General features: G+C 50.3%; 2 protein-coding genes, 1 long non-coding RNA gene and 1 pseudogene across 9 annotated transcripts; 2 read left to right on the plus strand and 2 right to left on the minus strand.

The window, feature by feature from the left end:
- Positions 1-9,744: 9,744 nt before the first annotated feature.
- Positions 9,745-40,847, plus strand: LOC125147471 (liprin-alpha-1-like). The gene is made up of 10 exons (XM_047824462.1): positions 9,745-9,975; positions 11,494-11,640; positions 13,169-13,303; positions 14,860-14,943; positions 16,914-17,045; positions 19,924-20,003; positions 23,126-23,270; positions 33,484-33,635; positions 34,301-34,473; positions 40,677-40,847. Exons 2-9 carry the CDS (start codon positions 11,515-11,517, stop codon positions 34,467-34,469), a joined length of 1,023 nt encoding a protein of 340 aa, XP_047680418.1. The 5' UTR covers positions 9,745-9,975; positions 11,494-11,514; the 3' UTR covers positions 34,470-34,473; positions 40,677-40,847.
- An 8,200-nt stretch (positions 40,848-49,047) lies between these two features.
- Positions 49,048-62,994, minus strand: LOC125147569 (src substrate cortactin-like; annotated as a pseudogene).
- Positions 62,995-64,102: 1,108 nt separating this feature from the next.
- On the minus strand, positions 64,103-65,165 carry LOC125147472 (uncharacterized). Its single transcript, XR_007145205.1, has 2 exons — positions 64,999-65,165; positions 64,103-64,228 (listed from the first exon to the last, which is right to left on the minus strand). It is a non-coding gene; the product is annotated as an uncharacterized LOC125147472 (long non-coding RNA).
- Positions 65,166-71,138: 5,973 nt separating this feature from the next.
- On the plus strand, positions 71,139-114,560 carry LOC125147469 (liprin-alpha-4-like). 7 transcript variants are annotated; one of them, XM_047824455.1, is made up of 13 exons: positions 71,139-71,259; positions 71,494-71,687; positions 78,479-78,571; positions 92,087-92,224; positions 93,748-93,894; positions 95,424-95,558; positions 97,108-97,191; positions 99,152-99,283; positions 101,937-102,016; positions 105,137-105,287; positions 109,987-110,138; positions 110,804-110,975; positions 114,013-114,560. In XM_047824455.1, exons 1-13 carry the CDS (start codon positions 71,247-71,249, stop codon positions 114,043-114,045), a joined length of 1,524 nt encoding a protein of 507 aa, XP_047680411.1. In that variant the 5' UTR covers positions 71,139-71,246; the 3' UTR covers positions 114,046-114,560. The 7 variants fall into 7 exon arrangements, with proteins under 7 accessions (XP_047680411.1, XP_047680414.1, XP_047680415.1 ...); XM_047824456.1 differs by having other exon boundaries at positions 71,151-71,259; positions 71,516-71,687; XM_047824457.1 differs by lacking the exon at positions 71,139-71,259 and adding an exon at positions 72,016-72,157 and having other exon boundaries at positions 71,598-71,687.
- The last annotated feature ends 27,237 nt before the right edge of the window (positions 114,561-141,797 follow it).

Consider the following 141,797-nt stretch of genomic DNA (forward strand, 5'->3'; position numbering starts at 1 on the left):
AAGCTTTCTATACTTTTCAGCATACAGATCTTTTACATCTTTGGTTAGAGTTATTCCTAGGTATTTTATGCTTCTTGGTGCAATTGTGAATGAGATCAGTTTCTTTATTTGTCTTTCTGTTGCTTCATTGGTAGTGTATAAGAATGCAACTGATTTCTGTACTTTGATTTTGTATCCTGCAACTTTGCTGAATTCATGTACCAGGCCTAGCAGACTTTTGGGGGAGTCTATCAGATTTTCCATGTGTAGTATCACGTCATCTGCAAAAAGGGAAAGCTTGACTTCCATCTTTGCCAATTTGGATGCCTTTGATTTCCTTTTGTTGTCTGGTTGCTGATGCTAGAACTTCCAACACTATGCTAAACAACAGCGGTGAGAGTGGGCATCCCCGTCGCGTTCCTGATCTCAGGGAAAAAGCTCTCAGTTTTTCCCCATTGAGGATGATGTTAGCCGTGGGCTTTTCATAAATGGCTTTTATGATGTTTAAGTATGTCCCTTCTATCCCGACTTTCTCAAGGGTTTTTATTAAGAAAGGGTGCTGAATTTTGTCAAAGCCCTTTTCTGCATCGATTGACAGGCTCATATGGTTCTTATCTTTTCTTTTCTTACTGTGATGTATCACGTTGATTGATTTGCGAATGTGGAACCAGCCCTGCATCCCAGGAATGAATCCCGCTTGATCATGGTGGGTTATTCTTTTTATATGCGGTTGAATTCGATTTGCTCGTATCGTATTGAGAATTTTTGCATCCATATTCATCAGGGATATTGGCCTGTAGTTCTCTTTTTTTACTGGGTCTCTGTCTGGTTTAGGAATCAAAGTAATACTGGCTTCATAGAATGAGTCTGGAAGTTTTCCTTCCCTTTCTATTTCTTGGAATAGCTTCAGAAGGATAGGTATTATCTCTGCTTTAAACGTCTGGTAGAACTCCCGTGGGAAGCCATCTGGTCCTGGACTCTTATTTGTTGGGAGATTTTTGATAACCGATTCAATTTCTTCGCTGGTGATGGGTCTGTTCAAGCTTTCTCTTTCCTCCTGATTGAGTTTTGGAAGAGTGTGCGTGTTTAGGAATTTGTCCATTTCTTCCAGGTTGTCCAATTTGTTGGCATATAATTTTTCATAGTATTCCCTGAGAATTGTTTGTATCTCTGAGGGATTGGTTGTAATAATTCCATTTTCATTCATGATTTTATCTATTTGGGTCATCTCCCTTTTCTTTTTGAGAAGCCTGGCTAGAGGTTTGTCAATTTTGTGTATCTTTTCAAAACACCAACTCTTGGTTTCATTGATCTGCTCTACAGTTTTTTTTAGATCCTATATTGTTTATTTCTGCTCTGATCTTTCTTATTTCTCCTCTTCTGCTGGGTTTAGGCTGCCTTTGCTGTTCTGCTTCTATTTCCTTTAGGTGTGCTGTTAGATTTTGTATTTGGGATTGCTCTTGTTTCTGGAGATAGGCCTGGATTGCAATGTATTTTCCTCTCAGGACTGCCTTCGCTGCATCCCAAAGCGTTTGGATTGTTGTATTTTCATTTTCGTTGGTTTCCATATATTTTTAAATTTCTTCTCTAATTGCCTGGTTGACCCACTCATTCTTTAGTAGGGTGTTCTTTAACCTCCATGCTTTGGGAGGTTTTCCAGACTTTTTCCTGTGGTTCATTTCAAGCTTCATAGCCTTGTGGTCTGAAAGTATGCATGGTACAATTTCAATTCTTGTATACTTATGAAGGGCTGTTTTGTGACCCAGTATATGACCTATCTTGGAGAAAGTTCCATGTGCACTCGAGAAGAAAGTATATTCTGTTGCTTTGGGATGCAGAGTTCTAAATATATGTGTCAAGTCCATCTGATCCAATGTATCCTTCAGGGCCCTTGTTTCTTTATTGACCGTGTGTCTAGATGATCTATCCATTTCTGTAAGTGGAGTGTTAAAGTCCCCTGCAATGACCACATTCTTATCAATAAGGTTGCTCATGTTTATGAGGAATTGTTTTCTATGTTTGGGGGCTCCTGTATTCGGCGCATAGACATTTATAATTGTTAGCTCTTCCTGATGGATAGGCCCTGTAATTATTATGAAATGCCCTTCTTCATCTCTTGTTACAGCCTTTGATTGAAAGTCTAGTCTGTCTGATATAAGTATGGCTACTCCAGCTTTCTTTTGGCTTCCAGTAGCATGATAAATAGTTCTCCATCCCCTCACTCTCAATCTAAAGGTGTCCTCAGGGCTAAAATGAGTCTCTTGTAGACAGCAAATAGATGGGTCTTGTTTTTTTATCCATTCTGATACCCTATGTCTTTTGGTTAGCGCATTTGGTCCATTTACATTCCGTGTTATTATAGAAAGATACGGGTTTAGAGTCCTTATGATGTCTGTATGTGTACAGTGTAGCCCCCACAAAAAGGGCTTCTGTGTTGGTGCACCCGAATCATCTGCAGAGACACAACCACCCACCCTTGTTGAGCCCTTTTGTGACTCTGCACCATTGTGGTCGCCAGGCTCTGGCTGCTGTGCTCCTCGGAGACGGGGGTGGAGGCACAGCTGAGAAGAGTGTATCTGGACGAGTGAAGGGGTTAGGAGGAAATGTCGCTTACTTGCGCACTGTGGTTCCGGAAAGGCCTTTTCCGGAGACGTCGCTCAGGAACTGAGGCTGACCGAGCACTCTCCCAGCAGTCTGACTCCGAGGCCAAAGGCCGGGGTCAAGGAGGAGCTTGGCTTTGTTGTGAGCGATGGAAGGGGAAGCGGAGCCAGGTGAGGCACCAGGCAGCTGGTGTTGGGACAGAACCTACCCCGTAAGGAGTGGGGTTTTCAGATAAGGGCCTGGGGTCGTTGTGTCCTCAGGGGGAAGGACTGGCATGATGTTGTTGAATTTTTTGAAATTTGGTGCTGGTTCTGTGTGGATAGTGGGTTGGGGGAGGAGACAAGAATGGATGCAGTGTAGACGTCATTGGGTAGAGTGGCTCCTTCTAATGTGTGGGTTGAGCTCTAAGATTCGTGCTTTAGGCAACAGGTACAAGCCCCTCACATCACCCATCTCATAAAGCACAGGACAGTGTGCGTCTTTATATCCTATACAGAACTACGTAATGTTTAAAAGCAGCTTGTGTAATATTTACGTGTGTGGGTACAAGGCGTACACTAAAGTATTCACCTGTTCTGGAGTGCGTGGCAGGCACGGTACTAGGTGCTGACCACTATGTGCTGCAGTTACCTCGCCCAGAGACGTATGCGGTTTTACGGAGAGTAATAGAACGGCATGGGAGTGTGTGGTTCGGTGGAATGGGGGAACGTGTGCACAGTGCGGCTGCAGGGTGGCCGTTTTGTCCCATGGGTTGGCGTGGGTCAGACTCGGGGAGGCGGTTTTCCTTGGGAGGTTCGGCTGCCCTGTGTTCTCCTTCATGCACCCCACTCTGTCTCCCGGACGTCTTTCCAAGCACCTCGTAGTGAAGGTCCATCTGGGCGGACTGTGGGCTGTTTGAGTTCCACACGGGCCACCACCCTCCTCCCCACACCTGTGCCTCCTCCTGGGAACAGAGCAGCTTGCTCCCTGGTCCGGTGGTCAGAAGCCAGGGAGATGGCTTTGCCTCTTTCTTGCTCTTCCCTCTCCCTGCTGCTCCGTGGGTCCTGTGGCGTGGAGCTTGCCTGTCTCAGAGGCCATCTGTGAGGTCTCTGGAGATCTGTACCCTGTCATCACTCGTGTGGACTCGGGGAGGGGCCGAGTCCTGCGGTCTTCCCTGCGCCGGCCCCACTCACCTCGCAGCTGCTTGGCTGTGGGGCGGGGGGCGCCTCCTGCTGTGCAGAGATGCTGGCGTTCTGCCCCATCCGTGTACAATACGCCTCTCTCTCTGAGAAGATGGCCTTTCTTTCTGAATCTGTGTCCTGCCTGCTGGCACTTAGTGCTGGGTGTTCCTGAGCAACTTGGTCACTAACTCCTTTGGGGAAACACGTATGCCTTGTGTACAAGGACCGTCTCAACTTCTCCTTTTCTGCTCCTAGGTTGCTCAGTGAGTTAAGCGGCTGACTTTGGCCCCGTCATGAACTTTTTCTTGGCGAGGGAACCCCCGAGACGGGCTCTGAGCTGACAGCCCAGAGCCTGGAGTCTGCTTTCAATTCCTTGTCTCCTTCTCACTCTGCCCGTCCCCTGCTGCTCTCCGTCTCTAAGGAATAAAGAATGACATTACAAAATTAAAACAGAAAATCTATTTCTATTTTCCTCTTTTCTGTTGTTCACAAAGGTCGTGCTTGCTTCGTTCTTCCCCAAGGATGAGTAGAGCTGACCGTAGAACAACTTGGTGTTCGGGGTTCCACCCTGCCCACAATTGAAAATCCATGTATAAGGTTTGGTCCCCAGAACACTTAACTGTTCAAACTCTCTTGTTGTCCAGTAACCTGAGTAGAAAGAAAAACAGTGCATTAGCACCTGTATCTTGTATGTGTCATATACTATATTCTTCGAGTCAAGTAAGCTAGAGAAACAGTTTTACGTCACAGGGAAATAGGTGCACAGCTCTGCGCTGTATTGATCCCTAAGTTTATTCTCCATCTGTTTCTAGAATGAATTGTCTATCAGAACCCACATCAGTGCTGGCTCAGGTGACACACTACGCTGTTGTTACGTGTATCCTTAGCACTATGCATCAGAAATGGGAGGAATTGGAAAGATTCCTGTGTATTTACGGATGTAACAATTCATGCATTACCAATGAAGGGTGAATGCTTCATGATGGCCTGGTGTACTCAGTACAATTGCTTCGTCATGGCCTAGGAGATACACGGGTGAATGCATGGTTACAAAGCTTTTCTAGCCTGCAGGTTTACAGCCATATTCCTAATACAGTCTGGACACATTGTTACATTACAAAAACAGCCTGTGATAGTAGGCTGAGAGGCATTTTCTCTGGGCGGGGACCGAGAGAGGCCTGCCAGAAGGAAATGTCATTTTTTGAAAGCCAGGTTATGGAACAACACGTTATTCGTTTTATGTCAGATCTTACTGCCCTTATGCCCGTGTGAGGATAGGCTGTCCAAGTGCACACAAGTCTCCACACGATGTTCCTCCTGATGAACGCTTAGGTGGTGGTGACACACATGCGTCCCGGGCGGCCTGGCTGCATGCTCCCTCGATTTTCACGCACAGACGTGTGCATGGCAGGCGAAGTGGTTCACTGAGCACCTTGGTGAGGATTTGCTGTCTGGAAAGTGGGGGTGGGTCCTCACAAATGTGCTGATATGCAGACCTGCATGGGGTGGGGGGGACCCGCTAGATGGGGCAGTCTTGGGCCTTGGGGCCTGGCGGTATGGGGGTGGAGGCGGGCACTGTCTGTGCAGCTTTCCACAAGGGCCTCTCTGTTCCTGGCCAATGTTTCCATAGACGGCTGGCTGGCTTTAGTCCCAGCGCCCTTGTCATGGAAGGGTCCATGTGGGAAAGGAGCCGAGACTCTGCCGGATCACTCCTGGTGGCACCGTGCTTTCCAGCGATGCCGCTTCCATGCCGCCTTCCTCGCCCTCCGTCTGCTTCGCCAGATCTCCTCTCTGTGCTGTCTTCTTCTGTGACCTCCTCTGGGCTTTTCTCTGTGCTCGTGACCGTCTGTAGGATACGCATTTTGAATCCCTGCATCCCCCAACTCTTTTTCTTTTTCTTTTTTTTCTTTTTGCCATATGCACAGTCTCAGTCATGAGTTTCCTGATTGGCTGTGTCATAGGTCCTGGAAATCACGCACGTCGTATGGACAGTCATCTCTAGCAGGGATTTCTTGATTGTGTTGGGCTTGATGGTTTCCCCAGAGTTTTTTGTAACGTCCCTTGGCATCTTCCTGACTTTCATAATGTTCCCTCTGTGGCGGTTCTCTTTGGCAGCATTGACTGTCCTTCTTGTAACGTGCCTGTGTCATGAGCCTCACAGGTCCTCGTGGCCCCTGGTGCGCAGGCTGACTTAGACCCGCTGCGCTCCGGAGCGAGTGAGCCACCAAGACACGTTTGGTGGTGACCCGTGGGGTTCTGGGTGGCCAGGACATTGTCCGATGTCAGAAGAACTTTAGAGGACATTCCCTTGCTCTCAGCGTACTTCCTGAGTTGAGGGACAGAGCCGGGATGGAACTGGTCCAGGGCAAGGGCTCTGGTTGTGCAGCCAGACCACTGGCCACTGGGACTTGTTGCCTTCAGGAACCTGGGGTGAGCTTCCTACACAGGGCCAGCCGCCCTGCTCACACCCCCGCCTGTATCCGCTCATTCGGGAGCTGCTTCACCCCTTCCTACCCAACATCTTGGTGCTCACTTGTCTTTCTCGTGAATAAATGTCGTTTGTGGCATTTTCCCCCCGACAGGGCACCTCCTTCTGCATGAAAAACCTGTGCAGGCAGCCATGGTCTCCTCAACTGATTTTCTTGGGTTTTCACTTTTTGTGTTGGAGTGGTTGACATGCGGTGGATGGTAGTTCCTGCTTCTCTGCAATCTTCTCTCGGGCGTCTGGGAAACTGTGTCCTTCTTCTTCGTGGTGGAAGCTGCTTCTCCTATCGTCTGGACCATTTTCAAAGCCAAACCCCTTTCTAAAATCACCAAGCTATCCTGTGCCTGCATTGAAATGTGCCAGTTTTCGATCCTTCCCTTCCTTCTGCCTTACGTCGTGATGTCAGGTCTTCACTTGTCTTGCAGTTTGAGTTGAGTCTGCAGGTGTGCCCGTCTCACAGCAGTCCTACATCCACAGAGATGCCACATCTTCCACACGAGACACAAAGATGTCTCACAAATAGCACCAGGTTTTTGCGTGTGCTGGGGTAGCCGCAGCGAGAGCTTCGAGAATTTCCCTTTCTTTGTGCCTCCATGGTCCTCACGCTGGCCGGCTGGCAGCTGCAGCTGTGGACCTCAGGACGTGTCAGGCCATTCAGCCTTTTCTTGTCATACCATGAGTCTTCTCTGCATCGCGGGAGCACGTCCAGCATCCCTGGGGACACTTCAAATGGGTCCCAGGATGTAATTAAGGTTCATGGTATTGCCCTTAACATGGTGAAAATGATGCAGGAACCCTGAGAAATCGCTTCTCCTGTGGTGCTTGATTTACTGGAGAAAGGAAGTGCTTACCAAGAGCTGAGTAGGAGATTCGTGGATTCGTGCAACACTTGAGGGGACCTCAATAGCAACAGGAGGTGGTGCACACTTCCCCCAGAGGACAGCGTCTGCTACAGCTTGTGTTATGCGGTTAGGACTTAATCCTGCGTCTCCACATTGGTTTGCCTTTCTCTTGACTGCAAATGGCACCATGTAGGTACGGTCAGTTTCTGTGTGCAAAATGATACGTTTTATCTTGTTAGAGTAGGTTTGTGTATGTTTGCGGAGAGGAAATGCTCTAATAGCCTAGTATCTGCGTATATTTCATGCACTCGTGGCCTCCCGTTTACTTACTAGTTTTGATACTTCGTAGCTGCTCAGCTCATCTGCCAGTCTTTCCAAATGTCACACATCTCCAGAAAAGTTTCCAATGTATTTATTGGAACAAAAATCCCCACATAGAAATGGGCCTGCACAGTCCTACCTCAAGGATCAGATAGGCTTCTGTGGGTTCACCTTGTCAAGTCAGATTGCAAGGAACGTGGTCAGTTCTGTGGTAACATTCCCGTTGATTTGGAAAGGGTTAATTTATGAAAGAAATTGAAGTATGTCACCAGTTTGTACTTGGATTTTCTAGAATTGCTGAAATCAACAACTCTCTTTATTTGGAATGTCAGTTGTTAAGTGAACGTTTATCCCCTCGTCTGTCCTACAGAGACCAAAGCTCTGGGGCGCCTGGGTGTCTCAGGGCATTAAGCGTCTGACTCTTGGTTTCAGCTCAGGTCATGATGTCATGGTTCAGGGATTGAGCCCTGCACCGGGCTCTGCGCTCGACTGACTGGAGAGTGTGCGTCCACCTCCTTGGAGCCCACCTGTACGCCATGTCCTGGGCGGGCGCTCAGTATTGGCGGGAGAGAAGCCCCACGCGGGGTGGTGGGCCCTGGCATCACTCTCCTCAGAAACCCTTCCTCCATAATATTTCCTGCTTGCCTATGGAAAGAAGTCGTAAACTCGCCCTTTCGTCAAGAGTCCTACCATCATTTTTGAAAAGTCCATCGGGTAGGGTTGAGTCTGATTGAGCCAGGGGTTCAGGCCAAGACAGCAGCTTTTGAGGACCGTCAGCCTTTCCTCACTGCCGCTCCACAAGCCTGCTTGCCAGGCGAGGCCAGAGGCTGCGGATGGGCAGGAGGCTTCTCGGCCTGTTGCTCCCGAGTCAGCAGAGTTCCTGAGTCCTAGACCTGCCAGGCACCTGAAAACGTCTGTCCCCTTGAGTGTCGGTCCCTCCGAAAATCCCCGGGGCTCCTGTGGGTGGCGAGGAGGGGACTGGTGTGTGTGATGCTACTTGAGGGTGGTGGGTGCTGGGACTCTGGAGGGCCACGGAGGCCTGGTGTGCTCTGGTAAAGACCCCCTGTGTCTCTCCACTTTTGTCCCCTCTCCGACCCCAGGAGTGTGCAGCTCTCGCTGCAGAGCTCCACACCTGCAGGGAGCAGCTAATGCAGAGAGAGGAGGAGATCGCCAACCTGAAGGCGGAGAGAAACAACACCAGGGTCAGTAGGCGCACTGCCAGTGTCTTTAAACACAGGACACCATTCACGCCCCCTTGTCCACATGTCCCCGTGGAGTTGGCTGGGACCTATTGTTCTCAAACCTTGTTTGATCCGTGAGGAAGAGCGAGGCTATTTTAACACATTCGAGGGGGTGGCTCCCTACCTGGGATCTGAATTGAAGGGATTCAGACTTGGTTTTGCATTTGGTGAACTTGACGCCCGGAATTGAAGGTGTTCTTGAAACACGGTTTTCCTTTTGCCTCTCCCACCAGCTGCTGCTGGAACATTTGGAGTTCCTCGTCTCCAGGCACGAGAGAGCTCTTCAAAAAACAGTCATACGGCGACAGGCGAAGACTCCTGCCGGCGTGTCCAGTGAGGTGGAGGTGCTCAAGGTCCTCAACTCCATATTGGAGAAGGACAAAACCGAGGCTGAAATGGTGTGCCTAGCCACAGCGGTTCTCAATTTGTGCACATGCTGTGTGTTCTAGGCACACTTTGTGTGTTTGTGTGACTGGAGTTTCCTTTTCATCTTCTTGAATTCTTGTAAGAAGACAGGTCTGTATGGTTAAAAAGCAGTAGTTGGTGGAAATGTTGTGTGTATCGATTGGCTAGTACAAATTGCATAATGTAATTTATTTCGGGGAAGATTTGTCTCGAATGTAAAATTGAAAGCGGTTAACAAGCAAGTTTGTGAACAGGAGCATCCGTGAAAAAGCTTACCAGCATTCTGTCATGTTATTTGAGGCGAAGGGGTCTTAGGGTAACTGTAGAGTAAGGACTAATGAAACACCTCTGTGTACCAACTCAATCCCTTTGTTTCCAGGTGAGAGAGCAGTTACGTGTGGCACTGGAGGGGTGTAGTTTCGTAGAAGAATTAGGGGCCACACGCAGAGTTCAGCTCCAGACATCATCCCAGGATTTGATTGGAGGGGGTTTCCTTTTTATCCATTGTATTTAAAACAACACGGGGGGCCTGGGTGGCGCAGTCGGTTAAGCGTCCGACTTCAGCCAGGTCACGATCTCGCGGTCCGTGAGTTTGAGCCCCGCGTCAGGCTCTGGGCTGATGGCTCAGAGCCTGGAGCCTGTTTCCGATTCTGTGTTTCCCTCTCTCTCTGCCCCTCCCCCGTTCATGCTCTATCTCTCTCTGTCCCCCAAAAAATAAATAAACATTGAAAAAAAAAAAAAACAACATAGGAAGACTAGCAGTGGGGGCCCTCACATGTTGCTTCCCTTTCTGAGTGTCAAAGGTGCAGAGCCAGGTGAAAGAGCTCCTGACTACCCTGTGCATTCTCGTGGCCAAGCTGGAAGAGGACCTAGACATCTCAAGGAAAGACCTCATCCTTTCTGAAGCAAGGAACACTATATTACAAAGAGATGTCCGTGAAGTGAGTGTCAGTTGAAATGGCCACGCCATCGTCGAGCCTAACGTGGGGTGTTTGGTTCGGCCTTGCCCCGTGTGTCCTTCGTCTCCCACGGGTTTTGAACGTTTGGAGTTTGGTAGAAGTAGCAGCAGAACGGGACGTGACTCCGGGGCCTGGGTGGGCTGCCTCCCCGTCTGTGTGGTGGAATCTGTCCTCCCTGGACTCTCCCCTGCAGAGGCCTGGCAGGCAGGCGGCAGAGTGACCTCGGGTGTGGAGTGTGGGCCACCTGAGCTTGGCCCCTGCCATGCTCTCGGTCCGTTTTGGGAACACACTCGCACGTAGGAACCAGCGTGGTGCTGCCAGGTCGTTTCCGGGGGCACGGCCTTGTGGGGGCCGCTCTGCCAGGGGCCGTCACGGCCACCTCTGCCGCCCTGCCCTCCTCCCAGGGTTCCGTGCCCCTGGTCGTGGCGGTCAGAGTGAGCGAGGCGCAGCCCGCTGGTTCTGGTGTAAGGTCATGGAGGAGTGCGGCCGCTTCTGCACGTGTGGACGTCGATGGGAATCTGATCATTGTCACAGAAACTAGTAAGGGTAGGATGGTTTCTCTGTGCCTCCTCCTGTCACTGTGAGCTGCCCTTTGCGGACAGTCCCCGCACACCCCACCCCCAGCCCGGAAATGCCACCTCGGGAACACCCTGTCAGGCCCTTGAGGGTGTAAGTGCACGAGCAGTCTGTTTGGTACCTTAGTGTGGGGGAGATCGTGTCAGAATTTAAAACAAAAGTATTTGCAGAAATTATAGAACCTGTTCAGTGAAGTTGTTGTTTGGCAAAGGTGGGGAGAGACCCCTCAGCAGAGTTCAAGATGCAGAGAATTTAGGAAATCATTTCTTAGGACTCATCACTTTCACTCTTGAGACTGCTGACATAAATTGCTTAGTAAACACGGAGGGCTGGAAGAGGAATCTTTCCCGTGTTGGACAAGAAAAGCAGGGCAGGACGTTCTGGTTCCATTGGCAGTGTCCGATACCATGGGATACAATGTTGTTACAGGGTTAGGCTATAGAAGATGACTTCCAGTTATATGAAAGGTGGAGTTTGGCTTCCATTTGTTAACACTGCTGCTTCAACTCTGTGGTAATTGGATGAGATTTCATCCACCTTTTCCCCGGAAAAAGGATGGTTGTCTCATGGTGTGTGCCTCCAGAGGCAAGTCGCTGTTCTGTGGAAAGCTCAACGGTGTCCGGAGGCAACCGAGGTGATTTCCGGGAGACTTTATTATCCGTTTGTCTTTGAACACATGGGAAAGAATAAGCCTGGGTAACTGGTCAGAATCCTGAGCAGCCTCCGCACTGTCGGCACAGAGCCTGACGCGGGGCGGGCGCCAACTCACAAAGCGACACCGGCTGAGCCACCCAGGTACCCCGAGGATGCTACTTTTCTGTTTGTTTGGAAAATGAGGATTTCGCCCGGTTTTTGTGTCTGGAGCGTGTTAATGTGTCGTACGCTAATTCTTTCCCTGTTTTCCCTCTGAAATACCTGCTGTAGGCCGTGGCCCAGAAGGAAGACATGCAAGACAGGATCACTACCCTTGAGAAGCGCTGCCTCAGGGCACAGCACAAAGCCACCTCTCTGCACGACCTCAAGGATAAACTTGAAAACGAGATCGCAAAGAAGGACTCTCTGCATCGACAGGTCGTTGGTTTCGTTGAACTTCATTCCACTTTTATTAATTACAAGTCAAGTTAAGGACCAAGTGTCAATGTCAAGGTTTTAGGATCTTAGAATCTTGTGTTGACCAGCGGGGTTACTTCAACGTCCAGGGTTTAATTCTTTCGAATTTTATGGAAGCATGTTATGGGGCTCCCCTCCTTGATTCCTTCTTTGTCTTGTCTTACATGCACGTTACTCTGTTGCCTGTTAGCACTGTTTCCAAAGGAGCAGGGAGTGGCCGGGAATGTGTAGGCAGCTGGCCATTTTGGTTAGTACCTGAGATCGGGGGGAATGGCAGGGGCAGAAGCACAGTCTGGCGTGAGGATGTGAGACCCTGTGCTTTGGGAAGCCGCACGTCTCTTCCTTGGTTGTCTCAGGTCATCCGGCATTGAACAGGAACACCACATCCAGCTTCTTGGAAACAGAGAGAGCTTTGTCTGGTGTGTTTGTCAAATGTGTCAGTCGACCCAACATGATAATCAAAGTGAAATACTAGGAAGCCATTAAAATGACATCGAGGAATGCTGTTTGAGAGCACGTAACATGTTCCAAAGCATGAGTGTAAAGGGCAGATCACGAAATACTATGTGTACAGCATGTGATTTATTTTGGAGGGTTTTAAAGCATGACACGCCGTCTGTATATACACACAGAGCTATATGCACACAGAAGATGGAAGGAGTCTGTGGGAACAAACGTTAACCTTGCAAAAACCTCACCTTGTACATGATTTTTAAAATGACTTTATATATTTTTGATGCTTATTTATTTTTGAGAAAGGGAGCCAGAGTGAGAGAGAGGGAGACACAGAATCCAAAGCAGGCTCCAGGCTCTGAGCTGTCAGCACAGAGCACGAGGCGGGGTTGACCCCATGAGCTATGAGATCATGACCTGAGCCGAAGGTGGACGCTTAACCGACTGAGCCACCTCGGCTTCCCTACAAGTCCTTTAACAAAAAATCTCGTGTCTAACTTTTCCACGTTGAAGGTTTCCACGTTTTTGGTCAAGAGGGAGAGGATTTTGTTGAATAATGGTACACTTCCAAAAAGAACTCAACTGGCATCAGGCATGCTCTCAGAAGCTCTGTGCTGGCTGATGTGCCCACCTCAGAATGTCCTATGTAGCTAGCCCTCGGACCGCAGTATAAGTATGTTTAAGAAGGGTTAGGACCGAACCCTTCTCTCCTTAACTGGTCAGGAAGAACGAGCAAGCTCCTCCAGAAGATGGGTTTTCTTTAATGTGTGGGAACTTTGTCTTTGGAAAGACTTCTTTGAAGATACTGGAGAAGAGCAAAGAGTTTGGCAAGACATGTTTTGCGTAGTGAAAGGAGGACCAAGGCCGTGGGTGACTCCTTGCAGAAAGGAAAGGTTTACTCTGAAGCACCTACCAAACTGTTGGCTTCGGTCAGAACTAACAGTAGATCTCTGCATTCAGATTTTGTTTCACTTTATTAAAAATGGAAACGGAGAGAAGACTTGCTACACTTTGATGCTTTGCCTTCATTTCCTAGACTGTGGATCAAAACCGCCAGTTGCAAGAGCGCCTGGAGGTGGCGGAGCGGAGGCTACAGCAGACCCCAAGGAAGGCCAAGTCGCTGCCCGAGGTGGAAGCCGAGCCGGCCCAGAGGGTGGCCACCCTCTGCAAGGTGGGGCCCCCGTTTCCTTCTGGGTCCCATGGTGGGAATGTCATTTTCATGGCGGTCCATTCTTGTATCTCATTTCTCACCGGTAACGTCGGCGTGCCAAAGTCCGCGAACCAGCTGAGATCTGTTTTCGGTGCTACTTTGTCTGAGATTGGAATGCTTTTCAAACGGCAGGCATCATCCCCAGTTTTGTTCCCTCCGGTTTTGTCTGACGTGTGCTGTTTGCCGTTGGCTGCATCTAAGACTCACTGCTTTTCAGACTTAAGTCAGCAACTCAAAGCTCAAGATAGTAGCCTTGGGCAAGAGAAGGACAGGGGTGCCTGGCCGGCTCAGTCAGTGGAGCTTGGGACTCTTGATCTCAGGGTCATGAGTCTGAGCTCCCCGTTGGGTGTAGAGCTTACCGAAGGAAAAAAAAAACAAAGAAAGCATAGAATTTTTCCGAGAAATGAGAATATCCTATCCTCTTTTAAACACAATCGTTTTTATTTAAAAAATTCTTAAATGTTCATTTATTTGACACAGACAGAGAGGGCGAGCATGGGCACATACATGAGCAGGGGAGGGGCAGAAAGAAGGAGATAGAATGCCAAGTAGGCTCCATGCTATCAGTACAGAGCCTGACCCAGGGCTCGAACGCCCAAACCTTGAGTTCATGACCTGAGCTGAAGCCAAGAGTCAGAACCCGACTGACTGAGCCACCCAGACACCCCTTTAAGAAATAAATCTTTAAGGAATTCACTCGGAGGTTCCACAAATAGAGTCGAGGAACGTGCCAGACACATTCCCTGCCCTCCCAGCTCTCACAGCCCTCACCACCCACAGAGGAAGGCAGCAGTTGAAGAGGTAGTTTCCAGACATGATGTAGTCTGTGCTGGGATCGAGTGATGCACACAGGACGAGGGAGCACATGACTGGGCAGCCAGTCCGTCCTTCCGGAACCGGGGCTGAGGGAACCTGTAGCAGGGAGCCTGTCGGTGCTTCTGTGTCACCGGTTCCAGTGCAGTGAGGGTCCCAGTGGGAAGGGGGGTGGGTTCGTCACGGGATAATGGCCCTCAAGGCTGCCATCAAGTCGGGCAGGCGGCATTGGGCGCCCACAGGCCCAGGCTCCAACAGAGCCTCTCCTCCTTTGTGATCTGCATGCCAAGTCTCCGTTTCTTTTCTCGCCTGTCCTGTCTCCTGTCCCTGGTCAGCCGTGTAGCCCGACCCTTTGTCTTTGGACACTGTGCTGCTGAGGAAGCTAAGTTGTTGGAAGTAACTTCCCAGCTTAGGAAGGCAGCACGCCTGTTTGCTCTTTCCGCTTGCTGCTTCCTCCTGTCCGTGCTGAGTGGACAGGCGTGTCTCCCGGGGGACGAGGCACCGTCCAAGGATCCGGGACCCGGGGTGGGGACGAGACCGTTGCCTACCCCCGGTCACCAGCAAGGAAGCCCACTGTTTCCCACTGGCACGCATGAGGCCTGTAGGGACTGTGAGCAGGCAGAAGGCCGCTCACAGCATGTCGTGCATAGGCACAGCGTGTGTTGTGAGGCAGCCAGCTCTTCTAACCCCGCTGTCGCCCACAGGCCGAGCAGAGGCGTGGCAACATGGAAGAAAGGCTGCGCCAGATGGAGGCCCAGCTGGAGGAAAAGAACCAAGAACTGCAGCGGGTACGTGTCCGGGCGGAGCAGCCGCGCACCTGGCAGTGATTGAGGATGAGGCGCAGGCTGGGGGTGTGGGGGTAGGGAGTGGTCCCTTGTTTCCCACTTCTCCCCACGTGGACGCCAGGCCCCTTCTCGATCCCATCAGGGGTACAGTGCACTCTTGTGCAAGTTGGATGTTAGTGAACACTCCTAGCCTGTGGACAATGTTCTCTGGACGCTGGGGCCCCGTAGGCAGTGCCGCCTCGGGGTGGAGGCACCCGCACAGCCCACCGTGCCCACCAGCTCATTAGCAGCTACTCACGGTTGACGCGGGACCTCGTGGGTGTCCCTTGGCCAAAGCGGAGGTACTGGCCTGGGGTAGGGCAGCCTAGAGGAGGGGTCTCCTTCCTTAGGACATGACACTGAGGTCCTGAAATCAGGTCACGGGCCTGACCTTGGTCCCCACATCCTGAATTTCTACTTGAGATGTAAAGGCACAGGTCGGGGTAGATGTTCCTAAGAAGAGGAATAGCGTCATCGAGCCTTGACGAAAGGGAGGCCCCTGTCCCTTGAATCCCCTGAGATTTTTCCCTGCGGGAGCTGGTCGGACGTCAACATGAAACACCCAGGAGACAGAGCAGGCAGCAGCCTCCCCAACTTGGGACGTCCGTCCAAGGCCATCAGGTTTTGTTTTCACCAGAAAACCCAAAACACTCACCCTTAACTTACACCAGAAACTCGTGTGCTTGGCCCTCAGGGTCAGAGAATAAAACATGAGTTTCCGCGGAGTGAAGCTTCTGATGCCAGCGTGACGGCTCAGGTTGGCCGACCCCAGCCCGCCATGACACATGCACACAAGCGAGCACAACCAGACGCTAGCCTCTTGGGCCGAGAATTCGACCTCACCTACTTAGAGAAGCACTTCATTGCCTTTAGGACTGTATGGTAGTTTGGAGGGACAGGTGTTGAGATAAGGATTCTATTATAACTGAGACAATTGCAAGGACACTTTTAAGCTGCTTTGCTTGAAAAATACTTGGGTGCTGATCCCTTCTTGTGGGGTGGCCAGGGTCTTTTCCAAGTGATGGCCGTTGCTGCGTGTGAGGTGTGGTGGTCGTGCTTTCTGTTGCCTGCTCCCAAGGAAAGAGGTGCCAGCAGGTGTGGCTTAGAGATGAGGAAGCCCGAGGCTGGAGGGACTGTCCATTGCCTAGCCTGCGGGTGTGTCCTGAGGGCTCTTCCTCCTCCCTGGGCCCCCCGACTGCAGGGCACATATGTACTCCGTACCCCACGGCCCTGCGCCCGGCAGGAGCCCCTGAATCCTGCCGGCCTGTCCTCGCCGCTTCTGTTTTGGGTTAATTCAGGATATGCGGTAGAAACAAGTTTTTAAACCATACGATTGATGAGAGTTCTATAAAACACAGACCCGTGAACTTTGCGGTTACGTTCGGAAATTACTTGAGGTAAATACAAGTTTCCATTACAAAACGTTCAGGAGATGTGTGAATTTCACGAAAAACAGGTGAAAGTCTTTCTCACCACTGAATCTTTCCCAAAGGGGATTTTTTTTTTTATCTTTGGGTTTTGTCAATGGATTCATTTCTTTCCCCCTGAGGCCAGATCCGAGCTTCTGTGTCCGCCCCGGAATATTCCTCCTCCTGTGGGTAGATCAGCTGATCCCCTTAAGAATATGCTCTTTCCTGCATGTACATCTGCCTCCTGAGCCCATCTGAGAGCTAATAATGAGGACATTCGTGAGGGCCCATGCGTGTTTTGTTTCCCAGAAACAAAGGGACCTGCTAAGTGATGACCCCTGGGAAGCAGGTTCCTGCGTTTCTGTGCCCCGCTAGGTCGGTGCTGGCAGTGACGCACAAGCACGCCAAAGAGTGCCGTGGGAAGGGGCAGCTGAGGATGGCGTGCGTGTGGGTCACACCGCTGGTCATTCGCACGCCTGAGCCGGTGTTCGCACTTTGGCTTGAAGCCTGCGTCTTCTCTTTCAGGTAAGGCAGAGAGAAAAACTAAAGGAAGAGACTAATCAACATCTGTCCAGCACTATTGACAAGCTCCTGTATGAATCGGACAAGCGACTTCAGCGTCATCTAAAAGAGAGAATGGCTGCTGCGGAAGATAAGGTAGGACATGAGAGACAGCGGCTGAGTGCCCCCGTCCTCACAGAGGAGACGCTCACGTTGTGATCCTGAGGAGCAGCGTGGAGCAGAGGCTAACAGCCACTGCAGAAAGAAGAAATGATTCTTTCACGTGGAAAAACTGCAGGCTGTTACCCACTGCCTACGTTAAGTTCCCAGTGTCCTGTCCCTGCCCGACGTATGTGTGCGGGAAGGTGCGTCTCACTGTCTAGAAGAGGAGTGTGGTCTGGGGAGGGCCCGAGAGTGAGTATTTTAGGCTTTTCCTAACTGAGACGTAAGGAGTAAGCTAGCTTCATGCTAATCAAAGATGGGCACAGAAACAGCCATAGGCAGTATATAACTAAGGGGAGGGGCCGTGTGCCGATAACCCTTTGTTGAGAGGACCCGGCGGTGGCTGGATGTGGTCGGCAGGCCCTCGTTTGCCACCCCTGTGCTGGAACCTTCAGCCTGGTTCTTGTCTGGGGAGCTAATTTCTACCTCTTTGTCCAGAACGAGCGGTAGGAGTGCGCAGTTCTGTCAGGCATTTAACCAGCTGAAAACAGAGTTTCTCCTGTTCCATGTCCTGCCTTCCCTCTTTTCATCTGGGTTGCAAAGAGTCGAAGCCTGGACTCTCACACCATCATAACGGATACACTTGAGGTGTAACGGGAGGGAAGCAGTATCATACCATCTCTGTGAGAGAAGCTCTGGTGGGGACAGTTGGATGCGGACCTGATACTACCGGTTCTGGTGACACCTGTGTCCCTGTAGATGAGCCCAGAATCTTCCCTAAGATTGGCACTTGGAGACACCAATGAGCAATGCTAATTCCACGACACACTTGTTTTGGGTAAAACCCATTATGAGGTGCGTTATTATACCCCACGTGAGGTTCTACCTTGATCACTGGGGCCAGCCTTTCGGTAGAAAGTTGTATGTGAGATTGGAAGTATATGTACGAAACTTAGGTCAGGTTTCCCAAGTGACTGAGGCATCACAGACCCTAAAAGCTAGTACCAACCAGTGTACCTGCTGCAAGTGAACTTAGGAACTTGTCATACTTACAGTCAGACAGTGATCCGTGAAGAAATTGTACATGGACAAAGTATGAGTAAAGGCTGTTACTGCAGTTTCACAGACAGCATTTCACTCTGTGGTCATGTGACCCGGTTCGTTGGTAGGGCCATCCGCTCCATGCCTTGTCTGTGGTGCTGCGTTATGGTAAAGAGAAACGTCGGCATGCTCTAGCATGTGGAACGTTTGAAAGAATCAACACTAAAGGACTGTGTGTACCTTTCTCAGAAGACTCTGTTAGGAGAAGTTGGCAATCTGAAAAAACAGTTATAAGAAACGCAACGTGAGAAGGTATTTCCATCTCTCAATCATTCAGTGATCGGTTGAGACTGGAAAGGAGCAGGTGACCTCTGGGGCTCACACTTCCTCCAAGGCGAGCCACCACTGTGCTTTCGAGCGGCCCCACGCTCGCAAGTCTGAATGGCACGCATGTGGCGGAGTTGGAGCCGAGCAGCCTATGGGGTTCAGATTTCTGAGCCCCTCGGGGGTTCGCTCAAAAGCTAAAATGTTCACGTAAACCTTTCGTTGAGTGCAGCGTAGCCCAGCAGGAAGGTAACAGGTGACACGGGTGTCATCCCAAGGGTTCTCGAGGCTGCATTTGAAAAGGTCAAACAGGGACGCCTGGGTGGCACAGTCGCTTAAGCGTCCGACTTCAGCCAGGTCACGATCTCGCAGTCTGTGAGTTCGAGCCCCACGTCGGGCTCTGGGCTGATGGCTCAGAGCCTGGAGCCTGTTTCCGATTCTGTGTCTCCCTCTCTCTCTGCTCCTCCCCCATTCATGCCCTGTCTTTCTCTGTCCCAAAAATAAGTTAAAAAAAAAAAAACGTTGCAATGGTCAAACAGACGGGTGATGTTTAGTTTTCATGCAGCCTGATGCAAGCAACATGTTATTGTATCATGTAAATAGTGTAGACATGAAGGAGCTACTCTACAATGTTTTTCCACATTCAGTCCTTGCAACCCACGGGGCATCTCACAGTTCCATCCCCTGTGGTTGGGACCAGCCCCATTTTGGGCGCTCAGTTAGCCACGTGCGGCGGTGTCTCCGGCCTGGGACGGCACTGCCTAGGGGCTAGTTGTGTGACCGAAGCTCCTCGTCGGTTTGCTCCCTGGTGCTGCGTGTGCAGACGTGAGGCTGGGCTGCAGAGGGTCCACGACGGAGCACGTGCCTATTGCACAGAAGGGCTATTCCCCCACCGCCCAGAAAGTCCTGCTCCTCTCTACATAATTAGGAAGAAGTCCTAGTGGCTCGGTGTTTCTCCTCTGTAACCTTGCTATGCCTGAGACCTAACTGTTCAGTAGGGTTTAGGACGTTCACTTGGTGATCTGGGTGTTTCCTGGAGGACTCTTGGAGACAATGGTCTTGGGGTTTGTAACTGCTGAATTTACCCATCGTGGTTATGATGGTCAGCATTTCAGCACACTTGATGCTAGTAGTGTTTTCCATTTGTTCTTGAATTCTAATGAACCTACAGTGTTGTATCAGTTTCAAGTAGACAGCATACGGTTTCAACAATTGCACACGTGACTCTTTGCTCGTCACCATCACTGTGGTCACCGTGTGTCACCATACAGAGTCCTTAGGGTATCACAGACCGTATTCCCTGTACTGTGCTTTTCATCCCCGAGACGGCCTTATTTGATATCTGGATGCTGATGCCTCGTAATCACCATCATCTCTTTTGCCCACCGCCCCTACTCTACTCTCCTCTGGCCACTACCAGTTTGTGCTCTGTGTTGAACGGACTCCTGATGCAAAGACTAGTTAACCTTGCTTGCAGTTAGTGTCGTTGTCATTTGCTGCTTTGCAGGATCAACTTCTACGGAACTTCGAAGCACTGAGGGCCGTATTAAAGCGGGCAAGAGTGAGAGGCTCTTCGCTTCACCACGGGTATGACACTTCCCGGTTCACACATCTGTTTGAGATGCGGCTGGGGGCGGCTTCCCTCTGTCACAAGTATGACGTGAACCAGCTCATGGTTCGAAAGTAGAACCGTGGCTGTGCTATGGTATGACCCGAACCGGATCAGAGTTACACACAATAACCCTGAGTGTGTTGTAGTATGACGCGATCCATTTTCGAGGGACCGGCTAACTGATGATGGGGCGGGGCTGGGGGGGACACTGCCCTTCACCGTGCCTAACATGAACCACCTCACAAACACCTATGTTGGCACCTGCTGTGTATCTTCCAGAGGAATCCTCTGGCCGAATGGGCAGAGTGACTGGATGTAGCTCAGGGAGCCGGTAGCTTAGTAGTTGGCAAGAGGGAGAAGTACAACCTCATTCCAGAGGTTAGGTTTGGAATCTCAGGAGACCGGGAGGCATGACAGAGCTCGCAGCCATGGGAGGAGGAGTGGAAGTTAGGGCAAGTTCTGTTCGTGTTTGGGTGGGTTTCTTTGCGGCCTCCCTCCACCGAGTGTGGCAGTGATGGTGTGGGGCTAGGAGGGGTCCAGCGTGCCAGGTTCGGCCCAGCATCCCTGGAAGCTATGGTCCCTTCCACAACGCCAGTGGGGTCACCATGGGAGTGCACACGTGGCCATGGTTGTGAAGGTCACCTTGACATTGGTGGGGTTAGCGCAGTGCTCGCAGTTTCTTATATGTTTGAAAAGACTGGAGAATGACATGTAATCGCTGTAACTCTGTTGGGACGTTGGTGAGTCGCCTGTGAGGGAGTGGGTCAGCCGGCTTGTGAGCTGCGTCCTGCAGACAGTATTGTCAGCGAGGTATTAAAAGGTTTGCTTGCTTCTTTGTAGGAAATGGGTACCATGTGAGAGTCATTCTGGTGTGACAGTGCCTCGAGTAGCTGACTGGGCCCCCTTAGGTGCAGGAAGGAGGCTCCTGCTCCAAAGGCAGGCCCACTCAGGCCTCACTGGGGTCTGTGCGGCTGCCGACGGGGGCTCTCGGGAGAGTCGAGGGTGTGCTGTGGCTGTCCTTGTTGAGCCTGCTTGTAGGAGAGAGAAGTCAGTGCAGGTAGAGTCACAAGCGGCCCTCCCTATCCACGGAACTACTGGTGGCACAGCGAATGTGTGTCCAGAGAGAGAAGCACCCAGGAAGATCCAGGCACAGAGCAGCCTCTTGGTTGGCTGACAGAGATCCTCGCCAACAAGACACCAGTGTGCTGAGTGTCACCATTCCAGGGCTTGAAGACGGGTATGTGTGAGGAGGCCAAGGGAGCAAACAGTGGATGTGGTGCAGGCCACTCGAGTGCATGTTGGAGTTCTCAAGGGAAGGGGCTGTGCAGGCCCCTGGAGGGTGTCACCCTGGGGCAGTTGCCATAAGAGGGACGTCCACGACCGTCATCCGCCTTAGGTGAGCTGGCCAAGGAGAAAGATAGAGAGGATCGCAGTGCTCCCGTGGTTGCGGAGGCATTGGCCGCGGTCACAGGTGGCCTTGTGGTCAGAAGACTCCGGGCAGGAGACCGGCTGAGGAACAGGGTCTGTTTGCAGCCATCTCCCAAAGTGCTCTCTCGTGTGGTGGCAGAAGAGAGGCTGCTGGGAGCTGTGTCGCCGTGAGCGGCCAGAGGCCGTGGGGACGAGACTGGGAAGGCGGCAGGCCGGCTGGACAGCTGAGCCCTCCTGGCACGACCTCATAGCCACGTCTTCTGTTTGTGTCGTCCTCTAGCAAGATGACATGGTCTGGGTTGCAGAGGCAAAGAAAGGTGTCAGACCCACTTCCACACGCAGGCGGGGCAGATGGGAGAGAGCTCTGGGATAGGACTGGGTGCAGGGTGGTGGGGTCGGGAGCCAGGGAGCCTGAGATAGGGTGTCAGAGTCAGGGGACACACGCGAACCTCAGTGGAGCCATGAACCATGCCAGGTCCCATGCGGGGTGGCGTGTGTGGCTCTCCCCGATTGGCGATGTGTCGTGGCTGCACAGCGGTGAAGCTAGACCACCTGAGCTCAGGTGAGCAGTTGTTCTGGGAATGGGGGGACCAGAGGAGGGGAAGGTGGTTGTGGCCAGCGGGCAGTCCCGACTTGGCTGTCTTAGAAGCAATCAGTATCCTGAGGCAGCACGTGTCAATGACGTTTCTTGAAAGGCCGCAGAGAAGAGCTTGAAGCACCACAGCGGAGACGCCCTGTCGTGGTGGCTCTGTCTCCAGGCCACAAGGGGTGACGCCAGGGGCCCCCTCTCTAGTTGATGTGAATCAGATGGGCGTGTTCTGTCTCCCGAGACCATAAGGATTGGTGAAATGGAAGGCAGCCTCTCTTCTTTTCCAGAGAGCAAGGAGCCACTGGACACCCGTGCAGGGTTCAAGTGTGGAGGGTGAGCCCGTGGCTGAGGCCGGTCACGTGCGCTGGCCGGTGCTCCTTCACAGCTGCTGCCCAGAGCTTTGTGCCCAGAGGCTTTGCTGAGGGGAGCAGCTGACAGCCCAATTAAGTGACTCCACCCTAGGGGCTCGGGGCTCCATGGAACTTTTCTGGAGACTTCTGTGGCCAAGGGGGACATTTGTCTGTTAGTCTAACTGCACAGAGGCCAGAGACGCTTTTGCCTTGGAAACACCGGGCGCATTGCCACCTCCTGTGTACGGGAGCTGCGAGGTGTGGTTCCCGAGGATCCTGCTGCGACTGCCCCTGGGGCGCCCGATAGTGGCTGGTGGAGGAAAACCTGGGGTCACCTGGCATCACAGCAAGGGCCTTGGCACACGTGGGCCGATGGCAGGTGAAGGCCAGAGGGACGTATAGGAGTGCTTTCCGGTCAGTTGGGCAGGAGGTGGTGCAGACACGCAGGACGACAGCTTGACTGGGGGCAGGCGCTGCTCCACCTCGGGGACGTCTGGGCCGTGGGGATGCGTTGCACCTGCTGGGCCCGGGAGACCCTGTCTCCACAGGGCCCGGCTAGCGGGCTTGCACTGGAGCCAGGGGCAAAGACGCCTTCCTTGGAGACCTTTTTCTCTGACCTCATTTTCCCAATGGATGGGTTCTGGCCTGGCTGACAAAGTCCACTTTTCTTTAGATAACAACCTTGGTGTGTGTGTGCGTGTTTGTTTGATTGTTTTCCTCCGTATTTCAGGCGGACGCACGTCGGCAGCATCCCAGCTTCCAGGTTCCGTCTGGCGGACAGCCCCACGCATGCCAGCAGCAGCAGCAGCAGCAGCGCGGTGTTGCGGCGCCACCGGAAAGGCCGTGTGGCCCGTCTGCGACATGAGCCTTCCAAGGCAAGGACCTCCATCCTCTGGGGGCTCTCGTGGGACCCACCTGCCTGCTCCAATGTCACCTGCCTTTTCCTCTGTCTGTGAGGCTCTTCTGGAACTAAAGGACTGATAGGATGCTTTCTCTTTTCCCCTTCCCCCATTCTTCTTTTGCTGTCTTAGAATTTACTTTTGAGAGCTTTTGTTCTTTCTTTGTGTAAAGTAGCAATGTGGATTCAGATAGGACCTAGTGTTAAGCACAGCACAATGCAAATTAGTAAGGGTTTGAAACGCTAATGAAGGTTAAATGAACATGTGTATTCATCCTTAAACAACAAAGAATTCACCTTTGGAGTTTCAGTACTTTTGTCCTTTGTCTCTTCAGCCGCGTATATTTTTATATATTTGTGTAAGTTTTGAGCACCTGTAGTCATGGAACAAGTTTGGTGCAGATATCGTCCCAGAGCTAGGGTGCAGCATGACTGAAAAACCCAGATGAGGGGCGCCGGGTGGCTCAGTCGGTCAAGCGTCCGACTGCTGATTTCTGCTCATGTCACGATCTCTGGGTTTGTGAGATCGAGACCCGGAGCCCCGCAGCCCCGCATGGGGCTCTGCGCTGACCGCGCCTGGAGCCTGCTTAGGATTGTCTCTCTCTCCCTCTCTCTGCTCCTCCCCCACTTGAAATAAAACAAAGAAAACAATAAATAGATAAAAAGTCAGAGGAGAGGCCTGCACCCCTATGTGTGCACAGTGTAGTGAGGGGAGACCAGCAGCGAATGGGAAGTAAAAGGTGATATGTGTGTTAGTTATCTATTTCTGTTTGACAGATGATTGACAAGTCCCTAGATGGGCACCTGTGGATAGCCCCAGAGTGCAAGGGTGGCTCTCTGGGCACTGCCCAGTGTGGCAGTGGAGAGAGAGAGACAGATCTGGCAGAGACCAAGCGGTGAGCTTGGTCTCAGTGAGCCAGGTGCTCAGGGAAAGGGAGCCCGGTGGCCTGGTCGTGCTGGGTGGGGCCAGGCAAGGTGGAGGCTGAGGACCACGGTGGTCTGGTCCAGGAGCCCTTGCACTAAAGCCCACTCGCCAGAGTTCCAGAGTCTGTGTAGACACAGTAGGGGCAGCTTTCTGGAGTACTTGAACTCTGGTTGGGAGCAGAGACGCAGTGCTAGCTGGAAGGAGACACAGGGTAAAAGTTCTGTGGTTTGTGTTTTGGCATTTTGCTGTTTTGCCCTGGAGCGTCTGTGGTCACTCGTGGCTGGCTCGTGTTGTTTCTCCTGTATCTTCATTTGTCATTAGAGAGTGGGGTTTTGCCCCAATAGTCATAAATTGTCGTTAGCGTATCACTGTATAGTACAGGTGGATACGGGTATGATCCAGATAATAATTTGTAAACGAAGTGTTTCTTCAAAGGAGATAAGGCACTGAGCATAGACGAACGGAATCTCGATACAGACAGCACGCTTTGCGGTGCCGACACTCGTGTTCAGGACTCCAAATCTCACGGGCTTACTGAGCACAAGTACTGCCTTCTACACTGAAACTCAGGACTCCTACAACGTGAAGCCGGCACCTGCCCCTGAGCCCGTTTTTATCACGTACCTGCCCAGGACACCCTCCTGTAACCAGCACAGTGATTTGTGAGAGGTTGTCAATCAAATTCTAGGTCAGGATTTCACATTCACGTCCAGCAGGGCATTAACAGAGTGGGTTTGTTTGGTGTTATCCAAGGTGTTGCGGGAACTTCGGCACCCCCTAGGGTGATACTGTAAAAGTGTAACTTGGTTTTCTTTTTTTTTTTTTTTTTTTTCTGAAATTTATTGACAAATTGGTTTCCATACAACACCCAGTGCTCATCCCAAAAGGTGCCCTCCTCAATACCCATCACCCACCCTCTCCTCCCTCCCACCCCCCATCAACCCTCAGTTTGTTCTCAGTTTTTAACAGTCTCTTATGCTTTGGCTCTCTCCCATTCTAACCTCTTTTTTTTTTTTTCCTTCCCCTCCCCCATGGGTTCCCGTTAAGTTTCTCAGGATCCACATAAGAGTGAAACCATATGGTATCTGTCTTTCTCTGTATGGGTTATTTCACTTAGCATCACACTCTCCAGTTCCATCCACGTTGCTACAAAAGGCCATATTTCATTTTTTCTCATTGCCATGTAATATTCCATTGTGTATATAAACCACAATTTCTTTATCCATTCATCAGTTGATGGACATTTAGGCTCTTTCCATAATTTGGCTATTGTTGAGAGTGCTGCTATGAACATTGGGGTACAAGTGGCCCTATGCATCAGTGCTCCTGTATCCCTTGGATAAATTCCTAGCAGTGCTATTGCTGGGTCATAGGGTAGGTCTATTTTTAATTTTCTGAGGAACCTCCACACTGCTTTCCAGAGCGGCTGCACCAATTTGCATTCCCACCAACAGTGCAAGAGGGTTCCCGTTTCTCCACATCCTCTCCAGCATCTATAGTCTCTTGATTTGTTCATTTTGGCCACTCTGACTGGCGTGAGGTGATACCTGAGTGTGGTTTTGATTTGTATTTCCCTGATAAGGAGCGACGCTGAACATCTTTTCATGTGCCTGTTGGCCATCTGGATGTCTTCGTTAGAGAAGTGTCTATTCATGTTTTCTGCCCATTTCTTCACTGGGTTATTTGTTTTTCAGGTGTGGAGTTTGGTGAGCTCTTTATAGATTTTGGATACTAGCCCTTTGTCCGATATGTCATTTGCGAATATCTTTTCCCATTCCGTTGGTTGCCTTTTAGTTTTGTTGGTTGTTTCCTTTGCTGTGCAGAAGCTTTTTATCTTCATAAGGTCCCAGTAATTCACTTTTGCTTTTAATTCCCTTGCCTTTGGGGATGTGTCGAGTAAGAGATTGCTACGGCTGAGGTCAGAGAGGTCTTTTCCTGCTTTCTCCTCTAAGGTTTTGATGGTTTCCTGTCTCACATTTAGGTCCTTTATCCATTTTGAGTTTATTTTTGTGAATGGTGTGAGAAAGTGGTCTAGTTTCAACCTTCTGCATGTTGCTGTCCAGTTCTCCCAGCACCATTTGTTAAAGAGACTGTCTTTTTTCCATTGGATGTTCTTTCCTGCTTTGTCAAAGATGAGTTGGCCATACGTTTGTGGGTCCAGTTCTGGGGTTTCTATTGTATTCCATTGGTCTATGTGTCTGTTTTGGTGCCAATACCATGCTGTCTTGATGATGACAGCTTTGTAGTAGAGGCTAAAGTCTGGGATTGTGATGCCTCCTGCTTCGGTCTTCTTCTTCAAAATTCCTTTGGCTATTCGGGGCCTTTTGTGGTTCCATATGAATTTTAGGATTGCTTGTTCTAGTTTCGAGAAGAATGCTGGTGCAATTTTGATTGGGATTGCATTGAATGTGTAGATAGCTTTGGGTAGTATTGACATTTTGACAATATTTATTTTTCCAATCCATGAGCAGGGAATGTCTTTCCATTTCTTTAAATCTTCTTCAATTTCCTTCAGAAGCTTTCTATAGTTTTCAGCATACAGATCCTTTACATCTTTGGTTAGATTTATTCCTAGGTATTTTATGCTTCTTGGTGCAATTGTGAATGGGATCAGTTTCTTTATTTGTCTTTCTGTTGCTTCATTGTTAGTGTATAAGAATGCAACTGATTTCTGTACATTGATTTTGTATCCTGCAACTTTGCTGAATTCCTGTATCAGTTCTAGCAGACTTTTGGTGGAGTGTATCGGATTTTCCATGTATAATATCATGTCATCTGCAAAAAGCGAAAGCTTGACTTCATCTTTGCCAATTTTGATGCCTTTGATTTCCTTTTGTTGTCTGATTGCTGATGCTAGAACTTCCAGCACTATGTTAAACAGCAGCGGTAAGAGTGGGCATCCTTGTCGTGTTCCTGATCTCAGGGAAAAAGCTTTCAGTTTTTCCCCGTTGAGGATGATGTTAGCTGTGGGCTTTTCATAAATGGCTTTTATGATCTTTAAGTATGTTCCTTCTATCCCGACTTTCTCAAGGGTTTTTATTAAGAAAGGGTGCTGGATTTTGTCGAAGGCCTTTTCTGCATCGATTGACAGGATCATATGGTTCTTCTCTCTTTTTTTGTTAATGTGATGTATCACGTTGATTGATTTGCGAATGTTGAACCAGCCCTGCATCCCAGGAATGAATCCCACTTGATCATGGTGAATAATTCTTTTTATATGCCGTTGAATTCGATTTGCTAGTATCTTATTGAGAATTTTTGCATCCATATTCATCAGGGATATTGGCCTGTAGTTCTCTTTTTTTACTGGGTCTCTGTCTGGTTTAGGAATCAAAGTAATACTGGCTTCATAGAATGAGTCTGGAAGTTTTCCTTCCCTTTCTATTTCTTGGAATAGCTTGAGAAGGATAGGTATTATCTCTGCTTTAAACGTCTGGTAGAACTCCCCTGGGAAGCCTTCTGGTCCTGGACTCTTATTTGTTGGGAGATTTTTGATAACCGATTCAATTTCTTCGCTGGTGATGGGTCTGTTCAAGCTTTCTATTTCCTCCTGATTGAGTTTTGGAAGAGTGTGGGTGTTCAGGAATTTGTCCATTTCTTCCAGGTTGTCCAATTTGTTGGCATATATGTTTTCATAGTATTCCCTGATAATTGTTTGTATCTCTGAGGGATTGGTTGTAATAATTCCATTTTCATTCATGATTTTATCTATTTGGGTCATCTCCCTTTTCTTTTTGAGAAGCCTGGCTAGAGGTTTGTCAATTTTGTTTATTTTTTCAAAAAACCAACTCTTGGTTTCGTTGATCTGCTCTACAGTTTTTTTAGTTTCTATATTGTTTATTTCTGCTCTGATATTTATTATTTCTCTTCTTCTGCTGGGCTTAGGCTGCCTTTGCTGTTCTGCTTCTATTTCCTTTAGGTGTGCTGTTAGATTTTGTATTTGGGATTTTTCTTGTTTCTTGAGATAGGCCTGGATTGCAATGTATTTTCCTCTCAGGACTGCCTTTGCTGCGTCCCAAAGCCTTTGGATTGTTGTATTTTCATTTTGTTTGTTTCCATATATTTTTTAATTTCTTCTCTAATTGCCTGGTTGACCCACTCATTCGTTAGTAGGGTGTTCTTTAACCTCCATGCTTTTGGAGGTTTTCCAGACTTTTTTCTGTGGTTGATTTCAAGCTTCATAGCATTGTGGTCTGAAAGTAAGCATGGTATAATTTCAATTCTTGTAAACTTATGAAGGGCTGTTTTGTGACCCAGTATATGCTCTATCTTGGAGAATGTTCCATGTGCACTCGAGAAGAAAGTATATTCTGTTGCTTTGGGATGCAGAGTTCTAAATATATCTGTCAAGTCCATCTGATCCAATGTCTCATTCAGGGCCCTTGTTTCTTTATTGACCGTGTGTCTAGATGATCTATCCATTTCTGTAAGTGGTGTATTAAAGTCCCCTGCAATTACCACATTCTTATCAATAAGGTTGCTTGTGTTTATGAGTAATTGTTTTATATATTTGGGGGCTCCGGTATTCGGTGCATAGACATTTATAATTGTTAGCTCTTCCTGATGGATAGACCCTGTAACTATTATATAATGTCCTTCTTCATCTCTTGTTACAGCCTTTAATTTAAAGTCTAGTTTGTCTGATATAAGTATGGCTACTCCAGCTTTCTTTTGGCTTCCAGTCGCATGATAAATAGTTCTCCATCCCCTCACTCTCAATCTAAAGGTGTCCTCAGGGCTAAAATGAGTCTCTTGTAGACAGCAAATAGATGGGTCTTGTTTTTTTACCCATTCTGATACCCTATGTCTTTTGGTTGGCGCATTTAATCCATTTACATTCAGTGTTATTATAGAAAGATACGGGTTTAGAGTCATTGTGATGTCTGTATGTTTTATGCTTGTAGTGATGTCTCTGGGACTTTGTCTCACAGGGTCCCCCTTAGGATCTCTTGTAGGGCTGGTTTAGTGGTGACAAATTCCTTCAGTTTTTGTTTGGGAAGACCTTTATCTCTCCTTCTATTCTAAATGACAGACTTGCTGGATAAAGGATTCTTGGCTGCATATTTTTTCTGTCTAGCACCCTGAAAATCTCGTGCCAATTCTTTCTGGCCTGCCAAGTTTCAAAAGAGAGATCAGTGACGAGTCTTATAGGTCTCCCTTTATATGTGAGGGCACGTTTACCCCTTGCTGCTTTCAGAATTTTCTCTTTATCCTTGTATTTTGCCAGTTTCACTATGATATGTCGTGCAGAAGATCGATTCAAGTTACGTCTGAAGGGAGTTCTCTGTGCCTCTTGGATTTCAATGCCTTTTTCCTTCCCCAGTTCAGGGAAGTTCTCAGCTATTATTTCTTCAAGTACCCCTTCAGCACCTTTCCCTCTCTCTTCCTCCTCTGGGATACCAATTATGCGTATATTATTTCTTTTTAGTGTATCACTTAATTCTCTAATTTTCCCCTCATACTCCTGGATTTTTTTATCTCTCTTTTTCTCAGCTTCCTCTTTTTCCATAACTTTATCTTCTAGTTCACCTATTCTCTCCTCTGCCTCTTCAAGCCGAGCCGTGGTGGTTTCCATTTTGTTATGCATTTCGTTTAAAGCGTTTTTCAGCTCCTCGTGACTGTTCCTTAGTCCCTTGATCTCTGTAGCAAGAGATTCTCTGCTGTCCTGTATACTGTTTTCAAGCCCAGCAATTAATTTTATGACTATTATTCTAAATTCACTTTCTGTTATGTTATTTAAGTCCTTTTTGATCAGCTCATTAGCTGTTGTTATTTCCTGGAGATTCTTCTGAGGGGAGTTCTTCCGCTTGGTCATTTTGGATAGTCCCTGGCGTGGTGAGGACCTGCAGGGCACTTCCCCTGTGCTGTGGTGTATACCTGGAGTTGGTGGGCGGGGCCGCAGTCAGACCTGATGTCTGCCCCCAGCCCACCACTGGGGCCACAGTCAGACTGGTGTGTGCCTTCTCTTCCCCTCTCCTAGGGGCGGGATTCACTGTGGGGTGGTGTGGCTCGTCTGGGCTACTTGCACCCTGCCAGGCTTGTGATGCTGGGGATCTGGCGTATTAGCTGGGGTGGGTAGGCAAGGTGCTCGGGGGCAGGAGGGGCAGGCTTAGATCGCTTCTCCTTAGGTGATCCACTTCAGGAGGGGCCCTGTGGCAGCGGGAGGGAGTCAGATCCGCTGCCGGAGGTTTGGCTCTGCCGAAGCGCAGAGTTGGGTGTTTTCGCAGAGCGAGCAAGTTCCCTGGCAGGAACCGGTTCCCTTTGGGATTTCGGCTGGGGGATGGGCGGGGGAAATGGCGCTGGCGAGCGCCTATAACTTGGTTTTCAACAAGGAGAACAGTTACAGGAAAGTTTCTAATAGGCACCTGTTAGATGTCTCTGTTCTACAAGATGCCATGTTTTAATAAGTCGTGTATGTTGTAATGGAGTTTTCCATCCCTGAGTGATAATTGGTAGTGTCTCTGGTAAATGTCGAATAACCTATTACATTCAGATGTGTGGTGGAACAAAGTGCTGCTTCCAGGCGTGGTTGTTTCTAAATCTTCTCTCAGTTATATCCGTCCTGTTGTTCTCTTTAAAATATGTTTGCCTCGTTTGGTCTTGGAAATTGTAGCTTCCAAGTGTGCAGTAAATCTGATTTCTCTTCCTTTCTTTGCATGCCTCTGTCAGCCTAGTGATGTAAGGAAGCATCGGAGAAAGCGAAAGTGTTTCGTAGTGCAACCTAGCTGTGTTTGTCTGTGGTGTGGGGGAGAGTGCCCGTCTCTTCACAGTGAGCACCACAGCTGGGTAAGGACGAGCGGCTGGCGTGTGCGGGGAAGTACAGGAGCCACTGGGAGCTCGAGCGCGGCGTGCGGTTTCCACGGTACCTGCGACGGCCACCAGAGCTCACCGTTGTCTCGCGTTTGTGTCTTGCTCGCTGCGCTGCGTACTTAGTTCCATGAGACATAGAAGTTTCTAGGAAGAGAAATTACTGAAGCAGAGGCATAGAGTTTCGATTTCGAGATCACCACTTTTGACAGCCGTAGCCAGCAGCATTCAGAGAGCTCTTAGGGTTCGCCACCTGGTGTGTGCAGTGGTTTAGGATCCTGTGACCTGGCCCTCACAGACATCCCCGCGAGCCACAGCTTGTGTGGTTAGCCCATTTCCAGATGTGCAACCAGAGCCTGAGAGCCTGGGTCCTTTGCATGAGGACACTTTGCAGGGCAAACACTGGCCACGACACCACTCTGCCACATACCCCACCTTTGCTCGGGCGCCCTTCTCCCATTTACAGTGCCCTTGCTGGGACAGGCCACCTCCTGTGTCCAGAGGACAATGATGTGGGTGTGCCCATTCTCACGGGGAAGCGCCATGCCTCGGGACGGAACCCTCGACCAGAGAGTCCGTCTCATAACTGGGATGCCTTGCTCCCTGGACCGGACCCCCATCTCAGACCTTCCCAGCCATGCGCTGACAGGGCCGTGCCTCTGATACACAGCTGGGCGGCAGCTGGGGGAGCCCCTCCACTGCACAGACGGTGTGTCCGTTCAGTTGAATTCTTGCGTTCAAGTGCCAGTTCTGTCCCTGGTTGTTTTGTGACCGGGGTGTATTCATCACCGTCTTTTTTTCCTGCTTTGGTCTCCTGGTAAGGGAGGACAGCGAAAGGTTCATGGCCCTTGCAGTGTCCACACCCTGCCCCTCGGTGCACGGTCCTCAGAGATCAGGAGCTCACATCGGCGCCGGGGCACAGAACACGCCCTGCATTCTGCTGGCTCGTGCTGCCTTTTCTTCGGTAGCAAGACTTTCTCAAGGAACAGAGGGTCGTGTGATGAACACCCAGGCAGGACGGCCTGCTCCCGCAGCTCACTGATGGTTACTTGGAGGGCTCTTTGGAGGTTTTGGGGGATGAAGTCTAGGTGTACGGGCAGTGGGTGTCAGGTCCATGCAGACAGGGCCAGCACGGGCGTTGCACTTCCCAGCCTGGCGGGAGCCTCCCGTTTTGGTTGAGACTGAAATGGCCCATAGGCACAAGTCTGGCAGGACCCAGTGCTGGGCGGGGGCCTGTGTGTGGACTGCGCTGTGACACAGGGGAGGGTGTGCTCCCGGAACCCTCCGTCTCTGCTCACCTCATAGCCTGGTCGCTAGTGTGGCTCCCTGTCCTGTTCCCTTTTGGGTTTGTTTTCTCCATATCCTTGCTTCCACCTGGGTATGAAACCTACTTGTGTTGAGCCAGTCTGACCCTGTTTGGTTTTATGTGGATAATTTGTAGCCTGTTAAGGTAGCCTTTTGTTGTCTGATGATTGTCAGGAAATCAGGAGAGGAGGCAGGTGTTTTGGAGCTGTTGGTTAAGCTTGTGTCTTCCCTGAGCTCAGCTCCACTTGGTGCTGACCGCCATGGGTGTCCCGAGCCCCATGCAGCTTCGGAGGCCCTGGTACAAACCCAGTTGGCTGTGCCTGTCTCACCAGTCCTACACGTGTGTCTCGTGAGATCCGGCCCTGCCTCACCACCAGGACCTGTCAAGGGTCGTAACGCTGGCGGGTCCATGGCCCCACGGTCCTTTCCAGGGCCCACAGCCACATAGCCGCAGACCCACAGCCTGTCACACAAGGAAAAATGGAGTCTGAAGGGGTTCATTTGTCGTGACGGCAGCCAAGGGACGCTGTGTCTCCACCGTGTCGAGCAGACTGTCTGTAAGCTGCAGATGAGTCCATCAGTTTGTAACATCAACCGAAATGTCCCCGAGAAGCAGAAGTCAGACCCGAGTGTGGGGTCAGGGGGTTGGGTGCCTTGTCACTTTACACACGTCCCCGTAGATTCCAGCCTTGCATCGCCACCAGAGGTGACAGTGGATTAGGCCACAAGCTCGCTCCACTTCCCCCAAACAAAGAGCTTTGGACAATCGTGCATGGGAGGGCTCTGTGCTCACCAGGGTTTGCCCTGAATGGCGTCAGGAAACAAATACCTTCCTTTTCAGCTGGCCGTGGTGTATGGTGACATGGTTTGGGTCTCCGCCTCTACCTTCTGTGGCCAGGCTCCTGGTGGTGGGAGGTCCTGGGGAGGGTACACCCCTCGGTGCAGATAGGCTGGGGGTCTCAGTGGGCCCACTGCCCGGACGCGAATCCACCCTTTCGCCTGGCGTTAGGCCGATCCTAGGAAGTCGTTTTGGACGCTGCACAAAGCACAGCTCATAGCTTTTCAAATGAGTTGCTGGCTGTGATTTCAGGGCTGTGTGCTCCTCTGTCTGGGTGCACGGTGAACTCATGTCACTCTCCTCTCCACCCCACAGTTGCTGCCTTTGGAGGAAGAGTCACAAGATAGCACGGCAAGGACACGATGTGTACCGTCAGCTCCTTCTTCCCAGAGGTCCCTGAGCTTGGACAGGCTGCAGCAAGGGGCACTGCACAAGGCCAGCCACGAGGACATCAGGGATGCCACAAAGTAAGGGGCACAGGCATCGTAGGCGACATGCCTGTGCGCTGGTTTTCAGCTCTGAGAAACCTTTGATCTCTACATGGGGGAGAAAGGGTCGGAACAGCGATTCCAAAGAGAGGCCAATGAACTGAGTTTACGTGCACGTCATTCTTGGGATACCTGCCTGGGTGCCCTGGGTGTGGCCAGCAGAGCAAAAGGCAGGGGGAAAAGACCAGAGTCTTGTGATGCTGGTGGCTGTAGGGCAGCCTCGTTTGCTCAGATCCTACGCACCAGCCGTCCTGAGACCTCCCTTTTCCTCCCGGTGGATCCAGGGTGACATGCTCCCTAGGGCTCCTCCCCTGGGCCACACTGTGCCCTGTGGGGCTGTCAGGAGCCATGCTCTCTTCCCCCCACCCCCACCAGGCAGCTCCAGCAGCCTCTCTGTTCCTCGCACCACGTCCTGGGGTGGCTCAGGTGTGCATGTCCTCCGTGCTCCCGGGTCACGGCCAGGGTGGGGTGCCGAGCGTTCTCAACCCAAGGTGCTTGGACTCCAGATATACTTGGGAGGGAGAGAGTGTCAGCTCCCAGGGCGCAGCCCTCCCTAGAAGCTGGGGGATTGTGCTTCTAATCACGTGGGGCGGTGTGTCGTGTGACGAGCACACGTGGAAGATGCTCTCCTGTGCGTCCCCCAGATCCCCAGGCTCTCGGGATGGCCCCTTGAGCAGCCTCAGCAAAACTAGCAATAGCCAGGACTCACTGACCAACGCACCCAAGAAGAAGGGCATCACAAAATCCATCCGCTGGTTGCTCACCAGAAGACAAAAGGTCCACCCCAGCCACGCTAGCGACGAGCCTGCCTGACCAGGTTGGTGTCCCCTGCGTGTTTCCAGCGTGTGGGTGGTCTTACTGGCCTCATTCCTCTAGATCCGTGGTCTCTCTGCCTGCAGACCCCTCCCCGTGTCGGGAGACCTCACGTGGCTGTGGACACCCCCCACCTCCCATTTCATCACTCTGCTTCCCCACAGCCACTGGATTGGAGCCACTGAATTGAAAACCCTTCCCAAGGTGCCCTGGGACTCAGCAAATTGGGCGGACAAGCTGAAAAACACCAAAAACTTTAAAAAATAAGCATTGTGTTTCTTGTCACCTTGCTGAGCACTTTTCAGCTGTACCTGTTTTTAAAGCAGTAGCTGTTCGTTTGTTCAATAGACTCTATAGCTGCAAAGCAGTATTATGTCCTCCACGGACATAAAAAGGCCTCCAGGGCCTTTTGCTCCTGGAACCATGCTGGGAAAATTCGGTCCCTTAGATGTTGCCGGTGTGTTTACTTCCACATCCTTATACTTTCTGTAATGAAAACATTAAGATTCGTGAAAGTGCCCTCTGGCTCTCACACCCACTGCTCCCAGAAATGTGTATGTCTTGTAAGTCCAGAGGTCACAAAATTGGCCAAAACATTTCAATGTGTTTCCTACGTTTCTTTTGTCATCTTCGGGAGGTACGGTTTAAGTACTTGGTCATATGAGGACAGCGTTTATTGAGTCGTTTGCCCCAGCATTTGATTCAGTTTCACAGAGTGTGTGTAGGTGACTTTCTCCGGGGCTGAGATGTTCAAATCGCTGACTTGGGTTCTGGGTTACCATAGGTATAACGCAGTGTCTGAGAGTGGATCATACCGTGGTCTCTGTGGACATGCATGGCCTGTCCCAGAAACATACGGTTGACCCTTGAACAGCCAGGGTTTGAAGATCAGGTCCACTTGTATGCAAGTTATGTGTTTCCATGCAGTAGAGTATTGTAAACGTATTTTCCCCTCTTTATGGTTTTCTTAATCACATTTACCTTGTTTTATGAAGGAATACAGCATATACACGTCACTTATAAAATATGTGTTAACCGACTGTTTCTGGTAAGGCTTCTGGGTACAGTGGGCTATGAGGAGTGAAGTTCTCAGGGAGGTGGCGGTGAGGTAGAGCCCCATAAGGCTCCACGAAAGGTGCCTAGTGTTGACAATGTCCGCCTCAGGAGAATGAGTCTCAGAGTTCTTACAGAGTTCTTACAGAGTTCTTACAGAGAAATGTAATAACGATCTGTAAGTGTTTTAAGCGTGTCCATGTGTTTGAACAACTGTTATTTTACCTAGTGAAAGACCTTGGAAATGAACTGGGTATATGTGTTTCCTGTACTGTGTACTTCATTTTAAATCTCTTCACAGTTGACAGAAGCAGTCTTTCACCAGAAGTAACTAGTGAATCATCTGGTGATTTTTCGATGTCTCCTAAAGGAGATGCAATATTTATTACTTTGCGTGAAAGTGAGGTGTCCCGTCACAGTCTCTTCATATGCTGGGGAGTCTTTTCAGGTTTCTCTGATTTTCAACTGAGTCCACAAGGCGGGCTTTGCGATTAGAACTGAGACGTTTGTGTTGAAGTGACAAGGTGCCCAGGCTCGGGGCCAACAGTGTTGTCTGACGGGAGGAAGGTTTTCCAGAACACCCGGAGTGTGCAGCTGAAGCATAGGCTTGGGGCACAGAGCGGAGATCCTTGTCCTGCATCACAGGGTGTGGATGTGATGGAGAGAGCTTTCGGCAGCCACCGTGGCCATGGGTGTTTACTGTCGGCAGAGGTGCTGGTTTGGAGGAAGGACCCGGTGATTCGCTGGGTCCTATCGATTGGCCTTAAAGAGGAGGCCAACAATCGCGTAGACGGTGGCGTTCACGGCACGTTGATGGCCTTAGACGGGACCTTCGATGTCACCGCCCTGGCGCTTCTGGTGCAGATCCCGACCCAGAACACACAGGTGACACCGGGCCGTCTGCACCCGCCCACTGCTCTCCTGCTGGAGACCCCGCAACCTGTATTGGAGCAAGGCAGCGCGTAGCTTCACCGCACAGCTAGTCCTCTCTCCCCAAACCCGGTCTGTTTTGCGCGGCACGGAGTCCTCGGTGCTGCCTCCTCCTGCCTGAGCTCTGCCTGTCCCTTCCCCTCACAGGCTCGTGAGACTGGCGTGCGTTTAGCTCTTATGTGGAGAGAGAAACACTCTTGCTTCGTGTGCCACGTGGAAGTTTCATGGCTTCTGTTTCTGATTTCCCTGTGGAATTCTGTTTGACTCATGGGCTCAGTGGAGAATCAGGAATCTTTTGATCCTTCTACAGAACACTGTACACCTTTGGGAATGCCCTCAGTGTCCCCACTGCAAACCCCCCTCCACGGCACCCTTGTCTAATTTCCCGGAGAGCATGGACCCCTCTCCCCAAAGGCCCATTCCTGTGGGCTTCCTGGGGGGCTCAGATGATTCGGCGCTCGACCCTTGCTTTGGGCTCAGGTCATGATCTCCTAGTTGGTGGCGTCGAGCCCCAAGTCGGGCTCCGTGCCGACAACTTGGAGTCTGCTTGGGATTCTCTCTCTCCATCTCTCTCTGCCCCTCCCCTGCTCATGCTGTCTCTCTGCCTCTCAAAGATAAGTAAATCAAGCCCATTAATGGACTCCACATTAACATCTCTGATTGAAAATACACTATTAGGATTCAATGGGTATTGTTTTGAGTTTGAAGTCTTGGTTTCGACGCTATTGCAATATGTTGTCATCCTTTAGATTGACATAACTTTTGGGGTGTTGGCTCGTGACTTCAGCCTCGTACTATCTTGGAATGGGAGCTGAACCACCTTTTGGTCATGGGGACTGACCAAAGGGTTGGTGAAATAAGTTTTCAGCCTAATGATCTCTAAATTTGCGTTAACTGTTAAGTATTATATTTGGGCATGCCTGGCTGGCTGAGTCAGAGGACAGCGTGACTCATAATCTCTGGGTTGTGACTTTGAGCCCTGTGTTGGGGGTAGAGATTTCCTAAAAGTAAAATCAGAAAAAAAAAAAAAAGGAACGTAGATTATTATGTTTGTAGGAATCATGTACCAGACTACTCTTCCAAATGCGGAGATAATTTTACCTTACAAGTTAAGCTTAGCTCTTAATTTATTAGCAAATGAGCTTCAGGGCGCCTGTGTGGCTCAGTTGGTTAAGTGTCTGACTTTGGCTCAGGTCATGATCACACTGCTTGTGAGTCTGAGGCCAGCATTGGGCTGGCTGCTGTCTGCGTGGAGCCTGCTTTGGGTCCCCTGTCACCCTTTCTATCTGCCCCTATCTCACTCACACACAATCGTTCTCTCTCTCTCTCTCCCTCTCTCTCTGAAAATCTAACAAACAGGGGTGCCTGGTAGCTCAATCATTTAAGCATCTGAGTCTTGCTTTCAGCGCAGGTCATGATCTCACACTTCGTGAGTTTGGGCCTCCCGTTGGGCTCAGTGGTGACAATGGGGATTCTGCTTGGGATTCTCTCTCTCCCTAGCCCTCTGCCCTTCCACAACTCATACTGTTTGTGTCTCTTTCAAAAATAAATAAATGTACCTGCAAAAACGTAAAAAACACCCAAACCAACGAGCTATTGAGAAACCAATATTTTAACAGAGGTGAGGAGTTTGGTTTCTTTCCTTTTGGTATTTGACTTTTGATAGTCTTGAGAAATATTTTTCACATCATAACACATTGACGGCAGCCTGGCAATAGAGCCTGTAAGTTGCCTTTGGGGGCGGCTGGAGGTCTCTCTGCAGTCCAGGGCCCTGTGCTCTGCGGGAAGGTTACAGTCGTTTATTTAAAAAGACACGAAGTGTTGATTTCTCCTTATACAACACCAGGACTGATTTACTCCCACACCACTACTTAAGACTGTCTTCGTTGCCATAAGAACACTCGAGTGTGACGAGAATAGGACACGTGAAAGGGTGCGGTGGGACTGTCCTAGCGTGTAGCACTGTCCGCAGCTTAAAGACTGTTTTGAAAACAAAAAGGTAGTATCTTCTATAGCAGGAAGGTGATTTCACAAAGACAGTGCGGCAGGTCCAGTCAGCCCAGGACTGTCCTGACTTGTGCCCGGTCAGTGTCCTGGCACAAATATGGCCCTGCCTCCTTTACCGCCTGGGGCAGCCGTCTGGGCAGGGGGCCCCCAATGGCTGTCAGGAATGGGGGTAAACAGCTGTAAACAAACTTGCAGAGTGAGGTCATTTTAAAGGGCTGGTAACCTTACTATATATTTTTGGTTTTCATTTCACAATGTGTCCTGTAATTTCCCAGGATGATGATAGAAGCTTCAGGAGGGCACCTTCTTAGAGATAGCAATGTAGATCAAGACACTGTTGACTTACCTGCTGGGTCAGCAGAGACTCTCCCTGCAGGCTTCTGGGTCACTTCCTCTCTGTCCTCTATGCAGCCAGAGAAGATGCTGCTGGTCTGTATGTGACGTGCTGCTCTGCCCCAGCCTCTTGCCGGAGGTATGGGAGGCTCTTGGGTTGGAATGTGAACACTGGTGGAGAATGGCCGACTTAATATGTAACAAGGCGTTCAGATGCTATGGCATGCTCAGGCTCAAATGATCTAAGGTTACTCCTCACTTCTGCTTATCAAAGGTTCACAGTGAAAGAGATTTTTTTAACTTTTCTATCTGATGGAATATTAGCGTATTCTCTCAACTACTACAACTAGGCATCGTGGGTGTCCTCAGAGCATTGGACCAGCCTCAGAGCGACACTTGCAGAGCTATGTATGTGATGGGCAGCCCTGGCCCCTCTTTCACAAGATGGCAGATGGACACGGCGAAAGTGTTTTCATGGCCTCTACTGCCCCATTGCTATTTGAGAGTGAACTCCCGGGGACCCCCCCGGCTGCTTGCGGGTGGAGAGAACCCCACTCAGAAGTGCCCCGGGAGCCCTCAGTGGTTGCTGCTGTGGTTTGGAATGTGTGTGGCTGTATTTGTGCCCTCATGTGCTATTTCAAGACTAACCGCATGCTGCATTTGCACGCTGCCCCTTGTGTTGCTTGGAGCAGGCATAGTATCTGCACCACAGAGGCTAGATTCAGGCAGTCATGTCTTAATCCTGCCGACACTTCCTGTTGGTGAGTAGAGGGCACCGTCCATGCAGGCCACAGTCGGACACCCTGTGTCCTGTCTGCGCAATGTCCATGTGAGCCAGGACAGCCGCAGCAGGCTCACTTAGAGACGTTCAGAAATACACGGACACGCAGACGCACATAGACAGACTCACACACACATACACGCACACGCACACACACACACATGCACACACACACACACACACACACACATGAGCTTCTCTACACCTGCTAAGAGGATTCTGGTGTTTGTGTGCTTACACTTAAGAGGTTGGTGTGTTCTCAGTTTTTCCGGAGAAAACTGTATTTCCACTCTTTTCGTAAAAAAAGAAGTTTGGCTTCAGTGTCTGCTAATGTCTTTTGTGGTAGGGAGGCAGGATTGCTGTCGAAGCAGTAGGAGATTTTCCAGGTCTGAGCTGACCTTCCTGGTCGTTCGGGAGCAAGTGGCACTGGCCTTTGCCTGGTCTGGTGGAGCTCCTAGGTCAGCAGGCCCTGGCTGGCTTATTTTACGCACACCTCCTTGAATGAACCAGGCCCAAGAGGATTTTAGTCCTCACGTGAGTGACGCTGGTGGCCTCTCACTTGAGAGATTAGCTTTTAAAAGTGGAAGCACATTGCCCTCTGAGGGGCTGAGTTTGAACTTGGAGATTTCGGGTGTGGGCCCCGGAACCCAGCCGTCTTCTCCCTGATCTGAGGGCCTCAGGGCGGGGGTGGGCTTTGTTCTCCTCTCATTCTGTTTTCCTGTCTCAGCCACAGTGTTTGATTGTTGGGAGCTCCTGGCTGGAGGCCAGGTGGAGCCTATGACACTTGAACTTAGGGTAGTGAGTTTGAGCCCCATTTTGGAGTGGAGATTACTTAAAATCCTGAAAAAAAAAAGAATATTTGATTGATTCCTTCATCTTGTTTTTTTTTTTAATTTGGTAACTTTCAGTCTTAAGCCAGTATGAACTCAATCGAATAATTCTCATTGGTAATGCAAAATGCTTCATATGTTCTCTAGATTCTCAAATCTCTTCAGCCAGGAAGGTCTTTGGGGAGGGGGGGCACGTGCTAGGCCCCACCTGGGGCCCTGGAAGGTGCTTTTCGGGCTGTTGTCTTAAGACTGATTCTTTCCTTTATCTTGCAGTTTACCCACACTGCTTCCACCGATGGTCTTGCAGCACGCAGAGCCCAGCAGCGACTACATTTGAAACTTCAACCAGATCTTTCATCTGTTAATCCTTGTTATATGGACCCTGAGATATTTTATTACAGTATTTAATTACTGAAAAATTCGTGAATAGGATCGAGAAACTCATTTAGCATTTAATGTTTGTACATTTCTGTAAATTTGTCACTCCCTATAGATTGTTCCTTACTTTCATATATATCCGGGCTATAAATATCCTTTGGAATCAATTGATGTTCTTATATCTCAGTTTAGTCTTTCAAGTGTATGTACTATCATGGTTGTATGTATAAATCCTACGACAAATACAGGGCTTTTATAACCTGTGCACGTATTGTAATTATCATTGTTTAATTGTTTGTTAAGAAACCCTGACAGAGAAAAGGATTTTACCACGTTTGCAAAGATCACCGTGACACAGCCTGCATTATCCTTTACGAATGTCCCTTAGCTCTACACCCATGGTTTTGATATAATCAGACTTAATTTGCAGCAATTGTCATTGTATTTTAATGACTCACCTTAACTACACTTTTTCTAGCAAGAAATGCTTTCTTCTGCAGTGTGAACAGATTAAAAATATCTGGTGTTAACTATCAGCTAAAGAAACTTGGAGTGGAAAGCTGATGGAAACACTGTGAAAATCTCCCAGGCCGGTATGCTGTTTCTGAGCCTGGTCCCTGGGGGCCTGGGCAGTTTGCCTGGAGTGACCCGCACAACCTGGGAGCTGAGGCCCCAGAAAGCCTGGGTGGGGCAACCTGGCCGCCTCTTCCCCAAAACCCTGCCCGCCCCGTTCTCCCCCGCAACCCGAACCTTAGACCCCTGGCAGCGGAACTCTCAGAGGACCAATCAGGGTGCACTTATCCCCCACCTCGGGCCAGGGTGCTGGGTGCTCAGCACAGAGCAAGATGCAAGATCCTGGAAACAATGTAGTGCAACTCTAATAAAGGCCTTATTGTTCTTACGGAAATCAGCTGTTTAGATTTGTTTGTAAACAAGTTTAAGGAGTGGACCTCATTTTCCATTTGTGGATTTTATTTAATTTTTTTATGTTGCTTTATTATTGAAAGACAGAGAGAGAGACAGAGCATGAGCATGGATGCTGCAGAGACAGGAGAAGACAGAGAATCCGAAGCAGGCTCCAGGCTCCGGGCTGTCTGTCAGCACGGGGCCCGACGTGGGGTGTCCTCCACAGGAGGGCCAAGTGCCCAGACCCTAGGGTGGCGGCCCCGGAATCAGTGCAGCCGGGGGCCCAGGCAATAGGCCAACAGGGCAGGGCGACTCTTCCACGGTCAGGGCCAGCTGAGGCTGCTCTTCCTCCAGGACCCCAGGAGACTGGAGTGTGTGCGTGTGCGCATGTGTGTACAGGCGCGTGCTTTCCACCCAGTCTCCACTCCTCTTCCATCCTGTGTGTGGGCTTTCCTGTCCTGCTGCTGTCCTCTCAAGGTCCCAAGAAGTGCCCAGGGCTGCATCCTTCCCCATCGTCTCAGCCCCTGGCACCCACTAGGCTGCTTCTCCCGAAGCTCAGACCCAGTGCTGAGTCTTACACCAGCCGGTGTGGCAGGCGGGAGGGTCTGCCCGCACCGGGGGCTGGCAGCCACCACCAGGCCAACTCATGAGGCTCTGGCACAAGATCCCTGTCGCTCAGCTGACTCTGGGACGGTTCCTTCCCTCCCTGCCACAGAGAGGCTGCACACAGGGTTTTGGGGACACGCACCGGGGCACATCCAGCAGTTAGAGGGTACGTTGGCCTGTCCTGTGCAACCGGTGGCCACCGTCCCACTGGCTTGGAGTGTCTTTGGTGTGGCCGGCCAGCCATCCTCAGAGGAGGCGAACAGAACCTTTCTTCACTGGCGCTGAGGGGTGCCCCACAGCCCAGCCTCCAGGCCTTAGTGCCATGGCTCTGGTTTCCAGGCCAGGATGCTCTCAGAAAATTAAGTAAAAGCTATTTTTAAACTTATAATGAGAACAAAATAATGGAAATTGCTTTAAAAATCATTAACTAGGGGTGCCTGTGTGGCTCAGTTGGTTGAGCGTCTGCCTCTTGATCTCGGCTCAGGTCATAATCTCACGGTTTGTGCGGTTTGAGCATGGCATCGATCTCTGCGCTGACAGCACGGACCCTGCTTGGCATTCTCTCTCTCCCCCCCCCGCTCACGCAAGTGCTTGCTCTCAAAATGAACGTAAAGGAAAATAAAAAATAAAAAAATTTAACTTGTAATTAAAGCAGTGACTAAGGGATTGTCACGTTGCACAAATAGAGGGTTGAGGATGTCTTCATCTCCAACACCTTATTTTCTTTTTTATGTTACCTTTTAAATTTTGTGAAAGTTGTGTTCATTTCGACAGGGACAGAGAGAGAGAGAGAGAGACGAGGAGGAGGGGCAGAGACAGAGGGAGAGAGAATCCCAAGCAGGTTCCTCACTGTCAGCACAAACCCGACATGGGACACAACTCTCACCAACAAAAAGGTCATGATGTGAGCTGACATCAAGAGTCAGAAGCTACACAGACTGAGCCACCCAGGTGCCCCTAATTTTGATTTATTTTTTAAGATTTTAAGCAACGTCTGCACAGACCCTTGACCCTCCTACAAGAGTTGTATACTCCCCTGAGTGGCAGCTGAGTGACCCTGTTTTTTTTACTTTTTCAAATGTTTTAATGTTGGTTTATTTTTGAGAGGGAGAGAGAGACACACACACAGAATGTGACTGGGGGAGGGGCAGAGATAGAGGGAGATACAGAATCCAAAAAAGGCTCCATGCTCTTGGCTTTCAGTACAGAGCCTGATGCAGGGCTTGAACTCACCAATGGTAAGATTATGACCTGAACGGAAGTTGGACACTCAACTAGCTGAGCCACCCAAGGGCCCCTGTTTTTAACGTTTTGCCCAAAGTGCCACCACACTCATTATTTCAAGAGAAACTGTGGTTGCCCCCACCTTGGTTTTCACTCCCCTCCCTACCCCATGTGATACTATTCTAACCATTTCCTCCCCTTGCTTCCCTAGAAACTCATTTGTGGCCAGTGTGAGCCCTGGCAAATCCATTTCAGATTTACCCGGTGGCATCTAGGTAATAAAGCGATATGTATAGCTCAGCCACGTGGATTGCAAGGAGGACAACACAAAGGGCTCACGGTGCCACCGTATGTCCCAGTATTTACAGGTGCACTCACCCACCATCTGGGAATTCGACGCCCTGGGTTAGGTCAGGGTATGCATCAATGATTAAGTGACCATGTGGTTTGATACTGGTGGAAGATGGGTGATGCATTCATGAAGGTTTACTGTACATCTTCCTTTGACATTTGTGCAGAAGTTTCTAGAATAGAAAACGTTAGTGGTTGTTTAGGGTTCCTCTCCATGCGATAGATGGTCTCAGCCTGGAATGAGTGCTCCCTGGCCCTCACTTTGGAACGTAAAGTAGCCCGGGTTCGAACTTTGAGCTGCACCCTCAGCGGAGACACGTCTCCCATCACAAACCAGCGTGCAAGTGCCGATTCCATCTTGGCCCTGCTTTCACATTTTGATTCCTGTGACATCAGGATGCGTCCTACAAGTGGTAACATTGTAGACTTGCTGAAAAGTGGCCTATGATGACATCAACGTCACGATGGGAGGTAGGTGCTTCGCTACGACTCCCTTTGAGAGGTGGAATCTAAGGCCTCCCCTTGAGCCTGGGCCGGGCTCAGTGATGTGCTTGTCGAAATGGATGTGTAGATGGGATGCCGGGGACCCTGTGGTTCTTGTGTGTGACAGAGTGGCTCATGGATGTAAGTGACATATGCTTGAGACTGGCTTGTTTCTAGGGAAAGAGGGCACTTTATTTCTCTGCTCTGTAATGTCTAACCGTGGGGTGCCTGTCGAGGCTGCTGTATCATTTCTGGGAGTTGGTGGGGAGTCAGTGGCTTGACGGATTGGTGTCTTCATCTCTGGGCAGTAACCATTACTGTTCATTAGAATTGCAGCCGTCTTCTCTCTTTGCTCCCAGAAGCTCCCTGCTTTTCATGCAGACAGCATTCCCTGTGCTTTGTCTCCCAGCTGCAACACAGTCCCTTCAGAGAGCTTTCCTTGGGTTATGTAATGATCGATTGATTGATTTATTAATGTTTGTTCCTTTTTGAGAGAGGAAGACAGGGTGAGCAGGGGAGGAGCAGAGAGACAGGGAGACACAGAATCAGAAGCAGGCTCCAGGCTCCTAGCTTACAGCACAGAGCTGGACGAAGGGCTCGAATCCACAAACCTCGAGATCATGACCTGAGTCGAAGCCAGACGCTTAACCTACTGCGCCACCCTGGTGGCCATTTTGTGTGTGTGTTCGTGTGTGTGCATGTGTGTGTTTGCGTGTGTATGTGTTTAACTCACAGTAATATAATTTTATCACTTGTAGCAAAGTCTTCATTTGCAAGGAACAAAGACTGGAGGCCATGAGGAGATGTATGCTGGCAGGTTGCAGCAATGATTTCTGTTGGCACGAAGAGAAAACTTTATGCAGCTACAAATCTTTGGAAACTTGTCATTTTCTGTATTTTCTCAATGTGTCTGAAAACCGGTTGAGCTATTTGGTTAGTCAAATGCACTTCCTCCTTCCCTCCTTCGGATTTCTTCACAAAGCCGTGTGAAGTGTGGGAGGATGTCCTGGAGTCCTGAAAAGGTTTGCACGCCTGACAACTTGCCCTGGCGGCAGACGTCCTCTTGAGGTTTTTACTCTTCATCGTGTGACCCACGGATCCCTCCAGATGCCTGGGATTTCCTCAGTGGATCGCTGGGTTTCAGAGAGAGACCTGTGAGCAGCCTCTCACCTTGATCCAGGAAGAAAGGTCTGTGCCTTATCAAAATGAATGAAATATCGCCATTTGCAGTTACATGCATGGAAATGGAGGATATTATGCTAAGTGAAATTGGTCAGAGACAGACAACAATCATATGACTTTCCTCATATGAGGACTTCAAGAGACAAAAGGGATGAACATAAGGGAAGGGAAACAAAACTAATATAAAAACAGGGAGGCGGACAAAACAGAAGAGACTCATAAATATGGAGAACAAACTGAGGGATACTGGAGGGGTTGTGAGAGGGGGGGATGGGCTAAATGGGTAAAGGGCACTAAGGAATGTACTCCTGAAATCATTGTTGCAGTATATGCTAACCAATTTGGAGGTAAATTTTCAAAAATAAAAAAAATAAAATTACAACAAAAAAGAAAAAAGAAAGGTATGTCCCTTGTCACCATTGTGTTCCCTCCACTCAGAACACAGGAGTGAGTCCCTGAGCAAGGAAAGGGAGGCGATTCTCCCTTTGGGTGTGCAAAGATCAGATCAGGACAGAAATTTTCTGAGAGGATATTTTGTTGTTTGAAAGGTATAATCAAGAGGGCGCCTGGCTGGCTCTGCTGGAATAGCCTTGACTCTTGATCTCGGGGTCATACGGTTGTGAGTTTGGGCCCCACGTGAGGTGTAGAGATTACGTATACATTTAATAAATAAATAAATAAATAAATAAAACAAATAATTAATTAATTGAATAACATTTAAAAAATCCAGCCCGGTTTCCAGTGATGCCTGTAGTTTCCAAGGAGAACTCTGGAGCTGGGGAGCAGGAAGCATGTGGACGGTGGGCAGGGCTGCCAGGCAGGATGTGAGGAAGGAGGCACAGGTGCTCCCCCTGTCCATTCGTGTGACCGTTTCCTCTGGCCCGAACTGCAGGTGGCTGAATTCCTGCAGTTGGGTGGCCTCTGTCCAGCTCAGGGCCGTGGGACCCACTTGACTGGAGAGGCAGAGACTGTGGGCAAATCACACAACTTTGGGTTAGCCGTTCTTTCATTTGTGAATGGGCTCCCTGGGACGACACTATCTGGGTTCCCCTCCCAGGGCTGAGAGTTGAGTCTGCTGTCTAAAAGGCGGCAAGGGCAGATTACATCTGGGAAATTCTTGCTGGTCTTGGGGCACCTAGACAGAGTGGAACTTTGAAGTGGTGGCTTTGAAGGGACAGTGTGGATCCTTCCTTACCTGCTGGCAAAATGTTGCCCGTTCAGGGGACAGTGACAGAGGTCCCACCTGGACACTTGAGAGCTGAGCCCTGATTTGCCCCTCGCTGCCATCCCGGATTTGGACTTGAAACCCAGTGGAGCTGGAGGGGGTGGGTGCAGACGGGCTATTGTTCTGGCTGAATTCAAACTACAAGAGCACAGGTGTGGCACCCCAGAATGCACCTACTGGTGTCCCCGGTTCAGACACGTGGGTGGAGCTTCAGCTTGATCGACTTCAAAAGGACGTTCAGTTGCTTCCTGGCCCCGGTGAAATTTTACCAGCGCTGGTGTGGAAGACGAGTCGGTTCTCATACATAGTCTTCTCTTGAAACACTTAGAAGTTCGAGATTGCATTTGCGCGTGGGAAAAGTCTTGTCCTGTTTAGGTGTGAGGCGGCTGTCCCTTGTCTCTGTGCCAGATGGACCCTTCCAGCTCTGATGTGCTGGAGGAAGAGCGGACAGACCAGCCTCTGAGCTACCCAGTAGGAGAAAAGTCCGCATTGTGCGAGCCAGAGATTTCCCCGGAGAAGTGTTGAAGCAGCCCTCTAATAAATCACTTGAAACAATGGAGGTGTCAGAGCCCGAGTTATGGACGTCACTATTACCCTTCCAGGAAGTACTTGAAATCAAAACGGGTCCTGTTGTTTCTCTGAAGTGAGAAAGGCCATGTAATTTGACATTCCCTCATGTTGTTGGGCTCCTTCCTGTTTGGGTAACACTGTTGTTAGGACATAGTGAAGGCGTGAATTCTTTCTTGCTAGCTTGCCTTCTTGCTTTCTTGCTTTCTTGCTTGCTTTCTTCCCTGCTGATTTCTTGCTTTCCTTTCCTTTTGAATATTTATTTTTGAAAGAGAGACAGAGAAAGAGAGAGAGAGAGAGCGCGCACCACACAGTGGAGGGGCAGAGAGAGAGGGAGACAGAGGCTCTGAAGTGGGTTCTGCACTGATAGCACAGAGCCCGATGGGGACCTAGGACTCACGAATGGCGAGATAATGACCTGAGCCCAAGTTGGACACTTAACAGACCAAGCCTCACAGGTTCCTGCAGAGGGACGTATTCTTAATGGATGACTGAAATGCATGGGTGACTCTTTGTTTTCCAGAACATTTTCCCACTCGAATTGAAGCCGGAATGTTTCTGATGGTCTAAGATGCCCTTTGAGAGCAGTGTTAGAAATCCCACATGATGTTGCTTTTGTGTCTGATGTAGTCATTCCCGCACGGGGTTGTGGGGGGGCATTTGCTGGCCCGGCTGCCCAGCCCCTCCAAGCTGAGAGCTGTCACACTGTGGCCAGAGAGCTTGTTGGGTGGCCTCTGAGAGCCGTTCTCCCAGGCGTCCCTGACCCCGGGCCCTGCTCTTTCACATGTGGAATCTTAGGAATGCCACACCATGTCCATTCCCCAGGATGAGGGGGTGCTGATGAGACCCATGGGAGACTGACCCTATTTTGTGGTATGAGTCACCAGTGTCCTTCTGTCTCCCTTTTCCCAAAGGTGATTTTCCTCTTGTTTTCATTTGGGTTCTCTGTGTTTCTTACAGTCCCCTGTGTGGGCTTCACTCCTCATTGACTACACTTTTCAGAATGATGTAAGTGGCAAAGAGCAGAGATGGGGGCCAAGACCGTGAAAGTTTCTGAGCACCAGGAGCACACCAAGGAAGAGACTATCTTCATGCTGTTGTGAAATTGGTCTTTTGAAGGGCAGAGACACAGACCAGGGGGGACACAGCTTTCCTGTGAACCCACACTGGCACGACTTGGTCTGTCTTGTGAGCTCACGTTCCCACAACACGCGACTCCGTGCTTCTATGCGTGTGTTTGCATAGGTACGTGCAGGCTTAGAATCTCCCATCACAAACAGTTCCTGTATTGATGATTCTAGCATCTTGTCTTTAATGGTGGAGATTGCGTCGAGGGACGTGGTCACCTACGCTCTCTGCAATGGGGGCTCCTGCCACACACGATGTCTCTGAATATCTTCAAAGTTAAACTCCCCTCCACGACTCTAATTTTCCTGCTTTGTCACTGAGCATGGGGTATACTGGAGAGCTGGGTTCTACGTACTGTGTTCTCATGAAAAGCCCCAAATAGGAGAGCCGAGGGATTGTCCCCTGGGAGAGCGGGCCCTGCTCCTGACTCGGCATGGCCTTACGCTGCCACCTCTCCTGGTGGTGTTTCCTAGTCAGGAAGTGTAGGTAAAAGGAACCCTGAAAGTGTGCTCAGAATTTTGTTTAGGCCGCACCAGCTCCCGTTTTTACCCTCCCGTCCCTACTTTGAAGGACTATCCCTCTGACCTGTTTGGGTCACCTGTGGTGCTTGACTTCCTCGGCCCCAATATCTTTCAGGAAAATGAAGCTGTTCTTGGGTGAGGCAGTGCCAGGAAATCATCCCCAAAAGAGGGTGAAGTCTGTAGTGTGGGTATTTTAGACACCGTGTACGTTCCTCCCTGACTTGCTGACCCCACACCTTCCACAGAAGCCATGTGAGGATGTCGAGGCCCTGGGAGCCGACTCCCGAGCCGGTGAAGTCACCATTGCTCTCATCGTCATTTCTGTTCCCGTGGCTTTGAAACATGCTGGATGTTGGGAGAACCCCTGGGACAGTTGTGGGCACCCTGTGGCCGTTCCAGGTGTTGGAACCGGTTCTACCCCCGTCACCATTCCCAAGGACACTGGGCAGTGGCCAGGGCTGGTTTGCAGGCTGGTTTGCAGGGCAGGCTGCACCCCAGGTGGTGCAGAAACAGGAGGAGGGGGAAAGAGAAGGCAGAAAAGCTGAGGTGTCTGCCTGAAGGCCAACAGAGGCACAGAGGGCAGAGAAAAGGCTTCACGTGGTTCTAAAGCGTGTCAGCTCAGTTAGATGAGCAGACGCCATGTTTTGTTTTTTTGTTTGGCTTGGTTTGGTTTTCCAAAAGGGAAATTAGGCAGTCCATGTCAGGCAAGAGAAGACAGGGAAGATCCCTGAAACAAAAGGGGTTTCGGCAGCTGCTTGGGAAGTTTCCTTCAAATCTTCATCCGGAGGTAGACTAGCCAGAGACCATTTGCTCTCATCATCCTAGTTCTTAATCCAGGGAATGAATGAGAGAGAAGCCCACACATATAGGTAGAGTAAGCAGAGTGTATAGGGAGAAACAGTGAGAGAGAGAGTCAGAGTCCCTATATTGTGGATGGCCTGTGGAAAATACACCCGCCCAATTTCAGTGCAGGGATTTATTGACAATGACTGGAAGCTGGCCTTGCTGCCTTGGTTGGCAATACTGCCCTGTAGCCGACGGTCATTCCAAAGACACCACAATAGCAGTGTCAAAGCCCTATGTGCCTTAGAAGGTATTGTCACTTCCTCCAAGTTAGTCTTAGCCCACGGCAGGCATGGCAAGAGTGCCATAACTAAGTTCTCATGTAATTCACCTAGTCAATGAGTGGATAGGTCCTCATTTAATTGTCTTGCTTTTTCACAGTGTCTTTTCTGTTTTTGTTTCTTTAATGCCAGTTAGGTAATATGAAGAGTTATGTTACTTTCAGGTCTACTATTCCATAGATCACTCTGTGTTCATCATGACAAGGACACCGTTCAAACACCATCACCGATTTCACCACCCCCCAGTGCATCCCACCACCCCTATGGTACTATCAGATTGTTCTCTAATCGGAAGAGTCTGTTTCTTGATTGTCTGTTCTCTCTCTCTCTGTCTCACTCTGTCTCTCAGTGTTTCCATTTGCTTGTCTGTTACTTCAAGTAAACATATGAGTAAAATGACTGGATGGTACTTTTTCTGATTGACTTATTTCACATACCATCATATTCTCTACCTCCATCTGTGTCCTATAGATGGATGTATACCTATATCTATATCTATAGAATAGATATTTATTGATATATGAATAAATATATGTTTATATATATCTATATACCTATAGATTCATATAAACATATAGAGATGTAGATACATTCATGGATATATTCATGGATATATATGTATAGGTATGTAATTATGCATATAAATATGTATAGACATATATGGGTATATGTGGATATATAAATATATATACACACATATGTTTGGATATAAATGAATACACATATGGATATATATTTTGATATATATATATATAAGTACATGTATATGGATATATACAGACATATATATGAATATATATATCAAACATATATATCCATATATATATCCATATATCCATATCCATGTGTATATATACATATATATCAGTGATACAGATATATATACATATACATCAGTGATATATATATATATATATGTATATATATATCAGCAAAAACAAGGAATGAATACTTCCCATTTGCAGGGACATGTTTGAAGTAGTTAGCATTCTCCTAAGCGAAATAAGTCGTGAGAAAAAGACAAATACCATGGAATAATTTCACTCATATATGGAATTGAAGAAACAAAAAGCAAAGGAAAAAAGTTAAGGGATAAAGTGAAACTCTATTAGGATTCGCTGCCACAGACTTTTAAGAAATTCATTATGGAAACTGTCTCTCCCCACAACAGAAACCATTCATTGTATTTTACAGACATTGGAAAATGTGGCCAACACTATCCCCAATCAGAAAGCAATCCTGAAATCATTAATGATTCCGCAGCAATACTGCCCTTGGTTCCCCACACAAGGAAATTATGGTCTTAACAATTGGGAACAAGTAAGGAAAACATTTAAAGCTGGGCATTCTGAGGGGGTAACATTCCCCCTGAGGTCGTCCTCACTTGGTCCACTGTTGACACTGCCCCTCTCCCCTTGAGTTCACAGGATGTCTATACAGATGTCAAATTACCACGAATAGAGGAAAGACCTGAGCTTTTTGACAGTCAGCCTGTGCCTTTGGTGCCTTTGCAGACAAGAGATACTCTCCCTCCCTCCAAAGTGTGGGAGGATGTGGAGCCTCTAAAAACCTCACCGACCAGTTCTGACAAAGTCCTCGCCCCCATGCAAAAGAGAACACACGAAGGAACCCCATAAGGCTGGTCAATTCCAGCTGTTTCCGTTGTCAAGCAACATGGGCAATAGGTCCATGAAGGCCTGCTCTTTCCAATAGGAAGAGAATTGCAACAATCGGTTCAGCTGCATGTCCATCACAGCCCTTTTACCACGGGCACTTTTAAAAAACACTTGTGGTACTTACTCCATGTGGGCCTGGACGGGGGCTCTCTTATGAGCCCCATTTTGACTCCAGCCCAGTGTGCCGTCTGTGCCCAAGAGGTTCAGGCAGCTTGTGTGGTTCCTGCCCTACAGACCTTTGATATGGCTGTTGCCGTGTCTTTCGAATGACCGTCTGCTACAGAACAGCATAGCCAACCAAGGCAGCAAGCCCAGCTTCCACTCATTGTCAGAAGCAATGCAGTGAAATAGTGTGGTGTATTTTACACAGGCGGTTTCTACTCCTACATGCCACGTCGGGGAGAGAGTCTGAACAGCACTGAAGAAGATCCAAGAGAAGGCCCTGATCAGCAGGGTGCACGGCGGGCAGAGGGGCATGGGTAGCAGGCAGGGGATGCGCACTCCAGGCCCAAGTCCACCGCCTCACGACAGACGGGCAGGCCAGTGACAGGAAGTGTCCCGCGGGAGCACCAGCAGCTTCCCTGGGGAAATGCCGAGCTGGTGGTGTTTCCAGTCGTGGGGTTTAATTCACCTTTTAAAGATCTCTGGGTTTTTAATTAATACGTGAGCTCTCTATTGTTAACGGTTGGCAACGATTTTCAAAATCTGAAACTGCACGGGCACCTGGGTGGCTCATTTGGTGAAGCATCAGACTCCTGGTTTCACTCAAGTCATGATCTCGTGGCCCGCTAGTTTAAGCCCCGCGTCAGGCTCTGCACTGACGGTGTGGAGACTCCTTGGAAATCTCTCTCTCCCTCTTTCTGCCACTTCCCAGTTTCTTGTAAGTAAATAAATAAATGCAAGAATACACACATACATACATACATACATAAATGAATAAATAAATATACAAACAAATAAACCAATAAAATCACACAAAAATTTAAACGTGCATGGACTCCTGGTGACTCAGTTGTGCGAGCTATTGACTTGTGATATAGGGGTTGTATGTTTGAGCAGCACACATGTGTACGGATGACTTAAAAAAGATAAAATCTTTATGAACATTTTTAACATGCACGCGAAATACAACATTGCAAAAGAGCCAACAATCTGCAGCCTCTGCGGGAGGGTACTGCGTCTCTAACACACCCCGCATGCACACATCAGTGTATAACTGATGCCTGGCAGGGATTTTAACGAGGGACAGGAAAACCAGCAGGGCCTGCAGGGTCAATCTGGCAGCATCCACCAAAATTTTACCTTCCACCTTCTGTGACCCGGCAATTCCTCTTCTAGAAATTTACGCTTCTTAATAATCACTTCTGTCGATGACACAAGAGAACAAGATTTTTAACTTCAAAAACTGCACAGCGCCTGGATCCCATGGTCCAGAGAAGAAGGACGTACCTTGGGAGACTTGGGCCCTTCACACGACTGGGGCTGAGGTGCCATCCGAAGGACGACAATCCCCCTAAACCCATGGAAGAGACAGGAGTGCTCGCACACGTTCAGGTAAAAAGGCTGCGTGAGTGTAATGTGGGCCTGTCTCCCCAGGTCCTGTTCTGGGGACGCAGGAGGCATCCCACACGAGGGGGCCCCAAGCGGTGAGCATGTGCTGCCACAGTCTGATCTTTCTGTGACTCGTGTTTCTCGGTCATGCCCTGGAAATTGAAGTCCACGACACTCTTGTCCACGTGCTTTGCCTTCAGGCTGTACTTGATGCCAAAGTCGCTCGAGTAATTTGAGGGGAATGGACAGGGCTCGGGGACAGAGACCGACGATGGACTGGTCTCTCGTCTATCACTCACGACAGCAACATTCCGGAATTAGGAGTCACCAGGACATGACGCACACGATTGAAAACACCACCCACGGTCACACACCAGTGAGCCGGCCTCGGCCTACAACTTGTGCACTGGGCAGCGAGGACCCCAAGCCTGTGATGGGCACCTGCTTCCTGGGGCAGAAACGAGCCTCGTTCCCACTCGGGAAAGTAACACTTTGGAAGCTACGCACTTATCATCCTTTTCCAAAGGGACAGGAAATGCCCACACCTGGCCACAGCACCCGCACCCTGGCTCATCTGATGACAAGCAAGAGGTGGAAGTAACCGGCTTGCTCAAGACACATCAAGTCCTCTGAGAAGGTGACACTCTTTCATTGCTAAAAAAGGTTCTAAAACATGGGCACAACTGAAAGGTCAGCTAATGATGTATTAGAGAGCACCCGTGTCCAGTAAAAGTGCACCATCATTAATTGAAAGGCTCGGGTTTACATTGTTGGGGGGAAAGTTAGCTCTTCACTGACCGGGCCCCAGAGACGACTGTCCAGGGAACACTGCTCAGAAAGACAGCTTCCGTGGCAGTGACACAGGACCCACACACCCGGAGAGCACAGTCTTCCCCAGAGGAGACACCCCACTCGCCAGGAAACCACCTCCGGGGACATTGGCCTCTCCCCCCGCTCGACTGCCCTCAGGCCTTACCTTTCTGAGAGGCGTGTTTCTCAGTTTTCCCCTGCTATTCAAAGCCCACAGAAGAGTGCAATTACCACAAGAAGGGAAACACGTTTTTAGAGGTCTCCAAAACAGGTCATCTGATCCCAGAATGCATGTGAAAGGATTGAAACCGCAAACCGTGTTATTTTTTGACCTCTGCCTTCCTAAGCCATGGGCAGGCCAACCTCACGCCCAAAGCTCTGGGGATGGAATCTTTCGGCCATGAAACATTCTGCAACGCCCAGCAGGCAGTGCGGGTGGACCGGTAGCCACCCGCAGGCCCTGCACGGCAAGTTGTGCTCGTGGACTTCAGCCCCCCAATGCCAATCCTCGGCGACCCCCTCCTGCCACACGCACACCTGCTTTTCCACGAGCTCTTCCAAGAACAATACTATCATCAGTAATGACAACGGGCATGGTGGGGGGGCATCTGCGCACACGGCCCTAGGAGACAGGAATCCCCGTCGCCCCGTTTTACAGGCAGTTAGCGCAGAACCGCAGCTGACATGTAGTAAAGCCTGAATGCAGACAGAGGGTTAACTCCAAAACCCAACTGCTGTGATGTAAAACAGGGTATACACGGCCCTCAGTCAAGACTGAGAGACTGAGGCCCAGAGGCGCCAGGACACCGGGCTTTGGCCCTGGAAACGGGCACATGTGCCGTACTCTGCCATGTCTGCCCTGAACACCACCGGGTCACAGTGATACCCATGCAGGGAGGCTGGCTAGAAATGGTCCCCACGGGCACAGTCTTAGGCAGTGAAAGGCTGTCTGTCCCTGGTCTATGTGATCTGTAGATACCAATGTGGGGGATTTCTACAAGAAACAGTGTTCCTCTTCTCACTTCTTAACCTGGCAAATCATCTCAGAGTCAGGGACTGGGGCGGGGGGCTTCTAGAAGCTCTGCACCTGGACGGCCACCCCACAGGCCTGAGTCGAGGCGCTATCTCGAGAGGCCCAGTGCATACCCTGGTCTAGAGGGAGGGGCTCCATCACCTGCACTCTGGTTCCCATGACGCCTCACTCACCTGGTCAACGCTGTCCACCTGGACACCAAACTTGCCTCGAATGCCCCTGATGGAGTGGACCTGGGACGAGCGCTTGGAGAGCTTTGACTGATACTCGTGGCCGACAGCTGACTGAAACAGGTCACAGAGCAAAGGTGTCAGTGCCGGGCATAGAAGCTGTATCAGATACCCCGGGGCATGGTCCTCGAGGAACAGGCCCCACCTTTGTCCACACCAGGGCTCCTCCTGGGAACAGGCTCAGTGTGCAAGCTGGTGGAGGAGGGATCCCCGAAGCCACCCAAGACCCTACCAGGTGGGGCTTGTGATCTGAGGGGCATGGGGAAAGGGCCACGGGGCCGGGACCATCCACAGCCGAGTCTGACACCTGGCACCCACAGATGGTGATACAATCACTAGCTCTGTAAAGCGAGGCACTTGCCTACCTTGTGGCGTAGGAATGAGGACCAGGGATTTGCGGCGACAGGCGGAGACAGACTCACGCGCTTGGTGACAACATGCACTCCACCACTCTACACAGAAACTGCAATTGCAACGCCCACTCTATCCACATACAGGGTCTGCCACTCAGGAAAGTCTAGGCTTCCCGCCACTCTGGCCTCAGTGGGGTCAGCCACCCATAGCCTCCGTGTCACTCCGGGCACCACAGCACTTTGCAAACAAAGCTTCTGGAATGCAGCCCCCACCGAGCATTTATATATAAGCCCGGTTCTGAGATCTGCCCACCAAATTCAGTAAATGCCAGATGTGCCACATCCTCCAAAGCTGAAAATATGGACTACCGAGGTCCCAGGCAGCCCCTGGCCCTGCCTGGCCTCCCAGCACCAGGCTCTGTCCCCAGTGTGGTCGGCCCAGACGTGTGACCCAGTGTGGGCATCTGAACCTTCCCTCTTACTGCCTGGGACGCGGTGCATAGACACCCCACCACCTGGTCTCTCCAGGGCCCTACAAGATACCTGGGTCAGGAGGAGCCGGGATGAAGAGGAAATCAGGAGGCCCTTCTCAGCACAGTTCAAGGGGGAGAGCGGCGAGGTTTATTCCAAACTTCGGAGCCCTGCCACTCTCTCCCCTCCCCGGCTCTGCTCTGATGTCCATCCTGCCTGGAGACCTGAGGCACACTGGCCTCCCACAGCCTCCAGGCTTCCACTCAAAAGTGTTGACAAGCTCCCCTGGAGGACAGCCTGCGGAAGGGACTCCCCAGCACAAAACTTAGCAGAAAGAAGTTGTAAGAGAGTTTCTCTAAGAGTACTGCCAGAGATGCAGAGTGGCAATTTTTCCAAGTTTTTTTTTTTTTTTTAAATCAAAACAGGTTGATCCAACTGAGAAAATCATGCGTATAACTAGGCATCAGCACCAGGGAGGGTGTGGTCTGAATGCCTAGTCTCATGCTCCAGGCAGGGGGTTGGGCCAAGGCCAGGAACAAGCCCAGGAGCGAGAACAGGAATGAGGTCCGCCTCACTGGCTCACCTGCAGACAAGGGCAGGATGCCAGACAGCAGTGCAGACTGGGGCCTGGCGGCTACCACACCTGCCCAGGCCACACTCATGCAAACACGTGCCTGCTTGAGCAGACTTTTGCTCTCCAAGACTCCATCACATTCTCCTCAAATCTTAACACAGGGATCTCAGGGCTCTTTCCAACTCAGAGAGGACAGGTTACAAATAACTTCAGAGTTATGCGTTTTTGAGTCTCATTTTCTTATCTTTATTTTTTATTTTGAGTGAGACAAAGACAGAGCATTTCAGGGAGGGCAGAGATATTGAGAGAGAGAGAATCCCTAGGAGGCTCTGCACTGACAGTAGACAGCCCAATGCAGTGCTCGAACCCAGGAACCGAGAGATCATGACCTGAGCCGAAACCAGGAGTCAGACACATAATAGACTGAGCCACCTAGATTTCTGACAAGTTGGTCCAATCTGGAAGAGCTGGAAGCCAAGCTTGCCTACAGGTGCAGGGTGGCACGGAGAGAGGGGCTGTGAGCCCATGGCAGCACCCCCGCCAAATTCCTCTGTAAGGGCAGTCTCCCACTATACCAGGTGTAGACACCTGAGCATTTCCATCAGCTGTCTGGGTACCATCACTGCACCGGCTGGTAACTCATGAGATATCGCTGAGCGCCTGCACGGTGCCAAGCCAGGCACCAGGTAAGGAGGACAGGTCCCAGCCCCAGAGAGCCTCCACGGAAATACAGTAATGTCCAGGGTGAGTGAAGGACCACAGGCAGAAGACACGGGGGAAAGGCAGCTGCAGACAGGCTGGCGGGAAGGAGGGCTCCTCAGGGAAACTTCGGGGCCTAGTAAGGCCAGAGCCCAAGGTGTTAGGAGGACAACAGAAGCAGAGAAGCCAGCAGTGACAGCTTTGTTGTTACTGCCATCAAGCTTCTCCTTGATAGATTCATTGTTTGCCCCAATGTGTCATTTTGCCAACCCAGAGCTAGAGACCCAGACAGACCATGAATTTCTCTCCGTTTCAAATCCCTACAACCCCATGGGCACAGGCTTTGTTTCAGGAAGGAAAGGCCTCTACCTGTTTCTCTCACTGTCCGAAGCACACGGGGGTGACGGGTTGTGTGTACTGCAAAAGGCAACCAGGCAACTTTGTAGAATCCAAAGATGATTCCACTCCCCACTCTGCCTGTCTAGATATCTCCGGGAATGACAGTCACACCGGGAAACGTCCCTGTCTGTTTCCTGTAGCTCACTCTTGGTCCAACCCCAGCGTAGGCAAATTCCAGACCTGGTGTGCGGTGCCCCTAGGATGCCCCAAATATCTGCTCGGTGTGAACACAGTTCAGTGTGGCTCACTGTGACCCAGTGGTACAGTTCTGCACTTGGATCTGAGCAGCATCTGGAATTACAAGGGACAGGTTAGAATTATAGACCAGAAATTCCGTATCAGCTGATGGCTTCCCTTCTATTCAGAACAGAGGCAGACATCTGTTGGGTCAGAATAAGAGACACTGCTCAAACTGGGAAATTCACCTCTACAGGGAGGTCTGCAGAATGTACACAGGTACCTCCCTGGAGAAACATGTAACACACCCACCCCTGCACCGTAGTCTCTTGCATGGGGCATGGAATAGAGCGGCCGAGCTCCGGGTGTCTCAGGACAGAGGATGCAAAATGCCACCAAAGGCTGATGTGTGCAGTCAACCATGCTGAACCCTACAGCTGGATGGCAGAGGAGGCTCGCCCACTGTCCTCAGTGAGTGCTCTCTCCTGGACTCACGGGAAGTGACTCTACACAGAGGGCCATGTTGGACTGTTCTGTCAAGGTCGTCAATGCCTGAAGGACAGCAAAGCACCTGGTGGCTGAAGCATCGCCTGCGCACTGAAGGACAGCCCCAGATCTGGTTCTGGCACCAGCTGGCTGAAGGCTCGCCTGCGCCGTGAAGGAGAGTCGCTGATCTGGTTCTGGTCTGCAGACCTGCTCAGATTAGGCTCGTGGTGAACTGGGGGCAGCAGTGACACCAACACCCACACTCAAGATCCTTCTGGGCTTCTGTCCTCCACCCAGAGCCCCCCCACCGCCCCCCAGTAAGGCCTTCTACCACATTGCCCAACCCCGGCACACATGAGAATCCTAAAAGAGATTCTAAAACGCAGGAACACCTCATGAGGAAGGTCAACAGAGGAGGATCTCACCTTCACCGCATGGACTCAAAGGTCTTCTGCAAGAAGTCTGAGCCCCTACTTCACCAACTCTGTGCCCGCAGTGAACTGGTACATGCTGCCAACACTGACCTTGTCCATCCAGTCCTACCACATGCCAAACATCCTGCCATAACCATGAGAGGCTTTTGTTCCTCTTTCAAGCTCTTTTCCTTGAGGGTCTGGTGTTCTTAAAAATCATTCTCTCTCAACTTGTGAGAAGGGAAGGAAGGGAAGGGAAGGGAAAGGAAGGGAAGGGAAGGGAAGGGAAGGGACGGGAAAGGAAGGGAAGGGAAGGGAAGGGAACCGAAGGGAAGGGAAGGGAAGGGAAGGGAAGGGAAGGGAAGGGAAGAGAAGGGAAGGGAAGGGAAGAGAAAGAACTGGGAATGGTGGGAGGGCGTCGGTGCCTTCTAAGATGACACGTGAGGTCACGTGGTGGGATCTCTACACCACTAGGCCCCATTCCTCCACACCCCCAGTCCCTGCCTTTGCCAGTCTCCCCTTAGTCTGCCAGGCCCATCTTGTCAGTAGAGCTCAGAGTCAAGGTTACAGGGAAAACAGAAACTAATGTGCTCCGGGCCAGTGAGTCATCCCAAATCCAAGAGTAGCTGACCTAAAATGGGAATTTTCTATATTCATATGGAGAAAAGGTTCTCTTTCATCAGGTAGCAGGATTAGGAGAAGCACTTTTGCAAGCCTCAGCTCATAGCAGAGGTGGAAACCAAGTCAACAATCCCACATCGCAGAGACTCTGAGGACGCTAGTCAAAGACAGTGAGGCAAAACGTTTAGACAGCATCTCTTTACTTGAGGTACTACTGCTTTCACATATTCTTACACATTCGAAGGTGACACAAGACACTATCAGAATTTATGATCTAAAGCCCCTTTCTACATTTAACACCGGGAATAGTGAAGCAGATCCCAAGCTGTGGTCAAAATATGGCAGATCAAGAAGCCTTTAGAGCTGTCCCAATCAGGGGACGACAAAATGGCACAAAGGCCACCCCACAGGGCTGTCCAGGGGTCACCACGTCCACACATCTGGATGGCAATCCCAGAGTATAACAAAAAAGCAAACGAACCCTGGCCCCTGCCCAGTGTCCTTGGGAATGGTGACGGGAGTAGAACCGGCTCCAACACCTGGAACGGCCACCGGGTGCCCACAACTGTCCCAGGGGTTCTCCCAACATCAAGCATGTTTCAAAGCCACGGGAACAGAAACGACGATGAGAGCAATGGTGACTTCACCGGCTCGGGAGTCGGCTCCCAGGGCCTCGACATCCTCACGTGGCTTCTGTGGAAGCTGTGGGCTCAGCAAGTCAGGGAGGAACGTACACTGTGTCTAAAATACCCACACTACAGACTTCACCTCTTTTGGGGATGATTTCCTGGCTCTGCCTCAGCCAAGAACAGCTTCATTTTCCTGAAAGATATTGGGGCCAAGGAAGTCAAGCACCGCAGGTGACCCAAACAGATCAGAGGGATGGTCCCTCACAGTAGGGATGGGAAGGTCCAATCGGAAGCCGGTGCATCCTAAAGAAAAGTCTGAGCACAGTTTCAAGGTTCCTTTTACCTACACTTCCTGATTAGGAAACACCACCGGGAGAGGTGGCAGCATAAGGCCATGCCGAGTCAGGTGCAGGGCCCGCTCTCCCACGGGACAATCCCTCGGCTCTCCTATTTGGGGATTTTCATGAGAATATTGGACTTAGAAAGCAGCTCCCCAGTATACCCCACGCGCAGTGACAAAGCAGGAAAATTAGAGTCGTGGAGGGGAGTTTAAGGTCAGACGTTTTCAAAGACATGGTGTGTGGCAGGAAAGCCCACTTGCAGAGAGCGTAGGTGACCGAGTCCCTTGATGAAATCTCCGCTCTTGAAGACAAGATGCTAGAATCATCAATACAGGAACTGTTTGTGATGGGAGATTCTAAGCCACCACGTACCTATGCAAACACATGTATAGAAACATGGAGTCACGTGTTATGGGAACATCAGCTCCCAAGACAGACCAAGTCGTGCCAGTGTGGGTTCACAGGAAAGCTGTGTCCCCCTGGTCTGTGTCTCTGCCTTTCAAAAGACCAATTTCACACCAGTATGAAGATAGTCTCTTCCTTGATGTGCTCATGGTGCCCAGAAACTTTCACGGTCTTGGCCCCCATCTCTGCTCTTTGCCACTTACATCATTCAGAAAAGTGTAGTCAATGAGGAGTGAAGCCCACACAGGGGATTGTAAGAAACACAGACAACCCAAATGAAAACAAGAGGAAAATCACCTTTGGGAAAAGGGAGACAGAAGGACACTGGTGACTCACACCACAAAAAATGGTCAGTCTCCCGTGGGTCTCATCAGCACCCCCTCATCCTGGGGAATGGACATGGTGTGGCATTCCTAAGATTCCACATGTGAAAGAGCAGGGCCTGGGGTCAGGGACGCCTGGGAGAACGGCTCTCAGAGGCCACCCAACACGCTCTCTGGCCACAGTGTGACAGCTCTCAGCCTGGGGGGGCTGGGCAGCCGGGCCACCAAATGCCCACCCACAGCCCCGTGCAGGAATGGCTACATCAGACACAAAAGCAACATCATGTGGGATTTCTAACACTGCTCTCAAAGGGCATCTTAGACCATCAGAAACATTCCGGCTTCAATTCAATTGAGAAAATGTTCTGGAAAACAAAAAGTCACCCATGCATTCAAGTCATCCATTAAGAATACACCCTTCCAGGGGCACCTGGGGGCCTCAGTCTGTTAAGCGTCTGACTTTGGCTGAGGTCATTATATTGCCGCTCGTGAGTCCCAGCCCCACATTGGGTCTGTGCTGTCAGTGCAGAACCCACTTTGGATCCTCTGTCTCCCTCGCTCCCTGCCCCTCCCCCATTGCGGCTCTCTCTCTCTCTCTCTCTCTCTCTCTCTCTCTCTCTCATTAATAAACACCAATAAAGAAAAGAAAGCAAGAAAGCAAGCAAGTAAGAAAGAAAACATGCCTTCACTAAGTCATGACAACAGTGTTGTCCAAACATGAAGGAGCCCAACAACGTGAGCGATTCCTAGGTTCCGTGGACTTTCTCACTTCAAAGAAACAACAGGAATCATTTCGATTTCAAGTACTTCCTGGAAGGGTAATAGTGACATCCCTAACTCAGGCTCTGACAATTGTGTCCATTTTTTCAAGTGATTTCTTGGAGGGCTGCTTCACACCTCGCAGGGGAAATATCTGGCTGGTACAATGTGGACTTTTCTCCTACCGGGAATCTCAGAGGATGTGCTGTCCCCTCCACCTCCAGCACATCAGTGCTAGAAGGGTCCATCTGGCACCGAGACCAAGGGCAGCAGACTCACACCTGAACAGGACAAGGCTTTTCCCACCCGCAAATGTAAACTCGAACTTTTACAGGTTTCAAGAGAAAACTATGTATGAGACCCGACTCGTTTTCCACACCAGTACTAGTAACAGTTTGCTAGCAGGTAAGGCAGGATCCACACTGTCCCTTCAAGGCCACCTCAAATCTCGCTCCCCTCTCTCTAGGTATCCTAAGCCTGGCACGAATTTCCCAGATGCAATCTACTGTGGACGCAGTATTAAACATCAGACTCAAATCTCAGTCCTGGGAGGGGAAACCAGGCAGTGTCTCGCCGGGGCGCCCATTCACAAACGAAACAATGGCAGAACGAAAGTTGTGTGATTTGTACACAGTCTCTGCCTCTCCAGCCAAGTGTGCACCATAGCCCCGAGCTGGAAAGAGGCCACCCAACTGCATGCACGACTTCAGCTGCCTGCAGTTCGGACCAGGGGAAACTGTCACACGAAAGGACAGGGTCTCTGGGGAGGGCCGGTGAGGCTAAATCTCCCGGAAGGTGAAGGTCAAAGAGGGCTTTGCCTGTTGTTCTAGACTCACCAGGAAAACTCGGCAAGGACACACCATTCCTGGTCCTTCTGGAAGCCAGCTTCATCAGAGGGCAGGGTGAGCACCTGTGCCCGATTCCTCACATCCTGCCTGGCAGCCATGCCCACGGTCCATATGCTCCTGCTCCCCAGCTCCTAAGTTCTCTTTGAAAACCACAGGCAACACTGGAAACTGAGCTGGATTTTTTAAATGTTATTCATTTATATTGATTGATTGATTGATTGATTGATTGACTGATTGATTGATTTATAGGTAATCTCTACACCTAACGTGGGGCTCAATCTCACGACCCTGTGACCCCGAGATCAAGAGTCACATGCTGTTCCAACAGAGCCAGCCAGGCGCCCTCTTGACTTTACCTTATAAACAACAAAATATCCTCCCAAAAAAAATTTCTATCCTGACGTGATCTCCGCACACCCAAAGGGAGAATCCCCACCCCATCCTTGCCCAGGGACTCACCGCTGTGGTCCGAGGGGAAGGAACACCATGGTGACAAGGAACAGACTTTTCTTTTTGTTTTAATTTTCTGTTTTTTGTTTTTTTTTTTTTATAATTTACCTCCAAATTGGTTAGCATATGGTGCAACAATGATTTCAGGAGTAGATTCTTTAGTGCCCCTTACCCATTTAGCCCATCCCCCCCTCTCACAACCCCTCCAGTATCCCTCAGTTTGTTCTCCATATTTATGAGTCTCTTCTGTTTTGTCCGCCTCCCTGTTTTTATATTATTTTTGTTTCCCTTCCCATATGTTATCCCTTATGTCTCTTAAAGTCCTCATATGAGTGAAGTCATATGATTTTTATCTTTCTATGAGTGACTAATTTCACTTAGCGTAATATCCTCCAGTTCCATGCATGTAACTGCAAATGGTGAGATTTCATTCATTTTGATAAGGCACAGACCTTTCTTCCTGGTGGAAGGTGAGAGGCTGTTCACAGGTCTCTCTCTGAAACCCAGCGATCCATTGAGGAAATCCCAGGCATCTGGAGGGATCCGTGTGTAACACGATGAAGAGTAAAAACGTCTAGAGGACGTCTGCCGCCAGGGCAAGTCGTCAGGCGTGCAGACCTTTTCAGGACTCCAGGACATCCTCCCACACTTCACACGGCTTTGTGAAGAAATCCGAAGGAGGGAAGGAGGAAGTGCATTTGACTAACCAAATAGCTCAACCGGTTTTCAGACACATTGAGAAAATACAGAAAATGACAAGTTTCCAAAGATTTATAGCTGCATAAAGTTTTCTCTTCGTGCCAACAGAAATCATTACTGCAACCTGCCAGCATACATCTCCTCATGGCCTCCTGTGTTTATTCCTTGTAAATGAGGACTTTGCTACAAGTGAAAAAAATCTATTACTGTGAGTTAAACACATACACACGCAAACACACACATCCACACACACCCACCCACCCCACCCCACCCCCACACACCACCTTCGTGACTAACCAGATTAAGCATCCAAGTTTCGACTCAGGTCATGATCTCGAGGTTTGTGGTTCGAGCCCTGCGTCCACCTCTGGGCTGTAAGCTGGGAGCCTGAAGCCTGCTTCTGATTCTGTGTCTCCCTCTCTCTCTGCTCCTTCCCTTCTCACATCCTATCTCCCTCTCTCAAAAATAAATAGACAAGAAAAAATATATAAATAACCCAAGGAAACCTCTCTGAAGGGACCGTGATGCACCTGAGAGACAAGCACAGCACAGGGACTGCTGTCTGGATTAGAGCAGGGTGACTCGGGGAGCAAGGGAGAAGCCAGCTGCACTTCTCATGAACGGTCACTGCGACTGCAGAGAGACCAAGCCACCAATTCATCCACCCACCGACTCCCCACCCACTCCCACAAATGATACACCAACCTCGACAGGCACTGCATTGTTACGAATTACAGAGTAGAGAAATCAAGTCCTCTCTTCCCCTAGAAACCAGCCAGTGCCAAGCACGCACTGCTTACATCTGTGAGCAACTCTGTCACACTCAAGAACCACAGGTTCCCCGAGCATCCCATCTACACATCCATTTGGTCAAGCATGTCACCGAGGATGGCCAGGCTCAAGGGGAGGCCTTAGACTCCACCTCTCAAAGGGAGTTGGAGACAAGCAACTACCTCTCATCATGACTTTGATGTCATCATAGGCCACGTTTTAGCAGGTCTAAGATGTCACCACTTGTAGGAAGCATCCTGATGTCACACGAATCAAAATGTGAAAGCAAGGTCAAGATGGAATCGTGACGTGTAGGACTTGCACGCTGACTTGTGATGGGAGATGTGTCTCCGCTGCCGGTACAGCTCAAAGCTTGAACCCGGGCTACCTTCCGTTCCAAAGTGAGGGCCAGGGAGCAGTCGTTCCAGGCCGAGACCATCTATTGCACGGAGGGGATCCCTAAACAGCTACTAACGTTTTCTACTCTAGAAACTTCTGCTCAAATGCCAAAGGAAGATGTACAGTAAACCCTCATGAATCCATCACCCATCTTCTACCAGTATCAACCCACATGGTCACTTAATCATTGATGCATACCCTGACCTAACCCAGGGCGTCGAATTCCCAGAGGGTGGCTGAATTCACCTGTAAATCCCGGGGCATAAGGTGGCACCGTGAGCCCTTTGTGTTGTCCTCCTTGCAATCCACGTGGCTGAGTGATACATATCGCTTTATTACCTAGATGCCACTGGGTAAATCTGAAGTGGATGTGCCAGGGCTTACACTGAACACACATGAGTAGGTAAGTAACGGGACAAAACGATTAGAATACTATCGCATGGGGAAGGGAGGGGAGTAAGAACCAGGGTGGGGGCAATTCAGCCGCAGTTTTCCTTGAAATAATGAATGTGGTGGCACTTTGAGCAAAACATGAAAAACAGGGGCACCTCGGTGGCTCACTTGGCTGAGTGTCCAACTTCGACTCAGGTCATGATCTCACGATTCATGAGTTGAAGCCCTAGGTCGGGCTGTTTGGTGACAGCTCAGAGCATGGAGCCTTTTTTGAATTCTGTGTCTCCCTGACTCTCTTCCCCTCCCCCAGTTGCACTCTGTGTGTGTCTCTCTCTCCCTCTCAAAAATAAACAACCATTAAAAAATTTAAAAGAAACAAAAACCAGGCTCACTCAGCTGCCACAGTGAAGGGTGTATACAACTCTTGATACCTGGGTCGTGGGTCTGTGCAGAAGTTACTTAACATCTTTAAAAATAAACCGAAATTAGGGGTACCTGGGCGGCCCAGTCAATTAAGCACCTGACTCTTGATTTCAGCTCAGATCATGATCTCTCTGTTGGTGAAAAAGTTCCCACATCAGGTTTGTGCTGACATTGGAGGGCCTGCTTGGGACTCTCTCTCCCTCTCTCGGACCCTCCTCCCCTCTCCCTCTCTCTCAACAGATACCATTTTTAAAGTTTAAAAATTAACATAAATAAAAAAGAAAATAAGATGTTGGAGACTAAGACAATCTTAGCCCTCTATTTTTGCCATGTGACAATGCCTTACTCACTGCTTTAGTTATGAGTGAAAAATTTTTTTATTTTTGTAACTTTATTTTTATAACTTTATTTTGAGACAGAGTACATGCGTGAGTGGGGGAGGGGAGAGAGAATCCCAAGCAAGGTCTGTGTTGCCAGCCCAGGGCTCGATGCGGGCCTCAAACCCACAAACCATGAGATCGTGACCTGAGCCGAGGTCAAGAGTCAGACGCTCAACCAACTGAGCCACCCAGGCTACCCTAATTAAAAAATTTTAAATTAATTGACATTATTATTCTCCTGAAAATGTTTACAAATAGCTTTTACTTAATTTTCCGAGAGCATCCTGGCCTGAAAACCAGAGCCATGGCCATGAAGCACGGAGGCTAGGCTGTGGGCCTCCCCTCAGCACCAGTGGAGAAAGGTTCTGTTTGCCTCCTCTAAGGATGGCTGGCCGGACGCACTGAAAACAATCCAAGCAAGTGGGACGGCAGCCACCATTTGCGCAGGAGAGGCTGACCTACCCTCTAACTGCTGGATGTGCTCTGGTGTGTGTGCCCCGAAACCCTGTGGGCGTCACCCATGCCCATGGCTCACAGCGGACGGAGGCCTTGGAGGCGGCACAGTGGGACACAGGCCTCCCTGCACCTGGCCCTCACCACAGCCCAGCCTGGCTGGCATCCTGGCTTCCAGGCCTGATGCTGCTTCCTCTCATGTGTGGCAGGATGGTTTCCTCTTGCATCACTGTCTCCCCCGCACGTCCTAGTGCCTTTCTAGACTGGTTCCTATCTCAGGGGTCCCTGAAAGTGCCTTCCACCAAAGCAGAGAACACTCACCCTCACCAGGCACACATAGGCTCGTGGCTAGGAGAGACCCAGCACACTCGAGTGAGAAGATCAACCGGCAGTAATCCTGATGCACGCCAGAGGTCCTTTTGACTATTTTCCATCTTCTACCTTCTGCCTGGACAGTCTAGAGCCTGTTGTGTGACCCAAGAGTCCTCTTCCCCGTGGGAGGGTTGGGCCCGTCCTCCCCACCCTGATGCCTCCGGGGTAGGACCGGGCAGAGCAAGCCTTCTCCAGAAACAGGTGGACTGGGGAGGTGGTCCCGTCTATGTCCAAATCTCTGGAACCTGTGCATGTGACTTTATTTGGAAAAGCAGTCTTTGTAAGTGCAGCTACGTGGAGGACCTGGAGACCACCCTGGACTCCCTGGGGAGGGGGCTGGGCAGTACACGGATGAATGTTCTTAAAAGAGGAGTCAGGTAATATACACCGAGAAGGGACAGGGCACGGGGGCCAGCAAGCACCGAAGCCGGGCAGGATGGAGCCTCCCTGCTCCCGCTGAAATCTGCCCATGCACCGGGTGGTGTGGACACAGCGCTGGCCTCAAGTCAGGACTGGGAAAGGTGCTGCAGGAAGACAAGGAGGAGAATCAGCAGAATCCACGCCACTTCTTCCCACCGAGGACTCAAGTGACATGGGGGTAGGAGAAAGCAGAACATCAGAGATGTTGAGAAACACCATCAGGTGAAGCCACATCATCAGGAAGGAGGCAACAACCCCTCTTGGGCATGCGCCTGCTGCCCCTCTGCAGGGGCCATGGGGACAGACCCCTCCCGGTCCCGAGGAGCACCCACCTGTGAGGTGGCAGGACTCGGCCAGCAAAAGGCGAGGAGGAAAGTGTGAAGTCACAATTACATTCAGAACACTCGACGTGACACACAAGAAAGGACCTTAAGGGTAGCAGTGAGGAGGGTAGAGTGGCCTCAAGGAGGAGCGTGTAGCGGTAGGAGAGTCAAGGGTCTTCGGTGGGACCTGGAGGGTCTGTGGAAACGCCTGCACGCCCTGGAACATTCAGTATGGGGAGAGCACAGCCAAGGATGGCTAACGCGTGTTCTCAGAGAGGCCACACCCCTCGGACATCTGCTCGGTGCTTGGTCTGTTTCTCAACTGACATTTCTTTTTTAAGCATAATTGGATTCACCAAATCAAGTTTTAATAAACCATGTGCAACCTAATGTACCCGTGGGGAATTGGTCTGTTTCCAGGAACTCTCAGATGCCGAAGGCTTGCCCAGCTTTGGTGGGGAAAAAACAGAATCTTAGATGTAAAACGCAGGGAAGCACTTTGTTGTTCCAAACCTCACACTTAACACTAAGGACTAGGAAGTGCAGAAACTAAAGATCAGCCAGCAAAGGTTCTGAACAGGAAGACACAGAATGACCTAACTATGCCCTGACAGAAAGGAGAAGGGAAGTCTTACTCCACAGAAAGAAACTATGTATCCTTCACAGTAGTAAACGATCGGCCCTGGCGGGAGAGACAGTACAGGAAGAGGAAATCCCAGCGATTGTCAGCTGTGCCCTCCACACAAGGCCCACGGGTCAGGGCGTCCATCCCTTGACCCAATGGCCATAAGCTCTCTGTGGCGGGGAGGGAAGGAACCATCCCAGAGTCGCCTGAGCTATGAGGGATCTTGTGCCAGAGCCTCCTGAGGTGCCCTCGTGAGGGCTGCTTCAGAATCTGTGTCTTCTCCTGTCTCTGCCCCTCCCATGCTCATGCTCTGTCTCTCTGTCTCTCAATAATAAATAAACATAAAAAACTTAAGGAAAATCTACAAATGGAGAATGAGGTCCACTCTTGAAACTTGTTCAAAAAAGAAATGTAAAACGTTGATTTCCGTAAGAACAGTAAGACCTTTATTAGAGTTGCACTACATTATTTCCAGGGTCTCGCGCCTTCCTCCTGGGTGCACACCCAGCACCCTGCCCCGCGGTGGGAGCCCAGTGCTACCTGATTGGTCTTCTGAGTGTTGTGGTGCCAGGGAGTTCAGGGTGGGTGTGGGGCAGGGGTGGGGGGAGGACGTGCCCGGGTCCCCCCCGCCCAGGCTTGCCATGGCCTCAGCTCCCAGGTTCTGCAGGTCACTCCAGGCAAGCTGCCCAGGCCCCCAGGACTAGGCTCTGATAGAGACCACGCACTGAGGACACCCACGATGCCTAGCTGTAGTAGGTGGAAGAGCACACTAATATTCAAGCAGATAAGCAGAAGTTAGGAGTCATCTTAGACCATTGAAGCCTGAGAGGGCCACAGCCTTGTTACATAGGAAGTCGGCCATTCTCCACCATTGTTCACATTCCAGTCAAAGAGCCTCCCGTGGCGCCGTCGCCGAGGGGCTGGGGCAGGTCAGCATGTCACGGACCGATGACCAGCTGCATCTTCTTTGGCTGCATAGAGGACAGAGAGGAAGTGACCCAGAAGTCTGCAGGGAGAGTCTCTGCTGACCCAGCAGCTAAGTCACAAATGTCCTTTGGTCTACATTGTTTTCTCCAAGAAGGTGCCTTCCTAACGTTTTGTCATCATCCAGAAATCCAGACTGATTGGAAATTAAAAAACAAAAGTGTATACTAAAGTTACCAGCCCTTTAAAATGACTTCGCTCTGCAATTGTGTTTACAGGTATTTACCCACATTCCTGACAGCCATCGGGCCCCCTGCCCAGAAGGCAGCCCCAGGGGGTAACGGGAGACAGGGCCACACTTGTGCCAGGACCCTGACCGGGCACAAGTCAGCAGAGTCCTGGGCTGCCTGGGCCTGCTCCACTGTCTATGTGAAATCACCCCCCTGCCATAGAAGATACTACCTTTTCGTTTTCCAAATAGTCTTTAAGCTGCAGACAGTGCCACATGCTGGGACAGTCCCACAGCACCCTTGCCCTTGCCCTGTTCTCCTCACAAGCATGTGTTCGTTCTTATGGCAATGACGACAGTCTTAAGTGGTGGTGTGGGAGGAAATCAGTCCTGGTTTTTAGAAGGAGAATGCAACGTTTTGTGTCTTTTCAAATAAATAACTGAAACATTCCCCAGAGCACAGGGCCCTGGATTGCAGTGAGATATCCGCTACCCCCAAAACACAACTTACAGGCTCTATTCCCAGGCTGCAGCCAGCGTGTTATGATGTCAAAAATATTTCTGAAGACTATCAGTGTCAAATAGCAAAAATGAAAGAAACCAAACTCCTCACCTCTGTGAAACTGTTGGTTCCTCAATAGCTAATTGGTTTATTTATTTATTTTTTATACTTTTTTTTTCATTTTTGAAAGAGACAGAAACAGCAAGAGTGGAGCAGGGGCAGAGAGTTCGGGGGAGAGAGAATCCTAAGCAAACTCCCCACTGTCACCTCTGCGCCCAATGCAAGGCTCACATTCACCAAGTGTGAGAACATGACCTGTGCCGAAACCAAGACTCAGATGCTTCACTGACTGAGCCACCCAGTCGCCCCTGTTTTTAGAGTTTGAGAGAGAGAGAGAGAGAGAGAGAGAGAACGAGTGTGTATGAGGAGAAAGGGGCAGAGAGAAAGGAGGAAGAGGACCCAAAGCAGGCTCCACGCAGAAAGCAGCCAACCCACACTTTTTGTTACCTCTCAACTTGCAAAAATACACATTTCGGGGAGCAGTGGGGTGGGACATCCAGAAGGCATTACCACGAATCTTAGTGTTTTCATTACAGAAAGCATAAGGATGTGAAAGAAAACACATCAGCAACATCTAAGGGACAGAATTTTCCAGCATGGTTGCAGGAGCAAAAGGTCTACTTTCAGTATCAAATTGCATACAGCAAGGTGGCAACAATCCAAGTTATTGTAAAACACTTTTATACACTTCAAACAGGGACATTCAAATCAGACCACTGTTGAACAGTTTCTACAAATTTCCATGCCCAGGGAACCAAAAGCCTGAGGGTTCCTACGGAATTGTGAGCAGTAACGGAAATAACGGCATTTCAACTGAAGTACAACTGAGTGTGCCAGTCATGATCCTTATTACGAGTTCTGAGAAGGAGACTGATTGAGGCAGACGGAAAGAGAAACCAACGGACAAGTCCGGGGGCTGAAGGGGAAATGGCCTCTAGCGGTAAGGGGCCCTGTGGACCCAGTGTGGACGTGAGACACCCCACTCCAGACCTCATAGGCACACGGGCCCTGAAGAGTGGCCACATGTGTTGCCTGCTGTCCGGTGTATCACAGAGCCCACTGAGTTCTTCCCCGGCTCAAGGCCCCGTCCCGTCGTCCCACCATCTCCAATGTCCCCCCTTGGCCCACCTCCTGCTCCACCCCACTAAACTGCAAGCCACCTCTTCTGTTGAAGAGGGCTCACTTTTATTTTTCAGTTGTCTGATCACTGGGATGTGGTCTCAACCTGCCTCCTTCATCCACTTAACTCAGCTCTGGGACACGCTGAACCCACATGCGACCTGCTCTGCAGTGGAAAGTCCCAGAGAGATATGCCCGCACCACTCCTCTGGGCCCCCATCCCGGGCATCACAGCGCGTCCGCTGCTTGGTAAGAAACGAAACCCACTGCTGTTACTCATTGTCAGAATCAAGACCAGTTAAAAAAAGTGGTACTGAATAGATTGCAAAGGTCAGAGTCTATTTAAGAGAAACTCAAAAACTACAGGGAAAGGAAAAAGGAGGGCAGCCTAGTGAATACGCCAGAGAGACCACCAGATGAATGACAGTTTCTGAATGCTGGTGACCATGTCCTCACAGGGGCTGCAGTTACACATAATGTGATGGAGCTTCTGTGATCAAAGTATCTCGTGGATATTTAGATGCAGGCACTCCTAAAAGCCATGTGACGGAAGTGCTCCCACTGTTCCTATTAACAGGTGATTAAACGGAAGCACAGGGATGCTAATATGTAGCTTCCCCAGAGCCCCAAACTCATCTCTGCAGGAGCCAGGCTCAGAGTCAAGTGCTGTGGGGTCACGCCCTCCCTGCACAACTTCTCAAGGTGGACTGGGAATCCACGTGAGTCCTTTCCAGATTTCATACATACTCTACGTCCTCCAGGAACCATAGTTGAATTCGGGCCTCAGGTTCACTGTGGAGGAGATACAACCTATTTGCAGCTATATAGAACATTGAACAAACAACCACTGCTTGAAAACCAGGTACAGCTGAGAACTACTCAGCAACATGACAAATACCACAATGCTTATTTTTTAAAGTTTATTGTGTTTATCAGCTTGTCCGCCCAATTTGCTGAGTCCCAGGGCACCGTGGAAGGGTTTTCAACCTCCAATTCAGCGGCTGTGGGGAAGCAGAGTGATGAAATGGGAAGCGGGGGGTGTCAACAGCCACGTGAAGGTCTCCCTACACGGGAAGGGGTCTGCAGGTCGAGTGACTGTGGATCTAGAGGAATGATGCCGGTAAGACCTCACTCATGCGGGAGCCACGCAAGGGACACCAACCTGTTCAGGCGGGCTTGTCACTAGCGTGGCCGGGGTGGACCTTTTGTTTCTTGCTTAGCAAGCAGCGCACGGAAGACTGATGACCTTCTTTTGGGGGGCGTTGTGCAACGAGTCCTGGCTACTGCTACTGCTGCTGAGGTTGCTCAAGGGGCCATCCTGAGAGCCTGTGGATCTGGGGGACGCACAGGAGTGCATCTTCCAGGCACGCTCGTCACACGACACACCGCCCCACCTGAGGGAGAAGCACAATCCCCCAGCTTCTAGGGAGGGCTGCGCCCTGGGAGCTGACACTCTCCCTCCCAAGTATATCTGGAGTCCAAGCGCCCTGGGTCGAAACGCTCAGCACCCCTCCCAGGCCGTGACCCGATAACCATGTCGTGGGTCTCATGTAATGCAATGAGGCTGTCCCCTGCATAGTGAGTGCCGGCCTCTCCTAACGAGTTCTGAATCTGCTCTGTGATAACCAAGAGCAATCAGTTTCTGAGATCCCAAAGGAAGGATTGCCTTCCTGAGAGTACTTGGTGTTTGGGTGGCTGGTACCTCCCTGGCCATTAAAGATGCTTTTACTCTCAAGAACTGTTGGTTCACCATGGACAGTATTCTCGAGGACTGCTTAGCACAGAGAGAGACCATTCATGAACTACTGCATCCAAGCCCTGTTCCAAACATTTGAGCTTAGCCTGCAGCACAAGCCTGTTACCTTGGAATCACTGTCTTCTCTATCCACTGATAGGATGGCAAGGGAAAACAGTGAACTCCAGAAGCTTTCCCTCATTTCTAAGGTAATAACACAGGCATCTTGCCTTTGGGTTCCCACGGTAGATGACGGAGGCTTCCCTTTGCCGTACCCTTATGTGTTTCATATCTATCCATATCTTATTCCTGAGACCATCAGCTTGCCAGGAGGTTGTCCTAGTCATTGCATCCTAAGATTTATCTCATTTTCTGGACCACATGCTTCCCTGGGGAATTCCATCAGACATCTAAAGCAGTTAATATCTATCCTTCTCAAGCTGTTCCACAGAATAGAAATGGAAGGAAAACTTCCAGACTCATTCTACGAAGCCAGCTTTACTTTGATTCCCAAACCAGACAGAGACCCAGCAAAAAAAAAAAAAAAAAAAAAAAAAAAAAAAAAGACGACTACAAGACAATATGCCTGATGAATGAGAATACAAAAATTCTCAACAAGATACTGGCAAATCAAACGCACAGCATATGAAAAGAATTTTTCACCATGATCAAGTAGGATTCCTATCTGGGCTATAGGGCTGGTTCAATATTTGCAAATCAACCAATAGGACACATCACATTAAGAAAATCACAGGTAAGAACCACATGATCCTGTCAATACAGGCAGAGAAAGCATTTGAAAAAACACAGCATCCTTTCTTAATAAAAACCCTCAAGAAAGTCAGAATAGAAGGAACATATGTAAACATCATAAAAGCCACGTATGATACCAGCCCACAGCTAATATAATTCTCCTGGGGATAAACTGAAAAATTTCCCCCAGAGATCAGGAACATGACAGGCATGTCCACTGTCACCACTGTTGTTGAACATAGTTTTGCAATTCCCAGAACCAGCAATCAGACAACAAAATGAAATAAATGGCATCACAATGGCAAAGATGAAGTCAAACGTTCACTCTTCACAGACCACATGACACTCTACCTGGAAAACCTGACAGAATCCACCAAAAGTCTCCTCGAACTGATACATCCATTCAGCAAACTCACAGGGTACAAAAGCAATGTACAGAAACCCATCGCATTTACTATACCAATAACAACGAAACAGAAAGAGAAGTAAAGAAACTGATCATGTTCATAGTTGCACCAGGACCATAAAATACCTATCAATAACCTAAAAATACGAATGAACCAATCCAAAGATATAAAAGTTCTGTATGCTGAAAACTATACAAGGGTTATGAAGGAAATTGAAGAAGACACAAAGAAATGGGAAAACATTCCATGTTCATGGTTTCGAAGAATGAATATTGTTAAAATGTCAATACCACCCAAAGCAATCTACACCTTCAATGCAATCCCCATCAAAATCATGCCACCATTCTTTCCAAAGCTAGAACAAATAATGCTAACATGTGTATGGAACCACAAAAGACCCCGAATATACAAAGTAATATTCAAGAAGAACACCAAAGCAGGAGGCATCACAGTCCCAGAATGTAGCCTCTGCTACAAACCTGTAATCATCAAGACAGTATGGAATGGGCACACAAACAGACACATAGGCCAATGGAACAGAATAGAGAAGCCAGATTCAGACCCACAAATGTATGGCCCACTAATCTTCCACCAAGCACGAAAGAGTATCCAATGGAAAAAAACCAGACTCTTTAACCACTGGTGCTGGGAGAACTGGACAGCAACATGCTGAAGAATGAAACTAGATCACTTTCTTACAGCATACACAAAAATGAACTCAAAATGGATAAAGGACCTGAATGTGAGACACGAAACCTTTAAAACCCGAGAGGAGAAAGCAGGACAAAACCTCTCCGACCTCAGCTGTGGCAATTTCTTACATGACACGTCTCCAACGGAAAGGGAATTAAAAGCAAAAATGAACTGTAGGGACCTCATCAGGATAAAAACCTTCTGCACTGCAAAGGAAACAAGCAACAAAACAAAAAGACAACAGATGAAATGGGAAAAGATATTTGCAAATGACGTATCAGACACAGGGCTAGTATCCAAACACCTATAAAGAACTCACCAAACTCCACACCTGAAAACAAATAATCGGGTGATGAAATGGGCACAAGACATGAATAGGTACTTTTCGAAAGAAGACATCCAGATGGCCAACAGACATGTGACAAGATACTCAGCGTCACTCCTCATCAGAGAAATACAAATCAAAACCACACTGAGATTCCACTTCACATCGGTCAGAGTGGTGGAAATGAACAAATCAGGACACTATAGATGCTGAAGAGGATGGGGAGAAACAGGAACCCTCATGCATTGTTGGTGGGAAGAAAAACTGGTGCAGCCACTCTGGAAACACTGTGGAGGTTCCTCACCACATTAAAAATAGATCTACCCTATGACGCAACCATAGCACTGCTAGAATTCAGGGGATTCAGGAGTGCCGATGCACAGGGGACTCGTACCCCAATGTTTATAGCAGCGTTGTCAACAATAGCCACCTGATGGAAAGAACCTAAATGCCCGTCAATGGACAAATGGGTAAAGAAGATGAGGTTTCTATATACAATGGAATACTACTTGGCAATGAGAAAAGATGAAATCTGGCCATTTGTGGCAACGTGGAAGGAACTGCAGGGTGTTCTGCCAAGTGAAATAAGTCAGGCAGAGAAAGACAGATACCATATGTTTTCATTCATATGTGGATCCTGAGAAACTTCACAGGAGACCAGAGGGGAGGGGAAAGGGGGAAACGAGTTGCAGAGAGGGAAGGAGGCATACCCTAAGGGACTCTTAAATACTGAGAACAAACTGAGGGTTGATGGGGGGGTGGGGGAGAAGGGAAAGTGGGTGATGGCCATTGAGGAGGGCACCTGTGGGGATGAGCACTGGGTGTTGAATGGAAACCAATTTGACAATAAATTATATTGAATACAAGAAAAAAGAAAAGATGCTCAAAGTCACTCCACATCAGGGGACTACAAAGCAAAACCACACTGACATGCCACCTCACACGGATCAGAGTGTAGCTATGGGTGGGCAGTCAGCACTGCTGCTTTGCTGGGACACAGTGTGTCCTCCAAAAGCGACAAGGGGTGGGGGGTCTCGCGCTTTGGGAAATATGGACAATCAGGAGCAGCGAAGCTGCAACGTAGCCCAGGGTGTCCCGAAGCTGGCCCAAACGTGGCCCATCAATGGCATCGGGGCTCTTACAGGCTCCCGAGCCCCTGTCGGTGGCCGAGGAGGGGGGTGGGGGAGGGGCTTGGAAAGAGCACAGACTTGGGTTATGACTGCACGGAGGCCCGCCCATGCATATTTTTGGGGGTGGTTTTGGCTTCTTGGCTCCTTTTCTAGAGCAGTTTTAGCAAAGGTGAGAGGATCCTCCAGAGATTTCACACACATACCTGCCCTTACTGAGGCACAGCCTCTCCCCTGAGCAGGTATCAGAAACCCCCACCAGGGCGAGGCCTTTGTCACAGCCCCAAACCTGTGCTGATGTGTGTCCATCGCCCAAGGTCCGCACCTGAGATCGGGTTCGCCTCTGACGTTGTACCCCAGTGCGTCCGGGCGGGTGCGTGTTGAGGAGTGTCTGCAGGTGCAGCATCCCACCCGGTAGTCTTTCCGCCCTGATGCAGTAGTTTCCTTTGGTGCTGGCGCCACAGCGCATTTGCCAGGCGGAGAGGTGGGCGGGAGGCCGGCGGCTCTCGCCGGCGGTAGGAGCCCGCATGCGCTGTGGAGGGCGAGGGAGGTGCTCTTCTGAGCATCCGGCTTCTCCCTTGCTAGAAGTCTTCCACCTAGGAGGATGTCGCCCTGGGGCCTCTGTTTCTCGGAAGACAGTCCTGATCGAGGCAGGTGAGTTCTGGTGGACCCAGCGCCGCTCGGACTCCCGCAGAGGCCACAGTGACAGCCGTGAGAGGCCGGGTGGCTCAGGGCGCCCTGGTTCTGCTCACTTTGGGGACAGCATTTTGCCACCCTCGGGTGGAAGCCTGGCCTGTCCGTGTGGACGCCCGCAGGCTCCCGTGAGTCATGGTGGCCGCTCTGTGGAGGCGGGTGTGTGTGGGGGCGCCTCCCGTGGCAGTGCTGGCTTAACCGCTTGGCAGGCAGTAAGGGCCCTTCTCCTTGCCGGTAGTGGCTTCTGGGAGGTTCTCCGGGTGCCCGCCTCAGCCGCGGCTGTCGTGTAAGGAGTGTGCCGCCTGCCCTCGCAGAGGCTGTCGGAGACCTTCCCGCCTTGTCCGTCCCCTGACCCCGCACAGGCTGCACACGTTCTGTCCCCCGAGGCGGCTGCCACGAACAAAGGCCGCCTTAGGCCCTTGTGTCCTGTGGGCCAGGCCCTAGAGAGTCTGGTGAGCTGGGGAAACCCTATAGAAATTGGGAAGTTGACGAGAAGAAGGGGAGAGTGCCCTTTGATCCCTGGGTCAGTGTTTCTCAGACTCGGTGGTGTCGGGACACTTGGACATCAGGGGATTATTGAGGGCCTCAGAGAGCCTTTGAGTGTGGGGGTTGTGTCTCTTGATCTCTTCTGTGGTGAGGTTAAACCGAGAATTGATGCAGGCGCCTGGGTGGCTCTCTATGTTAAGGGTCCGACTCTGGCTCAGATGGTGATCTCACAGTTGATGGTTTAGAGCCCCATGTGGGGCTTTGTGCTGCCAGCTGCCAGCCTGGACTTGTCTCAGATTCTCTGTGGCCCTCTCCCTCTGCCCCTCCCCTCACGTGCCCTGTGTCTCTCTCTCAAAAACAATCATTAAGGAAACCAAACCAAATCCGAGCATCTCAGATGTGATGAATTCACTTAAAGACAATAAATTAGTACAGATTAACGTACTCATACCTTTCATGCAAAAAATACGTACATTTTCAGAACAACGCTGTGTAGAAGCATGGCATTGGCATTGGCATTGGCTTAGTGCAAGATCTTTATTCTTCCAGCTGCTTCTGCATTCAGTGTCTTGTGGCCAATTATGTTTAGGAAGGTGATGTGGACTCCCCCAGATGAACAGCTGGAGGCGAGGAGGGTGTGGCGGTAGCTCCTGGGGTGTCTGGATGCTCTTTCCTGATTCCGCACTCAGATGGGTGGGGCTTCCTTGCTTCTGTTGGAGGTTAGTTGTCCCCACAGAGCGGCTTAGTTGTGTGGCACGTGGTGGACGTTTGGAACATCGTAGGCCACTACTTTCAGCTGATCTTCCATATCTTTCACTCAGCGAACACATTCTTGGAACCACCACCTGGATGAAGAAATGGAACCTTACCGTGCTTCCTACCTCCTACTGACTCCCACTGAACGTCCCCCAAAGGTAACCACGGTCTTGACTTTCACCAGCCATGGCTTTGGCTTGTTCTTCGCTTCATGTTGAGCCAACCCTTGAGTGCTGTGTGTGCACAATGCACCTGCTTTCCTTGCGTGGCTGTGCGGGTCCTCCCCTGCTGTCGAAGTCCCAGTGTGTGAGGACAGCACGGTTTACTCTTTCTCCTGTGGGTGCTCCGGTTTGTGCAGAGGCTGCCTGCAGATCCACATGCATCGTATTGGGATGCCTTGGAGGAGCAGGGCGTGAGTGGTGGCACGTGTCTGTTCCCCACGAGCAACAGCGTGCGGGAGCTCAGGGCTGGCTGATGCCTGGTATTGCTTCTTCTCGTGTGTTAGCTGGTTGCTGGGGCTCAGGTGCTGGGAGGTATGGTGTATTCGTGGGACCCGCCCCTGTGTGTGTCTTGGCCACTTACGTGTTTCTTTTGTATAATAATTGCCTTTTGGAAGCCACTTTGTGATTAGGTTGTGTGTTTTGGTTTTTGTTGATTTGAATGAGTTCTTTCTATGTGTGTGGAATCCATCTGTGAATGGCAGAGGTTTTCACATTCTTGTGTATGTCTGCCTTACATTCTCTGTGTTGCCTTGTGGTAAGTTTCTTTTGTTTCTATCCAATAGTATAACCATTTGTATGTTTCTTGCCTTGGATTGGCTAGGGCCTCCAGTACTGTGTTGAATGGAAGTGGTGAGAGTAGGTGTCCTTGTCTCCTTCCAGATACGAGAGAGAAGGTTTTCTTAATGTTTTGTATACTTAATATTTTTTAAAGTTTCTTTCTTTCTTTCTTGATTTAGAGAGCATGCATGGGAAGGGGAGTGAGAGGGGGGAAAGCGAGTGGATCCCAAGCAGACTCCGCACTGTCAGCACAGAGTCTGATGCGAGGCTTGAACTCATGAACCGCGAGATCATGGCCTGAGCTGAAATCAAGGGTCAGACGCTTCACTGACTAGAAGCCACTCAGGTGCCCCAAAGAGTTCAGTATTTTACCACTACATATGACACTTTCCGTGGCATTACTGGTAGATAGGTGGATCAAAACATGAAAATTCTCCTCTGTTTTTAGTTTGCTCTGATTTTTTCAACAATCATCAAAGAAATAATAATACTAAATTTTCTGAAATGTGTTTTGTGCATTTTGGGGACAAGTGATTTGTTTCAATGTTGTGGTTTACCTTAAAACAACTTTTTCCCGTCTAGAATAAATCAAACCTGATGTCTATGCATTCTCTCTTCACTGGATTCCATTTGTAAATCGTGTGCTTTGGATCCTTGCATGTTGTATTCAAGAGAGTGGAGGGTGTTCCCTTGCACCCTCTTGTGCTGTCCTTGCTGGGGTTTGGGTTACAGGTCGTGCTGGCCTCCTAAAACAACGTAGGAAGAAGCACTCCTTGTGCTTTCCCAGAAGAGTTTTTGTGTGTGTTCTTTACTTTTGGGAAGAAGTGCTAGGCCAACAGCTGGTGTAGGGTTTTCCTTGTGAGAAGGGTTTTCATTGCAGATTCCTTCTTAAGTTGAAATAGGATTTTTCTGATTTCCCATATCTTCTTGTGTTTATTTATTTATTTATTTTCAACGTTTATTTATTTGTGGGACAGAGAGAGTCAGAGCATGAACAGGGGAGCAGCAGAGAGAGAGGGAGACACAGAATCAGAAACAGGCTCCAGGCTCTGAGCCATCAGCCCAGAGCCTGACGCGGGGCTCGAACCCACGGACCGTGAGATCGTGACCTGGCTGAAGTCGGACGCTTAACCGACTGTGCCACCCAGGCGCCCCTTCTTGTGTCTATTTAGATGAGGCATTTTGTTTTCTTGGAATTTGCTCTGACCTCCCAAACTTTCCAAGGAATAAGTGTCAACTGGTTTCTAATATCCCTCCTATCTGCAGCATCTGGTGTGATATTGGCTTTAGAACTTCTTGATATTGGGACTTTGTGCTTTGTTTCTTTTTCATAGAACCAACTTGGGCTCTTTTGATTTCTGTCATTTACTATTTGTTTCCTGCAGCACTGATTTCTGCCCTTTTGTTTTCCATCTACTTGGTGATTGTTTGCTGTCCCATCTTGTAGTTCTTGAACTAAATCCTTCATTTGATTTTTAGCCTTTGTTCCTTTCCAGTATGTGTATTGTATTTATTTGCTTATTAGTGTGTCAATTCATTTTAGCATGAGAGCATGAGCAGGGAAGAGGGTCAGACGGAGAGGGAGAGAGAGAGAGAGAGAGAGAGAGAGAGAGAGAATATCTTGAGCAGGCTCCTCACTCAGTGTGGAGCCAGGCTGGGGATCGATCTTGTGGCCATGGGATCATACCCTGAGCCAAAATCAAGAGTTGGTCACCAAGCAACTGAGCTATCCTATGATATATGTATTCTAAAGCTATGAGTCTCCTTTAAGCACACATTTACCGATCTCAAGTTTTGATAAGCCAAATGTTTATTATCTTTTATGTGAAACTAGTTTCTAACTTTCTTTGTGGCATCTTTTTCTTAACTCATCACAATGTTTAGGAGCATAACACATCTTGATGTTTCAGGGGATTTTCTCGTTCTCTTTGTGCGGATTTCTAGCCTAATTCCATGAAGGTATCTGTCTCAGTGTTTTGGGGTGGTTGTAACAAAATACCATAGACTGGCTGCCTAATAAGAAACAGAAACTTCTTTCCGACAGTTGAGGAGACTGGGAAGTTCTCAAGATCAAGGCATCTACACATTCAGGGTCAGGTGAGAGTCAGCTTCCTGGTTCTTCAACAGCCTGCTTCTCCCTGTCCTCCTGTGGTGGCAGGGGTGACAGTGCTCTCTCAGCCGCCCAGGACTGCTCATCACTGGAAGTCTCCCTGTCTTCATCCCATCACTGTGGGCGTGATGAATTGTTGGGGTAAATGAACTGTGAATCTAATGCAATCCCTAAATATGCCCTGCAGTATTTCAGTCCTTTGAGATGAGCTGACTTTCCTAATGGCCTGGCATATATTCGCTTTCATGAACTGTTCCTCGGGCACGTGAAAATAATGTGTATTGGGGGAATGCAGTAGTCTCTATTTATAGGTTAGATGAAGTTTGTTAATGACAGAATTCAGATTTTAGTAACCACTTGAAACCAAGTAAGGAATAGGCGAGAATGAGTTTACTAATATAACTAACAAGCATATCCAAAATATCATTTCAGTGTATAGCTGGCGTGAGAAAAAATTTTGAATGGTTTTGAATTCTCTTTTGTCACGTTGTCTTTAAAATGTGGTGTGCATTTTATACTTTCCACACGTCGCACTTTGAGGAGCCGCGTTTCAAGTACTTGCAATAGAGCACGTGACCGCATATTGGACAGCCCCGTCCCACTGCCTTGAGTTTTCTGTTGTCGTCAGTTCTGTCAGATACTGAGAGATGTATCGTCAAGTCTCCCATCGTGCTTATGGATGTGGCTCTTTTTCCTTTTCTATGTTTGTCAATTTTTCTGTATTTTGAGATTGCGTTATTAGGTATATGCAAGTTTAGAAGTCTTGTTCTCTTGATAGATGGAACTTCCATCGCAAAATGGGCTCTTGGTCTCTAGTAGAGCTTTTTGCAATAGAGGTTACTTTCTTGGAGGGTCCCAGTGGCCACATCAGTTTTCTGTTCGGTAGGGTTTGCCTGGGGATCTTTTCCTTCCACCTGTCTGTGATCTTACGTTTTAAGGTGTACCTTTGTGACCAGCGTATGCTTAGTTTCCTTCTAATGAATTTGAGAGTCAACCTTTTGCTTGCAGCATTTGTGCACGTGTCATGACTGATAGGTTAGTTTACACGTACCGTATTATTAGTTTCTTCTTTGTCCCCGCTGTTCTGTGTTCTTTTCGTCTCTAGCCTTCCTTTAGAAGTAGGAAGGAGTTTTTAATTGTACACTGATCTGTTAGGTAATTGGAATATATCTATTTCTAGAGGCAGGTGCATTTTGAACTGACCCGTGCCTGATTCAGGACTTGTACTGCTTCCCTGACACTGCTCTCTCCGTTTATCTTTTCTTTGTTTTAAGATTTATTTGTTTTTTGAGAGAGACATAATACAATCGGATGAGGGGCACAGCAGAAAGGGAGACACAGAATCTGAAGCAGGCTCCAGGCTCTGAGTCATCAGCACAGAGTCTGACGCGGGTCTCCAACTCAAAAACCGTGAGATCGTGACCTGAGCCAAAGTCGGACACTCAACTGACTGAGCTACCCAGGCGCCCCTGCTCTTTTCTTTGACACTGGAACCACACTGAACTCCTCTTCGCCTTTTGCTGGGTAATATTTTTAAGTTTTAGATGGATTTTGGCGTTGTTGTCATTGTTTCGTGCACTTAATGCTTGTGAAGGTTTGTTCTCATAGTTACCCTTTCTGTTGTGGCGTTGTTCTGCAAGCCTGGTTTTTTCATATGTCTGTCAGAGACTACATTTCTTTTCTGCAACAAGCTGCTTTATATTGATTTTAGTTTGTGTCTGTTGTTGATGTGTAGTCATGGTTTGTGTGTGTGTGTGTGTGTGTGTGTGTGTGTTGTTTTTGTTTGTTGTTTCTGTTTTTATTTTTGTTTTTGCTTCTGTTTTGCCTGAAAAACATATTTACCTTGCCTTCACAGTGAACAATGTTCCTGTTAGGTAAAGACTTCCAGGTTGGTGGCTATTTTAGTTCACCTTTCATACATGCCAATCCATCATCTGGCTTCATTTGCTTGTCTTGAAGAGTCAGCTGGTAGTGTTGTTGTTGTTGTCCCATGGAAAGCGGTATCTTTGTCCTCTCATGACTGTTAATATCTTTTTGCCTCGGGTGTTCTTGGTGGAGTCACTCTCATGGTTCTTTTATCAGTTTTGATTCTTATCTTTGTAGCGAAGTGGTACTACCCATTCTGTGTTTCCTCTACTTTGTGGGTTCCTATTGGACCTTTGTACCATATCTTCTGTGTCTTTTGGGCTTCTGTATTTTCTGGACGTTTTCTCTGTGTATGGTCTAGATATATTTTTACCTACCTATCTTTCAGTTCACTGAGGCTATTCACCTGTGTCTAGTCTGATATGAAGCCCACAGACTGAGTTCTTAATGCCATTAACAAGATTTTTTAGTCTTTTAATTATGTTGGAGAGCTAGACAGAGTGGGAGCAAGGGAAGAACAGAGAGAGAGGGAGACACAGATGCCGAAGGAGGCTCTAGGCTCTGCACTGTCAGCACAGAGCCCAACGTGGGGCTCAAACTCCCGAATCACGAGATCATGACCTGAGCTGAAGTCAGATGCTTAACCAACTGAGCCACCAGGCACCTGGAGATCTTAATTTTAGCTCCGATAATTTGCAGTTTGAGAATCTGTTTTGAGTCTCTGAAAATTTCCCATTGGTCAAGAATGGTTTTTGGACAGTTGACTTTTGCATCCAATAACTCCAGTCTATGTGTCTCCTCTTGGTCTGTTTCTCTTCTTTCTTCTTTGGGTCGATATGATGTAAAACCTGTTTTTTTTTTTATGTTTATCTATTTATCTTGAGGGAGAAAGAAAGTGAGAGCAGGGGTGGGGGTAGAGGACGGGGAGAGAGAGAGAGACACTGTTGAGGAGACGCTCTTTTCTCTCAGTAGAGAGCCCAACACAGGGCTCAAACTCACAAACGTGAGCCGAAACCAAGTGTTGCTCACTCAAACGAGGAGACTGAGCTATCCAGGTGCCTTTCTTTTTTTGTTTGCTTCTCTGTTTCTTTCCTTTTCTTATTAAAAGATTTTTTTTTGGTTAATATTATTTCCATTTTTGAGAGAGAGAGAGGTAGAGACAAAACTTGAAGAGGGGAGGGGGAGACAAAGTGGGAGACACAGAATCCAAAGCAGGCTCCAGGCTCTTCACTGTCACCACAGAGCCCGACGCAGGACTCAAACCATAAAGCGTCAGACCATGACATGAACCAAAGTGGGATGCTTCCCCGACTAAGCTACCAAGGCATTCCTTTCATTTCCTTGCCTTGCCTTGCCTTACTTTTTCCTTCCTTTCCTTTCCTTTCCTTTCCTTTCCTTTCCTTTCCTTTGCTTGCCTTTCCTTTCCCTTCCTTTCCTTTTCATTTTTATCTTTTCTTTTATTTTCCCTTTTCTTTTCTTTTCTTTCTTCTCTTCTCTTTTCTTTCCTTCTCTGTCTTTTTTTGGTCTTGTCTTATCTTGTCTTTTCATTTCTTCTTTGTTTTTATTTTTGTGCTGGACTGTATGGAGAAGCATAGAGGCTCTTTGTGTGGTTGTATTACTTCAGCATTTCATCCCACACACCCCGAGTGTGGCGGTTATTGGGCCCACTCAGGCGTGAGTGAGTTGAGACTGGGGCTCAGTCTTTGTAAGGTGCAGTGTGAGCTGGGCTCACGCAGTCCCCCACTCCTGTGTAGACCTCCAGGGTCCCCATTTGGAGGCCTGGAGTATTTCCGAGGACCCGTCCTTGATGCCAGGTCCCAAAGCCCAGTTATTTTCTCCACAGCACAATGAGATGATGGAAGGGTCAGCTTCTCAGGCAGTGCTTGCCGAGTGCCGGGCTCATTTTCTGTGCCTCCCTGTGCTGTCCACAGCTCCGTTAGCTGCGACTTTGTGCTTGCCTTTCTGTTAGGTTTCCTTTGCAGCTTGTTGGTATCTTGCCTCCAATCCCTGAGGAAATTCAGAATCCTCACATGTGTTGAGGGAGAGAGAGGACTCTGAACATTAGAGTTGGCTCAGCGGGCTTCCCTTTTGTTGGGGCCTCAGTCCTTCCAGTTGTGACTGCCTCGGGGTCTCCTTGATGCCTTCAAACATGCTTCAAATTGAACTCATCTTTCCTAGTTCACGATGTGGTGATTAACAGGCTACTCACATGTATAAGAGCAAGCCAGGGAAGACTGAGAAGTCCTAGCAAACATTTTGGTCATCAGCATTTGTTACAGGAGAAAACAAAACCCAGTAGTCCTTGCCTAGTACCCGTCGTTCTTCTAAACTGGCCATCCAGTTTGCCCACGCTCAGCCAGCGTCCATGGGGTGGTGATGGTGTCAGCCTCCCAGCTCCCTATCCCCCACCGCCATGGCCGCCCTCCTCCCCTGTCAGGTGCCTGCCCAGGGCAGGCTTTGTGATGATGGGCTGGCTATGGCAGGGCAACTAGATGAAGTGGATCGCTTAAGTGGCAGTTATTTTGGGAGTGTTTGATCAGTGTCGTTTGTTTCCTAATTTTCATAATGTTTATTTACTATTTAGAGAGACAGAGAGTGTGGCCAGGGGAGGGGCAGACAGAGGGAGACCCAGAATCTGAAGCAGGCTGGGGGTGGGATGCCCCTCAAGCGTACAGGGTAGCCCCCACAAAAAGGGCTTCTGTGTTGGTGCACCCGAATCATCTGCAGAGACACAACCACCCACCCTTGTTGAGCCCTTTTGTGACTCTGCACCATTGTGGTCGCCAGGCTCTGGCTGCTGTGCTCCTCGGAGACGGGGGTGGAGGCACAGCTGAGAAGAGTGTATCTGAACGAGTGAAGGGGTTAGGAGGAAATGTCGCTTAGTTGAACACTGTGGTTCAGGAACGGCCTTTTCCGGGGAGGTCGCTCGGGAGCTGAGGCTGACCGAGCACTCTCCCAGCCGTTTGACTCCGAGGCCAAAGGCCGGGGTCAAGGAGGAGCTTGGCTTTGTTGTGAGCGATGGAACCAGAAGCGGGGCCAGGTGAGGCACCAGGCAGCTGGTGTTGGGACTGAACCTACCCTGTAAGGAGTTGGGTTTTCAGGTAAGGGCCTGGGGTCGTTGTGTCCTCAGGGGGAAGGACTGGCATGATGTTGTTGAATTTTTTGAAAGCTGGTGCTGGTTCTGTGTGGATAGTGGGTTGGGGGAGGAGACAAGAATGGATGCAGTGTAGACGTCATTGGGTAGAGTGGCTCCTTCTAATGTGTGGGTTGAGCTCTAAGATTCGTGCTTTAGGCAACAGGTACAAGCCCCTCACATCACCCATCTCATAAAGCACAGGACAGTGTGCGTCTTTATATCCTATACAGAACTACGTAATGTTTAAAAGCAGCGTGTGTAATATTTACGTGTGTGGGTACAAGACGTACACTAAAGTATTCACCTGTTCTGGAGTGCATGGCAGGCACGGTACTAGGTGCTGAACACTATGTGCTGCAGTTACCTCGCCCAGAGATGTATGCGGTTTTACGGAGAGCAATAGAAGGGCATGGGAGTGTGTGGTTCGGTGGAATAGGGGGAACGTGTGCACAGTGCGGCTGCAGGATGGCCGTTTTGTCCCATGGGTCAGTGTGGGTCAGACTCGGGGAGGCTGTTTTCCTTGGGAGGTTCGGCTGCCCTGTGTTCTCCTTCATGCACCCCACTCTGTCTCCCGGACGTCTTTCCAAGCACCTCGTAGTGAAGGTCCATCTGGGCGGACTGTGGGCTCTTTGAGTTCCACACGGGCCATCACCCTCCTCCCCACACCTGTGCCTCCTCCTGGGAACAGAGCAGCTTGCTCCCTGGTCCAGTGGTGAGAAGCCAGGGAGATGGCTTTGCCTCTTTCCTGCTCTTCCCTCTCCCTGCTGGTCCATGGGTCCTGTGGCGTGCAGCTTGCCTGTCTCAGAGGCCATCTGTGAGGTCTCTGGAGGCCTGTACCCTGTCATCACTCGGGTAGACTCGGGGAAGGGCCGAGTCCTGCGGTCTTCCCTGCGTCAGCCCCACTCACCTCGCAGAGGCTTGACTGTGGGGCTGGGGTGCCTCCTGCTGTGCATAGAGCTGGCGTCCTGCCCCATCCGTGTACAATACGCCTCGCTCTCTGAGAAGATGGCCTTTCTTTCGGAATCTATGCCCTGCCTGCTGGCCCTTCGCGTCCAGGGTGGCCTGCCTGCATGCTCCCTTGATTTTCACGCACAGACGTGTGCATGGCAGGCGAAGTGGTTCACTGAAAACCTTGGTGAGGATTTGCTGTCTGGAAAGTGAGGGTGGGTCCTCACAAATGTCCTGATGTGCAGACCTGCATGGCGGGAGGACCCGCTAGATGGGGCAGTCTTGGGCCATGGGGCCTGCCGGTATGGGGGTGGAGGCGGGCACTGTCTGTGCAGCTTTCCACAAGGGCCTTTCTGTTCCTGGCCAATGTTTCCGTAGACCGCTGGCTGATTTTAGTCCCAGGGCCCTTGTCATGGAAGGGTCCATGTGGGAAAGGAGCCGAGACTCTGCCGGATCACTCCTGGTGGCACCGTGCTTTCCAGCGATGCCGCTTCCATGCCGCCTTCCTCGCCCTCCGTCTGCTTCGCCAGATCTCCTCTCTGTGCTGTCTTCTTCTGTGACCTCCTCTGGGCTTTTCTCTGTGCTCGTGACCTTCTGTAGGACACGCATTTTGAATCCCTGCATCCCCCAACTCTTTTTCTTTTTCTTTTTTTTCTTTTTGCCATATGCACAGTCTCAGTCATGAGTTTCCTGATTGGCTGTGTCATAGGTCCTGGAAATCACGCACGTCGTATGGACAGTCATCTCTAGCAGGGATTTCTTGATTGTGTTGGGCTTGATGGTTTCCCCAGAGTTTTTTGTAACGTCCCTTGGCATCTTCCTGACTTTCATAATGTTCCCTCTGTGGCGGTTCTCTTTGGCAGCATTGACTGTCCTTCTTGTAACGTGCCTGTGTCATGAGCCTCACAGGTCCTCGTGGCCCCTGGTCCGCAGGCTGACTTAGACCCGCTGCGCTCCGGAGCGAGTGAGCCACCAAGACACGTTTGGTGGTGACCCGTGGGGTTCTGGGTGGCCAGGACATTGTCCGATGTCAGAAGAACTTTAGAGGACATTCCCTTGCTCTCAGCGTACTTCCTGAGTTGAGGGACAGAGCCGGGATGGAGCCGGTCCAGGGCAAGGGCTCTGGTTGTGCAGCCAGACCACTGGCCACTGGGACTTGTTGCCTTCAGGACCCTGGGGTGAGCTTCCTACACAGGGCCAGCCGCCCTGCTCACACCCCCGCCTGTATCCCCTCATTCGGTCGCTGCTTCACCCCTTCACCCAACATCTTGGTGCTTACTTGTCTTTCTCGTGAATAAATGTCGTTTGTGGCATTTTCCCCCCGACAGGGCACCTCCTTCTGCATGAAAAACCTGTGCAGGCAGCCATGGTCTCCTCAACTGATTTTCTTGGGTTTTCACTTTTTGTGTTGGAGTGGTTGACATGCGGTGGATGGTAGTTCCTGCTTCTCTGCAATCTTCTCTCGGGCGTCTGGGAAACTGTGTCCTTCTTCTTCGTGGTGGAAGCTGCTTCTCCTATCGTCTGGACCATTTTCAAAGCCAAACCCCTTTCTAAAATCACCAAGCTATCCTGTGCCTGCATTGAAATGTGCCAGTTTTCGATCCTTCCCTTCCTTCTGCCTTACGTCGTGATGTCAGGTCTTCACTTGTCTTGCAGTTTGAGTTGAGTCTGCAGGTGTGCCCGTCTCACAGCAGTCCTACATCCACAGAGATGCCACATCTTCCACACGAGACACAAAGATGTCTCACAAATAGCACCAGGTTTTTGCGTGTGCTGGGGTAGCCGCAGCGAGAGCTTCGAGAATTTCCCTTTCTTTGTGCCTCCATGGTCCTCACGCTGGCCGGCTGGCAGCTGCAGCTGTGGACCTCAGGACATGTCAGGCCATTCAGCCTTTTCTTGTCATACCATGAGTCTTCTCTGCATCGCGGGAGCACGTCCAGCATCCCTGGGGACACTTCAAATGGGTCCCAGGATGTAATTAAGGTTCATGGTATTGCCCTTTACATGGTGAAAATGATGCAGGAACCCTGAGAAATCACTTCTCCTGTGGTGCTTGATTTACTGGAGAAAGGAAGTGCTTACCAAGAGCTGAGTAGGAGATTCGTGGATTCGTGCAACACTTGAGGGGACCTCAATAGCAACAGGAGGTGGTGCACACTTCCCCCAGAGGACAGCGTCTGCTACAGCTTGTGTTATGCGGTTAGGACTTAATCCTGCGTCTCCACATTGGTTTGCCTTTCTCTTGACTGCAAATGGCACCATGTAGGTACGGTCAGTTTCTGTGTGCAAAATGATACGTTTTATCTTGTTAGAGTAGGTTTGTGTATGTTTTCGGAGAGGAAATGCTCTAATAGCCTAGTATCATGCACTCGTGGCCTCCCGTTTACTTACTAGTTTTGATACTTCGTAGCTGCTCAGCTCATCTGCCATTCTTTCCAAATGTCACACATCTCCAGAAAAGTTTCCAATGTATTTATTGGAACAAAAATCCCCACATAGAAATGGGCCTGCACAGTCCTACATCAAGGATCAGATAGGCTTCTGTGGGTTCAGCTTGTCAAGTCAGATTGCAAGGAACGTGGTCAGTTCTGTGGTGACATTCCGTTGATTTGGAAAGGGTTAATTTATGAAAGAAATTGAAGTATGTCACCAGTTTGTACTTGGATTTTCTAGAATTGCTGAAATCAACAACTCTCTTTATTTGGAATGTCAGTTGTTAAGTGAACGTTTATCCCCTCGTCTGTCCTACAGAGACCAAAGCTCTGGGGCGCCTGGGTGTCTCAGGGCATTAAGCGTCTGACTCTTGGTTTCAGCTCAGGTCATGATGTCATGGTTCAGGGATTGAGCCCTGCACCGGGCTCTGCGCTCGACTGACTGGAGAGTGTGCGTCCACCTCCTTGGAGCCCACCTGTACACCATGTCCTGGGCGGGCACTCAGTATTGGCGGGAGAGAAGTCCCACGCGGGGTGGTGGGCCCTGGCATCACTCTCCTCAGAAACCCTTCCTCCATAATATTTCCTGCTTGCCTATGGAAAGAAGTCGTAAACTCGCCCTTTCGTCAAGAGTCCTACCATCATTTTTGAAAAGTGCATGGGGTAGGGTTGAGTCTGATTGAGCCAGGGGTTCAGGCTAAGACAGCAGCTTTTGAGGACCGTCAGCCTTTCCCCACTGCCGCTCCACAAGCCTGCTTGCCAGATGATGCCAGAGGCTGTGGATGGGCAGGAGGCTTCTCGGCCTGTTGCTCCCGAGTCAGCAGAGTTCCTGAGTCCTAGACCTGCCAGGCACCTGAAAACGTCTGTCCCCTTGAGTGTTGGTCCCTCCGAAAATCCCTGGGACTCCTGTTGGTGCTGAGGAGGGGACTGGTGTGTGTGATGCTACTTGAGGTCGGTGGGTGCTGGGACTCTGGAGAGCCACGGAGGCCTGGTGTGCTCTGGTAAAGACCCCCTGTGTCTCTCCACTTTTGTCCCCTCTCCGACCCCAGGAGTGTGCAGCTCTCGCTGCAGAGCTCCACACCTGCAGGGAGCAGCTCATGCAGAGAGAGGAGGAGATCGCCAACCTGAAGGCGGAGAGAAACACCAGGGTCAGTAGGCGCACTGCCAGTGTCTTTAAACACAGGACACCATTCACGCCCCTTGTCCACATGTCCCCGTGGAGTTGGCTGGGACCCATTGTTCTCAGACCTCGTTTGATCTCTGAGGAGAAGTAAGGCCATTTTAACACATTCGAGGGACGGCTCCCTACCTGGGAACTGAATTGAAGGGCTTCATACTTGGTTTTGCATTTGGTGAACTTGAGGCCCAGAATTGAAGGTGTTCTTGAAACACGGTTTTCCTTTTGCCTCTCCCGCCAGCCAATGCTGGAACATTTGTAGTTCCTCGTCTCCAGGCACGAGAGATCTCTTCGGAAAACAGTGGTGAGGCGACAGGCGAAGACTCAAGCCGGCGAGTCCATTGAGGCGGAGGTACTCAAGGTCCTGAACTCCATATTGGAGAAGGACAAAACGGAGGATGAAACGATGTGCCTAACCACGGCAGTTCTCGACTTGTGCACATGCTGTGTGTTATCAGGCATACATTGCGTGTTTGTGTCTGGAGTTTCCTTTTAAGCTCCTTGAATTCTTGTAAGAAGACGGGTCTGTTTGGTGAAAAAGCTGTGGTTGCTGGAAATGTTGTCTGTTTCGATTGGATAGTACAAATTGCATAATGTAATTTAATTCAGGGAATATTTGTCTCCAATGTAAAACTGAAAGTGGTTAAGAAGCAAGTTTGTCAACACGAGCATCCGTGAAAAACCTTACCACCATTCTATCATGTTATTTGAGGCACAGGGGATCTTAGGGTAACTGTATAGTAAGGACTAATGAAACACCTCTGCGTACAAACTCAATCCCATTGTTTCCAGGTGAGAGAGCAGTTACGTGTGGCACTGGAGGGGTGTAGTTTCGTAGAAGAATTAGGGGCCATACCCAGAGTTCAGCTGCAGACATCATCCCAGGATTTGATTGGAGGGGGTGTCCTTTTTATCCATTGTTGTTTTTTTTTTTAATTTTTTTTTCAACGTTTATTTATTTTTGGGACAGAGAGAGACAGAGCATGAACGGGGGAGGGTCAGAGAGAGGGAGACACAGAATCAGAAACAGGCTCCAGGCTCTGAGCCATCAGCCCAGAGCCTGACGCGGGGCTTGAACTCACGGTCCGCGAGATCATGACCTGGCTGAGGTCGGACGCTTAACCGACTGCGCCACCCAGGCGCCCCTATCCATTGTTTTTAAAACAACATATGAAGACTAGCAGTGGGGGCCCTCACATGTTGCATCTCTTTCTGGCTTTCAAAGGTGCAGAGCCAGATGAAAGAGCTCCTGGCTACCCTGTGCGCTCTCGTGGCCAAGTTGGAAGAGGACCTTGACATCTCGAGGAAAGACCTCATCCTTTCTGAAGCAAGGAACACCATATTACAAAGAGATGTCCGTGAAGTGAGTGTCAGTTGAAATGGCCACGCCATCGTCGAGCCTAACGTGGGGTGTTTGGTTCGGCCTTGCCCCGTGTGTCCTTCGTCTCCCACGGGTTTTGAACGTTTGGAGTTTGGTAGAAGTAGCAGCAGAATGGGACGTGACTCCGGGGCCTGGGCGGGCTGCCTCCCCCTCTGTGTGGTGGAATCTGTCCTCCCTGGGCTCTCCCCTGCAGAGGCCTGGCAGGCAGGCGGTGGAGTGGCCTCGGGTGTGGAGCGTGGGCCACCTGAGCTTGGCCCATGCCATGCTCTCGGTCCGTTTTGGGAACACACTCGGCACGTAGGAACCAGCGTGGTGCTGCCACATCGCTTCCGGGGGCACGACCGTGCGAGGGCGGCTCTGCCAGGGGCCGTCACGACCACCTCTGCCGCCCTGCCCTCCTCCCAGAGCTTCCGTGCCCCTGGTCGTGGCGGTCAGAGTGAGCGAGGGGCAGCCCGCTGCTCCTGGTGTAAGGTCATGGAGGAGTGTGGCCACTTCTGCACGTGTGGTCATCGATGGGAATCTGATCATTGTCACAGAAACTAGTAATGGAAGGATGGTTTCTCTGTGCCTCCTCCTGTCACTGTGAGCTGCCCTTTGTGGACAGTCCCTGCACACCCCACCCCCAGCCTGGAAATGCCACCTCAAGAAGAACCTGTCAGACCCTCGAGTGTGTATGTACACGAGCAGTCTGTTTAGTACCTTAGTGTGGGTGAGGTCGTGTCAGAATTTAAAACAAAAGTGTTTGCAGAAATTATAGAACCCGTTCAGTGAAGTTGTTGTTTGGCAAAGGTGGGGGGAGGCCCCACAGCAGAGTTCAATATGCAGAGAATTTAGAAAATCATTTCTTAAGACTCATCACTTTCACTCTTGAGCCTGCTGACATAAATTGCTTAGTAAACACGGAGGGCTGGAAGAGGAATCTTTCGGGTGGTGGACAAGAAACGCAGGGCAGGACGTTCTGGTTCCATTTGCAGTGTCAGATACCATGGGATACAATGTTGTTACAGGGTTAGGCTATAGAAGATGACCTCCACTTATATGAAAGGTGGAGTTTGGCTTCCATTTGTTAACACTGCTGCTTCAACTTTGTGGTAATTGGATGAGATTTCATCCACCTTTTCCCCGGAAAAAGGATGGTTGTCTCATGGTGTGTGCCTCCAGAGGCAAGTCGCTGTTCTGTGGAAAGCTCAACAGTGTCCGGAGGCAACCGAGGTTGTGACTTCCGGTAGACTATATTATCCGTTTGTCTTTGAACACATGGGAAAAAATAAGCCTGGGTAACTGGTCAGAATCCTGAGCAGCCCCCGCACTGTCGGCACAGAGCCTGACGCGGGGTGGGCGCCAACTCACAAAGCGACACCAGCTGAGCCACCCAGGTACCCCGAGGATGCTACTTTTCTGTTTGTTTGGAAAATGAAGATTTCGCCCGGTTTTTGTGTCTGGAGTGTGTTAATGTGTCGTACGCTAATTCTTTCCCTGTTTTCCCTCTGAAATACCTGCTGTAGGCCGTGGCCCAGAAGGAAGACATGCAAGACAGGATCACTACCCTTGAGAAGCGCTGCCTCAGGGCACAGCACAAAGCCACCTCTCTGCACGACCTCAAGGATAAACTTGAAAACGAGATCGCAAAGAAGGACTCTCTGCATCGACAGGTCGTTGGTTTCGTTGAACTTCATTCCACTTTTATTAATTACAAGTCAAGTTAAGGACCAAGTGTCAATGTCAAGGTTTTAGGATCTTAGAATCTTGTGTTGACCAGCGGGGTTACTTCAACGTCCAGGGTTTAATTCTTTCGAATTTTATGGAAGCATGTTATGGGGCTCCCCTCCTTGATTCCTTCTTTGTCTTGTCTTACATGCACGTTACTCTGTTGCCTGTTAGCACTGTTTCCAAAGGAGCAGGGAGTGGCCGGGAATGTGTAGGCAGCTGGCCATTTTGGTTAGTACCTGAGATCGGGAGGAATGGCAGGGGCAGAAGCACAGTCTGGCGTGAGGATGTGAGACCCTGTGCTTTGGGAAGCAGCACGTCTCTTCCTTGGTTGTCTCAGGTCATACGGCATTGAACAGGAACACCACATCCAGCTTCATGGAAACAGAGTGAGCTTTGTCTGGTGTGTTTGTCAAATGTGTCACTCGACCCAAAATGATAATCAAAGTGGAATACTAGGAAGCCATTAAAATGACATGGAGGAATATTGTTTTAGAGCACGTAAGATGTTCCAAATCATGAGTGTAAAGGGCAGATCACGAAATACTATGTGTACAGCATGTGATTTATTTTGGAGGGTTTTAAAGCATGATACGCGGTCTGTATATACACACAGAGCTATATGCACACAGAAGATGGAAGGAGTCTGTGGGAACAAACGTTAACCTTGCAAAAACCTCACCTTGTACGTGATTTTTAAAATGACTTTATATATTTTTAATGCTTATTTATTTTTGAGAAAGGGAGCCAGAGTGAGAGAGAGGGAGACACAGAATCCAAAGCAGGCTCCAGGCTCTGAGCTGTCAGCACAGAGCACGAGGAGGGGTTGACCCCATGAGCTATGAGATCATGACCTGAGCCGAAGGTGGACGCTTAACTGACTGAGCCACCTCGGCTTCCCTAAAAGTCCTTTAACAAAAAATCTCGTGTCTAACTTTTCCACGTTGAAGTTTTCCACGTTTTTGGTCAAGAGGGAGAGTGTTTTTGTTGAATAATGGTACACTTCCAAAAAGAACTCAACTGGCATCAGGCATGCTCTCAGAAGCTCTGTGCTGGCTGATGTGCCCACCTCAGAATGTCCTATGTAGCGAGCCCTCGGACCCCAGTATAAATATGTTTACAAAGGGTTAGGACCGAACCCTTCTCTCCTTAACTGGTCAGGAAGAACGAGCAAGCTCCTCCAGAAGATGGGTTTTCTTTAATGTGTGGGAACTTTGTCTTTGGAAAGACTTCTTTGAAGATAATGAAGAAGAGCAAAGAGTTTGGCAAGACATGTTTTGCGTAGTGAAAGGAGGACCAAGGCCGTGGGTGACTCCTTGCAGAAAGGAAAGGTTTACTCTGAAGCACCTACCAAACTGTTGGCTTCGGTCAGAACTAACAGTAGATCTCTGCATTCAGATTTTGTTTCACTTTATTAAAAATGGAAACGGAGAGAAGACTTGCTACACTTTGATGCTTTGCCTTCATTTCCTAGACTGTGGATCAAAACCGCCAGTTGAAAGAGCGCCTGGAGGTGGCGGAGCGGAGGCTGCAGCAGACCCCGAGGAAGGCCAAGTCGCTGCCCGAGGTGGAAGCCGAGCCGGCCCAGAGGGTGGCCACCCTCTGCAAGGTGGGGCCCCCGTTTTCTTCTGGGTCCCATGATGGGAATGTCATTTTCATGGCGGTCCGTTCTTGTATCTCATTTCTCACCGGTAACGTCGGCGTGCCAAAGTCCGCGAACCAGCTGAGATCTGTTTTTGGTGCTACTTTGTCTGAGATTGGAATGCTTTTCAAACGGCAGGCCTCATCCCCAGTTTTGTTCCTTCCAGTTTTGTCCGACGTGTGCTGTTTGCCGTTGGCTGCATCTAAGACTCACTGCTTTTCAGACTTAAGTCAGCGACTCAAAGCTCAAGATAGTAGCCTTGGGCAAGAGAAGGACAGGGGTGCCTGGCCGGCTCAGTCAGTGGAGCTTGGGACTCTTGATCTCAGGGTCATGAGTCTGAGCTCCCCGTTGGGTGTAGAGCTTACCGAAGGAAAAAAAAAACAAAGAAAGCATAGAATTTTTCTGAGAAATGAGAAAATGCTATCCTCTTTTAAACACAATTGTTTTTATTTAAAAAATTCTTAAATGTTCATTTATTTGAGACAGACAGAGCGAGCATGGGCACGTACATGAGCAGGGGAGGGGCAGAAAGAAGGAGATAGAATGCCAAGTAGGCTCCATGCTATCAGTACAGAGCCTGACACAGGGCTCGAACGCCCAAACCTTGAGTTCATGACCTGAGCTGAAGCCAAGAGTCAGAATCCGACTGACTGAGCCACCCAGACACCCCTGTAAGAAATAAATCTTTAAGGAATTCACTCGGAGATTCCACAAATAGAGTTGAGGAAGGTGCCAGACACAGTCCCTGCCCTCCCAGTTCTCACAGCCCTCACCACCCACAGAGGAAGGCAGCAGTTGAAGAGGTAGTTTCCAGACATGATGTAGTCTGTGCTGGGATCGAGTGATGCACACAGGACGAGGGAGCACATGACTGGGCAGCCAGTCCGTCCTTCCGGACCCGGGGCTGAGGGAACCTGTAGCAGGGAGCCTGTCGGTGCTTCTGTGTCACCGGTTCCAGTGCAGTGAGGGTCCCGGTGGGAAGGGGGTGGGGTCGTCATGGGATGCTGACCCTCAAGGCTGCCATCAAGTCGGGCAGGCGGCATTGGGCGCCCACAGGCCCAGGCTCCAACAGAGCCTCTCCTCCTTCGTGATCTGCATGTCAAGTCTCCGTTTCTTTTCTCTACTGTCCTCTCTCCTGTCTTGGTCAGCCACGTAGCAGAACCCTTTGTCTTTGGACACTCTGCTGCTGAGGAAGCTCAACTATGGGAAGTAACTTCCCAGCTTAGGAAGGCAGCACGCCTGTTTGCTCTTTCCGCTTGCTGCTTCCTCCTGTCCGTGCTGAGTGGACAGGGGTGTCTCCCGGGGGACGAGGCACCGTCCAAGGATCCGGACCCGGGGTGGGGACGAGACCGTTGCCTACCCCTGGTCACCAGCAAGGAAGCCCACTGTTTCCCATTGGCACGCATGAGGCCTGTAGGGACTGTGAGCAGGCAGAAGGCCGCTCACAGCATGTCGTGCGTAGGCACAGCATGTGGTGTGTCGCAGCCAGCTCTTCTGACCCCGCTGTCGCCCACAGGCCGAGCAGAGGCGTGGCAACATCGAGGAAAGGCTGCGCCAGATGGAGGCCCAGCTGGAGGAAAAGAACCAAGAACTGCAGCGGGTACGTGTCCGGGCGGAGCAGCCGCGCACCTGGCAGTGATTGAGGATGAGGCGCAGGCTGGGGGTGTGGGGGTAGGGAGTGGTCCCTTGTTTCCCACTTCTCCCCACGTGGACGCCAGGCCCCTTCTCGATCCCATCAGGGGTACAGTGCACTCTTGTGCGAGTTGGATGCTAGTGAACACTCCTAGCCTGTGGACAATGTTCTCTGGACGCTGGGGCCCCGTAGGCAGTGCCGCCTAGGGTTGGAGGCACCTGCACAGCCCACCGTGCCCACCAGCTCATTAGCAGCTACTCACGGTTGACGTGGGACGTCGTGGGTGTCCCTTGGCCAAAGCGGAGGTACTGGCCTGGGGTAGGGCAGCCTAGAGGAGGGGTCTCCTTCCTTAGGACATGACACCGAGGTCCTGAAATCTGGTCATGGGCCTGACCTTGGTCTCCACATCCTGAATTTGTATTTGAGATGTAAAGGCACAGGTCAGGGTTGATGTTCCTAAGAAGAGGAATAGCGTAATCGAGCCTTGATGAAAGGGAGGCCCCTATCCCTTGAATCCCCTGAGATTTTTCCCTGTGGGAGCTGGTCAGACGTCAACATGAAACACCCAGGAGACAGAGCAGGCAGCAGCCTCCCCAACTTGGGACGTCCATCCAAGGCCATCGGGTTTCACCAGAAAACTCAAAACCCTCACCCTTAACTTACACCAGAAGCTCGTGTGCTTGGCCCTCAGGGTCAGAGAATAAAACATGAGTTTCCGTGGAGTGAAGCTTCTGATGCCAGCGTGACGGCTCGGGTTGGCCGACCCCAGCCCGCCATGACACATGCACACAAGCGAGCACAACCAGACGCTAGCCTCTTGGGCCGAGAATTCGACCTCACGTACTTAGAGTGCACTTCATTGCCTTTAGGACTGTATGGTAGTTTGGAGGGACAGGTGTTGAGATAAGGATTCTATTATAACTGAGACAATTGCAAGGACACTTTTAAGCTGCTTTGCTTGAAAAATACTTGGGTGCTGATCCCTTCTTGTGGGGTGGACAGGGACTTTTCCAAGTGATGGCCATTGCTGCATGTGAGGTGTGGTGTTCGTGCTTTCTGTTGCCTGCTCCCAAGGAAAGAGGTGCCAGCAGGTGTGGCTTAGAGATGAGGAAGCCCGAGCCTGGAGGGACTGTCCATTGCCTAGCCTGCGGGTGTGTCCTGTGGGCTTTTCCTCCTCCCTGGGCCCCCCGACGGCAGGGCACATGTGTACTCCATACCCCACGGCCCTGCGCCCGGCAGGAGCCCCTGAATCCTGCCGGCCTGTCCTCGCCGCTTCTGTTTTGGGTTAATTCAGGATATGCGGTAGAAACAAGTTTTTAAACCATACGATTGATGAGAGTTCTATAAAACACAGCCCCGTGAACTTTGCGGTTACGTTCGGAAATTACTTGAGGTAAATACAAGTTTCCATTACAAAACGTTCAGGAGATGTGTGAATTTCACGAAAAACAGGTGAAAGTCTTTCTCACCACTGAATCTTTCCCAAGGGGAATTTTTTTCATCTTTCGGTTTTGTCAATGGATTCATTTCTTTCCCCCTGAGGCCAGATCCGAGCTTCTGTGTCCGCCCCGGAATATTCCTCCTCCCGTGTGTAGATCAGCTGATCCCCTTAAGAATATGCTCTTTCCTGCATGTACATCTGCCTCCTGAGCCCATCTGAGAGCTAATAATGAGGACATTCGTGAGGGCCCATGCGTGTTTTGTTTCCCAGAAACAAAGGGACCTGCTAAGTGATGACCCCTGGGAAGCAGGTTCCTGCGTTTCTGTGCCCCGCTAGGTCGGTGCTGGCAGTGACGCACAAGCACGCCAAAGAGTGCCGTGGGAAGGGGCAGCTGAGGATGGCGTGCGTGTGGGTCACACCGCTGGTCATTCGCACGCCTGAGCCGGTGTTTGCACTTTGGCTTGAAGTCTGCGTCTTCTCTTTTAGGTAAGGCAGAGAGAAAAACTGAAGGAAGAGACTAATCAACATCTGTCCGGCACTATTGACAAGCTCCTTTATGAATCTGACAAGCGACTTCAGCATCATCTAAAAGAGAGAATGGCTGCTGCGGAAGATAAGGTAGGACATGAGAGGCAGTGGCTGAGTGCCCCCGTCCTCACAGAGGAGACGCTCACGTTGTGATCCTGAGGAGCAGCGTGGAGCAGAGGCTAACAGCCACTGCAGAAAGTAGAAATGATTCTTTCACGCGGAAAAACTGCAGGCTGTTACCCACTGCCTACGTTAAGTTCCCAGTGTCCTGACCCTGCCCGACGTATGTGTGCGGGAAGGTGCGTCTCACTGTCTAGAAGAGGAGTATGGTCTGGGGACGACCCGAGAGTAAGTATTTTAGGCTTTTCCTAACTGAGACGTAAGGAGTAAGCTAGCTTCATGCTAATCAAAGAAGGGTACAGAAACAGCCATAGGCAGTATATAACTAAGGGGAGGGGCCGGGTGCCTATAACCCTTTGTTGAGAGGACCCGGCGGTGGCTGGATGTGGTCGGCAGGCCCTCGTTTGCCACCCCTGTGCTGGAACCTTCAGCCTGGTTCTTGTCTGGGGAGCTAATTTCTACCTCTTTTGTGCAGAACGACAGGTAGGAGTGCACAGTTCTGTCAGGCATTTAACCAGCTGAAAACAGAGTTTCTCCTGTTCCATCTCCTGCCTTCCCTCTTTTCATCTGGGTTGCAAAGAGTCGAAGCCTGGACTCTTACACCATCATAACGGATACACTTGAGGTGTAACGGGAGGGGAGCAGTATCATAGCATCTCTGTGAGAGAAGCTCTGGTGGGGACAGTTGAATGCGGACCTGATACTACCGGTTCTGGTGACACCTGTGTCCCTGTAGATGAGCCCAGAATCTTCCCTAAGATTGGCACTTGGAGACACCAGTGAGCAATGCTAATTCCACGACACACTTGTTTTGGGTAAAACCCATTATGAGATGCGTTATTATACCCCACATGAGGTTCTACCTTGATCACTGGGGCCAGCCTTTCGGTAGAATAGCTGTATGTGAGATTGGAAGTATATGTACGAAACTTAGGTCAGGTTTCCCAAGTGACTGAGGCATCACAGACCGTAAAAGCTAGTACCAACCAGTGTACCTGCTGCAAGTGAACTTAGGAACTTGTCATACTTACAGTCAGACAGTGATCCGGGAAGAAATTGTACATGGACAAAGTATGAGTAAAGGCTGTTACTGCAGTTTCACAGACAGCATTTCACTCTGTGGTCATGTGACCCAGTTCGTTGGTATGGTCATCCGCTCCATGCCTTGTCTGTGGTGCTGCGTCATGGTAAAGAGAAACGTCGGCATGCTCTAGCATGTGGAACGTTTGAAAGAATCAACACTAAAGGACTGTGTGTACCTTTCTCAGAAGACTCTGTTAGGAGAAGTTGGCAATCTGAAAAAACAGTTATAAGAAACGCAACATGAGAAGGTATTTGCATCTCTCAATCATTCAGTGATCGGTTGAGACTGGAGAGGAGCAGGTGACCTCTGGGGCTCACACTTCCTCCAAGGTGAGCCAACACTGTGCTTTCGAGCGGCCCCACGCTCGCAAGTCTGAATGGCACGCATGTGGCAGAGTTGGTGCCGAGCAGCCTATGGGGTTCAGATTTCTGAGTTCCTTCGGGGGTTCGCTCGAAAGCTAAAATGTTCGCGTAAACCTTTCTTTGAGTGCGGCGTTGCCCAGCAGGAAGGTAAAAGGTGACACGGGTGTCATCCCAAGGGTTCTCGAGGCTGCATTTGAAATGGTCAGACAGACGGGTGATGTTAGTTTTCATGCAGCCTGATGCAGGCAACATGTTATTGTATCATGTAAATAGTGTAGACATGAAGGAGCTACTCTAAAATGTTTTTCCACATTCAGTCCTTGCAAACCACGGGGCATCTCACAGTTCCATCCCCTGTGGTTGGGACCAGCCCCATTTTGGGCGCTCAGTTAGCCACGTGCGGCGGTGTCTCCGGCCTGGGACGGCACTGCCTACGGGCTAGTTGTGTGACCGAAGCTCCTCGTCGGTTTGCTCCCTGGTGCTGCGTGTGCAGACGTGAGGCTGGGCTGCAGAGGGTCCACGACGGACCACGTGCCTATTGCACAGAAGGGCTATTCCCCCACCGCCCAGAAAGTCCTGCTCCTCTCTACATAATTAGGAAGAAGTCCTAGTGGCTCGGTGTTTCTCCTCTGTAACCTTGCTATGCCTGAGACCTAACTGTTCAGTAGGGTTTAGGACGTTCACTTGGTGATCTGGGTGTTTCCTGGAGGACTCTTGGAGAGAATGGTCTTGGGGTTTGTAACTGCTGAATTTACCCATCGTGGTTATGATGGTCAGCATTTCAGCACACTTGATGCTAGTAGTGTTTTCCATTTGTTCTTGTTTTCTAATGAACCTACAGTGTTGTATCAGTTTCAAGTAGACAGCATACGGTTTCAACAATTGCACACGTGACTCTTTGCTCGTCACCATCACTGTGGTCACCGTGTGTCACCATACAGAGTCCTTAGGGTATCACAGACCGTATTCCCTGTACTGTGCTTTTCATCCCCGAGACGGCCTTATTTGATATCTGGATGCTGATGCCTCCTAGTCACCATCATCTCTTTTGCCCACCGCCCCTACTCTACTTTCCTCTGGCCACTACCAGATTGTGCTCTGTGTTGAACGGACTCTTGATGCAAAGAATAGTTAACCTTGCTTGCAGTGAGTGTCGTTGTCATTTGCTGCTTTGCAGGAAAACCTTCTACGAAACATGGAAGCACTGAGGGCCGTATTAAAGTGGGCAAGAATGAGAGGCTCTTCGCTTCACCACGGGTATGACACTTCCCGGTTCACACATCTGTTTGAGATGCGGCTGGGGGCGGCTTCCCTCTGTCACCAGTATGACATGAACCAGCTCATGGTTCGAAAGTAGAACCGTGGGTGTGCTATGGTATGACCCGAACCGGATCAGAGTTACACACAATAACCCTGAGTGTGTTGTAGTCTGACGCGATCCATTTTCCAGGGACCGGCTAACTGATGATGGGGCGGGGCTGGGGGGGACACTGCCCTTCACCGTGCCTAACATGAACCACCTCACAAACACCTATGTTGGCACCTGCTGTGTATCTTCCAGAGGAATCCTTTGGCCGAATGGGCAGAGTGACTGGATGTAGCTCAGGGAGCCGGTAGCTTAGTAGTTGGCAAGAGGGAGAAGTACAACCTCATTCCAGAGGTTAGGTTTGGAATCTCAGGAGACCGGGAGGCATGACAGAGCTTGCAGCCATGGGAGGAGGAGTGGAAGTTAGGGCAAGTTCTGTTCGTGTTTGGGTGGGTTTCTTTGCGGCCTCCCTCCACCGAGTGTGGCAGTGATGGTGTGGGGCTAGGAGGGGTCCAGCGTGCCAGGTTCGGCCCAGCATCCCTGGAAGCTATGGTCCCTTCCGCAACGCCAGTGGGGTCACCATGGGAGTGCACACGTGGCCATGGTTGTGAAGGTCACCTTGACATTGGTGGGGTTAGCGCAGTGCTCGCAGTTTCTTATATGTTTGAAAAGACTGGAGAATGACATGTAATCGCTGTAAATCTGTTGGGACGTTGGTGAGTCGCCTGTGAGGGGGTGGGTCAACCGGCTTGTGAGCTGCGTCCTGCAGACAGTAATTGTCAGCGAGGTATTAAAAGGTTTGCTTGCTTCTTTGTAGGAAATGGGTACCATGTGAGAGTCATTCTGGTGTGACAGTGCCTCGAGTAGCTGACTGGGCCCCCTTAGGTGCAGGAAGGAGGCTCCTGCTCCAAAGGCAGGCCCACTCAGGCCTCACTGGGGTCTGTGCGGCTGCCGACGGGGGCTCTCGGGAGAGTCGAGGGTGTGCTGTGGCTGTCCTTGTTGAGCCTGCTTGTAGGAGAGAGAAGTCAGTGCAGGTAGAGTCACAAGCGGCCCTCCCTGTCCACGGAACTACTGGTGGCACAGCGAATGTGTGTCCAGAGAGAGAAGCACCCAGGAAGATCCAGGCACAGAGCAGCCTCTTGGTTGGCTGACGGAGATCCTCGCCAGCAAGACGCCAGTGTGCTGAGCGTCACCATTCCAGGGCTTGAAGACGGGTATGTGTGAGGAGGCCAAGGGAGCAAACAGTGGATGCGGTGCAGGCCACTCGAGTGCATGTTGGAGTTCTCAAGGGAAGGGGCTGTGCAGGCCCCTGGAGGGTGGCACCCTGGGGCAGTTGCCATAAGAGGGATGTCCAGGCCCGTCACCCGCCTGAGGGGAGCTGGCCAAGGAGAAGGATAGAGAGGATCGCAGTGCTCCCATGGTTGCGGAGGCATTGGCCGCGGTCACAGGTGGCCTTGTGGTCACAAGACCCCGGGCAGGAGACTGGCTGAGGAACAGGGTCTGTTTGAAGCCGTCTCCCAAAGTGCTCTCTCGTGTGGTGGCAGAAGAGAGGCTGCTGGGAGCTGTGTCGCCGTGAGCGGCCAGAGGCCGTGGGGACGAGACTGAGAAGGTGGCAGGCAGGCTGGACAGCTGGGCCCTCCTGGCACGACCTCACAGCCACATCTTTTGTTTGTGTCCTCCTCTAGCAGGATGATGGTCTGGGTTGCAGAAGAAAAGAAAGGTGTCAGACCCACTTCCACAGGCAGGCCGGGCAGATGGGAGAGAGCTCTGGGATAGGACTGGGTGCAGGGTGGTGGGGTCGGGAGCCAGGGAGCCTGAGATAGGGTGTCAGAGTCAGGGGACACACGCGAACCTCGGTGGAGCCATGAACCATGCCAGGTCCCATGGGGGTGGCGTGTGTGGCTCTCCCCAATTGGCGATGTGTCGTGGCCCCACAGCGGTGAAGCTAGACCACCTGAGCTCAGGTGAGCAGTTGTTCTGGGAATGGGGGGACCAGAGGAGGGGAAGGTGGTTGTGGCCAGCGGGCAGTCCCGACTTGGCTGTCTTAGAAGCTATCAGTACCCTGAGGCAGCACGTGTCAATGACGTTTCTTGAAAGGCCGCAGAGAAGAGCTTGAAGCACCACAGAGGAGACGCCCTGTCGTGGTGGCTCTGTCTCCAGGCCACAAGGGGTGACGCCAGGGGCCCCCTCTTTAGTTGATGTGAATCAGATGGGTGTGTTCTGTCTCCCGAGACCATAAGGATTGGTGAAATGGAAGGCAGCCTCTCTTCTTTTCCAGAGAGCAAGGAGCCACTGGACTCCCGTGCAGGGTTCAATTGTGGAGGATGAGCCCGTGGCTGAGGCCGGGCACGTGCGCTGGCCGGTGCTCTTTCACAGCTGCTGCCCCGAGCTTCGTGCCCAGAGCCTTTGCTGAGGGGAGCAGCTGACAGCCCAATTAAGTGACTCCACCCTAGGGGCTCGGGGCTCCATGGAACTTTTCTGGAGACTTCTGTGGCCAAGGGGGATATTTGTCTGTTAGTCTAACTGCACAGAGGCCAGAGACGCTTTTGCCTTGGAAACACCGGGCGCATTGCCACCTCCTGTGTACGGGAGCTGCGAGGTGTGGTTCCCGAGGATCCTGCTGCGACTGCCCCTGGGGCGCCCGATAGTGGCTAGTGGAGGAAAACCTGGGGTCACCTGGCATCACAGCAAGGGCCTTGGCACACGTGGGCCGATGGCAGGTGAAGGCCAGAGGGATATATAGGAGTGCTTTCCGGTCAGTTGGGCAGGAGGTGGTGCAGACACGCAGGACGACAGCTTGACTGGGGGCAGGCGCTGCTCCACCTCGGGGGCGTCTGGGCCGTGGGGATGCGTTGCACCTATTGGGCCCAGGAGACCCTGTCTCCACAGGGCCTGGCTAGCGGGCTTGCACTGGAGCCAGGGGCAAAGACGCCTTCCTTGGAGACCTTTTACTGTGACCTCATTTTCCCAATGGACGGGTTCTGGCCTGGCTGACAAAGTCCACTTTTCTTTAGATAACAACCTTGGTGTGTGTGTGCGTGTTTTTTTGATTGTTTTCCTCCATATTTCAGGCGGACGCACGTCGGCAGCATCCCAGCTTCCAGGTTCCGTCTGGCGGACAGCCCCACGGATGCCAGCAGCAGCAGCAGCAGCAGCAGCAGCGCGGTGTTGCGGCGCCACCGGAAAGGCCGTGTGGCCCGTCTGCGACATGAGCCTTCCAAGGCAAGGACCTCCATCCTCTGGGGGCTCTCGTGGGACCCACCTGCCTGCTCCAATGTCACCTGCCTTTTCCTCTGTCTGTGAGGCTCTTCTGGAACTAAAGGACTGATAGGCTGCTTTCTCTTTTCCCCTTCCCCCATTCTTCTTTTGCTGCCTTAGAATTTACTTTTGAGAGCTTTTGTTCTTTCTTTGTATAAAGTAGCAATGTGGATTCACATAGGACCTTGTGTTAAGCACAGCACAATGCAAATTAGTAAGGGTTTGAAACGCTAATGAAGGTTAAATGAACATGTGTATTCATCCTTGAACAACAAAGAATTCACCTTTGGAGTTTAAGTATTTTGTCCTTTGTCTCTTCAGCTGCGTATATTTTTATATATTTGTGTAAGTTTTGAGCACCTGTAGTCATGGAACAAGTTTGGTGCAGATATCGTCCCAGAGCTAGGGTGCAGCATGACTGAAAAACCCAGATGAGGGGCGCCGGGTGGCTCAGTTGGTCAAGCGTCCGACTGCTGATTTCTGCTCATGTCACGATCTCTGGGTTTGTGAGATCGAGACCCGGAGCCCCGCAGCCCCGCATGGGGCTCTGTGCTGACCACGCCTGGAGCCTGCTTGGGATTGTCTCTCTCTCCCTCTCTCTGCTCCTCCCCCACTTGAAATAAAACAAAGAAAACAATAAATAGATAAAAAGTCAGAGGAGAGGCCTGCACCCCTATGTGTGCACAGTGTAGTGAGGGGAGACCAGCAGCGAATGGGAAGTAAAAGGTGATATGTGTGTTAGTTATCTATTTCTGTTTGACAGATGATTGACAAGTCCCTAGATGGGCACCTGTGGATAGCCCCAGAGTGCAAGGGTGGCTCTCTGGGCACTGCCCAGTGTGGCAGTGGAGAGAGAGAGACAGAACTGGCAGAGACCAAGCGGTGAGCTTGGTCTCAGTGAGCCAGGTGCTCAGGGAAAGGGAGCCCGGTGGCCTGGTCGTGCTGGGTGGGGCCAGGCAAGGTGGAGGCCGAGGACCACGGTGGTCTGGTCCAGGAGCCCTTGCGCTAAAGCCCACTCGCCAGAGTTCCAGAGTCTGTGTAGACACAGTAGGGGCAGCTTTCTGGAGGACTTGAACTCTGGTTGGGAGCAGAGACGCAGTGCTAGCTGGAAGGAGACACAGGGTAAAAGTTCTGTGGTTTGTGTTTTGTCATTTTGCTGTTTTGCCCTGGAGCGTCTGTGGTCACTCGTGGCTGGCTCGTGTTGTTTCTCCTGTATCTTCATTTGTCATTAGAGAGTGGGGTTTTGCCCCAATAGTCATAAATTGTCGTTAGCGTATCACTGTATAGTACAGGTGGATACGGGTATGATCCAGATAATAATTTGTAAACGAAGTGTTTCTTCAAAAGAGATAAGGCACTGAGCATAGACGAACGGAAGCTCGATACAGACAGCACGCTTTGCGGTGCCGACACTCGTGTTCAGGACTCCAAATCTCACGGGCTTACTGAGCACAAGTACTGCCTTCTACACTGAAACTCAGGACTCCTACAACGTGAAGCCGGCACCTGCCCCTGAGCCCGTTTTTATCACGTACCTGCCCAGGACACCCTCCTGTAACCAGCACAGTGATTTGTGAGAGGCTGTCAATCAAATTCTAGGTCAAGATTTCACATTCACGTCCAGCAGGGCATTAACAGAGTGGGTTTGTTTGGTGTTATCCAAGGTGTTGCGGGAACTTCGGCATCCCCTAGGGTGATACTGTAAAAGTGTAACTTGGTTTTCAACAAGGAGAACAGTTACAGGAAAGTTTCGAATAGGCACCTGTTAGATGTCTCTGTTCTACAAGATGCCATGTTTTAATAAGTCGTGTATGTTGTAATGGAGTTTTCCATCCCTGAGTGATAATTGGTAGTGTCTCTGGTAAATGTCGAATAACCTATTACATTCAGATGTGTGGTGGAACAAAGTGCTGCTTCCAGGCGTGGTTGTTTCTAAATCTTCTCTCAGTTATATCCGTCCTGTTGTTCTCTTTAAAATATGTTTGCCTCGTTTGGTCTTGGAAATTGTAGCTTCCAAGTGTGCAGTAAATCTGATTTCTCTTCCTTTCTTTGCATGCCTCTGTCAGCCTAGTGATGTAAGGAAGCATCGGAGAAAGCGAAAGTGTTTCGTAGTGCAACCTAGCTGTGTTTGTGTGTGGTGTGGGGGAGAGTGCCCGTCTCTTCACAGTGAGCACCACAGCTGGGTAAGGACGAGCGGCTGGCGTGTGCGGGGAAGTACAGGAGCCACTGGGAGCTCGAGCGCGGCGTGCGGTTTCCACGGTACCTGCGACGGCCACCAGAGCTCACCGTTGTTTCGCGTTTGTGTCTTGCTCGCTGCGCTGCGTACTTAGTTCCATGAGACATAGAAGTTTCTAGGAAGAGAAATTACTGAAGCAGAGGCATAGAGTTTCGATTTTGAGATCACCACTTTTGACAGCCGTAGCCAGCAGCATTCAGAGAGCTCTTAGGGTTCGCCACCTGGTGTGTGCAGTGGTTTAGGATCCTGTGACCTGGCCCTCACAGACATCCCCGCGAGCCACAGCTTGTGTGGTTAGCCCATTTCCAGATGTGCAACCAGAGCCTGAGAGCCTGGGTCCTGTGCATGAGGACACTTTGCAGGGCAAACACTGGCCACGACACCACTCTGCCACGTACCCCACCTTTGCTCGGGCGCCCTTCTCCCATTTACAGTGCCCTTGCTGGGACAGGCCACCTCCTGTGTCCAGAGGACAATGATGTGGGTGTGCCCATTCTCATGGGGAAGCGCCGTGCCACGGGACGGAACCCTCGACCAGAGAGTCCGCCTCATAACTGGGATGCCTTGCTCCCTGGACCGGACCCCCATCCCAGACCTTCCCAGCCATGCGCTGACAGGGCCGTGCCTCTGATACAGAGCTGGGCGGCAGCTGGGGGAGCCCCTCCACTGCACAGACGGTGTGTCCGTTCAGTTGAATTCTTGCGTTCAAGTGCCAGTTCGGTCCCTGGTTGTTTTGTGACCGGGGTGTATTCATCACCGTCTTTTTTTCCTGCTTTGGTCTCCTGGTAAGGGAGGACAGCGAAAGGCTCATGGCCCTGGGGGTGTCCACACCCTGCCCCTCGGTGCACGGTCCTCAGAGATCAGGAGCTCACATCGGCGCCGGGGCACAGAGCACGCCCTGCATTCTGCTGGCTCGTGCTGCCTTTTCTTCGGTAGCAAGACTTTCTCAAGGAACAGAGGGTCGTGTGATGAACACCCAGGCAGGACGGCCTGCTCCCGCAGCTCACTGATGGCTACTTGGAGGGCTCTTTGGAGGTTTTGGGGGATGAAGTCTAGGTGTACGGGCAGTGGGTGTCAGGTCCATGCAGACAGGGCCAGCACGGGCGTTGCACTTCCCAGCCTGGCGGGAGTCTCCCGTTTTGGTTGAGACTGAAATGGCCCATAGGCACAAGTCTGGCAGGACCCAGTGCTGGGCGGGGGCCTGTGTGTGGACTGCGCTGTGACACAGGGGAGGGTGTGCTCCCGGAACCCTCCGTCTCTGCTCACCTCATAGCCTGGTCGCTAGTGTGGCTCCCTGTCCTGTTCCCTTTTGGGTTTGTTTTCTCCATATCCTTGCTTCCACCTGGGTATGAAACCTACTTGTGTTGAGCCAGTCTGACCCTGTTTGGTTTTATGTGGATAATTTGTAGCCTGTTAAGGTAGCCTTTTGTTGTCTGATGATTGTCAGGAAATCAGGAGAGGAGGCAGGTGTTTTGGAGCTGTTGGTTAAGCTTGTGTCTTCCCTGAGCTCAGCTCCACTTGGTGCTGACCGCCATGGGTGTCCCGAGCCCCATGCAGCTTCGGAGGCCCTGGTACAAACCCAGTTGGCTGTGCCTGTGTCACCAGTCCTACACGTGTGTCTCGTGAGATCCGGCCCTGCCTCACCACCAGGACCTGTCAAGGGTCGTAACGCTGGCGGGTCCATGGCCCCACGGTCCTTTCCAGGGCCCACAGCCACATAGCCGCAGACCCACAGCCTGTCACACAAGGAAAAATGGAGTCTGAAGGGGTTCATTTGTCGTGACGGCAGCCAAGGGACGCTGTGTCTCCACTGTGTCGAGCAGGCTGTCTGTAAGCTGCAGATGAGTCCATCAGTTTGTAACATCAACCGAAATGTCCCCGAGAAGCAGAAGTCAGACCCGAGTGTGGGGTCAGGGGGTTGGGTGCCTTGTCACTTTACACACGTCCCCGTAGATTCCAGCCTTGCATCGCCACCAGAGGTGACAGTGGATTAGGCCACAAGCTCGCTCCACTTCCCCCAAACAAAGAGCTTTGGACAATCGTGCATGGGAGGGCTCCGTGCTCACCAGGGTTTGCCCTGAATGGCGTCAGGAAACAAACACCTTCCTTCTCAGCTGGCCGTGGTGTATGGTGACATGGTTTGGGTCTCCGCCTCTACCTTCTGTGGCCGGGCTCCTGGTGGTGGGAGGTCCTGGGGAGGGTACACCCCTCGGTGCAGATGGGCTGGGGGTCTCAGTGGGCCCACTGCCCGGACGCAAATCCACCCTTTCGCATGGCGTTAGGCCGATCCTAGGAAGTCGTTTCGGACGCTGCCCAAAACACAGCTCATAGCTTTTTCAAATGAGTTGCTGGCTGTGATTTCAGGGCTGTGTGCTCCTCTGTCTGGGTGCACAGTGAACTCATGTCACTCTCCTCTCCACCCCACAGTTGCTGCCTTTGGAGGAAGAGTCACAAGATAGCACGGCAAGGACACGATGTGTACCGTCAGCTCCTTCTTCCCAGAGGTCCCTGAGCTTGGACAGGCTGCAGCAAGGGGCACTGCACAAGGCCAGCCACGAGGACATCAGGGACGCCACAAAGTAAGGGGCACAGGCATCGTAGGCGACATGCCTGTGCGCTGGTTTTCAGCTCTGAGAAACCTTTGATCTCTACATGGGGGAGAAAGGGTCGGAACAGCCATTCCAAAGAGAGGCCAATGAACCGAGTTTACGTGCATGGCGTTCTTGGGATACCTGCCTGGGTGCCCTGGGTGTGGCCAGCAGAGCAAAAGGCAGGTGGGAAAGACCACAGTCTTGTGATGCTGGTGGCTGTAGGGCAGCCTCGTTTGCTCAGATCGTACACACCAGCCATCCTGAGACCTCCCTTTTCCTCCCGGTGGATCCTGGGTGACATGTTCCCTAGGGATCCTCCCCTGGGTCGCACTGTGCCCTGTGGGGCTGTCAGGAGCCATGCTCTCTTCCCCCCACCCCCACCAGGCAGCTCCAGCAGCCTCTCTGTTCCTCACACCACGTCCTGGGGTGGCTCAGGTGTGCATGTCCTCCGTGCTTCCGGGTCACGGCCAGGGTGGGGTGCCGAGCGTTCTCAACCCAAGGTGCTTGGACTCCAGATATACTTGGGAGGGAGAGAGTGTCAGCTCCCAGGGTGCAGCCCTCCCTAGAAGCTGGGGGATTGTGCTTCTAATCACGTGGGGCGGTGTGTCGTGTGACGAGCACGCGTGGAAGATGCTCTCCTGTGCGTCCCCCAGATCCCCAGGCTCTCGGGATGGCCCCTTGAGCAACCTCTGCAACAGTAGCAATAGCCAGGACTCACTGAATTACGCCCCCAAGAAGAAGGGCATCATAAAATCCATCCGCTGGTTGCTCGCCAGAAAACAAAAGTCCACCCCAGCCATGCTAGCGATGAGCCTGTATGACCAGGTTGGTGTCCTTGCGTGTTTCCAGTGTGTGGGAGGTCTTACTGGGATCATTCCTCTAGATCCGTGGTCTCTCTGCCTGCAGACCCCTCCCCCGTCGGGAGACCTCACGTGGCTGTGGACACCCCCCACCTCCCATTTCATCACTCTGCTTCCCCACAGCCGCTGAATTGGAGGTTGAAAACCCTTCCCAGCGTGCCCTGGGACTCCACAAATTGGGCGGACAAGCCCAAAAACACCAAAAACTTTAAAAAATAAGCATTGTGTTGCTTGTCACCTTGCTGAGCACTTTTCAGCTGTACCTGTTTTTAAAGCAGTAGCTGTTTGTTTGCTCAATGTACTCTATGGCTGCAAAGCAGTATTATGTCCTCCACACTGAACCTGAGGCTCTTCTTAAACTGTGGGTCCTGGTGGACGTAGAGCACGTATGAAATCTTGAAGGGACTCACATGGATTCCCAGTGCACCTTGAGAAGTTGTGCAGGGAGGATATGTTGTGGCTCACGTGCGGTTGTGGCCCCAGAGCACTTTCGTCTGAGCCTGGCTCCTGCACAGATGGGTTTGGAGGTCTGGGGAAAGTCCATATTAGCATTCCTGTGCCTCCGTTTTCTCACCTGTACCTGGGAACAGTGGGAGCACTTCCGTCACATGGCTTTCAGGAGTGTCTCCTTCTAAATATCCACGAGATACTTTCAACACAGAAGCTCCATCACATTATGTGTAACTGCAGCCCCTGTGAGGACCTGGTCACCAGCATTCAGAACCTGTCATTCATGCTGGTGATCTCTCTGGCATCCTCACTAGGCTGCCCCTGTGTTTCTTTCCCCTGTAGTGTTTGAGTTTCTCTTCAATAGACTCTGACCTTTGCAGTCTGATCACTACATCTTTCAACTGGTCTTGATTCTGACAACGAGTAACAGCAGTGGGTTTCGCGTGCTACCAAGCAGCTGAGGCGCTGTGATGCCCGGGATGGGGGCACAGAGGAGTGGTGCAGGCATAACTCTCTGGGACTTTCCACTGCAGAGCATGTCGCACGTGGGTTGACTGTGTCCCAGAGCAGAGTTAAGTGGGTGAAGGAGGCAGGTTGAAACCATATCCCAGTGATCCCACAACTGATTAAAAAAAGTAGGTACTTTTCAACAGAAGAGGTGGTTTGCAGGCTAGCGGGGTGGAGCAGGAGGTGGGCCACGGGGGTACATTGGAGATGGTGGGACGACGGGACGGGGCCTTGAGCCAGGGCAGAAGTCAGTGGGCTCTGTGATACACCGGACAGCAGGCAAGGCGTGTGGCCACTCTTCTGTGCCTCAGAGCCTGCGAGGTCTGGAGTAGGGTGCCTCACGTACACACTGGGCCCACAGAGCCCCTTCCCGTAGAGGCCGTTCCGCTTCAGCCCCCGGACTTGTCCGTTGGTTTCTTTCCATCTGCCTCAATGTAGTCTCCTTCTCAGAACTCATAATAATGATCATGACTGGCACACTGAGTTGTACTTCAGGTGAAATGTTATTATTTCTGTTACTGCTCACAATTCGTAGGAACCCTCTGGCTTTTGGTTCTCTGGGAATGGAAATTTGTAGGGACTGTTCAACAGTGGTCTGATTTGAATGTCCCTATGTTTGAAGTATATAAAAGTGTTTTACAATAACTTGGATTGTTGCCACCTTGCTGTATGCAGTTTGATACTGAAAGTAGACCTTTTGCTCCTGCAACCATGCTGGAAAAATTCTGTCCCTTAGATGTTGCTGATGTGTTTTCTTTCACATCCTTATACTTTCTGTAATGAAAACAGTAAGATTCGTGGTAGTGCCTTCTGGTTGTCCCACCCCACTGCTCCCCGAAATGGGTATTTTTGTAAGTTCACAGGTAACAAATAGTGTGGGTTGGCTGCTTTCTGCGTGGAGCCTGCTTTGGGTCCTCTTCCTCCTTTCTCTCTGCCCCTTTCTCCTCATACACACTCGTTCTCTCTCTCTCTCTCTCAAACTCTAAAAACAGGGGCGACTGGGTGGCTCAGTCAGTGAAGCATCTGAGTCTTGGTTTCAGCACAGGTCATGTTCTCACACTTGGTGAATTTGAGCCTTGCATTGGGCTCACTGCTGACAGTGGGGAGTTTGCTTAGGATTCTCTCTCCCCCGAACTCTCTGCCCCTGCTCCACTCTTGCTGTTTCTGTCTCTTTCAAAAATGAAAAAAAAAAGTATAAAAAATAAATAAATAAACCAATTAGCTATTGAGGAACCAATAGCTTCACAGAGATGAGGAGTTTGGTTTCTTTCATTTTTGCTATTTGACACTGATAGTCTTCAGAAATATTTTTGACATCATAACACGCTGGCTGCAGCCTGGGAATAGAGCCTGTAAATTGTGTTTTGGGGGTAGTGGATATCTCACTGCAATCCAGGGCCCTGTGCTCGGGGGAATGTTTCAGTTATTTATTTGAAAAGACACAAAACGTTGCATTCTCCTTCTAAAAACCAGGACTGATTTCCTCCCACACCACCACTTAAGACTGTCGTCATTGCCATAAGAACGAACACATGCTTGTGAGGAGAACAGGGCAAGGGCAAGGGTGCTGTGGGACTGTCCCAGCGTGTGGCACTGTCTGCAGCTTAAAGACTATTTGGAAAACGAAAAGGTAGTATCTTCTATGGCAGGGGGGTGATTTCACATAGACCGTGGAGCACGCCCAGGCAGCCCAGGACTCTGCTGACATGTGCCCAGTCAGGGTCCTGGCACAAGTGTGGCCCTGTCTCCCGTTACCCCCTGGGGCTGCCTTCTGGGCAGGGGGCCCGATGGCTGTCAGGAATGTGGGTAAATACCTGTAAACACAATTGCAGAGCGAAGTCATTTTAAAGGGCTGGTAACTTTAGTATACACTTTTGTTTTTTAATTTCCAATCAGTCTGGATTTCTGGATGATGACAAAACGTTAGGAAGGCACCTTCTTGGAGAAAACAATGTAGACCAAAGGACATTTGTGACTTAGCTGCTGGGTCAGCAGAGACTCTCCCTGCAGACTTCTGGGTCACTTCCTCTCTGTCCTCTATGCAGCCAAAGAAGATGCAGCTGGTCATCGGTCCGTGACATGCTGACCTGCCCCAGCCCCTCGGCGACGGCGCCACGGGAGGCTCTTTGACTGGAATGTGAACAATGGTGGAGAATGGCCGACTTCCTATGTAACAAGGCTGTGGCCCTCTCAGGCTTCAATGGTCTAAGATGACTCCTAACTTCTGCTTATCTGCTTGAATATTAGTGTGCTCTTCCACCTACTACAGCTAGGCATCGTGGGTGTCCTCAGTGCGTGGTCTCTATCAGAGCCTAGTCCTGGGGGCCTGGGCAGCTTGCCTGGAGTGACCTGCAGAACCTGGGAGCTGAGGCCATGGCAAGCCTGGGCGGGGGGGACCCGGGCACGTCCTCCCCCCACCCCTGCCCCACACCCACCCTGAACTCCCTGGCACCACAACACTCAGAAGACCAATCAGGTAGCACTGGGCTCCCACCGCGGGGCAGGGTGCTGGGTGTGCACCCAGGAGGAAGGCGCGAGACCCTGGAAATAATGTAGTGCAACTCTAATAAAGGTCTTACTGTTCTTACGGAAATCACTTTTTACATTTCTTTTTTGAACAAGTTTCAAGAGTGGACCTCATTCTCCATTTGTAGATTTTCCTTAAGTTTTTTATGTTTATTTATTATTGAGAGACAGAGAGACAGAGCATGAGCATGGGAGGGGCAGAGACAGGAGAAGACACAGATTCCGAAGCAGCCCTCACGAGGGCACCTCAGGAGGCTCTGGCACAAGATCCCTCATAGCTCAGGCGACTCTGGGATGGTTCCTTCCCTCCCCGCCACAGAGAGCTTATGGCCATTGGGTCAAGGGATGGACGCCCTGACCCGTGGGCCTTGTGTGGAGGGCACAGCTGACAATCGCTGGGATTTCCTCTTCCTGTACTGTCTCTCCCGCCAGGGCCGATCGTTTACTACTGTGAAGGATACATAGTTTCTTTCTGTGGAGTAAGACTTCCCTTCTCCTTTCTGTCAGGGCATAGTTAGGTCATTCTGTGTCTTCCTGTTCAGAACCTTTGCTGGCTGATCTTTAGTTTCTGCACTTCCTAGTCCTTAGTGTTAAGTGTGAGGTTTGGAACAACAAAGTGCTTCCCTGCGTTTTACATCTAAGATTCTGTTTTTTCCCCACCAAAGCTGGGCAAGCCTTCGGCATCTGAGAGTTCCTGGAAACAGACCAATTCCCCACGGGTACATTAGGTTGCACATGGTTTATTAAAACTTGATTTGGTGAATCCAATTATGCTTAAAAAAGAAATGTCAGTTGAGAAACAGACCAAGCACCGAGCAGATGTCCGAGGGGTGTGGCCTCTCTGAGAACACGCGTTAGCCATCCTTGGCTGTGCTCTCCCCATACTGAATGTTCCGGGGCTTGCAGGCGTTTCCACAGACCCGCCAGGTCCCACCAAAGACCCTTGACTCTCCTACCGCTACACGCTCTACCCTCCTCACTGCTGCCCTTAAGGTCCTTTCTTGTGTGTCACGTCGAGTGTTCTGAATGTAATTGTGACTTCACACTTTCCTCCTCGCCTTTTGCTGGCCGAGTCCTGCCACCTCCCAGGTGGGTGCTCCTCGGTACCGGGAGGGGTCTGTCCCCATGGCCCCTGCAGAGGGGCAGCAGGCACATGCCCAAGAGGGGTTGTTGCCTCCTTCCTGATGATGTGGCTTCACTTGATGGTGTTTCTCAACATCTCTGATGTTCTGCTTTCTCCTACCCCCCTGTCGCTTGAGTCCTCGGTGGGAAGAAGTGGCGTGGATTCTGCTGATTCTCCTCCTTGTCTTGCTGCGGCACCTTTCCCAGTCCTGACTTGAGGCCAGCGCTGTGTCCACACCACCCGGTGCCTGGGCAGATTTCAGCGGGAGCAGGGAGGCTCCATCCTGCCCGGCTTCGGTGCTTGCTGGCCCCCGTGCCCTGTCCCTTCTCGGTGTATCTTACCTGACTCCTCTTTTAAGAACATTCATCCGTGTACTGCCCAGCCCCCTCCCCAGGGAGTCCAGGGTGGTCTCCAGGTCCTCCACGTAGCTGCACTTACAAAGACTGCTTTTCCAAATAAAGTCACATGCACAGGTTCCAGAGATTTGGACATAGATGGGACCACCTCCCCAGTCCACCTGTTTCTGGAGAAGGCCTGCTCTGCCCGGTCCTACCCCTGAGGCATCAGGGTGGGGAGGACGGGCCCAACCCTCCCACGGGGAAGAGGACTCTCGGGTCACACGACAGGCCCTAGAGTGTCCAGGCAGAAAGTGGAAGATGGAAAATAGTCAAGAGGACCTCTGGCGTGCATCAGGATTACTGCCGGTTGATGTTCTCACTCGAGTGTGCTGGGCCTCTCCTAGCCACGAGCGTATGTGTGCCTGGTGAGGTTGAGTGTTCTCTGCTTTGGTAGAAGGCACTTTCAGGGACCCCTGAGACAGGAACCAGTCTGGAAAGGCACTACGACCTGCAGGGGAGACAGCAATGCAAGAGGAAACCATCCTGCCCACACATGAGAGGAAGCAGCATCAGGCCTGGAAGCCAGGATGCCAGCCAGGCTGGGCTGTGGTGAAGGCCAGGTGCAGGGAGGCCTGTGTCCCACTGTGCCGCCTCCAAGGCCTCCGTCCGCTGTGAGCCATGGGCATGGGGGCCGCCCACAGGGTTTCGGGGCACACACACCAGAGCACATCCAGCAGTTAGAGGGTAGGTCAGCCTCTCCTGCGCAAATGGTGGCTGCCGTCCCACTTGCTTGGATTCCTTTTAGTGCGTCCAGCCAGCCCTCCTTAGAGGAGGAGAACAGAACCTTTCTCCACTGGTGCTGAGGGGAGGCCCATAGCCTAGCCTCCGTGGCCATGGCTGTGGATTTCAGGCCAGGATGCTCTCGGAAAATTAAGTAAAAGCTATTTGTAAACATTTTCAGGAGAATAATAATGTCAGTTAATTTAAAATTTTTTAATTAGGGTAGCCTGGGTGGCTCAGTTGGTTGAGCGTCTGACTCTTGACCTCGGCTCAGGTCACGATCTCATGGTTTGTGGGTTTGAGGCCCGCGTCGAGCCCTGGGCTGGCAGCACAGACCTTGCTTGGGATTCTCTCTCCCCTCCCCCACTCACGCATGTACTCTGTCTCAAAATAAAGTTATAAAAATAAAGTTACAAAAATAAAAAAATTTTTCACTCATAATTAAAGCAGTGAGTAAGGCATTGTCACATGGCAAAAATAGAGGGCTAAGATTGTCTTAGTCTCCAACATCTTATTTTCTTTTTTATTTATGTTAATTTTTAAACTTTAAAAATGGTATCTGTTGAGAGAGAGGGAGAGGGGAGGAGGGTCCGAGAGAGGGAGAGAGAGTCCCAAGCAGGCCCTCCAATGTCAGCACAAACCTGATGTGGGAACTTTTTCACCAACAGAGAGATCATGATCTGAGCTGAAATCAAGAGTCAGGTGCTTAATTGACTGGGCCGCCCAGGTACCCCTAATTTCGGTTTATTTTTAAAGATGTTAAGTAACTTCTGCACAGACCCACGACCCAGGTATCAAGAGTTGTATACACCCTTCACTGTGGCAGCTGAGTGAGCCTGGTTTTTGTTTCTTTTAAATTTTTTAATGGTTGTTTATTTTTGAGAGGGAGAGAGAGACACACACAGAGTGCAACTGGGGGGAGGGGAAGAGAGTCAGGGAGACACAGAATCCGAAAAAGGCTCCATGCTCTGAGCTGTCACCAAACAGCCCGACCTAGGGCTTCAACTCATGAATCGTGAGATCATGACCTGAGTCGAAGTTGAACACTCAGCCAAGTGAGCCACCGAGGTGCCCCTGTTTTTCATGTTTTGCTCAAAGTGCCACCACACTCATTATTTCAAGGAAAACTGCGGCTGAATTGCCCCCACCCTGGTTCTTACTCCCCTCCCTTCCCCATGCGATAGTATTCTAATCGTTTTGTCCCGTTACTTACCTGCTAACTCATGTGTACTCAGTGTAAGCCCTGGCACATCCACTTCAGATTTACCCAGTGGCATCTAGGTAATAAAGCAATATGTATCACTCAGCCACGTGGATTGCAAGGAGGAGAACACAAAGGGCTCACGGTGCCACCTTATGCCCCGGGATTTACAGGTGAATTCAGCCACCCTCTGGGAATTCGACGCCCTGGGTTAGGTCAGGGTATGCATCAATGATTAAGTGACCATGTGGGTTGATACTGGTGGAAGATGGGTGATGGATTCATGAGGGTTTACTGTACATCTTCCTTTGGCATTTGAGCAGAAGTTTCTAGAGTAGAAAACGTTAGTAGCTGTTTAAGGATCCCCTCCGTGCAATAGATGGTCTCAGCCTGGAACGACTGCTCCCTGGCCCTCACTTTGGAACGGAAGGTAGCCCGGGTTCAAACTTTGAGCTGCACCGGCAGCGGAGACACATCTCCCATCACAAATCACCGTGCAAGTCCTACACGTCACGATTCCATCTTGACCTTGCTTTCACATTTTGATTCGTGTGACATCAGGATGCTTCCTACAAGTGGTGACATCTTAGACCTGCTAAAACGTGGCCTATGATGACATCAAAGTCACGATGAGAGGTAGTTGCTTGTCTCCAACTCCCTTTGAGAGGTGGAGTCTAAGGCCTCCCCTTGAGCCTGGGCCATCCTCGGTGACATGCTTGACCAAATGGATGTGTAGATGGGATGCTCGGGGAACCTGTGGTTCTTGAGTGTGACAGAGTTGCTCACAGATGTAAGCGGTGCGTGCTTGGCACTGGCTGGTTTCTAGGGGAAGAGAGGACTTGATTTCTCTACTCTGTAATTCGTAACAATGCAGTGCCTGTCGAGGTTGGTGTATCATTTGTAGGAGTGGGTGGGGAGTCGGTGGGTGGATGAATTGGTGTCTTGGTCTCTCTGCAGTCGCAGTGACCGTTCATGAGAAGTGCAGCTGGCTTCTCCCTTGCTCCCCGAGTCACCCTGCTCTAATCCAGACAGCAGTCCCTGTGCTGTGCTTGTCTCTCAGGTGCATCACGGTCCCTTCAGAGAGGTTTCCTTGGGTTATTTATATATTTTTTCATGTCTATTTTTTTTTGAGAGAGGGAGATAGGATGTGAGAAGGGAAGGAGCAGAGAGAGAGGGAGACACAGAATCAGAAGCAGGCTTCAGGCTCCCAGCTTACAGCCCAGAGGTGGACGCAGGGCTCAAACCACAAACCTCGAGATCATGACCTGAGTCGAAAGTTGGATGCTTAATCTGGTTAGTCACGCAGGTGGTGTGTGGGGGTGGGGTGGGGTGGGTTGGGTGTGTGTGTGTGGATGTGTGTGTTTGCGTGTGTGAGTATGTGTTTAACTCACAGTAATAGATTTTTTTCACTTGTAGCAAAGTCCTCATTTACAAGGAATAAACACAGGAGGCCATGAGAAGATGTATGCTGGCAGGTTGCAGTAATGATTTCTGTTGGCACGAAGAGAAAACTTTATGCAGCTATAAATCTTTGGAAACTTGTCATTTTCTGTATTTTCTCAATGTGTCTGAAAACCGGTTGAGCTATTTGGTTAGTCAAATGCACTTCCTCCTTCCCTCCTTCGGATTTCTTCACAAAGCCGTGTGAAGTGTGGGAGGATGTCCTGGAGTCCTGAAAAGGTCTGCACGCCTGACGACTTGCCCTGGCGGCAGACGTCCTCCTGATGTTTTTACTCTTCATCGTGTTACACACGGATCCTTCCAGATGCCTGGGATTTCCTCAGTGGATCGCTGGGTTTCAGAGAGAGACCTGTGAATAGCTTCTCACCTTCCGCCAGGAAGAAAGGCCTGTGCCTTATCAAAATGAATGAAATCTCACCATTTGCAGTTACATGAGTGGAACTGGAGTATATTATGCTAAGTGAAATTAGTCACTCAGAGAAAGACAAAAATCATATGACTTCACTCATATGAGGACTTTAAGAGACAGAAGGGATAACATATGGGAAGGGAAACAAAAATAATATAAAAACAGGGAAAGGGACAAAACAGAAGAGACTCATAAATATGAAGAACAAACTGAGGGTTACTGGAGGGGTTGTGAGAGGGGGGATGGGCTAAATGGGTAAGGGGCACTAAAGAATCTACTCCTGAAATCATTGCTGCACTATATGCTAACCAATTTGGAGGTAAATTATTAAAAAAAAAAAACAGAAAATTAAAACAAAAAAGAAAAGTCTGTGCCTTGTCACCATGGTGTTCCTTCCCCTCGGACCACAGCGGTGAGTCCCTGGGCAAGGATGGGGTGGGGATTCTCCCTTTGGGTGTGCGGAGATCACGTCAGGATAGAAATTTTTTTTGGGAGGATATTTTGTTGTTTATAAGGTAAAGTCAAGAGGGCGCCTGGCTGGCTCTGTTGGAACAGCATGTGACTCTTCATCTCGGGGTCACAGGGTCGTGAGATTGAGCCCCACGTTAGGTGTAGAGATTACCTATAAATCAATCAGTCAATCAATCAATCAATCAATCAATATAAATGAATAACATTTAAAAAATCCAGCTCAGGGGCGCCTGGGTGGTGCAGTCGGTTAAGCGTCCGAGTTCAGCCAGGTCACGATCTCGCGGTCTGTGAGTTCGAGCCCCGCGTTGGACTCTGGGCTGATGGCTCAGAGCCTGGAACCTGCTTCCGATTCTGTGTCTCCCTCTCTCTGCCCCTCCCCCGTTCATGCTCTGTCTCTCTCCGTCCCAAAAAATAAATGTTGAAAAAAAAATTTTTTTTTTAAAAATAAAAAAAAAAATCCAGCTCAGTTTCCTGTGTTGTCTGTGGTTTTATAGAGAACTCAGGAGCTGGGGAGCAGGAGCATATGGACCGTGGGCATGGCTGCCAGGCAGGATGTGAGGAATCGGGCACAGGTGCTCACCCTGCCCTCTGATGAAGCTGGCTTCCAGAAGGACCAGGAATGGTGTGGCCTTGCCGAGTTTTCCTGGTGAGTCTAGAACAACAGGCAAAGCCCTCTTTCACCTTCACCTTCTGGGAGATTTAGCCTCACCGGCCCTCCCCAGAGACCCTGTCCTTTCGTGTGACAGTTTCCCCTGGTCCGAACTGCAGGCAGCTGAAGTCGTGCATGCAGTATGGTGGCCTCTTTGCAGCTCGGGGCCATGGGGCACACTTGGCTGGAGAGGCAGAGACTGTGTACAAATCACACAACTTTTGTTCTGCCATTGTTTCGTTTGTGAATGGGCGCCCCGGTGAGACACTGCCTGGTTTCCCCTCCCAGGACTGAGATTTGAGTCTGATGTTTAATACTGCGTCCACAGTAGATTGCATCTGGGAAATTCGTGCCAGGCTTAGGATACCTAGAGAGAGGGGAGCAAGATTTGAGGTGGCCTTGAAGGGACAGTGTGGATCCTGCCTTACCTGCTAGCAAACGGTTGCTAGTACTGGTGTGGAAAACGAGTTGGGTCTCATACATAGTTTTCTCTTGAAACCTGTAAAAGTTCGAGTTTACATTTGCAGGTGGGAAAAGTCTTGTCCTGTTCAGGTGTGAGTCTGCTGCCCTTGGTCTCGGTGCCAGATGGACCCTTCTAGCACTGATGTGCTGGAGGTGGAGGGGACAGCACATCCTCTGAGATTCTCGGTAGGAGAAAAGTCCACATTGTACCAGCCAGATATTTCCCCTGCGAGGTGTGAAGCAGCCCTCCAAGAAATCACTTGAAAAAATGGACACAATTGTCAGAGCCTGAGTTAGGGATGTCACTATTAACCTTCCAGGAAGTACTTGAAATCGAAATGATTCCTGTTGTTTCTTTGAAGTGAGAAAGTCCACGGAACCTAGGAATCGCTCACGTTGTTGGGCTCCTTCATGTTTGGACAACACTGTTGTCATAACTTAGTGAAGGCATGTTTTCTTTCTTACTTGCTTGCTTTCTTGCTTTCTTTTCTTTATTGGTGTTTATTAATGAGAGAGAGAGAGAGAGAGAGAGAGAGAGAGAGAGAGAGCCGCAACGGGGGAGGGGCAGGGAGCGAGGGAGACAGAGGATCCAAAGTGGGTTCTGCACTGACAGCACAGACCCAATGTGGGGCTGGGACTCACGAGCGGAAATATAATGACCTCAGCCAAAGTCAGACGCTTAACAGACTGAGGCCCCCAGGTGCCCCTGGAAGGGTGTATTCTTAATGGATGACTTGAATGCATGGGTGACTTTTTGTTTTCCAGAACATTTTCTCAATTGAATTGAAGCCGGAATGTTTCTGATGGTCTAAGATGCCCTTTGAGAGCAGTGTTAGAAATCCCACATGATGTTGCTTTTGTGTCTGATGTAGCCATTCCTGCACGGGGCTGAGGGTGGGCATTTGGTGGCCCGGCTGCCCAGCCCCCCCAGGCTGAGAGTTGTCACACTGTGGCCAGAGAGCTTGTTGGGTGGCGTCTGAGAGCCGTTCTCCCAGGCGTCCCTGACCCCGGGCCCTGCTCTTTCACATGTGGAATCTTAGGAATGCCACACCATGTCCATTCCCCAGGATGATGGATATGCTGATGAGACCTCTCGGAGACCGACCTGATTTTGTGGTATGAGTCACCAGTGTCCTTCTGTCTCCCTTTTCCCAAAGATGATTTTCCTCTTGTTTTCATTTGGGTTGTCTGTGTTTCTTACAGTCCCCTGTGTGGGCTTCACTCCTCATTGACTACACTTTTCTGAATGATGTAAGTGGCAAAGAGCAGAGATGGGGGCCAAGACCGTGAAAGTTTCTGGGCACCATGAGCACATCAAGGAAGAGACTATCTTAACGCTGGTGTGAAATTGGTCTTTTGAAAGGCAGAGACACAGACCAGGGGGGACACAGCTTTCCTGTGAACCCACACTGGCACGACTTGGTCTGTCTTGGGAGCTGATGTTCCCACAACACGTGACTCCATGTTTCTATACATGTGTTTGCATAGGTACGTGGTGGCTTAGAATCTCCCATCACAAACAATTCCTGTATTGATGATTCTAGCATCTTGTCTTCAAGAGCGGAGATTTCATCAAGGGACTCGGTCACCTACGCTCTCTGCAAGTGGGCTTTCCTGCCACACACCATGTCTTTGAATACGTCCGACCTTAAACTCCCCTCCACGACTCTAATTTTCCTGCTTTGTCACTGCACGTGGGGTATACTGGGGAGCTGCTTTCTAAGTCCAATATTCTCATGAAAATCCCCAAATAGGAGAGCCGAGGGATTGTCCCGTGGGAGAGCGGGCCCTGCACCTGACTCGGCATGGCCTTATGCTGCCACCTCTCCCGGTGGTGTTTCCTAATCAGGAAGTGTAGGTAAAAGGAACCTTGAAACTGTGCTCAGACTTTTCTTTAGGATGCACCGGCTTCCGACTGGACCTTCCCATCCCTACTGTGAGGGACCATCCCTCTGATCTGTTTGGGTCACCTGCGGTGCTTGACTTCCTTGGCCCCAATATCTTTCAGGAAAATGAAGCTGTTCTTGGCTGAGGCAGAGCCAGGAAATCATCCCCAAAAGAGGTGAAGTCTGTAGTGTGGGTATTTTAGACACAGTGTACGTTCCTCCCTGACTTGCTGAGCCCACAGCTTCCACAGAAGCCACGTGAGGATGTCGAGGCCCTGGGAGCCGACTCCCGAGCCGGTGAAGTCACCATTGCTCTCATCGTCGTTTCTGTTCCCGTGGCTTTGAAACATGCTGGATATTGGGAGAACCCCTGGGACAGTTGTGGGCACCCGGTGGCCGTTCCAGGTGTTGGAGCCGGTTCTACTCCCGTCACCATTCCCAAGGACACTGGGCAGGGGCCAGGGCTCGTTTGCTTTTTCTCTATACTCTGGGATTGCCATCCAGATGTGTGGACGTGGTGACCCCTGGACAGCCCTGTGGGGTGGCCTTTGTGCCATTTTGTGGGCCCCTGATTGTGACAGCTCTAAAGGCTTCTTGACCTGCCATATTTTGACCACAGCTTGGGATCTGCTTCACTATTCCCGGTGTTAAATGTAGAAAGGGGCTTTAGATCATAAATTCTGATAGTGTCTTGTGTCACCTTCGAATGTGTAAGAATATGTGAAAGCAGTAGTACCTCAAGTAAAGAGATGCTGTCTAAACGTTTTGCCTCACTGTCTTTGACTAGCGTCCTCAGAGTCTCTGCGATGTGGGATTGTTGACTTGGTTTCCACCTCTGCTATGAGCTGAGGCTTGCAAAAGTGCTTCTCCTAATCCCGCTACCTGATGAAAGAGAACCTTTTCTCCATATGAATATAGAAAATTCCCATTTTAGGTCAGCTACTCTTGGATTTGGGATGACTCACTGGCCCGGAGCACATTAGTTTCTGTTTTCCCTGTAACCTTGACTCTGAGCTCTACTGACAAGATGGGCCTGGCAGACTAAGGGGAGACTGGCAAAGGCAGGGACTGGGGGTGTGGAGGAATGGGGCCTAGTGGTGTAGAGATCCCACCACGTGACCTCACGTGTCATCTTAGAAGTCACCGATGCCCTCCCACCATTCCCAGTTCTTTCTCTTCTCTTCCCTTCCCTTCCCTTCCCTTCTTTTCCCTTCCCTTCCCTTCCCTTCCTTCCCTTCAAGCATACACAAGTTGAGAGAGAATGATTTTTAAGAACACCAGACCCTCAAGGAAAAGAGCTTGAAAGAGGAACAAAAGCCTCTCATGGTTATGGCAGGATGTTTGGCATGTGGTAGGACTGGATGGACAAGGTCAGTGTTGGCAGCATGTACCAGTTCACTGCGGGCACAGAGTTGGTGAAGTAGGGGCTCAGACTTCTTGCAGAAGAGCTTTGAGTCCATGCAGTGAAGGTGAGATCCTCCTCTGTTGACCTTCCTCATGAGGTGTTCCTGCGTTTTAGAATCTCTTTTAGGATTCTCATGTGTGCCGGGGTTGGGCAATGTGGTAGAAGGCCTTACTGGGGGGCGGTGGGGGGGCTCTGGTTGGAGGACAGAAGCCCAGAAGGATCTTGAGTGTGGGTGTTGGTGTCACTGCTGCCCCCAGTTCACCACGAGCCTAATCTGAGCAGGTCTGCAGACCAGAACCAGATCAGCGACTCTCCTTCACGGCGTAGGCGAGCCTTCAGCCAGCTGGTGCCAGAACCAGATCTGGGGCTGTCCTTCAGTGCGCAGGCAATGCTTCAGCCACCAGGTGCTTTGCTGTCCTTCAGGCATTGACGACCTTGACAGAACAGTCCAACATGGCCCTCTGTGTAGAGTCACTTCCCGTGAGTCCAGGAGAGAGCACTCACTGAGGACAGTGGGCGAGCCTCCTCTGCCATCCAGCTGTAGGGTTCAGCATGGTTGACTGCACACATCAGCCTTTGGTGGCACTTTGCATCCTCTGTCCTGAGACACCCGGAGCTCATCCGCTCTATTCCATGCCCCATGCAAGAGACTACGGTGCAGGGGTGGGTGTGTTACATGTTTCTCCAGGGAGGTACCTGTGTACATTCTGCAGACCTCCCTGTAGAGGTGAATTTCCCAGTTTGAGCAGTGTCTCTTATTCTGACCCAACAGATGTCTGCCTCTGTTCTGAATAGAAGGGAAGCCATCAGCTGATACGGAATTTCTGGTCTATAATTCTAACCTGTCCCTTGTAATTCCAGATGCTGCTCAGATCCAAGTGCAGAACTGTACCACTGGGTCACAGTGAGCCACACTGAACTGTGTTCACACCGAGCAGATATTTGGGCCGTCCTAGGGGCACCGCACACCAGGTCTGGAATTTGCCTACGCTGGGGTTGGACCAAGAGTGAGCTACAGGAAACAGACAGGGACGTTTCCTGGTGTGACTGTCATTCCCGGAGATATCTAGACAGGCAGAGTGGGGAGTGGAATCATCTTTGGGTTCTACAAAGTTGCCTGGTTGCCTTTTGCAGTACAGACAACCCGTCACCCCCGTGTGCTTCGGACAGTGAGAGAAACAGGTAGAGGCCTTTCCTTCCTGAAACAAAGCCTGTGCCCATGGGGTTGTAGGGATTTGAAACGGAGAGAAATTCGTGGTCTGTCTGGGTCTCTAGCTCTGGGTTGGCAAAATGACACATTGGGGCAAACAATGAATCTATCAAGGAGAAGCTTGATGGCAGTAACAACAAAGCTGTCACTGCTGGCTTCTCTGCTTCTGTTGTCCTCTCAACACCTTGGGCTCTGGCCTTACTAGGCCCTGAAGTTTCCCTGAGGAGCCCTCCTTCCCGCCAGCCTGTCTGCAGCTGCCTTTCCCCCGTGTCTTCTGCCTGTGGTCCTTCACTCACCCTGGACATTACTGTATTTCCGTGGAGGCTCTCTGGGGCTGGGACCTGTCCTCCTTACCTGGTGCCTGGCTTGGCACCGTGCAGGCGCTCAGCGATATCTCATGAGTTACCAGCCGGTGCAGTGATGGTACCCAGACAGCTGACGGAAATGCTCAGGTGTCTACACCTGGTATAGTGGGGAGACTGCCCTTACAGAGGAATTTGGTGGGGTGCTGCCATGGGATCACAGCCCCTCTCTCCGTGCCACCCTGCACCTGTAGGCAAGCTTGGCTTCCAGCTCTTCCAGATTGGACCAACTTGTCAGAAATCTAGGTGGCTCAGTCTATTATGTGTCTGACTCCTGGTTTCGGCTCAGGTCATGATCTCTCGGTTCCTGGGTTCGAGCACTGCATTGGGCTGTCTACTGTCAGTGCAGAGCCTCCTAGGGATTCTCCCTCTGTCAATATCTCTGCCCTCCCTGAAATGCTCTGTCTTTGTCTCACTCAAAATAAAAAATAAAGATAAGAAAATGAGACTCAAAAACGCATAACTCTGAAGTTATTTGTAACCTGTCCTCTCTGAGTTGGAAAGAGCCCTGAGATCCCTGTGTTAAGATTTGAGGAGAATGTGATGGAGTCTTGGAGAGCAAAAGTCTGCTCAAGCAGGCACGTGTTTGCATGAGTGTGGCCTGGGCAGGTGTGGTAGCCGCCAGGCCCCAGTCTGCACTGCTGTCTGGCATCCTGCCCTTGTCTGCAGGTGAGCCAGTGAGGGGGACCTCATTCCTGCTCTCGCTCCTGGGCTCGTTCCTGGCCTTGGCCCAACCCCCTGCCTGGAGCATGAGACTAGGCATTCAGACCACACCCTCCCTGGTGCTGATGCCTAGTTATACGCATGATTTTCTCAGTTGGATCAACCTGTTTTGATTTAAAAAAAAAAAAAACTTTGAAAAATTGCCACTCTGCATCTCTGGCAGTACTCTTAGAGAAACTCTCTTACAACTTCTTTCTGCTAAGTTTTGTGCTGGGGAGTCCCTTCCGCAGGCTGTCCTCCAGGGGAGCTTGTCAGCACTTTTGAGTGGAAGCCTGGAGGCTGTGGGAGGCCAGTGTGCCTCAGGTCTCCAGGCAGGATGGACATCAGAGCAGAGCCGGGGAGGGGAGAGAGTGGCAGGGCTCCGAAGTTTGGAATAAACCTCCCCCTTAAACTGTGCTGAGAAGGGCCTCCTGATTTCCTCTTCATCCCGGCTCCTCCTGACCCAGGTATCTTGTAGGGCCCTGGAGAGACCAGGTGGAGGGGTGTCTATGCACCGTGTCCCAGGCAGTAAGAGGGAAGGTTCAGATGCCCGCACTGGGTCACACGTCTGGGCCGACCACACTGGGGACAGAGCCTGGTGCTGGGAGGCCAGGCAGGGCCAGGGCCTGCCTGGGAGCTCGGTAGTCCATATTTTCAGCTTTGGAGGATGTGGCACATCTGGCATTTACTGAATTTGGTGGGCAGATCTCAGAACCGGGCTTATATATAAATGCTCGGTGGGGGCTGCATTCCAGAAGCTTTGTTTGCAAAGTGCTGTGGTGCCCGGCGTGGCACGGAGGCTATGGGTGGCTGACCCCGCCGAGGCCAGAGTGGCAGGAAGCCTAGACTTTCCTGCGTGGCAGACCCTGTATGTGGATAGAGTGGGCGTTGCAATTGCAGTTTCTGTGTAGAGTGGTGGAGTGCATGTTGTCACCAAGAGCGTGAGTCTGTCTCCGCCTGTCGCCACAAATCCCTGGTCCTCATTCCTACGCCACACGGTAGGCAAGTGCCTCGCTTTATAGAGCTAGTGATTGAGTCGCCATCTGTGAGTGCCAGGTGTCAGACTCGGCTGTGGATGGTCCTGGCCTCGTGGCCCTTTCCCCATTCCCCTCAGATCACAAGCCCTACCTGGTAGGGTCTTGGGTGGCTTCGGGGATCCCTCCTCCACCAGTTTGCACACTGAGCCTGTTCCCAGGAGGAGCCCTGGTGTGGACAAAGGTGGGGGCCTGTTCCTCGAGGACCATGCCCGGGGGTGTCTGATACAGCTGCTATGCCCGGCAGCTGACACCTTTGCTCTGCGACCTGTTTCAGTCAGCTGTCGGCCACGAGTATCAGTCGAAGCTCTCCAAGCACTCGTCCCAGGTCCACTCCATCAGGGGCATTCGAGGCAAGTTTGGTGTCCAGGTGGACAGCGTTGACCAGGTGAGTGAGGCGTCATGGGAACCAGAGTGCAGGTGATGGAGCCCCTCCCTCTAGACCAGGGTATGCACTGGGCCTCTCGAGATAGCACCTCAACTCAGGCCTGTGGGGTGGCCGTCCAGGTGCAGAGCTTCTAGAAGTCCCCCGCCCCAGTCCCTGACTCTGAGATGATTTGCCAGGTTAAGAAGTGAGAAGAGGAACACTGTTTCTTGTAGAAATCCCCCACATTGGTATCTACAGATCACATAGACCAGGGACAGACAGCCTTCCACTGCCTAAGACTGTGCCCATGGGGACCATTTCTAGCCAGCCTCCCTGCATGGGTATCACTGTGACCCGGTGGTGTTCAGGGCAGACATGGCAGAGTACGGCACATGTGCCCGTTTCCAGGGCTAAGGCCCGGTGTCCTGGCGCCTCTGGGCCTCAGTCTCTCAGTCTCTGACTGAGGGCCGTGTATACCCTGTTTTACATCACAGCAGTTGGGTTTTGGAGTTAACCCTCTGTCTGCATTCAGGCTTTACTACATGTCAGCTGCGGTTCTGCGCTAACTGCCTGTAAAACGGGGCGACGGGGATTCCTGTCTCCTAGGGCCGTGTGCGCAGATGCCCCCCCACCATGCCCATTGTCGTTACTGATGATAGTATTGTTCTTAGAAGAGCTCATGGAAAAGCAGGTGTGCGTGTGGCGGGAGGGGGTCGCCGAGGGTTGGCATTGGGGGGCTGAAGTCCACGAGCACAACTTGCCGTGCAGGGCCTGCGGGTGGCTACCGGTCCACCCGCACTGCCTACTGGGCGTTGCAGAATGTTTCATGGCCGAAAGTTTCCATCCCCAGAGCTTTGGGCGTGAGGTAGGCCTGCCCATGGCTTAGGAAGGCAGAGGTCAAAAAATAACACGGTTTGCGGTTTCAATCCTTTCACATGCATTCTGGGATCAGATGACCTGTTTTGGAGACCTCTAAAAACGTGTTTCCCTTCTTGTGATAATTGCACTCTGCTGTGGGCTTTGAATAGCAGGGGAAAACTGAGAAACACGCCTCTCAGAAAGGTAAGGCCTGAGGCCAGTCGAGCGGGGGGAGAGGCCAATGTCCCCGGAGGTGGTTTCCTGGCGAGTGCGGTGTCTCCTCTGGGGAAGACTGTGCTCTCCGGGTGTGTGGGTCCTGTGTCACTGCCACGGAAGCTGTCTTTCTGAGCAGTGTTCCCTGGACAGTCGTCTCTGGGGCCCGGTCAGTGAAGAGCTAACTTCCCCCCCAACAATGTAAACCCGAGCCTTTCAATTACTGATGGTTCACTTTTACTGGACACGGGTGATCTCTAATACGTCATTGGCTGACCTTTCAGTTGTGCCCATGTTTTAGAACCTTTTTTAGCAATGAAAGAGTGTCACCTTCTCAGAGGACTTGATATGTCTTGAGCAAGCTGGTTACTTCCGCCTGTTGCTTGTCATCAGATGAGCCAGGGCGCGGGTGCTGTGGCCAGGTGTGGGCATTTCCTGTCCCTTTGGAAAAGGATGATAAGTGCGTAGCTTCCAAAGTGTTACTTTCCCGAGTGGGAACGAGGCTCGTTTCTGCCCCAGGAAGCAGGTGCCCATCACAGGCTTGGGGTCCTCGCTGCCCAGTGCACAAGTTGTAGGCCGAGGCCAGCTCACTGGTGTGTGACCGTGGGTGGTGTTTTCAATCGTGTGCGTCATGTCCTGGTGACTCCTAATTCCGGAATGTTGCTGTCGTGAGTGATAGACGAGAGACCAGTCCATCGTCAGTCTCTGTCCCCGAGCCCTGTCCAGTCCCCTCAAATTACTCGAGCGACTTTGGCATCAAGTACAGCCTGAAGGCAAAGCACGTGGACAAGAGTGTCGTGGACTTCAATTTCCAGGGCATGACCGAGAAACACGAGTCACAGAAAGGTCAGCCTGTGGCAGCACATGCTCACCGCTTGGGGCCCCCTCGTGTGGGATGCCTCCTGCGTCCCCAGAACAGGACCTGGGGAGACAGGCCCACATTACACTCACGCAGCCTTTTTACCTGAATGTGTGCGAGCACTCCTGTCTCTTCCATGGGTTTAGGGGGATTGTCGTCCTTCGGATGGCACCTCAGCCCCAGTCGTGTGAAGGGCCCAAGTCTCCCAAGGTACGTCCTTCTTCTCTGGACCATGGGATCCAGGCGCTGTGCAGTTTTTGAAGTTAAAAATCTTGTTCTCTTGTGTCATCGACAGAAGTGATTATTAAGAAGCGTAAATTTCTAGAAGAGGAATTGCCGGGTCACAGAAGGTGGAAGGTAAAATTTTGGTGGATGCTGCCAGATTGACCCTGCAGGCCCTGCTGGTTTTCCTGTCCCTCGTTAAAATCCCTGCCAGGCATCAGTTATACACTGATGTGTGCATGCGGGGTGTGTTAGAGATGCAGTACCCTCCCGCAGAGGCTGCAGATTGTTGGCTCTTTTGCAATGTTGTATTTCGCGTGCATGTTAAAAATGTTCATGAAGATTTTATCTTTTTTAAGTCATCTGTACACACGTGTGCTGCTCAAACATACAACCCCTATATCACAAGTCAATAGCTCGCACAACTGAGTCACCAGGAGTCCATACACGTTTAAATTTTTGTGTGATTTTATTGGTTTATTTGTTTGTATATTTATTTATTCATTTATGTATGTATGTATGTATGTGTGTATTCTTGCATTTATTTATTTACTTACAAGAAACTGGGAAGCGGCAGAAAGAGGGAGAGAGAGATTTCCAAGGAGTCTCCACACCGTCAGTGCAGAGCCTGACGCGAGGCTTAAACTAGCAGGCCACGAGATCATGACTTGAGTGAAACCAGGAGTCTGATGCTTCACCAAATGAGCCACCCAGGTGCCCGTGCACGTTTCAGATTTTGAAAATCGTTGCCAACCGTTAACAATAGAGAGCTCATGTATTAATTAAAAACCCAGAGATCTTTAAAAGGTGAATTAAACCCCACGACAGAAACACCACCAGCTCGGCATTTCCCCAGGGAAGCTGCTGGTGCTCCCGCGGGACACTTCCTGTCACTGGCCTGCCCGTCTGTCGTGAGGCGGTGGACTTGGGCCTGGAGTGCGCATCCCCTGCCTGCTACCCATGCCCCTCTGCCCACCGTGCACCCTGCTGATCAGGGCCTTCTCTTGGATCTTCTTCAGTGCTGTTCAGACTCTCTCCCCGACGTGGCATGTAGGAGTAGAAACCGCCTGTGTAAAATACACCACACTATTTCACTGCATTGTTTCTGACAATGAGTGGAAGCTGGGCTTGCTGCCTTGGTTGGCTATGCTGTTCTGTAGCAGGCGGTCATTCAAAAGACACGGCAATAGCAATATCAAAGGTCTGTAGGGCAGGAACCACACAAGCTGCCTGAACCTCTTGGGCACAGACGGCACACTGGGCTGGAGTCAAAATGGGGCTCATAAGAGAGCCCCAGTGCAGGCCCACATGGAGTAAGTACCACAAGTGTTTTTTAAAAGTGCCCGTGGTAAAAGGGCTGTGATGGACAAGCAGCTGAACCGATTGTTGCAATTCTCTTCCTATTGGAAAGAGCAGGCCTTCATGGACCTATTGCCCATGTTGCTTGACGACGGAAACAGCTGGAATTGACCAGCCTTATGGGGTTCCTTCGTGTGTTCTCTTTTGCATGGGGGCGAGGACTTTGTCAGAACTGGTCGGTGAGGTTTTTAGAGGCTCCACATCCTCCCACCTTTTGGAGGGAGGGAGAGTATCTCTTGTCTGCAAAGGCACCAAAGGCACAGGCTGACTGTCAAAAAGCTCAGGTCTTTCCTCTATTCGTGGTAATTTGACATCTGTATAGACATCCTGTGAACTCAAGGGGAGAGGGGCAGTGTCAACAGTGGACCAAGCGAGGATGACCCCAGGGGGAATGTTACCCCCTCAGAGTGCCCAGCTTTAAATGTTTTCCCTACTTGTTCCCAATTGTTAAGACCACAATTTCCTTGTGTGGGGAACCAAGGGCAGTATTGCTGCGGAATCATTAATGATTTCAGGATTGCTTTCTGATTGGGGATAGTGTTGGCCACATTTTCCAATGTCTGTAAAATACAATGAATGGTTTCTGTTGTGGGGAGAGACAGTTTCCATAATGAATTTCTTAAAAGTCTGTGGCAGCGAATCCTAATAGAGTTTCACTTTATCCCTTAACTTTTTTCCTTTGCTTTTTGTTTCTTCAATTCCATATATGAGTGAAATTATTCCATGGTATTTGTATTTTTCTAACAGACTTATTTCGCTTACCAGAATACTAACTACTTCAAACATGTTCCTGCAAATGGAAAGTATTCATTCCTTGTTTTTGCTGATATATATACATATATATATATATATCACTGATATATATATATATATCACTGATATTTATGTATATATACACATGGATATGGATATATGGATATATGATTGATATATATATTCATATATATGTCTGTATATATCCATATACATGTAATTATATATATATATCAAAATATATATCCATATGTGTATTCATTTATATCCAAAGATATGTGTGTATATATATTTATATATCCACATATACCCATATATGTCTATACATATTTATATACATAATTACATACCTATACATATATATCCATGAATATATCCATGAATGTATCTACATCTCTATATGTTTATATGAATCTATAGGTATATAGATATATGTAAACATATATTTATTCATATATCAATATATATCTATTCTATAGATATAGATATAGGTATACATCCATCTATAGGACACAGATGGAGGTAGAGAATATGATGGTATGTGAAATAAGTCAATCAGAAAAAGTACCATCCAGTCATTTTACTCATATGTTTACTTGAAGTAACAGACAAGCAAATGGAAACACTGAGAGACAGAGTGAGACAGAGAGAGAGAGAACAGACAATCAAGAAACAGACTCTTCCGATTAGAGAACAATCTGATAGTACCATAGGGGTGGTGGGATGCACTGGGGGGTGGTGAAATCGGTGATGGTGTTTGAACGGTGTCCTTGTCATGATGAACACAGAGTGATCTATGGAATAGTAGACCTGAAAGTAACATAACTCTTCATATTACCTAACTGGCATTAAAGAAACAAAAACAGAAAAGACACTGTGAAAAAGCAAGACAATTAAATGAGGACCTATCCACTCATTGACTAGGTGAATTACATGAGAACTTAGTTATGGCACTCTTGCCATGCCTGCCGTGGGCTAAGACTAACTTAGAGGAAGTGACAATACCTTCTAAGGCACATAGGGCTTTGACACTGCTATTGTGGTGTCTTTGGAATGACCGTCGGCTACAGGGCAGTATTGCCAACCAAGGCAGCAAGGCCAGCTTCCAGTCATTGTCAATAAATCCCTGCACTGAAATTGGGCGGGTGTATTTTCCACAGGCCATCCACAATATAGGGACTCTGACTCTCTCTCTCACTGTTTCTCCCTATACACTCTGCTTACTCTACCTATATGTGTGGGCTTCTCTCTCATTCATTCCCTGGATTAAGAACTAGGATGATGAGAGCAAATGGTCTCTGGCTAGTCTACCTCCGGATGAAGATTTGAAGGAAACTTCCCAAGCAGCTGCCGAAACCCCTTTTGTTTCAGGGATCTTCCCTGTCTTCTCTTGCCTGACATGGACTGCCTAATTTCCCTTTTGGAAAACCAAACCAAGCCAAACAAAAAAACAAAACATGGCGTCTGCTCATCTAACTGAGCTGACACGCTTTAGAACCACGTGAAGCCTTTTCTCTGCCCTCTGTGCCTCTGTTGGCCTTCAGGCAGACACCTCAGCTTTTCTGCCTTCTCTTTCCCCCTCCTCCTGTTTCTGCACCACCTGGGGTGCAGCCTGCCCTGCAAACCAGCCTGCAAACCAGCCCTGGCCACTGCCCAGTGTCCTTGGGAATGGTGACGGGGGTAGAACCGGTTCCAACACCTGGAACGGCCACAGGGTGCCCACAACTGTCCCAGGGGTTCTCCCAACATCCAGCATGTTTCAAAGCCACGGGAACAGAAATGACGATGAGAGCAATGGTGACTTCACCGGCTCGGGAGTCGGCTCCCAGGGCCTCGACATCCTCACATGGCTTCTGTGGAAGGTGTGGGGTCAGCAAGTCAGGGAGGAACGTACACTGTGTCTAAAATACCCACACTACAGACTTCACCCTCTTTTGGGGATGATTTCCTGGCACTGCCTCACCCAAGAACAGCTTCATTTTCCTGAAAGATATTGGGGCCGAGGAAGTCAAGCACCACAGGTGACCCAAACAGGTCAGAGGGATAGTCCTTCAAAGTAGGGACGGGAGGGTAAAAACGGGAGCTGGTGCGGCCTAAACAAAATTCTGAGCACACTTTCAGGGTTCCTTTTACCTACACTTCTTTACTAGGAAACACCACCAGGAGAGGTGGCAGCGTAAGGCCATGCCGAGTCAGGAGCAGGGCCCGCTCTCCCAGGGGACAATCCCTCGGCTCTCCTATTTGGGGCTTTTCATGAGAACACAGTACGTAGAACCCAGCTCTCCAGTATACCCCATGCTCAGTGACAAAGCAGGAAAATTAGAGTCGTGGAGGGGAGTTTAACTTTGAAGATATTCAGAGACATCGTGTGTGGCAGGAGCCCCCATTGCAGAGAGCGTAGGTGACCACGTCCCTCGACGCAATCTCCACCATTAAAGACAAGATGCTAGAATCATCAATACAGGAACTGTTTGTGATGGGAGATTCTAAGCCTGCACGTACCTATGCAAACACACGCATAGAAGCACGGAGTCGCGTGTTGTGGGAACGTGAGCTCACAAGACAGACCAAGTCGTGCCAGTGTGGGTTCACAGGAAAGCTGTGTCCCCCCTGGTCTGTGTCTCTGCCCTTCAAAAGACCAATTTCACACCAGCATGAAGATAGTCTCTTCCTTGATGTGCTCATGGTGCCCAGAAACTTTCACGGTCTTGGCCCCCATCTCTGCTCTTTGCCACTTACATCATTCTGAAAAGTGTAGCCAATGAGGAATGAAGCCCACACAGGGGACTGTAAGAAACACAGACAACCCAAATGAAAACAAAAGGAAAATCATCTTTGGGAAAAGGGAGACAGAAGGACACTGGTGACTCATACCACAAAATCAGGTCGGTCTCCGAGAGGTCTCATCAGCATATCCATCATCCTGGGGTTTGGACACGGTTTGGCCTGCCAAAGCTTTCCACATCTAAAAGAGCAGGGCCCAGGGTCAGGGACGCCTGGGAGAACGGCTCTCAGACGCCACCCAACAAGCTCTCTGGCCACAGCTTGCCAGCTCTAAGCTCGGGGGGCTGGGCAGCCGGGCCAGCAAATGCCCACCCACAACCCCGTGTGGGAATGACTACATCAGACACAAAAGCAACATCATGTGGGATTTCTAATACTGCTCTCAAAGGGCATCTTAGACCATCAGAAACATTCCGGCTTCAATTCGAGTGGGAAAATGTTCTGGAAAACAAAGAGTCACCCATGCATTTCAGTCATCCATTAAGAATAAGTCCCTCCACAGGAACCTGTGAGGCTTGGTCTGTTAAGCGTCCAACTTGGGCTCAGGTCATTATCTCGCCATTCGTGAGTCCTAGGCCCCCATCGGGCTCTGTGCTATCAGTGCAGAACCCACTTCAGAGCCTCTGTCTCCCTCTCTCTCTGCCCCTCCACTGTGTGGTGCGCTCTCTCTCTCTCTCTCTCTTTCTCTGTCTCTCTTTCAAAAATAAATATTCAAAAAGGAAGGAAAGCAAGAAATCAGCAAGGAAGAAAGCAAGCAAGAAAGCAAGAAAGCAAGAAGGCAAGCTAGCAAGAAAGAATTCACGCCTTCACTATGTCCTAACAACAGTGTTACCCAAACAGGAAGGAGCCCAACAACGTGAGGGAATGTCAAATTACATGGTCTTTCTCACTTCAGAGAAACAACAGGACCCGTTTTGATTTCAAGTACTTCCTGGAAGGGTAATAGTGACGTCCATAACTCGGGCTCTGACACCTCCATTGTTTCAAGTGATTTATTAGAGGGCTGCTTCAACACCTCTCCGGGGAAATATCTGGCTCGCACAATGCGGACTTTTCTCCTACTGGGTAGCTCAGAGGCTGGTCTGTCCGCTCTTCCTCTAGCACATCAGAGCTGGAAGGGTCCATCTGGCACAGAGGCAAGGGACAGCCGCCTCACACCTAAACAGGACAAGACTTTTCCCACGCGCAAATGCAATCTCGAACTTCTAAGTGTTTCAAGAGAAGACTATGTATGAGAACCGACTCGTCTTCCACACCAGCGCTGGTAAAATTTCACCGGGGCCAGGAAGCAACTGAACGTCTATTTGAAGTCGATCAAGCTGAAGCTCCACCCACGTGTCTGAACCGGGGACACCAGTAGGTGCATTCTGGGGTGCCACACCTGTGCTCTTGTAGTTTGAATTCAGCCAGAACAATAGCCCGTCTGCACCCACCCCCTCCAGCTCCACTGGGTTTCAAGTCCAAATCCGGGATGGCAGTGAGGGGCAAATCAGGGCTCAGCTCTCAAGTGTCCAGGTGGGAACTCTGTCACTGTCCCCTGAACGGGCAACAGTTTGCCAGCAGGTAAGGCAGGATCCACACTGTCCCTTCAAAGCCACCACTTCAAAGCTCCACTCTGTCTAGGTGCCCCAAGACCAGCAAGAATTTCCCAGATGTAATCTGCTCTTGCCGCCTTTTAGACAGCAGACTCAACTCTCAGCCCTGGGAGGGGAACCCAGAGAGTGTCGTCCCAGGGAGCCCATTCACAAATGAAAGAACGGCTAACCCAAAGTTGTGTGATTTGCCCACAGTCTCTGCCTCTCCAGTCAAGTGGGTCCCACGGCCCTGAGCTGGACAGAGGCCACCCAACTGCAGGAATTCAGCCACCTGCAGTTCGGGCCAGAGGAAACGGTCACACGAATGGACAGGGGGAGCACCTGTGCCTCCTTCCTCACATCCTGCCTGGCAGCCCTGCCCACCGTCCACATGCTTCCTGTTCCCCAGCTCCAGAGTTCTCCTTGGAAACTACAGGCATCACTGGAAACCGGGCTAGATTTTTTAAATGTTTTTCAATTATTTAATTATTTGTTTTATTTATTTATTTATTAAATGTATATGTAATCTCTACACCTCAGGTGGGGCTCAAACTCACAACCATATGACCCCGAGATCAAGAGTCAAGGCTATTCCAGCAGAGCCAGCCAGGCGCCCTCTTGATTATACCTTTCAAACAACAAAATATCCTCTCAGAAAATTTCTGTCCTGATCTGATCTTTGCACACCCAAAGGGAGAATCCCTCCCTTTCCTTGCTCAGGGACTCACTCCTGTGTTCTGAGTGGAGGGAACACCATGGTGACAAGGGACATGCCTTTCTTTTTTCTTTTTTGTTATAATTTTATTTTTTTTATTTTTGAAAATTTACCTCCAAATTGGTTAGCATATACTGCAACAATGATTTCAGGAGTACATTCCTTAGTGCCCTTTACACATTTAGACCATCCCCCCCTTCTCACAACCCCTCCAGTATCCCTCAGTTTGTTCTCCATATTTATGAGTCTCTTCTGTTTTGTCCCCTCCCTGTTTTTATATTATTTTTGTTTCCTTTCCCTTATGTTCATCCCTTTTGTCTCTTGAAGTCCTCATATGAGTGAAGTCATATGATTTTTGTCTTTCTCTGACTAATTTCACTTAGCATAATATCCTTCAGTTCCATGCATGTAACTGCAAATGGCGAGATTTCATTCATTTTGATAAGGCACAGACCTTTCTTCCTGGATCAAGGTGAGAGGCTGTTCACAGGTCTCTCTCTGAAACCCAGCGATCCACTGAGGAAATCCCAGGCATCTGGAGGGATCTGTGGGTAACACGATGAAGAGTAAAAACGTCAGGAGGACGTCTGCTGCCAGGGCAAGTCGTCAGGTGTGCAGACCTTTTCAGGACTCCAGGACATCCTCCCACACTTCACACGGCTTTGTGAAGAAATCCGAATGAGGGAAGGAGGAAGTGCATTTGACTAACCAAATAGCTCAACCGGTTTTCAGACACATTGAGAAAATACAGAAAATAACACGTTTCCAAAGATTTGTAGCTGCATAAAGTTTTCTCTTCGTGCCAACAGAAATCATTGCTGCAACCTGCCAGCATACATCTCCTCATGGCCTCCAGTCTTTGTTCCTTGTAAATGAGGACTTTGCTACAAGTGATAAAATTATATTACTGTGAGTTAAACACATACTCACACACGCAAACACACACACGCACACACACACAAAATGGCCACCAGGGTGGCGCAGTAGGTTAAGCGTCTGACTTCGACTCAGGTCATGACCTCGAGGTTTGTGGATTCGAGCCCTTTGTCCAGCTCTATGCTGTAAGCTAGGAGCCTGGAGCCTGCTTCTGATTCTGTGTCTCCCTGTCTCTCTGCTCCTCCCCTGCTCACCCTGTCTTCCTCTCTCAAAAAGGAACAAACATTAATAAATCAATCAATCAATAATTACATAACCCAAGGAAAGCTCTCTGAAGGGACCGTGTTGCAGCTGGGAGACAAACACAGCACAGGGAATGCTGTCTGCATGAGAAGCAGGGAGATTCGGGAGCAAAGGGAGAAGCCGGCTGCAATTCTAATGAACAGTAATGGTTACTGCCCAGAGATCAAGACACCAATCCATCAAGCCACCGACTCCCCACCAACTCCCAGAAATGATACAGCAGCCTCGACAGGCACCCCACGGTTAGACATTACAGAGCAGAGAAATAAAGTGCCCTCTTTCCCTAGAAACAAGCCAGTCTCAAGCATATGCCACTTACATCCATGAGTCACTCTGTCACACACAAGAACCACAGGGTCCCCGGCATCCCATCTACGCATCCATTTCGACAAGCACATCACTAAGCCCGGCCCAGGCTCAAGGGGATGCCTTAGACTCCACCTCTCAAAGGGAGTAGCGAAGCACCTACCTCCCATCGCGATGTTGATGTCATCATAGGCCACCTTTCAGCAAGTCTACGATGTCACCACTCGTAGGACGCATCCTGATGTCACAGGAATCAAAATGCGAAAGCAGGGCCAAGATGGAATCGGCACTTGCACGCTGGTTTGTGATGGGAGACGTGTCTCCGCTGAGGGTGCAGCTCAAAGTTCGAACCCGGGCTACTTTACGTTCCAAAGTGAGGGCCAGGGAGCAGTCATTCCAGGCTGAGACCATCTATAGCACGGAGGGGATCCCTAAACAACCACTAATGTTTTCTATTCTAGAAACTTCTGCACAAATGCCAAAGGAAGATGTACAGTAAACCCTCATGAATGCATCACCCATCTTCCACCAGTATCAAACCACATGGTCACTTAATCATTGATGCATACCCTGACCTAACCCAGGGCATCGTGTTCCCAGACAGTGGGTGAGTGCACGTGTAAATACTGGGACATACGGTGGCACCGTGAGCCCTTTGTGTTGTCCTCCTTGCAATCCACGTGGCTGAGCAATACATATCGCTTTATTACCTAGATGCCACCGGGTAAATCTGAAAGGGATTTGCCAGGGCTCACACTGGCCACAAATGAGTTTGTAGGGAAGCAAGGGGAGGAACGGTTAGAATAGTATCACATGGGGTAGGGAGGGGAGTAAAAACCAAGGTGGGGGCAGCCACAGGTTCTCTTGAAATAATGAGTGTGGTGGCACTTTGGGCAAAACGTTAAAAACGGGGGCCCCTGGGTGGCTCAGCTAGTTGAGTGTCCAACTTCGGTTCAGGTCATGATCTTATCATTGATGAGTTCAAGCCCTGCCTCAGGCTCTATACTGACAGCCCAGAGCATGGAGCCTGTTTTGGATTCTATGTCTCCCTGTATCTCTGCCCCTCCCCCAGTAGCATTCTGTGTGTGTGTCTCTCTCTCCCTCTCAAAACTAAACAAACATTAAAACATTTGAAAATACCAGGGTCACTCAGCTGCCACTCAGGGGAGTATACAACTCTTGTAGGAGGGTCATGGGTCTGTGCAGACGTTGCTTAAAATCTTAAAAAATAAATCGAAATTAGGGGCACCTGGGTGGCTCAGTCTGTGTAGCTTCTGACTCTTGATTTCAGCTCACATCATGACCTTTTTGTTGGTGAGAGTTGTGTCCCATGTCGGGTTTGTGCTGACAGTGAGGAACCTGTTTGGGATTCTCTCTCCCTCTGTCTCTGCCCCTCCTCCTCTCTCTCTCACTGTCCCTGTCGAAATGAACACAACTTTTTACAAAATTTAAAAGGTAACATAAAAAAGAAAATAAGGTGTTGGAGATGAAGACATCCTCAACCCTCTATTTGTGCAATGTGACAATCCCTTAGTCACTGCTTTAATTACAAGTTAAATTTTTTTTATGTTTTATTTTCTTTTACGTTCATTTTGAGAGCAAGCACTTGCGTGAGCGGGGGAGGGAGAGAGAGAATGCCAAGCAGGGTCCGTGCTGTCAGCGCAGAGACCGATGCCATGCTCAAACCGCACAAACCGTGAGATTATGACCTGAGCCGAGATCAAGAGGCAGACGCTCAACCAACTGAGCCACACCTCACCCCTAGTTAATGATTTCTTTTTTTTTTTTTAATTTTTTTTTCAACGTTTTTTATTTTTATTTTTGGGACAGAGAGAGACAGAGCATGAACGGGGGAGGGGCAGAGAGATAGGGAGACACAGAATCGGAAACAGGCTCCAGGCTCCGAGCCATCAGCCCAGAGCCTGATGCGGGGCTCGAACTCACGGACCGCAAGATCGTGACCTGGCTGAAGTCGGACGCTTGACCGACTGCGCCACACAGGCGCCCCCCTAGTTAATGATTTTTAAAGCAATTTCCATTATTTTGTTCTCATTATAAGTTTAAAAACAGCTTCTACTTAATTTTCCGAGAGCATCCTGGCCTGGAAACCAGACCCATGGCACTGAGGCCTGGAGGCTGGGCCGTGGGCCGCCCCTCAGGGCCAGTGGAGAAAGGTTCTGTTCGCCTCCTCGGAGGATGGCTGGCCGGACACACCAAAGACACTCCAAGCCAGTGGGACGGTGGCTACCGGTTGCACAGGAGAGGCCAACGTACCCTCTAACTGCTGGATGTGCCCCGGTGCGTGTCCCCGAAACCCTGTGTGCAGCCTCTCTGTGGCGGGGAGGGAAGGAACCATCCCAGAGTCGCCTGAGCGACAGGGATCTTGTGTCAGAGCCTCATGAGTTGGCCTGGTGGTGGCTGCCAGCCCCCGGTACGGGCAGACCCTCCCGCCTGCCACACCGGCTGGTGTAAGACTCAGCACTGGGTCTGAGCTTCGGGAGAAGCAGCCTAGTGGGTGCCAGGGGCTGAGACGATGGGGAAGGATGCAGCCCTGGGCACTTCTTGGGACCTTGAGAGGACAACAGCAGGACAGGAAAGCCCACACACAGGATGGAAGAGGAG

Source organism: Prionailurus viverrinus, chromosome D2 (genome assembly GCF_022837055.1).
Source record: "Prionailurus viverrinus isolate Anna chromosome D2, UM_Priviv_1.0, whole genome shotgun sequence".
Classification (NCBI taxonomy): Eukaryota; Metazoa; Chordata; class Mammalia; order Carnivora; family Felidae; genus Prionailurus; species Prionailurus viverrinus.

Coding starts and splice junctions, on each gene's coding strand:
- LOC125147471 (XM_047824462.1), top strand. CDS start 11,515: ATGCAAGACAGGATCACTACCCTTGAGAAGCGCTGCCTCAGGGCACAG. Junction 14,944..16,913: donor AGAACCAAGAACTGCAGCGG/GTACGTGTCCGG, acceptor CTTCTCTTTCAG/GTAAGGCAGAGAGAAAAACT. Junction 33,636..34,300: donor GACATCAGGGATGCCACAAA/GTAAGGGGCACA, acceptor TGCGTCCCCCAG/ATCCCCAGGCTCTCGGGATG.
- LOC125147469 (XM_047824455.1), top strand. Junction 95,559..97,107: donor GGGTGGCCACCCTCTGCAAG/GTGGGGCCCCCG, acceptor TGTCGCCCACAG/GCCGAGCAGAGGCGTGGCAA. Junction 110,976..114,012: donor CGATGAGCCTGTATGACCAG/GTTGGTGTCCTT, acceptor TCCTCTATGCAG/CCAAAGAAGATGCAGCTGGT.